The sequence below is a fragment of the Heloderma suspectum genome, chromosome 2, assembly GCF_057233095.1.
Source record: "Heloderma suspectum isolate Gila_16-S chromosome 2, 16-S_ref, whole genome shotgun sequence".
Lineage (NCBI taxonomy): Eukaryota > Metazoa > Chordata > Lepidosauria > Squamata > Helodermatidae > Heloderma > Heloderma suspectum.
In genome coordinates this window covers 201,728,206-201,839,027 of record NC_139459.1, presented here as the reverse complement: position 1 = coordinate 201,839,027, position 110,822 = coordinate 201,728,206, and the positions used below count along the sequence as shown (strand labels likewise).

Genomic DNA, 110,822 nt, shown 5'->3' with positions numbered 1-110,822 from the left:
GTTGCACATCTTCTAATTACAGAAACTAAATGTCCTTGTCCCCAGATGAAATAGCGTAAGAACCACAGAACCAAGCCTTTTGAAAAACAGGATGGAGGGTTTCCCTTTCTCCTCAATATGGTTGTTGCTACCCTAAAGGAAATCAACCCTGACTGCTCATTGGAAGGACAGATACTGAAGCTCAAAAATTTTGGCCACCTAATGCAAAGGGAAAAGTCACTGGAAAAGACCCTGATGCTGGGAAAGATTGAAGGCAAAAGGAGAAGGGGACGGCAGAGGATGAGATGGCTAGATAGCATCACGGATGCAATGAATATGGACTTGTGCACGCTCCGGGAGAGAGCGCAGGACAGGAAGGCCTGGCGTGCTATGGTCCATGGGGTCACGAAGAGTCGGACACGACTGAACAATAAAACAGGAAGTAACGTAACGGTTTAAAGGGTGGCTGATCAGTAGAAATTCATTGCTCAACTTTTCAAAGCTCTTTCTTCCACCTTCAACAGTTAAGTGGCTAATAAAGGTACAAAAAGGAATGAGTAACAATCACAGTAGACCACCATAGCTTTAAGAGGCTAGAATTCAGTCCACTTAAGCATAAACTCCTAGGCTGCCCATAATACAGTTAAGAGCACAGTCTTATGCATGTCTACTCAGAAATAAGTCCCATTGAGTTCAATGGAGCTTGCTCACAGATAAGTCAGTATAGGATTGCAGCCTAACAGTACAATCCTATGCATGCCTAATCAGAGCCACTACCAAGTTCAACAGGCTATACTCCCAGGTAAATCTGCATGGAATTGCAGCTCAAGTCACTTACTGCTCATTTCTATCCATTCTTACTTGGAAGCAAGTCTCACTGTTTAGCGGGATAAACTTCCACGTTATACGTGTGTGTGTGTGTCTATCTATCTATCTAGGATTGCAGCTTTGGCCTCCCTTATGCAATACCCCGTTTACATTTTTGCCTTCACTGCATGTCACAGCATAACGTTGCAAGAGACATTCTGCACTTGGAAACGCCTTCTCTGTTCATTACGTCAGGCAAGGTCTTGCAAAAGTCAGGGACAAAATCTAAAAAGATACCAAACTGGGACAGAGGAGGAGAGAAGCAAGGAGGAGGCGAGATATACCGTCCTCCTTTCTTGGGGCATTTGTGCTTGACAAGTGTGGAAACGTATGACCATCCCCGGCTGTCACCAACCCTTCCAGACGACGAGGGAGTGAACGGATTAAGAGCGATTTGTTTTTTAAACCCCAAAGCGAGAGCTTTGCCCTCTGCGCGGTTATGAAACAACTGGCGACGCCCATTAACATCCTAGAAACGGGGACCCTCCAAATGGCCCGGTGCATGCTGGGATAGCGAGCCGCCCCACGAAGCAGGGAGGACAGGGCAGCGCGGTCCCTGATTAAAGACAAAATGGCCGCTGAGCCGCTTCTTTTCTCCTCCCATCCGCGCCATATCCGGAGGTGGAGGCAAGACGGCCGGAAGTAGGTCGCGTTTCCAAGATGGCGACTCCCTATGTGACTGATGAAACCGGTGAGTGAGGGAGCCGCGGCCGGGAGAGGAACGGGGGAATCGCGGGCGCTGATTCCCTTCTCCCCGCGCCCTCCGCCAGGCACCCGGCTCGCGTCCGACCGCTACGCCCTCCGGTTCCTCCCCCGTCTCCATCCTGGCGCCCGCCAGGCTCCTCCTCGCGCTCCCATCCTATCTTGTGCCCCGCCCCCTCCCGGGCAGCCCCCTCCCGGCTGCGTCTTCTCCCGCTCTCCGTTCCGCTGTGGCCCCGCCCCCGTCGCGCGTCTGTCCCGCGCCCCGCCCCTTGCAGCCGGAGAACCCGCCCCGCGCCCGGCGAAGCCCGTCCGCCCCTCGCCAGCGGCCTCCGGCTGGGTGCGGGCCGCGGCCGGTGCGGCTCATCTGAGGCCGTGTGTGCGTCGCTTGGAGTTACCCTTGGTACGCACGTGCACGTTCTCATTCATAAATGAGGATAACGCTGAGATAGAAGGTGGGGTCGGCAGCGGCGCATCATGGCATATTTTCTCCTTGCTCTGCGGTGACTCTGCCTGCCGTGCCCAATATTTATATGCAGCCTCTCATTTGAAACAAATCCTGAAACGGTTTGCAGAAGAATAAAAACAGAAATTGCGCACACGCACGCAATGCATGGAAAGATACCTAGGTGGAAAGCAGCCTTCCCCAATACGGTGCCCTCCAGAAGTTTTGGATGACAGCTCCCAGCATTCCTGATCATTGGCCATGCTGGCTGGGGCTGATGGGAATTGAAGGCCAAAACATCTGGACGGCACCAGGCTGGTTTGCGTGTGTGAGTGTTTCCAGGGAACAAATGCAACTTTTCAGCACACGGCCCCGTTTTAAGCCAAATGGCCCTGGATTCTGGCTGCAGATGTTTACTGGTTTCTTCTCTTCCCTCCACACCATCACCCCCTTCCACACCCAATACCAAAGTGGCCAGATGCAAAGGAGGAATTTTAATAGTTGTGCAGAAAATGGAATTTCTGCAGGGATGAGAATAGCTGGACCTGCTGATGTTCCTTCCTCTCTGACTAATCAAGGTACAGATTAGTCTTCCTTTTTCTCCTGGGCCTTTTGGTCAAATGCATGTATAATAAATGGCAGAGCTCAATTTTATTTATTTAATATACTTATCTCCCACCTTTCCTCCAAGCTGCTCAAGGCAGCATACGTGGTTCTTCTTCCCTCCACTTTATCTGAGGTTAGGCTGAGAGACGTTAACTGGCCCAAGGTCACCCACTGAGGTTCATGTCTGAGTTGAGATTTGAACCCAGGTCTTCCCAGTCCTAGTACAACACTAACCACTACATCACACTGGCCTGAATGAAAGGTGCAGTCTGCCCTCTTAGAGGCAGAATGTTGGTGTAGTGTGTACGCGTGTGTGCTTTCCCACATCACATTATGCCATGTTTGGTGCCTTTTGCCACACTTTTTGTAAATTAACTGCTTTGTGCATTACTGCATGCGAAGCACTTAGGTATTTCATTTTCAATATGAGGATAAAAATATTGAGCTATCTTACAGGGTGATTTTAATAATGCAATCCTAGGCATGTCTACTCAGAAGTAACCCCACTGTTTTCAGTGGGACTTACTGTCAGCTAAGTATGTATAGGATTGCAGCCTAAGTGAAGTATTTTGGAAATGTTAGGTGATGTCTTTGAAGAAATCCACTTGTACAGTCATCAAATGTGATGATGGGGCATTTCACATTAGCTTCTACATGCAAGTGCTAGGAATTTGGTAAGATGTGAAGTGGCGAATCAAGCATGGTTAAAATAAGTTTGAACATGTTCCTTCCCAACTGTGCAGGTGAAACCTTCACAGGATTATTTACTTGTTATTTATTTATTTGTTACACTTATATCCCTCCTTTTTTCCCTCCAAGGAGCCCATGGTGGTGTACATGATCCTCCTCCTCCTCTCCATTTTATCCTCACAACAACCCTGTGAGGTAGGTTAGGCTGAGAGTCAGTGACTGGCCCAAAGTCACGCAGTGAGCTTCACAGCCGAGTGGGGACTAGAACCTGGGTCTCCTCAGGCCTAGTCCAACACTAACCATTAAGCCACATTGGCCACACCCCACATCGGGCTGGCTGTGGAATACTGGAATTTTTTTTCTGTCTAAACATGCATAGGATGATACGCTTAAAAGCAATGTTTTAAGAGAACATTGAAAAGCCCACATGGTCACTTAGAAATATTATGGAGAGAGGGAGAATGCAATATTATTTCACAAACTAAAATACTTACGTTTCAGGAAAATACATCGCCTCCACACAGCGTCCAGATGGCACCTGGAGGAAACAAAGGAGGGTGAAAGAAGGCTACATTCCCCAAGAAGAGGTGCCAGTGTAAGTCACTCTCATCTTTGTCATCTAACATACACACACATACACACACTTTTTAGCATCAGAAGCTTGCTCCAAACCATGTATTGTCTTTCTTTAGTGCAAGAAGAATGCACATGACTTGCCTTCTTTCTGGAAATGTGGGTGGTGCCCAACCGTCCTGTATCACGTCTGATCTGTTAAATGGTTAGCCCACCATCTCTATGGCTCCCAGTTGCAACCACACTACTTTCCCGTTTGAGTCCTTCCCTCTGATCTCAGCTTTGCGTTATGATGATCCAGGAAGCTGCTGTGAATTCTATGAATGACAGAGGGGGTACAACAAGACAATGCCATTGAAATTATTTCTTGAAGAATATTCTCTGCCTGCTGGCCACCAGATGACTGGAAATTCTCAATTACTGGAAGCTTGAACGTTTGATGATAAATCCAAATGCAATTGTGCTTACACAGTTCACGTGATCAAGCAATGCCTGGTATAAACAAAGCATGTGAACTCCTAACTCAGTAGTTCTCACTTTAAAAGGGCTTCCATAGATTACCTGCCAAGGGGTTTAACAGAAATGGTAAGCAAACTTGTGCTTGTCTTGAGACATTCTCACCCTTCCTTAAAAAAATAATTTAAAAAATTGGTTGAGAACCAGAGCACATCAGCTATTGTGAGGTATAGAAATGTAATTAATAAATAAACAAACCACATGACTAATTCTAGGGACTGTGTTTCTGAAACAGCTCTCCATGCCGCACAATAGGCCATTTTTGAAATGGGGATTTTCAAAAGCAATTTGTGATATGGTCTGGGGAGGGGTTGTCTGCTGTTTTATAAGGAAAGGTAAAAATTCTCAGGCTTTCCCAAACCCTTAGGCAGAGGCAGGCAACTTCTGCCCCTCCAGATGTTTTGCCATCCAACTCCCATCAGCCCTAGCAAGCATAGCTGACAGTTGTGGGCCAAAACATCTGGAGGGCTGCTGTTGGGCATGCTTAAGGTGTGTGTGTTTTTGGCTCCCAGCCACAGACATTTGAAAATACAGTAGTTTTAGACCATGCTGACTGGGGATGCTGGGAGTTCTAGCCCATCACATCTGGAGGGCACCAGGTTGGGAAAGGCTGCTTTAGACAAATAAATGCTAGTAAGTCTTACATTCTCAATAATCCCCCCCTTCCCTGCCCCCCAAAATGTTATATCCAATAACAAGTGATTAGCCGTGATAGTTGAAATGCATCTTCCCTGTCCAGGAGCAGTAGGCCTCTGAATACCTCGGTTATATGTTTTTCCGTAGCTGCAAGATCAGTCATAGTTATGTTCTAGACATATACTTTTCTTTCCAGCGCTGTTAAACTATTGACCACAAGTGCTGCCTTTGCAACCCAGTTTGTCTATTTTCCTTTGGAGGTGCTAAAGTAGCTAGAAGATGTTTTAGCATAAGGTGACTAAATGTAAAAGTTTAGTTTCATAGGTAATATGAATATGGTTTTAACACTCACATTTCCCTGGCTTTAGAGACACCTTTGATGTATGAACAAAAAATGCCCTGAAGGAAGCCCATCTAGACAAGATTCTCTACCTGCTACCTTACCTTCTTTAATATGTGGTGTACTTCCCCCAGCCATCACTGTGAAGCAGCAGGAAATAAAAAGAACAGCTATGAAGTATTTTGTACCTCCAAAACACAGGTTCATGGGATGATCTCTTCTTCAGAACATCCCTGGGGCTGGCCATTCCTGAAGGGAATACCCCCAGATTGCAGTGGGCCTCGTCCATAAGGTGGCATGGATTGTTTCAGCCACTTGCACATGGGCGGAAAACAAGTGTCCACCTTGGGAAACACAGCTGTACATGTACAGCCTCACCATGGCACCTGCTACTTTATGTGGCAATGCTCATGGGCCGGGCCGGGCCTCCTTTGGTAGCCCTAAACTCAGCACGACAGAAAGTAGCAGGGTGCCACATTCATGAGGGCAACTGCTTTTAGATGAGCTTTATACTCTTTAAAGGCACAATCCTATGCATGTTTAGACAGAAAAAAGGCCTACAAGTCCCAGCATGCTGGCTGGGGCATGCTGGGAGTTGTAGGCCTTTTTTCTGTCTACATCTGCATAGGATTGCGCCCTAAGTAATTGAATCCTCAGTCAGTTGCCAGGGCATCCATCACAACCAGCTTCACACTTACATACCTCTCTCTTCCTCATTTGTGAAAAGTGGAACCTGCAGCTGGAATTACAAAGGGACAGCTCTAATAATTTTTAGTGCCTCCCCAGCTCTACCTTTTTTTAGATACACTGAAGAAAAGATCCCTCCACATTCCCCCCCCCCCGCCCGCCGCATTTCAGGTATTGAAAGAAGAGAGTTCTGATCTCTTTTGTTCCATGCAGGTACGAGAATAAATATGTGAAATTCTTCAAAAGCAAACCAGACCTACCTCCAGGCCTGAATCCAGAGGCCAACACCCCCATCGCCAGGCAAGCTTCAAAGGGACCAGAGAGTGGTGAAATAGGACTCTCCAAGACGGCCAAGAGGAACCTAAAGCGCAAGGAGAAGAGAAAGCAACAGCAGGAGAAAGGGGAGCACGATACTGATGACCTGATCCAGTCACTAGAGAAAACGACCTTGTCAGCGACACTGGGAGGCAACGGGGATGGAAAGTTGGGTGTGTCCGATGGCAGCTCAGGGCCCCCTGCAGGCAGCAGCGATACCTCATCTGCCACTGCCGCAGCCATCTTAGAGAAGAACAAGAAAATCAAAAACCTGAAAAAGAAACTGCGGCAGGTGGAGGAGTTGCAGGCACGGATTGACTCTGGGGAGATCAAGCAACCAACCAAAGAGCAATTGGACAAGCTGGCTCGAAGGAAAGCTTTGGAAGAGGAACTTGAGGACCTGGAATTGGATTTGTAAGGGGTTGGAATTTCAGCCGGACATAGCGTGCATAGGAACAAACCGTCCCCAGAGGAACATTCTGAGAACTGTGCAACACACAGACCAGAAGATGATGTCTTCAGGCTCCTCCTTTGTACCTTTTTATTTTGTTTTACGTTGGGTGCTGTCTGAATTTTTTAAAGTATTTCTTGCAGCTATTGATGTGTTAGCTACCTGAGGACTCTATAAAATGACTTTGCCACCCTCCTACATCCCTTTCTAGTCTCTTCTCCCCCCCCCCCACTTCCTTTTGGGGTGGCTGGCTGGGAATGTCACTTGGCACAGTGGGGCTGACTTCCAGAGGCACCTGAATGGGTGGAGTATTCCATATGTTCTCCCTGCCCCTGTATAATACTCAAACTGTTGTGTTCTCTGTAATGGTCACTCCACCTTCCACCTTCTCTTCTTCCTTCTCATTTTTAAAAAGGATGCAATAATAAAAATTGCAGTAGTGACCTCTGAGTCTAGGGTATAAATATTTTTTCTCCCTTTAGCTTTTTGGAGTCAAGCCAATTTTTAAAAAAAATTCTCTATAGAATCAATACTTGTATAAACAACGTTCCTTTCTTTAGCTGGTGGAGAGTTCGATGTCACTGTTCTCAGTCTGTGGCAGCTGTGAAAAAGGCAAACTTCATGCAAGGGATCTTTAGGAAAGGGATCTAAAAGCTGCAAACATTGACTGTGGCAGGGTGGGCAAAAAAGTAACTCTCCAGATGTTTTGGACTTCAACTCCCAGTATTCCTGGCCATTGGTCATGTTTGCAGGGCCTTCCCGGAGTTGAAGTCCAAAATATCTGGAGATCTACCTTCTGCCTATGGTGTGTCGCTGTTGGCATAGTGTGTGCAGATCTAGTCACCAACGTCTCAAAAAGGATATGATAGAGCTGGAAAAGTTGCAGGAAAAGACAACCAAACCATCAGAGGCGTGGAGCACCTTCCCTGCGAGGAAAGGCTGAAGTATTTCAGGGCTTCTTAGTTTAGAAACAAAGATAATGAAGTGTGGAGAAAGTGGATGGAGAGTTTTTCTCCCTTTTCTCATAATATTAGAACTTAGAGTCATCTTAATGCAGGGCTGGGGAACATGAGCCCCTTTAGATGTTTATGAACTACTTCTCCCATCATCCCTCACCATTGACTAGGCTGGCTGGGGCTGATGAGAACTGGAGGCCAACAACATCTGGAGGGCCACAGGTTCCCCAGTAGATTTGAGCAGACAAGAAAAGACTTCCATAACGCATGTGATCAACATGCGGAATACGCTGTCACAGGCTGTGGGGACAGCTATAAGCTTAGAGGAGGGCTTGGGCGGGGTGGTGGACCCCTTTTCCAATGTGACGGTATCATGTCTACGTGTGCTAAATGTTCTACCACCAACTACTGGAAATTACAATATGTATTGATTAAAATTTTTTTTAAAAAAGTTTAGTTCAGCAGCTGACTCTCTTCCCAGCATTGTACCCCCACACCAGCATTCTTTTCTCCCTCTCCGATAATACTAGTACAGCATTCTCCAACCTGGTATGCTCCAGATGTTTTGGCCAATGGTCAGGAATGCTGGGAGTTAATAGTCCAAAGGATCCGGAGGGCACCAGGTTGGGGAAGGCTGTGCAAGAGTCACCCAAAGAAATGTGATTGGCCGTCAATTCAGAACGGACAAAAGACAGTCCAATTTCACCAAGTGCATAATTTAGTTACAGAATTCAGCACCGCAAAGATATGGGGATGACCAGGCTTCAAAGCCTATAACGGGGGATTGGGCACATTCATAGAGGCTAGGTCTATCAGTAGCTATCAGTCATGGTGGCTCTGTCTGAAGCCTCCATATTCAGAGGCAGTCAACGCCACTGGATATCAGCTGCTGGGAGCAGAGAGACGGCAGGAGAGGGCTCTTGCCCTCATGGCCTGCTTGAGGAGGCATCCGCTTGGCCACTGCGGGAAGCAAGATGCTGGACTCCGTGGACCTTTGGCCTGATCCAACACGGCTCTTCTTATGGTCTCCATTTCAGAGAACTAATTTAACTGCATTCTTCAAGCAAGTGTTCAGTTTGAGTAGTGGAACTCCTTTCTTTCTTGCTCTGTCTAGCGTTGGCATCATGGATTGGTAGCCTTGCTACAGTCTCTCCTGGCCTCTGGCCCTGAGCAAACAGCTGTCGTTCTCCAAAACCAGGTGCCGCTCAGTTATACCAAAGCCTGTTTTTGAGTAGATGAGAACAGCGATCATTTCTTTAAAGAGCAAAATAAAGAAGCAGACTGGAACACAAGATTAACTGAGGAATAATATTTACACAAGTCTGAAGTAGGAGCAGTCTTGTTCGCCCTTGTAATCTTTGTCCAGCAGGTGGTGCTAGAAGGTCTTACTAACTGGGCATAGAATAGTGCTTTTATCCAAATGTGGTGGAGCTGCTGTTTTGCAGCTTCCCGAACCTTTTCTGTAGATATGAATGTGTGTGTATTGTTGGGGGCTGCAAAGTATCTGCCTCTTCTTTTTAAAAGGAAAAATGCCAAAGTTGGTTGGTAAATTTGCAGCTGCCTTTTTAGGTCAGTGTGGCTGGCAGTGAGTTTGGAGAGTGCAGCTGACCTAGTTCCCATCCCAGACTCTGATTTTTCCACCGGACAGCATTGCCACCCAATACTTCAGGGCAGCCAATGCTCCACATTCCTTAGGATCATTATGAGGACAGGTCACTGAGATCATGGCTGAGGATAAAACACTTTTTCCACAGTGCTGCGATTACAAGTCTCTCCATGTTTTGGTTTTTCCCCTCAGCTTACAGGGTTACTGCAGACAGCTGCCCACAAGTGGCACACACTTCCCATTTAGACACCGAGTGGTGCACTGGAGGCTGAAATCTTCGTTTGGGTCACCACTGTCCTGTATTGGTAGCTACGGTTGCTGATACAGGCATTGAAAGATCGTGCTTGTCACTTTAAAGGCACCGGGGTGTCCAGCTGCTGTTCCTCCTGCTCTGCCACTCCCTTTACCCCAGCAGTAGTGAACCTGTGGCCCTCCTGTTGTTGTTGGACTCCAACTTCCATTAGCCCCCAGCTAGCAGGGCCGATGGTTGTGGATGTTGCGAGTTGTAGTCCAACAATACTTGGAGAGCTGCTGGTTCCTCACACCTGCTTTACCTGCACTTTCTCTCCTGTAGGACCCCACTTTTGCTCCACAACAGACAGAAGAAAATGGCCAAAGGGAAGATCAGCAAGAAAAAGAGGACATGGTCACCACTTCTCCAGCTGCTCCTCTACTAGTCCAGTCTCCTGCCTTCTCCTGTCATCTGCTGAAGCAACAGGGGTTCCACATTTTCCCATAGCAGGCTAGAAGCAGAGGGTGGCTGATAGGATCAGGTGAGATGCAGGCTGGGAGAAGCAGCTGTGTCCCTAATAGGAACAGACGAGATTTGCAGGGGACATCACGGCAACTGTACTGCCAACCCTGTGATCCCTATATCTACATCATCAGCTAATTTTCAACATGGGCTGTATTTTGAATGTAGCTATGACCTTTTTAAACCTACCTTTCCTCCAAGGAGCTGAGGGTAGCATTTATGGGTCTACCCATCCCTGATTTTATCCTCGCAACAAACTGGTGCGATAGGCTAGGCTGAGAGAGAGAAACCAGCTCATGGTTTCATGGCTGTGAGGATTTGAAGCTGGATCTCCCCAGTCCTAGTCTGATGCTCAGAATGGAGTCAGGACTAAAGCCTCTGCTCACTGACCCATTTCTGCCTGAGCCAAGCAACATCCCAAGTGCTCTTTAACTCCTTTCTCCAGTGTGTGAATAGCAACTGAGGCTTTGCCGTTGCTCAACACAAACAGGCAAGTACTCTCTAATCTCAGCTGGCCTTCCTCTTTCCCATGATCACACACAGTATGAACTGCAACACAGGCTCTGTCAGAGTTCTCACCTGCTCACTTCTGTCCCAGTGATGACCTCATTTCTGTAGTAAGTGTGCACACCCACCCACCCACCCACAAACACAGAGTTTCCTGTCTGGATAGTTCCCTGCTGCACACTGGGTGTTGTACTTATCCAGTGTGCCCTTGCAAATGAGTGTGCAGGATGCTGAATTTTAAAATATTTTGCCCAACTGACTGTTATTGTCCAGGGGGAAGGCATGTACTCTTGTGAGTTCAGGAGCCATCTCTGCACCATCTTGGGACATCTTGAATTACTGCTTGATCTCATCCAGCAGGTTACTACCAGACGGGAAGTACAAACTATACTGGGAACAGAGGCATTTTTGTAGTACTAGTGGTATTCCTAAGAGGCAATTTTAGATTATGAGGAATCAGCACTGGAACTCCTTCCTAAAGAAAGGAAAAGGAAACATCCAGTCTCTGCTGGTGAAGAGCAGATGTGCCCCCAAAGCTTTCCAGATGTGCCTGGAATCTGGCCAGAGAGAAACTCCCCTGATGCTTCTCTGAGTGCAGATATTCTCTGCCAAGCATAAAGGGAAGATGTGCACCTCTTGTGCACATATTTCCTATGGAGGTGTTCAAACAGGCTGCTTCCCTGAAACCAGAAACAGATGCTGCCTTTTCACAGTGCGGAAAGTATAATGATGGAGTCACCATTACCTTCAGCATGTACATTAATTCCCTTTTGTATCTGGCAAAAAGGTTTTGGTAGCGCATCACAAACCTGCAAAACTAGTTTGACCGGGGATGTTAGTAAGGCAAAGCAGCCTTAAGAACGTAACAGCCATGCTGATCAGATCAAGGGTCCATCTAGTCCAGCATTCTGTTCACACAGTGGCCAACCAGCTGTTGATGGGAAACCCACAAGCAGGACACGAGTGCAATGTGTTCCCCAGCAACTGGTGTCCATAGGCATACTACCTCTGGTACTGGAGGTGGTACATAGCCATCAGGACTAGTAGCCACTGATAACTTTCTCCTCCAGGAGAAGCCTTCCCCAACCTGGTGCCTTCCGAATGTGTTGGATTATAACTCCCTTCAGCCCCAGCCAACATGGTGAATGTTTGGGGATGATGGGAGTTATAGTCCAAAGCATTTCCAGGGTACCAAGTTGGGGAAGGCCAGTCAACGCACTCTGGTTAGTAACACTTTCAGCACATCACCTTTAATATTCTAGGTTGGGAAAAACACTTGTCTGCAGCCTGAGATGGCAACTTCAGCAAGGTCCCCTGGCTATTTACTTACCTGTTTTCACTTTTAATTTGCTTCAGCCGTTCATTTTCCTGGCAGTTGGCAAAAGATGATGGAAATAAGCAGGTCAGGACTGAGATTAAATTGTCACCCAGAGTCAAGTTGACTAGTAATGCTGCTTTTAAAAATTATTTTAGGGCTGGCTGTCAATAAAAATAAAATTGTATCAAAAGATGTAGATTCTAAATAGTGAAGCATGCTTTATTTTTGGATGATGTATGCATGTGCAGGGCAAGCCTCATCTTAGAAGAAGCACTCCACATTCTCTTTCCCATAGGAGGGAATGCCTCTTGCATTTTTTCATAATTACTAGTTTTTTTTAATCTGCTGACCAATTATCTAGCGGACTTTAGACTAAACATTGCAGTCCTAATTTATTTTATTTGCCTTTGTTGGGATGGAATTCTTTTGCAAACCCCTACCTGGCACAGAGGGCTTTTAGATCTCTAGAGATACAGCTTTATACCCCCAGTCTGTCTATTTATTTGTTAAATTTATATCTTGCATTTCCTCAAAGGAGCCCAAGTTACATGCTCCTCCTCCTCTCCACTTTATCCTCATCACAACCCTGTGAGGTAGGTTAGGCTGAGAGTTAGTGACTGGCCCAGAGTCACCCAGTGAGTTTCATGGCCGAGTGGGGACTAGAACCCAGGTCTCCTGAGTTCCAGTCAAGCATTCTAACTGCTACACCACACTGGCTCTGTCAGATAGAGGCCTCTATTAACATAAAGCAGAATGTTAACTCTATTGTTTCCAGTGAGTTTAAGCATACTTGAGTCTGTGCTTGATTATGGCCAGACATTAGGAGTGGCTTAGCAAACCTTTGCTAACATAAGGAACTAAGCCAGCCTTCCCCAGCCTGGTGCCCTCCAGATGCCTTGGACTGCAATTTCTATCATCCCCAGCCAGCATGGTATTTGCTTGGGAGGGGGAAATCCCCCATTTCCTCCCAATGCAAAAAGTACCTTCAGAGGGAAGATTTTCTTCAGGGCCATAGCAGGAGAGAAAAAAGTTGCATTCCCTCCTCCATGCCTGCTGTGATGCCTATAACTATCAAACACACCCATCAGCTGATGTTATTTGCATTTTTTTAAAACCTGTGTATGAAATTCAAAGGTGGTTTTTCCATCATCTCTAATTTAATCCTCAATGTATTGCCAGATAGTTAGCATGGTTCAGTGGCTAGTGTGTCATTTAGGTTCAGTCCCTGTTCAGTCATGAAGCTTCCTGGGTAACTTTGAGCCAATACGTATTTCTCATCCTAACCTACTTCACAGGGTTGTTGTGAAGATAAAATTAGATAATTCCAATGGGTATTGCTCTGAACATCTTGGAAGAAGGACAGGATATAGATGTGAATGATAAATTGAAACCCTTTCTCCACTAGTTTAATTTGAAATAACTTAGATAGGAACCCTTTTATTTTAGACTCAGATTCCATCATTTTTCTAAATGGTTAGCTCATATTTGTGTGTTACCCCTTTAATTTCTGAAACAGGAAATGCTATTTATTTGAAAACTGAGAGAAGGGAGCAGGGGAAAGACACATTGGTCCATGGTGATGGTAGCAGTGGTCTGATAGATGTATCATCGGATACCAAACTTGTAATGTAGAGAATCTTGTTTTCTTCCCATGAGAAGGAAATGCTTGGTGTCTATTACTTAAAGTAAAAACAAACGTGGGTAATAAAGGCTGACTGGGACATGTTGAACTGCGTAGGTTAATTTGTAAGGAGCACGTAAGTAGGTTGGATGAGTTGCTTTTAGCCCCTTCCAAATTTGATTCAGGGTGCAATCCTATGCATGTTTAGGCAGAAAAAAGTCCTATAACTCCCAGCATGCTCCAGGCAGACTTTTTTCTGTCTAAACATGCATAGGATTGCACCCTTAGGAGGAGAAATAAGGTTTCTGAGATATGGTTATGTGTGCATATGGAGTTGCTTTACACCAGCCTTCCTCAACCTGGTGCCCTCCAAATGTGCTGGGCTTCAACTCCCATCTCTAGGAATGCTGGGAGTTGTAGTCCCAAACATCAGGAGGGCACCAGGTTGGGGAAGCCTGCCTTACACTGTCACAGACCATTGGTTCAACTAGTCCAGTGCTGCTTACTCTCACTGGCAGCCGCTTTCCAGGATTTGTGTGTGTGTTTTCTCAGCATGGTGGCCAGATTTCCTTTAAATGGAGCTACCAGGGCTTCCTCCTGTAGACTGCTGATCATCCTCCCCTCACAGTGTAAATACACTCCCTCCCTCTTGGAACATCTGTCTTGCACTAGCGATAGCTACAAAAGCAGCTGTATTCTCTAGTGTCCTCTATTTCCTCACAGCTGGCCATGTTTGTTGCAATTGTTTTTATTTTGATGTATACTCTGTCACTAAGACACAGGGTGAATAATAAAATTTTCTTATCTTTTTTTTTTTTAACCTCATCATTGATAATCCTGCTGGCTGTGTTACATCTGAAAGAGGAAGGGAAGACCTCGAGGATTAGAATCTATCATAGCTGATGAGTCATAGGAATATCAGAAGTTGCCTTATAGTGAGTCACCATTGGTCCATCTAGCTCACTATCAAATTCAGCCTGCCAGGCCTCCCCATCCAGCTCATGGAGGCCTCCACTGAGGCCTCTCCCCAGAGTCCCTGAAGAGAGAGAGAGAAGAGTCAGCTCTGGTGGGAGTCACCTCCTCAAGGTGCCTGGTGCCTCGTGAAGGGGGGCTTCCCGCAAGCCCGTCACCCCTCACCTTCCCTGGCATCTTGAAGCCGCGGCTCAGTCAGCTTATCTCACTCCTCGCCTTTCCTGTTGGGAAAAGGCAAGGCCCAACCAAAGCTGGCTCACTGGGGAGCTGCCTGCCGCCTCAAGGCGGAGCACTTCAACTGGAGGCTCCACTGAGCTGGGCAGGGCACGGAGGGGAGATGGCAGTGAGGGAAGGTGTAAGCGGCCAGGCTAACAAAACCCTCTGCTTGCTAGTTTCCCCCTAGCTACATATCCACTTTGTAGCTGATACAGAAAGCCTCTGCTAAACTCCAGTATCATTCCTCTTCTCCTATGGGTATCTACACCAGAGCCCCTCCATTGCATGATTTCTTAGCGTGTTACTTTCTTCCTTTTTAACTTACTTTGGCCCTCCACATTGGCTAGACTTTTAGGGTGCAATCCTATGCATGTTTCGACAGAAAAAAAGTCCTACAACTCCCAGCATACTCCAGGCAGCCATGCTGGCTGGGCAATGCTGGGAGTTACAGGACTTTTTTCTGTTTAAACATGCATAGGCTTGCACCCTTAATTTCTGAGGCAGACTTAGATGATTTTGTGCAGTTCGCTGCGCTCTGCTGCAGACACTGCTAAAAGTGATAGGCTATGCCAACTTTAAAAGGGAGGAGGATGTGCCTTTCTTTTGGGAGTGACTGAGGGTGCTTCCAGATGAGACTTTTATGGCAGTATTGTCCTGATTCATTCACAGAATTATATAGGGGATCCAGATGATGGCGTCCTCTACTCGTAACCTTCCCGTGTTTTCCTACTGCTTCTTCCATCTTATCTCTTACCGAAGAAAATCCATTAAGAAAGAAAAGACTGAATAGCTGCACAATACACTCTCACTGGTAGCACTAGAAGCACCCCTAGCTTCTGGTTGTGCAAAATATGTGTGTGTGTGTGTGTGTGGAAGAGTAGAAATGCAGTGACAGGGGAACAGCTTTAAAAAAAAAGTCAACCTAATATTGCAATATTGATCTCCTCCATTTTCCCCTCCTCTAAACATATAAACTTAGGAAAGAAAGGACTTTTTTCTTTCTAAACATGCATAGGATTGTGCCCTTAAAAATTTGCTCCTAACATTTAAAAATTAACTTTAGACATAGGGATTGTCTAATTAGCTTTAAACATGAATGAAGTGTTGCATGTTACCTGGAAGTATGTGCAGTTATTATAATTGGTCCAATATAACACAGGATTAATATCTGTAAAATGAATATTATATTCCCAAGGAGAGTCACTTTCTTCACTCTTCATGGGTGAATATGGATCTAGTTACTTGTGTGAATACAAAAAATTAGGGTCTTTTAGGTGGAACAAATATATTCTCCTCTCTCTGGTCAGGATGCATGCTTCATATCTTGGTTCCTGCAAAAGTAGGGGTGTGTGTGTATAAATGAACAAATTAGTGAGCGAGCCAGAGCACTGGTGACTTCTCAAACGGAATAAGCACTCTCCCCTCAAAAAAATGAGTGCATACAACACATACTAAAGGCAGGCATATACTTTAAATAACAGCTAGTCTCTTTGCCTGGGGTGAATTAGAAATGCCTCCAAGTGACTAGGCAGGGACATTTCTGTAAACCAGAAAAAGAGGCATTCTACCACTTCTTCAGGCTATTCATGTGCCACAAATGACTAACAGAAGTGTGCGTGGGCAGACAAGCTGGTCAAAATGCTTGTGGTGGCCCAGTAACTTTGGTGAACATATTTGAAAAGCTGTGTTAAAGGGATTTCAAAGCCTAGAAGTTAAACAGCCCCTCTCATGGTGTCCCACTGAGCTAATACATCCTTGGCTTTTTGTTCTCCACTTAAGTCATAGTCATTCTCCTTCTCTGTTCTTCTTGGAGTGCTTGATGAATTCCAGATGTGGAAAGGCCCAGCTGTAAGTTCACAAAGGTTAATGATCTGCAGCTCCTTCTTACTTTCTTGAGAGTTTCTTTCTTTCTTTTTTTGGTGTGCAGTAGCAACAGTATTTGTTAAGGATAAAGTTTATAACTAATTTAAAAGTTCATAGTCGCGGGGGTGGGTGGGGAAGCAGTGAATGTCTTGGGGACGTTTCCATGGTGACTAGTGCATGACTAACCCGTGCATATGCCAAAAGGCAAAGAGGTTCTGGTCTGGCTTCAAAAACATCACAGGAAATATCTTGGGATGTGTCTGATAAGTAAAAGAGGTAACTGACTGGGATTAGTGCAACTCATTTCTGCAGACAAGCAAGGCGTTGTTTCCCAAACTGATAGTGAATGCAAAGTTTATCCCACGCTCCCACCCCACACAAACATTTAAAAGTGGAGGTACATGCCACACTCCCACTTGGATTACTTTTGCAATGTAAAAGAGTAAGCATTACCTGCCTTTGGAGATTCCACCTCCTGTGTTTTCTGTTTTCTGATTTTGTTTTTTGCTTTCACCAAATTTTATTTTAATTCTGATTTCAGGCTCTCCTTTCATTGTTGTTGTTGTTGTTCAGTCGTTCAGTCGTGTCCGACTCTTCGTGACCCCATGGACCATAGCACGCCAGGCCTTCCTGTCCTGCGCTCTCTCCCGGAGCATGCTCAAGTTCATCTCCTTTCATTACTTAAGTCCAAATAAACCGATCAATTGATGTTCATAAATGAAAATATTAAATACTTTTGTGTGAGTCGTGACTGCAGACTGAAAGATCAGCCTAGATCCATGACTTGTACTGGTGTAACGGGCAGCCTCTTCTGGCAGGGAAAGAATCCTGCTGCATCTCATCATCAAGAATGATTGAATGGTCAATTGATGCACAACACAGCAGCAGGTTCGCACCTCACTTTAAGCCATGATGGTTTATAAGCTAGTCACAGTAGTTTACAAGCTACTGTATCCCCCACACGATTGGACAAACAAGCTACTATGTGCAGCTTATTTTCCCCACCCTCCTCCCTCTACAGTCCTCCCACTCAGCTGGGATGGTACCCTGGCTTCCTTTGCATTAGAAACCAAATCCCAGCATTCCCTGCACCGCTGCTATGTCACCTGCATCTCTCCGATTGGCCTGTCTCGCACTAGGGGCGTATTCTTCTGTCTCTTGTGTCTTTGGGATCCCTGCCATTACCAGTACATTGTTACCAGCTTTTCTGCTCCCCCGCTGCCTGACCCAACCAGCGGTATCTCAATCCTCAAGGCGTTCCTTCCTGCTCCTGCTCCCTCCTGCCACCACCGCTGCCCAGTTCCCAGCCAGTTTTCAAAGCCATCCCCTTATCCCTGCCCCTGCACACCAAAGGGAGGGCGGTTGGGGCTCTAATTCCTTGTCAGTTTGTTTTGTTGTTGTTTATTCGGTCAGTCGTTTCCGACTCTTCATGACTTCATGGACCAGCCCACGCCAGAGCTTCCTGTCGGCTGTCACCACCCAGCTCCCCCAAGGTTGAGTCCGTCACCTCCAGAGTATCATCCATCCATCCATCTTGCTCTTGTTCGGCCCCTCTTCCTTCTGCCTTCCACTTCCCTAGCATCAGCATCTTCTCCAGGGTATCCTGTCTTCTCATGATGTGGCCAAAGTACTTCAGTTTTGCCTTTCATATAATTCCCTCAAGTGAGCAGTCTGGCTTTATTTCCTGGAGTATGGACGGGTTTGATCTTCTTGCAGTCCAAGGCACTCTCAGAATTTTCCTCCAGCACCACAGTTCAAAAGCATCTATCTTCCTTCGCTCAGCCTTCCTTATGGTCCATCTCTCGCAGCCATAGGTACTACGGGGAATACCATTGCTTTAACTATGCGGACCTTTGTTGTCAGTGTGATGTCTCTGCTCTTCAGTATTTTATCAAGATTTGTCATTGCTGTCCTCCCAAGAAGTAAATGTCTTCTGATTTCCTGGCTGCAGTCAGCATCTGCAGTAATAGAAAGACAAAGTCTGTCACTGCCTCCATGTTTTCTCCCTCTATTTGCCAGTTATCAATCAAGCTGGTTGCCATAATCTTGTTTGTTTGTTTTTTGAGGTTTAACTGCAACCCAGCTTTTGCACTTTCTTCTTTCACCTTCGTCATGAGGTTCCTCAGCTCCTCCTCGCTTTCAGCCATCAAAGTGGTATCATCTGCATATCTGAGATTCTTAATGTTTCTTCCAGCGATTTTAACTCCAGCCTTGGCTTCATCAAGCCCAGCACGTCACATGATGTGTTCTGCGTACAGGTTGAATAGGTAGGGTGAGAGTATACAACCCTGCCGTACTCCTTTCCCAATCTTAAACCAGTCCGTTGATCCGTGGTCTGTTCTTACCGTTGCTACTTGGTCGTTATACAGATTCCTCAGGAGGCAGACAAGATGATTTGGTATCCCCATACCACCAAGAACTTGCCACAATTTGTTATGATCCACACAGTCAAAGGCTTTTTGTTGTTCAGTCGTTCAGTCGTGTCTGACTCTTCGTGACCCCATGGACCATAGCACGCCAGGCCGTCCTGTCCTCCGCTCTCTCCCGGAGTGTGCTCAAGTTCATATTCATTGCATCCGTGATGCTATCTAGCCATCTCATCCTCTGCCATCCCCTTCTCCTTTTGCCTTCAGTCTTTCCCAGCATCAGGGTCTTTTCCAGAGAGTTTTCTCTTCGCATTAGGTGGCCAAAATATTGGAGCTTCAGCTTCAGTATCTGTCCTTCCAATGAGCACTCAGGGTTGATTTCCTTTAGGATGGACTGATTTGACCTCCTTGCAGTCCAGGGGACTCGTAAGAGTCTTCTCCAGCACCACAGTTCGAAAGCATCAATTCTTCGGCGCTCAGCCTTCCTTATAGTCCAGCTCTCACAGCCATACGTTGCTACTGTGAAAACCATAGCTTTGATTAGACGGACCTTTGTCGGCAAGGTGATGTCTCTGCTTCTTACTCTGCTGTCTAGGTTTGCCATAGCTTTCCTCCCAAGGAGCAAGCGTCTTTTAATTTCATGGCTACAGTCACCATCTGCAGTGATCTTGGAGCCCAAGAAAGTAAAATCTGTCACTGCTTCCATTTCTTCCCCTTCTATATGCCAGGAAGTGATGGGGCCAGATGCCATGATCTTAGTTTTTTTAATGTTGAGTTTCAAACCAGCTTTTGCACTCTCCTCTTTCACCCTCAACAAGAGGCTCTTTAGATCCTCTTCGCTTTCTGCCATCAGGGTGGTATCGTCTGCATTAGAATAGTCAATAAAACAGAAATAGATGTTTTTCTGAAACTCCCTGGCTTTCTCCATTATCCAGCGGATATTGGCAATTTGGTCTCTAGTTCCTCTGCCTTTTCTAAACCCAGCTTGTACATCTGGCAATTCTCGTTCCATGAATTGCTGGAGTCTACCTTGCAAGATCTTGAGCATTACCTTACTGGCATGTGAAATAAGTGCCACTGTTCGATAGTTTGAACATTCTTTGGTGCTTCCCTTTTTTGGTATGGGGATATAAGTTGATCTTTTCCAATCTGTTGGCCATTCTTGTGTTTTCCAAATTTGCTGGCATATGGCATGCATCACCTTGACAGCATCATCTTGCAAGATTTCAAACAGTTCAGCTGGGATACCGTCGTCTCCTGCTGCCTTGTTATTAGCAATGCTTCTTAAGGCCCATTCAACCTCACTCTTCAAGATGTCTGGCTCTAGCAGTTTGTCAGTTTGCTGGGGCAAAATTTTATACACAAGGTCTCCTCATGGGGAGCCTCCAAGTGCTGTACTGGATAATTGCGCAACTTTCCTTTTCCATGGAAAAGTGACCAGAAACCAACTGCTTGCTACCCTTTCACTCCCTTCACTACCCTGCCCCCCTCTTCATCTTCCCTTCCCAGAGTGCAATCTGTTGCTAAGCAGATCTTGGAAGCAGAGATCTGCCGACTGGATCAGAGCAGCAGCAGCAGTTTTGACTGTTCTTGCCAAGCAACTCTGTAGGTGATCTTTAAACCATCCTTTAAACCACTGTGGAGCACCAGATGACATGATAAGCCATGATGGTTTAAATAAACCTTACTGTAGGCCATGGCTTATCAGGGTGGCTTATTTTGGCTTAATAAGGCACCGTGGTCGGGGAAAACTGCTCGCAGACAACATGACAAACCATGGTGGTTTATAAGCTACTGTGAGTAACTCATAAACCACCATGGCTTAAAGTGACATGCGAACCCAGCCAGAGATAAGGCAGGATTACCCACGCCTGGCATCACCATGTGGCACCCACGCCAGGATCCCAGTATAATGACAAGACCCACCATTGACATCTCTCCTAGGCCCCCTTTTAAATAGTGCTTTTTCTGGGGTTCCAATGAACACTGGAAGGCTAGGAGCAGCTGCCACATTAATTCCCTACAATGTCTCCTGGAGCACTGCTACATTTGGGGAACACAGGAAACTGCCTTATACTGAATCAGGCCATGGGCCCATCTAGCCCATGACACTGACCAGCAGCAGCTCTCCAGGGTTTCACACAGCTCCAGGGAGGAGCTGCAGCTCAGTGGTAGAGCGCATGCTCACATTCAATCCCCAGCATCTCCCAGTAGGGCTGGAAGTAACCCTCCCTGCAACCATGGAGAGTCACTACCAGTCAGTGTCAACAGTACTGGGCTAGATGGACCAACAGTCTGAGTCAGTGACTAGGTTTGCATGATCACGGAGGGGGAAATATGCCATGATGATTTATTTTCACCAGTCACATGCCAGGGAGATTTGCATAATTACCCTCGCCACTGCAGCTTGCCATGCCATGTGAACCCAGCAGGGGTGGCTTGTTGCCTTGGGTAACAAGCCACCCAGAACCCATGGGCTGTTGTAGGGTTCTAGGTTGTAGGGTTCCAGCACACACAGTGGGGGAAATAAGCCACTGTGGGTTATTTCCCCCTTCGTTATCATGCAAACAGGCCCAATATCAGGAAGCTTCCTACATTTCCAGCTTCCTATAGAGCTGGAAAAGGTGTTAGAGCTGGAAAAGATGCAGAAAAGAGCAACTAAAATGATCAAGGGGCTGGAGCATCCCCCCATGAGAGAAGGTTACAACAGCTGTGATTGTTTAGCTTGGAAAAAAGGAGGGTAAGGGGAGACATGATATAGGTCTACAAAATTACGCATGGTGTGGAGAATGTGGATAGGGAGACATTTTTCTCCCTCTCTCAAAATACTAGAACCCAGGGTCATCCCATGAAGCTGATTGGTGGGAGATTCAGGACGGATAAAAGGAAGTACTTCTGTACACAGCACATAGTTAAACTATGGAATTCGCTACCACAGGAAGTAGTGATGGCCACCAGTTTGGGTGGCTTTAAATGGGAGTTAGACAAATTCCTGGAGGAAAAGGCTATCAATGGCTACTAGCCTTGATAGCTATGTGCTACCTCCAGTACTGGAGGCAGTGAGCCTATGTACGCCAGTTGCTGAGGAGCATGGGTATGAGGGTGCTGTTGTGCTCATGCTATGCTTGTGGGTCCCTGGTCAACAGCTGGTTGGCCGCTGTGTGAATGGAATGCTGGACTAGATGGGCTCTTGGTCTGATCCAGCAGGGCTCTTCTTATGTTCTTATGTTCCTCCAATGTAGCATTGGTCCAGGGCAGTGTGGGAAATTAAAATGGTGGGCACTTCGAGAGAGAGTAATCTGGAGCTTATTAGAGCACAGCTGCTGTTGCTGCCGGCCCATACAAGGAGATAAACCTACTGGGAGGCCACTAATGTAGGAGTGGCTCTCCTGAGGGCATTTTGCCAGGGGCCCCTTCAAACATGGAGCTGGCCCTGGCCTTGGCATTACACCACTTCCCACCCCCCCAGATGTTCAGTGGAAGTGTCAGGGTGGACAGTGAGCCCATAGAATCCCAGAGTAGTTCTGATTCTGAGGAAGAGCAGTCGCTCCTGGGAGAGGAGCACGCTGTTCTTTTCCAGGGCCAACAGCTGACGGAGATTCCTCCCACCAGCATTCCTAGCTTAGATAGCAGTCCAGGGAGTGACAGAGCGCGGATAGCAGACTTGGTGGACGCACGACACTGACGCAGAGAGCGGCGCCAAATGGAGGGCGCAGAAAGGAGGCGTAGTGCCCGGTTGGCGCGCAAACAACGGCTGCGCCCAGAGGATCCAAGGGAAAAGGGGAGGGACTCTCCCTAGTCCTTACGTTCAGGGGTCTGCCAGTAATTCCCTTTCAAACGGGGACCAACTATTCCAACTTAGGGCATAGGTACTGTGCTGCTCAGATCTAGTTGCAAATGGTAGAGTTGTTAAGTTGTAAAAGAAGAATAAAGCTTTGAAAGGAATCCCTTTGTCTATGTCTGGACTTGGCTACTGGATTAGACTGAGAGAGGCCTCCAAGGAGCCCTTGACAGGAAGGAGGCAAACCCTGAGCAAAGAATCACACAGAGATGCAGGGTGCAGCCTCTGCTACAGACGGAGCACCTAGAGCTCAGGGGAATCTTGAGTTATTTATTTTGTTTCTTACTGCATATGGGAATCTGTGTGCCCTAGCATGAAGCCAGGAAGCCTCGCTCTTTAAGGCCTTCTACTCAAGAGAGCCCTGCGCAAGAGTGATGGATGATCTGATACAAGGAAAATTAAGCTATGATCACATGCAAAGAAGGGACAGGCCTCCCTGCACAGGAAATCAACATTCAAATGTAATTTCTCTCAGCATGGTACAAGTTTACAAAGTGCCACCCACCCCTGCCCACCACGATCCCTTCTTTGTTTTGAAAATCTGGAGGATTTATTGGTATCCTTAAGCTTCTTTAGGTCCCTGTTTAAGCTCCTTATGTTTCTGGCTGCATGATTCCTATTCATGGGCAGACATTACAGTATGGCATGTTAGGTATAGTTATTAAACACAAGTGACAAATGCTCTTTAGACACTGCTCCCTGTCCCTGTTATCTAGTCTAGTGTCAGTTTTTCTATGTATTCTGGAGACCACAGGTCTAAGACATTTGCTTCACTTATGATCTAGTGCAGCTTTTCCCAGCCTGGTGCCTTCCAGATGTGTTGAACTACAACTCCCAGCATCGCCCACCCAACTGTGCTGGCTGGGGGATGCTGGGAGTTGTAGTCCAACACATCTGGACAGTACTAGGTTGGAGTAGACAGTTCTAGTGCCTGTCAATCCTGTCAACAGCACTGGTTCCTGCAATCCCTGAAATCTCAATGTGCCTGATTATTGATGATTATGGTCTTATCCCTCTCTCCCTGCTGCTAATTGGCTGCCATGTCCTGTGCAGAAGAAATTCCAGTAAGACCTCAGGAACTTCGGGACTTGTCATTCTTGAGAAAGCATGTGACATACAATGATTTCCAGAGGGTAGCCATATTAGTCTATTGCACCCCAAACAGCAGTCTTGTGGCACCTTCAAGATTTAAAAAATTATTCTGGCCTAAGCTTTTGTGGACAATAGTCCACTTCATCTGATGTGTAGAATATTGTGAAGAGTTTCATGTTTATATATCGTACATAAGAGGATGGTCGGGAAGAAATAGAAACAATGAGATAAGAAGGAAATTAAATCCAGAAAGTGAAAATCACATTATTAACTATGGTCATTCACAATGGAGTAGCTGTTGATTACACAGACATCCTGGCACAAGGTAGGTCAATTAACACATGTAGTGTGATAGAATTAAATCTGCATTTTAGCCAAATGGAGTTTCTCACCCCTGCATGACAAGCTGAAGCTGCTGAACTTCCCTCTTCTACACAACTGTTAAGTGCCCAGGAGTCCTATCCCTTTTTGCGGCTGGACACCCTGTTAATGCACTTGTGAAAATGCCAGTTCTTGACACATGTCTAGCCAGGGAGCTGTTTTGGAGCTTTTTAACTATGTGCTGTTCTAGCAAATACATTTGCTTGTTTGCCCACATCCTTCCTCTTAAGTGAGGAAAGAATGATTAAAGGAGAAGAAAATAAAGTGCTAGCTCAGGACGTGGTGTTTCACTTGCTTGCTTTGTGCCACAGACTTCCCTATCTGACCTTGAGTGAATCACTTGCAGTATGTGTCCCTGCTCCTCACTGATGAGAACGGGGTGCATCAAACAAGGCCCGTGTGAATGTGCACTTCACGTTCTCTCCCCCAAGAGGCCCACACAGGCCATATGCCTACGTACACAGCATAGGCATATGGACACACCAAGCTATGGGTATACGTGCATAAAGGTTCTCATGAAAATATGTACTTTTAATAAGTTGTACCACTCTCTCTCTCTCTCTCTCTCTCATGGCCCCTTTATCAAGGCAAGGCAAGATAAAGAGCAGAGTAGAAGGCTGTGTTCTTCTCTAAGCAAACACGTGGGTCATCTTGGTGCGGGGGGCACACACTTCTTTTTAAAAGTGCTGGAGTTCAAGCCTTCCTAGAAATTCTAGTATCTGAAACAGGAAGACAGCATCATCTAGCAGCAGGGCCAGCATCAAGGGTCGGCATGGCTAGGCATCTGCCAAGGGCCTACATCCCAGCAGGGGCCCAATGACAAAAGTTCCCTGGAGTCGCTCCTCTACGTCACCACTGCAACCTGTTTGTTCACCAGCCTCTTGCTTTGGCCCAGGCAGTGGTCATGGTGAGGGGGAACAGGAGATGCTGCAGCCTGCTTGCTCCCTGGCTCTCTGCCTCTCAAGCAAGCAAGCGGTAGCAGTGATGAGAAAGAGGCTGAGGAGCAATAGGCAGCTGGTGACAATGGCGGTGAGAAGGGAGGCTCAGAGAGGAGGCTCATCGAGGGTATCTTGTTCAAAGGCCATCAGAAACCTGGAGCTGGCATTGCCAGGGCTGCATCTCCGTGCTGGGAAACTATCTCCTCCTGCACCTCTCGGAATATGGGGAAGTGCATTATGCCAGGTCAGTCTATTTCTCCATGTAGCCCAGCTACAAAGCAATTTTGTAAATGCCACAGCAAAGAGCAAAACAGATGTTCTGCTCTTGCCCCTAAAGCTCAGCTACACAGTTACACAGATAACTTCCATGCTGTATTTTTCTCTGTAGCAGCCCTGTCACTCTTTAGGGAGGCACATCTGCAAACTCTTGGGGACAATGAAAGGGAAGGTGCTGTTGCATTCATGTCCTGCTTGTGGGTTTCTCATGGGCATCTGGTTGGGCCACTGTGGGAACAGAATGCTGGGCTAGATATGCCTTGGGTCTGATCCAGCAGGACTCATCTTACGTTCTTCCTTTCTGAGAAGCTTGAATTAAATTATATTATTTATTTAAAATATTTACAGACTGCTTTCATTAGCAAGTCAAAATAGACATTTATTCTTGTTGCATTTCATTCTAATGGGCTAAAAGTTCAGGTTCCTACATATTCATCTTAAAGGTAATGTCATTTTTTGTTTTCAGGAAATATGTCAACCATTCTCCAAAATTCTGACTCACCTAGAGCCTCTCCTTATCTCCCCTGCCCTCCCCTCCAGGCAATCAAACATGTCCTCCCCTCTGTTAAAAGCACAGGAGCTTTGCCAAAACAACAACGACCCCCAATATAAACACAACAGTCACCTGGGTCACACAATCACTGCAGCCCACTGTGGCTTATTAGCTATGGCGGGTTGCAGTGCCCACAGCAATCCAAGCGTCCGCCACAGCGGCTTTTCATTACGTGCAAACCAGGTGAGGGTGGCTTGTTGGAGTGGTTGACAAGCCACCCTCAACCCTATAGCAGCCCATGGTTTCTGGGTGGCTTGTCAAGGGGCTTGTAGAGGAGAAGCTACAGCGTACCTCCAAATATTCAAAATGACTGTTGCCACAATGAGAAAACCCATGGGGAAATTCACCCACTATGGCTCCTTATTACATGCAAACAGGGGTAGTGAAAAGACTACTGCCTTTTGCAGGAAGGAATTTGAGATTAGTTTCAAAACAGTATGGAAAACTCTCTGATTAAGGGCTCCTTCACACTGGGCTTCTATCCTGCGATTGAGATTGCTCCTTCACAGAAGTTTGCGGGCTCGTTACATGATGCAGTGACCATGCCATGACCCTCTTGCAATAAATGCCCTTTGTTCCATTTTTAAATAGATGGCAGATAATGAGCTATCAAATTATCCTGTTGTGTCCTGCTTCAGTTTCCTCCCTGGAAAGACTTAAAGCATGGAAAGAAGAGGAGTGAGATCAATGACAGATAATGGAAGACTCAGATAAGGGGAGGAGGAGGGGGAAAGGGGAAGGGAAAAAGGAAGCACATGTGAAGGGAGTCAGTGGTGATCCTGCATTTAAAACGTGAGCAGAAAGCCCCGTTTTAAATGCAGGATTTTAGGCTGGTGTAGAAATGCCCTAAGTTAAGTAACAGAACAAGTTCTCACAGGGATGTTGTGAAGTCTCCTTCATTTGCATTTCTATTAAAGTTAACCTCCAGAAGTGGCTTGAATGGGTTTGGGTTTGAATGATCCCCCCTTGGCAGAGACACACAGCATAGATAGATCCTGGGGGGCTCCCATGACGCAAGGTGGTCCCCCTTAGACATCCACCCGGTTTCAAAGAGACTTATGAAATCACTGGCTCCTTCCGGGTCCCTATTTTCTATGTATTGTTTCACGCTTCCCCCACCTCTCCAAATGATAGAAATGTCACTGCCAGGGGAAATTAACTTATGAGCAGAGAGTCACTACTGGAGACAAAATGTTTTTGTAATACCTGTTTGCTTACAAGTTGGGCAGGGATGGAACAGGAGAGCACTCAAACTCCTAATTTGTAAAGCCGCATCAGTTTCCCCAAAGGAACAGCCTGCCCTTGGGGCCTTTCAAGGGGCCAGGTGTCATCTTTTACAGACGACAGTCCCCGGCTTTAAGGGCAGCCAGCAGACTGCCCCCTATTTGAAGGCAACCTCTATGTGAAGGGCTCCCCAACTCCAGCTTAAAGATAAAGAACCATAATAACACTTGCCCATCATCAGTTAGCACCTGGACAGCAGGCTGAACAGGCACACATGGCCCCACTAGCAAAGCAGTACACGGAATGCATAATGTGCTCCAACAGCAGTCAGCGCACTTCAGTACTGATAAAAAGCACTAGTGTAGATCTAGCCCTGGTCACAGTTGTTCACAGTATGGTGAGATGTATTGTATCGCTATTCAAATTATAATAATTATGTCTAAATTCGCCTATATGGATATAAAATACCGCATGCAGATGGTATGCAAATCTCTGTCCTCTTTTGTTCTCTTTTTTTCTGATGTGTTTTCTTTTTTTGGTGATTCATAAGCGGCTCCTCCTGTTCAGCCAGCAGCCAAACCTCTTCCACTGGCTACATTCCAGCTACAAAATGTTCCCTCCAGGCTCTAGCTGTGGCCAGTCAGGGGCTCTGTGTGGCTATAGCTACCAGCCATCCATACTCATTTCTGCAAGCGTCTTCTAGCCATCAGGACCCACTGAAAAAGTTTCTTTAGCGACCAGCTAAAAATAAAAGCCTGGTGGTGCAGGAAGGGGGATGCCGTTTCCCATATCCCAAAAGGATGCATACAGCTGTATCCCGATTAGGCCTGGCGATGGCATGCAGGCTTCTTCCTGCTCCCGTATCCAGTCAGTGTCACAGGGGTGGCCGCGTGCCTCTTTCCTGTATTGCATGGATGGCACTGGGTCTGGAGGGGCAACTCTCTGCTTTTGGCTTCTCTGATGCCTCTCGTTTGAGGACCTTAAAACATGCTAAGGAGGAGGACATAGATTTGCCTTCCACTGGTATGTCTTATGGCCAAACCACACGCTACATCATTCACATTATTTTAGAAGCTGGCTTTTATTCTGAAGGAATAAATAGCTGTGGGGCGCTGGGATAGATCTACGCTAGTGCTTTTTATTGGTATTGAAGTGCACTGATGACTGTTGGGGCGCATTAGGCGTTCCATATACCGCTTTTCTGGCATTATTTCCTGATTTTTATTCTGTATTATCCAAAATACCACAACAGATGTCATTGTGTGTGCTACGAGGTATAAATGCGCAAGAGGGATATAGTGTCACCATGACGGGATCGTATCAATATGACACGAGGTGTAGATCTGGCCCTTGTCTGGAATGTGCTTCCAATCCAGTTTGGGCCCCCACACCAGTTTCCTGTGAAAATCAACACCCCACCAGCTGTTACTTGCCCCTGAATGCACTGTTTCCTGCAAGCAGCACTTCTGGGGGGTCAAATGGCAGCATGTGGGTGGAATTTTTGGCAGGAAACTGAGAAGGGGCCCTGATCTAGATTAGGGCCCTGTGGCTGCTTTTCCTTCAAAATAAAAATGGCCACTTTAAGGATGCTTATTTAAAAGTGTGAATATCGTTACATGTACCTTGATCATGAAACAAATATGAATTTTTCCAGTTTTATGTTTGGGGAGGCCCGATAAATGCTGACTTTCCCACCAGCCTGTGTATCTGTGGCTTGATCAGCAGCACTTACCAGGAGGTAACATTTATCTGTGAAAAACGGTGGCTGCTAACTCCTGCATATCAAACCTCTGTTTGAAAGGCACAGTGTCAGAGCCCAGTTGAAAACCTGGCAATCCTAGGAGGCTTAAGCCATTTTTGCACCACCTTGAGCTTAGCAGAGGAAAGGAGTGACATGAATGTAATAAATATAGACTTGATTTGGGAGACACTCACAATTGCATAGTTTGGGAATGTTTCTTGTGACCCCTTCCAATCCCATCAATTCTAAAATTAGAAACTAGGAACCATGGTTCCCTTTTGGAATCACTGGACATCATGAATTTTCTAATACAACAATAGAAGAAAGGACACCTCTTGACTGAAACAGAACTCTGCTGGGAGCCAAAGGACCATGAATGAGTTTGAAAGTGGTGTGTGATTTGTCCAACTGACGAATCCAGCTGTTTTGGGGATATAAATAGTATGTCCTCCCCTCTTCCTCTTTATGAAGTCGGCACTTTTTGTACTTTCTTTGCCAATGTCAGATCTGTGATTCGCTTCTGTTATTTGTTTTTTGGCCTGTCATCATTGTCTGCGAGTATTTCCGGACAGTTGTGCCATGCACGGTTCCTGGCAGCATCACCTCATCTCTGTGCCACCTGCCCCAGTTTCACCCCACAAGATGCATGTGGGATTTCTGCCCCTATCATCCACTGAATCATTCTGGAAAGCAGCTGAAAGCCACAAAGGAAGCAGCTCCGAGTCATTGATTTGTCTTTTGTGTTAGAAGGTTAAGCTTTTCTTGGTTGCAAAACTGGAGCCATCTTCCTTCTCCCAACCAAGTCAGCCATTAGGCATGCCACTCTGCCTCACCTTTAGCTCCCCCTCTGCAATACAGGGATAACATGACTGGGGCACCTTACAGGGTTGTTGCAAAGGTTACTGAAACAATTAATGTGAAGTGCTTTGTATGCTCAGAACTGCTATATAAATGCTACATATTGTTATTAATTATCTCATTATGGAAAATAAGTTACAGAATAGGGCCCTCACACACAAATCCCTTTGTCACCCCAATTCAAGGTGATCTGCTCTTTCCCTAGTTGCCATGAGTTAGCTTTCAGCTGAGTGTCAGACCTCTCTGAGGTCAGCCCTGATGTGCAAGCCAGCTTCTCAAGGCCTTTGCTGTACTGGAGAACTACAGTGGAAGCCCTTCAGCCAAACCCAGCAGGCTTCTGGGTGCATGAGAAGAATCAGAGGAGGAAGCCTTCCTCTGTAGAGCGTGAGATGGCCCAAAACTGACCTGCCTAGCCCAGGTCCTCACCCCTTAACCACACACTACTTTAAGGAGGTATATAGTGAATCAAAGAAGATAGACTAGATGAGCTATTGATTCACACATGGATTGCTGGCAGCGGAGAAAGCATAATAGCTTAGGGACATGCTGGGTCTCAGAATGTAATGGTTTAACAGGGGACTTCCTCATACTTTAATCCTCTGCAGCCCCCTTCTACTATTTGGGTTGGTGATGCTGGGATGGTGATGTCTGTGCTCAGCTCCACCCTGTCGCCACTGCAGCTAGGAAGGCCTTGCAATAGCCTGAAGCCTTTCCTCAGACTTTGCACATGGGGAAAATATGCAAATGCCACACGAAAGGGAGAGGCGTGAGGGTGACTATTTTGGCACTCTGACTTGATTACCAGCAGTGCTATTGATCATTTGGCAACACTGAGCGCTGACCTTTTCATACTCCGTCTTTAGCTGTCTGTCTGCTACAGCATAGCTCTGTTCTGGATAACTACAGTCATGGTGCCCCAGAAGTGGCTGCATGTCAGCACTGGATGAATAATCCTAATAAAGCATCCTTAGGCAGCTGTTACCCCAATCTACACCACTCCAGAAGCACTTGCATCTTGGTGCTGATCCCAACATTGCTTTTTGCCAACATGGGGCTTTCGGCAGAATAAGTCCAGATCCTAGCTGTCGAGGTACATGTTAATATAAGAAATCAGGCTGCTCCTGTTGGATGTGTGTCCTAGAACTGGAACAGATACATATATGATTGTTCTCAATACATTAAGGGCAAAACTACATGGTACATTACATGCATAGTGTGTAGCTGACCCTAACTTTTTTTTTACATTAGTGTAAGCATGCAGCCCCCTGATCCGGATCAGGAACACCACATGCAGGAAAGGAGAGGTAAACTTTCCCAGTCAGGTGGTTTTCCCACTAAATTCACACACACACCCCTCCAGTTCAGGGTATAGGAAAAATAATTTATGGATAAATCTATTTCAAACAGACCTCTTGTTATCTTGACCAGCTTCTACTTCCTGTCTATATCTCGGTCCACAGAGATGTGGTCTTTCTGATGCTGAGAAGGACTCGGTAATTTTACCCTCAGCCAGTGGAATGTAGTCCTGAGAGCTTCTCCAAAATGGAATATGGCCCTCCGATTGAAAGAGGATTTTCATCCCTGCTCCAAGGCTTATAGGTACCCCTGTGCTAGCCAAAGGGCTAAAGAAAGTGTCCTTCTTTAGCCACCTCTTCTCCCTTGGAGTGGCTCTATTTTTCTGCACTGCTGAAAGTGAGAACCGCTTGCTCTTACCTCCCCACCCCTGAGGGCAATGGATTTTTAATCTTTTCTAACTTTGGCACTTCAGTGGTACCCGCTGTATTTCTGTTTTGTTTGTGCAATGTAGTTACTTTTCCTGATGTACTTTTGTTCATTTAAAAGAGTAGTTTCTTTCTCCTTGCACTGCACCTCACACAAGGAATGGTAAACCAATTCGCTGCTGAAGCGAGCCGTGTACAACTACCCACCAAAACAAATGCAGCCTACTTGGAGCCCAATTCATTTTTGCTGCCTGTCTGGGTGTCAAGCCTTGGCATGAGTGAGGCTCAAGTCACTTTGTTTCTGGGATCCAGAGAAGGCAGGCTGCCATTCCAAGTGGACCAGGAGCATGGTTCAAAACAGGTGCATTACCTCTGTGTGTTCCAGAGCACCAAAGAGGTCAGTCGCAGCTATGCAGTCAAAACAAGACAGGTCAGGTTTCAGTGGGGCAGAAGCTTAGAGAATGTCTTCTTCACCAAAACATCAAAGAGTCTTGTGGCACCTTAAAGACTAACAAAATACTTTCTCATCCTTCATCCCAGCAGCCCTAGGGGCAGCAGCAGGTTCTTCTTGTAACCATCACATGACCTGCATGGCCTAATTTGAGTGTCTGCTAACTCCTCCTCCCCAATTCCATCTTGGGACTTTGAACATGCAAACAATGTGGCTTCATCATCAAGTCAGTTTTTCTCTCCCTCCCCCCCCATTCCCACACCCAACCTGCTTTTTACAACATTTTTCCTGATGAAGCAAGCGATCTAAAGTTCTCAAACGCTTGCACATTTCTGGTGATCTTTTGGTTGGCTTAAAATGATATTAAACTACTATGGATTTCAGATTGAGGAGTGGGTGAGTGCTGAGACTAGGGCTTGGTGGGCAAGGATTGGCCCTTGGAGTCAGCAGACTGAACGGCACCCTTGACCCACTTCACTCAGCGCACCAGGCTTGGAACAGAAATGAAGAACTTTGTGGTGCAAGACACAAAGAGACAGAGTCTGACTGATGATGTGTGAGACACACAAGCCCAGTGCTTTACACAGGGATGGCAAAAACAGATGGATGGTCAAGCCCTGGCCATGCTGCACCTTGTGGCTGGGGGACTGTGCTGCGTCTGATAGATCACAAGTTCTTTAAATCTGAAGTAATGGCCTGAGAAGGATGTTGCCTTTGTAAGGCTGTTCTGGGTCACTGTTTATGAAGTCTGTGGTGATGCCTTCTCCATGGGACAGATGGAATATGTATCCCAGGTGCTGGCCTTGAACATTCTTGGCAAGTGAATTCAGGATTGCAGGAGCACTAACTCCAAGCTGAATCTAGTGCGGAGCCAAAATACCAGGGTGGAGATTCACATCTGTAGTGACCATGCAGCTCAGGAATGTACTACCAAGGGAACCTCACCGGGCACCCACAGTTGCTATCTTTTTGGCGCCAGCCTAAGACTTTCCTGTTCTCCCAAGTGTCTGATGTCTTTAAAAATATTTTTGTGTTTTATTATTTTAGTCCTTGTAATGCATTTCACCTCTTATACCTGATATTGTATTCTGTGCTGTGCTGGCACATTTATTAGTTTTATATTGTTTATATTATTATATTAGTAATTAGTAATTGGTAAACACCAGAGAAATTTATTTTATGAGGCACTGAATAAACAAACAAACAAACAAATCTGCTCTGTCAAATGAGCTCCCCCTTCAGCATTTTTTCACAACCCTTAGTGAAAGGGTGCAACACTGTTTATGAGGGAGTGGGTGGCTGGGTGAGAAAAAGGGAACATGTTCCCCTGTCCAAGGCAACTGGGCTGATGGCCCTTCACATTGGTATGTGCATCCCATTGAAAATCATGCAGTATAGAAGAATGACCTCCTTATGTGGATGCCACTTGTATGCACATCCAACTGTGCATCGGTCTGTTTCTTGGCATGATTTTCAATAGACTGTCTTGCTGGAGTGAGCATCCCAGTGTAAACAACTGTGGGCCAGTTACCCTGGCAGTAGAGATAAGTTCTGCATCTGTCTGTCCAGAGCTGGCCCTACCATTAGGCAGAGTGAAGCAACAGCAGATGACTGGGGGTGGCAGCACCAGCAGCAGATCCCTGGCTGTTCCTCTTGAGCCCCCAGCCATTCCCATCGGTTGGACAGCAGAACAGCATATGCCACATGGACTGTTCCGATGAGCTTAAGCAAGCCTGCTGGATTAGATGTGGTGAGGATACTATCCGGTTGGCTTTTGTATGAGGAATGGGGAGTGGGCACCATCTTGTCCTTTGCCTCAGTCAGCAAAATGTCTTGATCCAGCTCTGTGTGTGTCCCAACTCCAGCACCAGATTGGAGAAACAATGGCTACAAACAAGTGTCCTCCCCTGCAAATGTACAGAAGAGTAGATAGCAGAGTTTGTTTCTTTTCCATTAACATTTTAATGCTGCCCCACCCCCATGGCACCTTTCACAGTGAAAATCAAACCTCATAAAGATTCAGTGCTGTACTAGATGAGTTGTAATTCTCATGCAAAAGATTCAGGATAAGCCAAAAGACTCAGGATAAGTCATAGCGTCTGACCGGGCAAGGAACTACGTACTCTTGACACAGGCTTGTGTCGATCACCACATTGGTGGTTGATTCACAGGCCTGGAGTTTGTGAGTATTGGGGAAACTCATACCAAGGCCAAAACAAAAATATTGTTGAGATAACCCTCAAAGGCTACAGGCAGATACTTGGCATGAAGATGGGAATGAGGGGATGAGGGCCTCTGTGGCTGAAGCAGTACTCCCACCCACCCCTCTGCCTTCATTCAAACATTGTGGGGGGAGGTGGAATGAAGTCTGGGAGAATTGCCTGCTTTTTAAACTCTTGCAGTGAGACTGAAATAGAAACAGGCCTTCCTGAGGGATGGGCCAGGGACTCTGCTTGGAAATGGAGCACTAGGTTATGCTGCAATATGGCTAGTAGAACTTTTCAGGGCTAGATCAAATGGATTCTATTCAGTGGGCCAGATCCTCCCATTAGCTGCCTTCATGCTTTTGGAATGCTCTAGCTCAGCCTTCCCCAACATGGCGTCCACCAGATGAGTTTTAGACTATAACTCCCATCGGCCCCAGCCAACACAGCCAGTGGCCAGGGATGATGGGAGTTGCAGTCAAACACTTTTGGAGCGCACCTGGTTGGGAAAGGCTGTCCTAGCTGATGCTGGTCACTGACATGCATTGGCATTTCATTAGATGTCAGTGCTTAATGCCCAACAATATTTTAACCAATTTAAGAAATGACTTCTATTCAGTTTAGAGGTATTGGCCTACTTCTGTTTCGGTTTTGCCTGTTATGCATTTAGCAGCCCCCTCAATCATTCAGTGGAGATCTACCCCGCCCTCCAAATGCCTGGCTATCATATGTATGTATGTATGTATGTACTTGTTACATTTCTGTACTGCCCAATAGCCGAATAAGCTGCCCCACCAAAGAAACTTGCATTTGGAGCCCCTTGTGGTTGGATGGAGAATGGTGTGGGATGAAGTTGGCTTGGGCAACTGTCATCTGTAGACAGCCAGAGCTTCTGTTGCTCTCGCTCAGGCAGAGCTTCCTGTCTAAGAGCTTCAGGGACTTGGCCAAGGCTGGGGATTGTTTGAAAATGCCGCCCTTTGACCTGGAATCCGTCCCTGGCCCCGAGCCAGATTGGTCAGTGCTTCTCTAGACACTTTGCTGTCCAACCTGTCATCCCTGCATGCGTCATCTCAAGCCATTAGCTTCGTAAGTATCTTCCTGCAGTGCACCAGATCTCTGCTTATGGATGTCTAACTCTTGTTTGCCACTATGTGGATTAGACTGATGGCTCATGGGAAGGGGGCTAGTGAACGGATGTTTCTTCCTTACAACAGGGGCTGTATAATGTCTAACTGGTGTTTAGGGCTCTTCCAGCTCTTGGATTTTCCATGAAAGGCTGTTATTATATAGCAGTACACTAAGTGCACACTGCACATGCTCCACAACTTGCCTGTCTCAATTATTTACTTTACTTTGCTGGGTCAGAATAGGGCTCAGGCCTGGTCAGCCCTACTCGCAGGTTATATTCAAAGTTCAAATCCATAAGTGGAGGGTGGCTGGCTGGGTGGGGAGTAAGGGGGACTTGAGAACCTCAGATACTTGTGACTGGGTAGACCTAGGTGGGATCTGATGCAGAGTTTGTTCCTAATATAGGGAATTCTCTGAATTCAGCTGCAGAGAGCAGGATAGATCCTTGCAGCTACAGAGACGCTCTTTCATCACCTAGCATGATTAGGGTTGTCAACAAACTGAGTCTACTCCAGTGCCTTTAACACTCTGGGGTGCAGATATTTCTCTTAACAATGGGAGCTCAGCCAGAGCCCTCATGCAAACCCTATTAGCAGAGCCGTTGCAATGGGACGTCACTTTACGAAAATGTTTATTCTGCGAAGAGTTAATATTCTCGGGGGGGGGGGGGGCTCCAGGCCTTGCGGTTGCAACATGTTTGAGTTGGAAATGACTCACTCCTGCTGCTGGGAGATTTATAAACTTGGGAAAGAGGGAGGGAAGGCACGGATGGATTGAGGGAACAGCAAGGGCAGAGTAAAGCTTGAGCCACAGAGAGAGGAGGTGGAGGAAGAGAAAGAGATCCAGAACTGAATTCCAGAAAAGCCATTTCTGAAGAGCTCAGCGGAGTTTCTAGGCTTCCTATGAGAAGCTGTCGCTGCTCACTTTTGCGGTTGAGGACTGCAGAGAAACTGGGCATGAGGATGCCTTGGCTAGTACTTCTGTTTCAGGTCTGCGCTGTTGCCCTCTCTGCCAAAGGTGCTGCTCTCAACCAAGCAGAGGGGAAAGAAGCTCTGGTAGGTAGGACCCAGGTGCCCCCTCTTCCTCCGAGAACCCAAGCTGAGAAGCTGGAGTTGAGGTGTTGGCGGAAGTGGTCTCACGCAAGAGGTTGTGGACAACTGGGGTAGGATGTTCTTCTGCCCTGGCCTGTGACCTCAACCCCAAACTTTTCTGACTTTCTTCAAGGCTTTGGTCCTGACCCTTCCTTCCTGGCAACTCAACCTTTCCCCAAACCCAGATGCTTAAGCCAGAGGCTCTTCTTGATCAAAGTCCTGGCTAGACGCAAAGCTCTGATGAAGGGAAACTTGCCTAGAATTTTCCCTGTGCCCTGGGGACAGGAAACCTAGAGGAAGATTTCCCCAGCCAAGACGAATTCCAGTTGCCTGGGCCTTCCCATCGCTCCAGGAAGGAACCAAGTTGAACATTTATGGGCAGGCAGTGATTCACAAAGAGTTGGAAAGTAGGCAGCTGGGCTGGGAAGAACAGCAGGCTGTGTAGGGTTGGCAATGAGTTCTGAATTTGGGGGGAAGTGTGTATGGAGTAGGGAAGCAGAGTCTCTCAGATGTCCCAGTGCTGAGTTCTCTTTTTCTTCATAGTTCTTTTTTTAAACTCAGCCTGCATTCTCCGCTGTTATCACAGCTGTGGTCTTGTTTCTTTCTACCTTTCTTGCATGGACCTCAGCTTGGATCTGTGTCACGCAGTCTCCTGTGACATAACGTTGGAAGTTCTGGGCCATCTCTCCTGATTGCTGAAACGAGCCCCCCCCCCCCCCCGCTAAATTAGCAAGCCAAAGGCAAGCTTAAGATTTAGATGTAAGTAGGAAATGTGAGAAAGGAGACTTGACACTTTCTCTATGGTCTGTTCCCACACAGGCCAGCGCGTGCTACTGCTTTGCTCCTGGAGGCCTCCTTTTTTTCTTCCTTGTATCCTTGGTGCCTCCATGCTTGTGGCAAATTAGTTGTCTGACTCATTTGCCATGAGCGGAATGTGCAGCTGCGCATGCCATTGAGAAGGTTTGTGGTGGCATTACAATTAGAACTGTAATTTCAGCTTATAGAAAAGGAGTCTGGCAATGGTAGCAATCAGACAGGAGCAGGGAGGTATCACAGGCAGAAGTAAACCAACCCCTGCAGCTGGTTAGTTATGCTCACCAGCACTCAACCCCCTGGGTGTTAAAATGGGATGGTCTCTCTCCAAATGAGGGGTACATCGAATCGCTATGTGGGGTCCAAAAAGGAATACCAAGTGTTCTATGCAATGTTTTTGGGGTGAACTGTGAATCTCTATATGTGAGATGGAGAACATCTTTGCAAGTACTCAGGGTCAAACTACAACCTACATTGGAGTTCCATGCTTCAAACTTCCACTGTAATTTTCTTCTTCAAAAAGGAGCTGCTGCCCTCTGTGCCCCAATTTGAATCAGGGCTGAGGGTAAGGGGGGTTAACCCTCTGCTGATTCCCTGGGTTAAATCATTTTCCCCCTCCCAAAGGGGTAATTAGCTGCAGAAGGAAAACATGGGAACAATTCAGAATTCATAAGAAGTAAGTCTCTGCTTTTTAGCACTTTATGGAGTTGGGATGGAATAGCAAAGTTTTGGAGGAAAGTATTTTTCTTAACGATTATGCAGTCTTTAGAAACGATGGGATAATCTGAGGTATCTGAAAGTCTGTGGAGCCTGGTGAAAGAATAAGGCAGCCTCCCTCAACCTGGTGCCCTCCAGATGTGTTGGACTGCAACTCCCATAATCTCTAGCCACTATGTCTACCACATCTGGAGGGCACCAGGTTGGTGGAGCCTGAAGTAAGGATTTCTTTTGAAGAGTGAGAGGTGTAACCCTAGAAGAAGTGACTGGTTCCATCCTTAGGATGGAAATGAGGACTCTGGATTGAGCTTGCTCAGCTTTCAGGGGATGTCTGTATTGTAGCTGTATGTTGTGGCAGCTCCTGCTTCTCCTCATGTGCTTGCTCTCTTGGACCTGCGTGAGGTAATCTGTTTGGCAGGTGGCCCTGCCCAGTTGTAGCAGGCAGACATGAGATCTAGTTGTGGACCAGTCCGGAAAAACAAGTAATGAATGATGCCATACAGAATTTGAGTTCCAATGGGGAACATTTGACAGTCCTGTCCTTTGCTGGCAGAGGTGGCTACGACACGTCTCTTCTCTGCTGAGTAAGCAAGAGAATGGTGGGAATTTCCCAACTCTGTGGCTAGAGAAATAGAAATCCGGGAGTAGAGAGTACTTAGCTTTCATGCATAGGTGTTGGAGTGGAATGAGGCCTAACAGGAGAGAAGGGTAAACTTGGGAATCGGGTGTGTGTGTGGATTCTTTATTTCCATATTTCACCATTAAGTGGGGAAAGGGGACAAAGTTCTCTGCTTGGCCCCAGACCAGGCTACTCACCTTCCGCTTAGTAGAGGCTTCTTCACACGGAGAGTTTATCCTGCTATTGAGATTGGTTACTCATGGATGTTTGTGGGTCCTTTAGATGACGTCGTCAACCTCCAGGGCATCTCCGCATTAAATGATCTTTATTCCCTATTTTAAAAGATCGGAGATATGAGCTATCAAATTATAGCGTTTGAATTCTGCTTGAGTTCCCTCATGAAAAAGAAAAAGCTGCAATAAGAGGATCTGGACCACAGCGCCACCTAGTGGCTGTATAATGAAATATATGGAACACTCAGATAAGAGGGAAAAGGAGGGGGAAGGAAGCACATGTAAAAGGAGTCTGTCATGATCCTGCATTTAAAACGGAAGCAGAAAGCCCCATTTTAAATGCGAGATTTTAGGCTGGTGTGGAGAGGCTCTCGGTTTCTCTATAAAAAGGAAGAACAATCATTTCAAGGGAGAAAGCATTATGGGAAAAGCCTGGTCAAACTGTGGCCTGCCCACCCAGCGCGCGTTGCTGTAGAGGTGGATCTGCACATGAACGTCCATGAATGTCTGTTGTCCAGTTCTCTAGGTCTGTGGGTCAATGGATTATATCCCTGGGGGTGCTGAGCTGACTAGAGTGTTTGAATATATCTCACCATTTCAGGAGTTTCTGCTGCAGTTTGGATACTTACAGAAGCCATTGGAACAACTCTCAAATGACTTCACAGAACAGGAGATCGAGGATGCTGTGAGGTAAACTAGAGATGTGAGGTAAACTAAGCAAGAAAGCCACCACCCAACTCAAAACCCTATTACAAAGAATTCAGTTTGCCCTGTCAATGATCTCATATTATGTGTCATCTCAGAACTGATCGCATCACTATCATTCTTATTCTTATTATCATCTTGTTATCATTATTATTAATATACCACTTCTCATTTGAAAAAACCATGAAGCGGTTTACAAAGAGAACACAAAAAATACACAGTGGTATCATGGCTGGGGAAAAGCCGAAGCAAACAGACACATTTTCAACAAATGCTTAAGACACACCAGCATTGAGGCCTGATGTACCTCTGGGGGGAGATCTGGCCCCACTGCAGTGTCAAGCACTGACCTCTTCCCCACCCCACTTCTGCTCCCCTAGCTCCTTCCAGCTTGCATCAGGACTGCCTGCCACGGGACAGGTGGATGCAGCAACCCTCTCCCAGATGCGGCAGCCCCGTTGTGGCGTTGAAGACCCCTTCAATGAGAGGACCCTGAAATACCTACTCTTGGGTGAGTATTTATCACACTGCTGAACTGAGGCAATGATCTCCTGGCATAAGCAGAGATGCCCATGGCTGGCAAGAGTTGGCACAAAGATATTTATTTCCTTGGGGCTGTTGGAAAAGGAGCTTAGGATACAATTCTATGCATGTTTTGACTGAAAAAGGTCCTACAGCTCTCAGCATGGTGGGAATTGTAGGAGGTTTTTTTTTCCAGTCCCTTAGTTGTCCTTAGCTATGCAGATCACAGCTGAGAATTTTGCAGCTTGAAATATGAGCGAGTGTATTTAGTTCAATCATGCTGGATTGGAATTGTTATTCTTATAATATATACTAACAGTGAACTCAGTTCTCCTCTCTAGTGCTGCTCCTTATGCAGCCAAAGTGGAACAAGAGGGATGTATCAGCAGGATTGGGGGAGCTCAGGTTTGCAGGAGGATAAAAAATATTTAGAAAAAAACCTCAGAGGGGATTCCTCTCCCCAAATACCCCACCCCAATGAGGACTGAGCATGCTTAGTGGGAATGGAATGCTGACCGACTATCAGGGAAAAATGGAGGAGGGAGGGGAATGAAATGGATCTTCTGGAATCCTGAATAGAAGTACTTCACACTGCAACATTTTGTTGCCGGTCCCCCTTGTAATTAATAATTGTAGTGTTTTTAATGAACAAACTGCTTTACAAGTACTATCTTGCTCATCTTCATAAGAACCCTGTGAAGTAGATCTAATTATCACCAGGATCTCCACAGCATAGGCTGCCAAAATGCTTTATGCTTTGTTTGGTCAGCTATGCAGAGTAAGGCAGGAGTCCATAAACACCGAGTAAGGATGCCATCTTGTACCCACTTATCTGGAAGTCAGGCAGGAGTCCATAAACACTGAGTAAGGGTACCACCTTGTACCCACTTATCTGGGAGTAAGCCTCGTTGAAACCAATGGGACTTACTTTTGAGTAGATATGTATAGGATTGTGCCATTAGTTTAGCCGGCAGTTCCCATTTGTGCTCACCACCAACCTCCTCCCCTCCCCAAGTCCTGTGGTATACACAGCAACAGGGGTGCAGTCTGGGAGGCCCCTATTGTTTCTTATCCAGACTTCAGTGCAAATGAGAAAAGACCCCACCTCTACTCATAGCCTTTGATCTTGCTAGAGGGCTCGGGTAGTTATCTCAATTGCACTGTAATTTGGAGAAAATAAGAAGCGGCAGGGTCTTCTGGTGCTTTTTTTCCTTTACGTTCTTCAAACGTCGTATGCTCCTGACGAGCTAGTGAGCAGATTTGTAAATGCTTGGAGCAAGGCCTTTATTGTGGTGGTGCCATTGCTTTGGAACACCTTCCTCTTTTCTGTTAAGTTTTTGGCAGCAGGAGAAAACTTTTTCGTTTTGTTTTTGTACAGGTTTTAATTAGTTTGGGTTGCTGATTTTTGTATGTTTTTTAATCACTTGCTGTATTTGAACTATATATTGTTGATGTTTCTAATTTATAGTCTGAGATGCTCTTCTGTTGCTGAATTCCTTTTAGGAAGAAAGGCAGCTAATATTTTTTTAATAAATCAAGTTATTATTTAAATTTTACAGATGAACTGAGGTTAAAGTAGTGACTTGCCCAAAGAGTTTCTGGCTAAACTGAAACTGAAACTCAGTTCTCTTACACTGATGCCTGAACCTTTATCCATTGGCCCAAACTGGAATTTCTTATGGTCAAATTGAGATCCATGTGAACCATATGCCATTGTTGCTGCATGCCAACCAGAATCATAGTAGGTGTTGGAGGCGCTGAGCTGTGAAGTCGGTCAGGTTTTGAGCAGACTTGGATTCGTTCCTGTTATTTCAGGAGGTATTCTGTAGCTCCCTGCTTGTGGTAAGCAGATTGTTTAACTCATCCACCCCACACACCGTGCAAAACCTGGAATGTTCTGTGCTACTGCACCATCTGCATTGTCATGGCATGCAAATTTGCAGAGCCAGCACATGGCGAACAGCTATTGTGGTTTTCGAAGTTTTCTACCATCATGGAATCCTTTCTGCGTCAGCTTGTCTGCTAAAATCCCCCAGAGGCATGTTCTGGGGCACACTTAGTTTGTGAGGCAGACAAGTCAGTCCTCGCTCTTTCCTCCGTGTGAACTAGGAGTGCAAACTAGAACATCCCAACAGTCTCCTGTAGATGCATGTTTCAAGGGATGATTGATAGTGCTGGGTGAGTTGTCCACTAGGATGGATCTTTCCTAAGGAATCTCAAGAGTTCCCCGGGAAGCAGTTCTGCAATCCACTGAAGAGGGGGATGAATTTTCCACAAGCAGGGAGCTGCTGCGGGAAGCGGCTTTTTTAAAAAAAGTGAGCCCACTCTGAGCAGAATGGACCTATGAACCAGCCCAGAGTCAGGATTTAGGGTTAGGAGGCAATGGCCATAGCTGCAATGGCTTGAGTAAGACCCAGTCTTACGCATGTTGACTCAAAGGTAAGCCAGAGATTTCCATGAGACTCATTCCCAAGCATGGTTGCCTGGGATTGCAGCCTTAGTCAAAGAATAGTCCAGAACACCTGGGACCTGCAACAAAATGTTGCAGTGTTGTGTGTTTCTGTTCAGGATGCTAGCTAGCCAGCCATGCCCTTTCCCAGGAAATTCCATTCCTCCGTCCCTTCCAGTGTTTCATCTATCTGAACTATTTTGGGGGTTCCCTCTCCTTGGGGCCCCCCCATCCCTCAAAAGATTGTTTATACATCTGCAAACTTTGGGGTTCCCCAGAGCTCACTGATACCTCCTTCTTGTGAATGGATGTTTGGCAACCTGTTAAAGATCCACACTTAGAAAACTGAGTTTACTATTAGTCTGTAGCATGCTATGCCTCCTCCCCGAAAGATAGACTGGGCTGGGACTCTCCTGGCGTCAGCCAGATCCTGCACTGCTTCTGCATGGGATAAACAACGGCCCATTTTTCTGACTGCTCTGGCTCTGTGTCTCCCCCTGCAGGTCGCTGGCGCAAAAGGCACCTCACTTACCGGATCTACAACTACGATGAGGATTTGGGGGCTGCGCTCACTCGCACAGCCATCCAGACAGCTTTCAAGTACTGGAGTGATGTGACGCGGCTCACTTTCCAGGAGATGCGGACTGGCCGTGCTGACATCCGACTCTCCTTCCATGGTTCCTCTCCTTGGGGCTGCTCACGGCCCTTCGATGGGCCTGGTACGGAGCCAAGCCTGGCTGGGGCTTAGAATGGGGCTGGCAAGGGAACCAGGGAGGAGGAGGAGGAGGAGGTTTGACAGCCTTGTGCTTCCAGGAGTTGGGATCCGCAGAGGATGCTGCGGCCTGGGCTGGGTGGAGCAGTTGGCAAAGGGATGCTGCAGGGTGGCGGAAGTTCAGGGCTGGCCCTACCATTAGGCAGAGTGAGATGGCCGTCTCAGGCTGCAGATGCTGGGGAGCAGGGAGTGGTGAGAAGCTGTTGGAAGGCAGATCTGTGGCTGTGCTGTGTGATCTGCTCTGTGCCCCTGTATGTGAGCCTGCTCCCCTGAGATGGGGCCGGGGAGGCTTCCTGATGCTGAAGTAAGACTCAACTGCCAGTCTGGTCAGCTTTCAAAAATGGAGGGACACCACCTTGGCTTTTTCAAAATGCCTTGGGACAGCCTTGCAGAAGCTGGAAGCCTGAATAGGAAGTGCTTTGTGGCAAGGAGTGGGATGGAAGCTCGGTACCTGGCCTTGTGCCAGCATAGACTGACTTGAAACCAAGGTGGTTTAAAATCAGGACTATAAATCACCATGCAGAAAGACCTGGCCACCTGAATAACTAATCTGACAGGCTTGCTGGGTTGTACATGGTCCTCCCTGTCCCTGCTGCCCCATTTTACCTTGAGAACAACTTTGTGAGGAAGGCTTCCCCAGATGCCTTCCAGATGTTTTGAACGACAACTCCCAGCGTTCCTGTCCATTAGCCATGCTGGCTGGGGCTGATGGGAGTTAAACTCCAAAACATCTGGAGGTCACCAGGTTGGGGAAGGTCGGTGCATCCATTTTCATAATGGGACCATTTTAGATGATAAGGAAGAAGCTGTAGCATGAGAGACCATCCATTCAGAGAGTCTATGCTATTGACTGTGCCTGCAATAACTTTGCCCATCTCCCTTTTATGCCCACTATAAAACCTCCTAAATATACTGTGCCCCATTTGCATGGAAAAGGTTTCCCTTAATTGTTTAATATATACAAATCCATCTCTTATCATGAGCAATGTGATAGAAGCACATGCCTTCAATATATATTTTATTCTTGTGAAAGGTTTTAAACAATGAGAAAGTGTTCACTTTTGTGTTAAATCTGAAACACATGGAACTAGTTAATATCTGGTTTAAATTAAGCCAGTTTAATGGATTGTAGACATTCAGGAAGATTGTTAAAAGACGAATCTAGTTCCCACCACCACCTTCTGCTGTGTTGCATGAAGCAGGGGTAGAAACAGGTGGGGGACATTGAAAGGCAGATGTCAGGAAGGTGTCCTACTATAGGAAAGGGGAAGTGTAGAAAAAGGCTCTGTGTTGCACAGAGGAATTTATGGGGTGCTGACTGCAGGGGTGGGCAGAAAGTAAATCTCCAGCTGTTCTGGACTTCAACTCCCAGCATTCCTGACCATTGGCTGTGCTGGCAGGGGCTTCTGGGAGTTGAAGTCCAAAACATCTGGAGATACCCTCTGCACACCCTTGCTGTACTGCACAGAGCCTGGGTCAGATTTAGAGCAGGGTTTCCCAATGGCCAGGCTGCCTCACAAGTGTCTAACCCACATCCCTTTCTCTCCCTCAGGACATGTGCTAGCCCACGCCGATATCCCAGAATTAGGCACAGTTCACTTTGATTCAGATGAGCACTGGACTGAGGGGACTTCACGCGGTGTCAACCTGCGCATCATTGCCGCTCATGAGATTGGCCATGCGCTGGGACTGGGTCATTCCCGGCACCCGGCTGCACTCATGGCTCCTTCCTACGGTGGCTATCGGCCGCACTTCCGTCTACACCATGATGACATCAAAGGCATCCAGGCACTGTATGGTACGGACTCGGGGGAGATTCAGCAGTACTCACCCTCCTGCTCCCTTTGCTCCAAGACTCCAAAACCCTTGCTTTGCACGTGGTTGGAGCAGGCGGAGGGTTTTTTAGCTTAGTCTTCTGCCATTGTGCCTAGTTCAGCCCTCAAGCTTCCTTCCTTATGGTCCTCTCTCCCTCCCATGTGTCTTGAAGTGGCTGAAGTGTGTAAGAATGGGGGGGGGTCCTTGGAATTGGGGACTACGCTGGGGGCAGATGGAAGGCCCCAGGGGCCAGACTGTGCCCCTGGATCTACTATTTGCCTCTCCCTAACTTGGGTCACAATGAGCCTCCCAGAGTTCAAATAAAAAGCCATTTTTGTCTTCCCAAGATTAAGGAAGACAAAAATATGAAAATGATGCTTTTTATTTTTGGAGTTTTAAAACTTTGTATTGTATTATTTTATTGTTAGTCTACAAATTAAGACTAAACTGTCGCAAATGATTTATGAATAGCAGTATAGAAATATGTTTTTTAATGATTAATCACATTTAAAATAACTATTTAAATGAAGCCAGAAAGAATATGAGATGTAGATCTAGTTTGCATGATCACCGTGGCTTAAACAAGCCACAGTGGCATGTGCCAGGTGCCATTTGCCTAATCACCTGCCTGAGTGCAGCTTGTTGTGTTGTCCGAACCCGGGCGACGTGGCTTGTTGGAGTGGGAAACAACCTACAAATAACCCAAGGGCTGTTCTTGGGTTATTTGAGAGTTGTGTCCTCCTCCAACAAGCCACGCTACCTGGTTCGGACAGCTTGTTTAACCCATGGTGATTATGAGATCAGGGCCATAGACTTGTTATTCCCCCACCCTCTCTTTAATGCACAATGAATGCAAATCGATCTTTCATATATATGTGTGTGTATACACACACACACACATGGTGGCCATATAGGAAAGACTTAGGACTCCCATGATAAATAGAAGTGCTAATCCTGAGCTTTCTAAAAGAGTGTCCCTGCTTTTCCCCTGACATTCCATTTTTTCCAATGCCTGGTTGGTCACTTTCTGTGTGCTCCTTTCCCCCACCCCTTGCCTGCCTTCATGCTCTCCTTCAGCTTGTGAATCCCCTAGCAACAGGGAGGTCTGTTTCCCATTATGGGAGGCATGGGTCTGGGCCAGTGGTTTTCAAATCATGAGGTGGGCCGCAGCTCCCTTGTGGGGGAGGCACAGACTGTTGCCAGGCAAGGCCGGCGTTTCTTCCCAATGCCTGCCTGAATGAGGTTCTGGTTGGATTAGGAGGCAGAGTGCCAACACATCATAAAATGCCAAGGGATCCGCAGTTGGCCAATTATATTGGCCAAGTATTTCCCTCTTTTCCCCATCCCAATTATTTTCCCTGCCCCCACCCCCTTTTCCATCAGGCTCTGCCTATAACTAGTGTCTTTGTTCTTCCTTGCAGGCAAGAAGACTCCATCAACAACCGCAGCTGTGACCTCCCCTGCCCACACGACTGTCCCCACTGCCTCGCTGAAGCCTAGTAAAGTCCCCAACCCGTGCAAAGATGGGCTGGATGCTATCATGCTGGGTGAGTCTCCTCTCTCATCCCAGCTCCCAGATCCAAATGTACCCCTTCCTGCCCAGAACTTGAAGAAAGGGGTGATAGTGCATATTCTATCTGCCCCAGGTTTGCATGAATGGACACCTCGCCCGTGTCTTTCTCTGGCCACGTGTGTGCCATTTTCTCTTCAGAGTGTTAGTAGGCAGGTAGGACTGATGAGAGAGCGAAATAAAGTGGCAAGTAGAAGCAAGCTGTGCCTGTCAGATGTAATGGAGTTGAGGAGAGTACAAAATGTGAGGAGGGCTGGTGTCACTCTGTTAAGGTGCCAGGGGGCTGTGGAGGAGATGGTGTAGAGTGGGACAGGCATGGGTGGGGCAGTGAAGAGCAGACCCTCATGTGCTCTTAGAATAGCCTTCCCCAGGCTGGTGCCCTGTAAGTGTGTTGGATTGCAGCTCCCATAATTCCCAGCCTGCATTGGCCGTGCTGGCTGGGAATTATGGGAGTTGCAGTCCATTGGCTGTGCCGGCTGGTACTTATGGGAGCTGGAGTCCAACACACCTGCAGGGCACCAGGCTCGGAAAGGCTGTGTTAGAGTGATGATTTCTGTAGACCTTTTAGCACACAGCCTTATAATACTTTTCCTCATTTACCTTTCGCAAGAACACTCGAGGCAGATCTTTAATATCCCCATTTACAAACTTGGCACGTGAGAACTAGCAGTTTGCTCCCAATCATCCAGCAAGTCCTTGTGGCTGAGTTGGGCTTAGAGCCCTGGTCTTCCTTCCAGTGTCATATTCTCTCAATCAGTGGCGGGTGGCATGGGGGAATGTTGGAGCGGTGTGCCATGGCCAGCTTTCAGACCTAAGGAAAAGGATAGCATACTGGATTCCCACTGTTTGACCTTTAACCCCTGTCTCTCCTACACCTTGTTCTAGGGCCGTATGACAAGACATATGCTTTCCGGGGTGATTACGTGTGGACAGTGACAGACTTTGGTACCAACCCACCTTTGAAGATCTCCGCGCTCTGGAAGGGGCTGCCGGGGTGGCTGGATGCTGCTGTGTATTCTCCCCGCACTGAGCGCACTTACTTCTTCAAAGGTCTGTGGGTTCAAGAGTTGAGAAATAAGCCTCTGTGCCCCAAATTATCTCAGGGCACAGTCCTATGCATGTCTCAACAGAAAAAAGCTGGCTGGGGAATGGTGGAAGCTGTAGGACTTTTTTTCTGTCTACACATGCAGCCTAAGTCTGTTTCTTTGGGAGGAGGGGGGGGGGATATTCTTCTGCTCAAGTCCATGTACCTCATGTAAGCAAAGGCTTATTCCCCCCACCCCTTTCTTGATCCCTTGTTACTAGTTTTCCTCCCATGAGGCCCCAAAAGCCAACACAGGGGCAAATTACAAGTGACACTGCCTCTAACATAGATTGCATTTTGTGGAGATTTGCCGTGCATTATTTCCTTTTAAATCTATATTCCTGTCACTCTGGCTACAGGTACTAAACTGTGGCGTTATCGGGGTTTCAAGCTGGATTCTGGTTACCCAAAACCCCTCACCCGTATCCCAGCCAAGATAGATGCTGCCCTCTATTGGCCAGAGAACAAGAAGGTCTTCATCTTTAAGGTACATAGACTTCTACTATTACTACTACATTAACCTAAGTGCTTAAGGACAATTGGGTATTGTTGAGTTAAGAATAATTTTGAACAAGAGGGATTCCCCAAAAAGAGAGCATGAGCAGTTTAGATAATGGAGGCTGAATTCTTCAGGGTGTATGGATGCTGAACAGCGCCACAGTGCTTGCTCTGTGCTGCTGAAGCATTTTTTGTAGCTCATCCATGCAGCTTCTGTATTCTGATTCTCTGGAATGTTGGAGGAAGGAAGCGGGAGTTCTATAAGCTCAGAGCACTATGGGAAATTTTTGAAGGGACATAATGGGCACAGCAGATGTTTTCTTAATATGGGACTTGACAGATTGGTGATAGCTTTGAGGCGATGAGAGAGACAGGAGACAAATGGGGAGCTGGATTAAACACTGCAGTAGGGTGGGGAGAAGGAGGGAGGTCTCTTGGTTGAACAGAATCTCACTGTGCCCAGTGGTGGCAAGAGAGATGATGTTGTTCAGTCGTTCAGTCGTGTCCGACTCTTCGTGACCCCATGGACCATAGCACGCCAGGCCTTCCTGTCCTGCGCTCTCTCCCGGAGCGTGCTCAAGTTCATATTCATTGCATCCGTGATGCTATCCAGCCATCTCATCCTCTGCCGTCCCCTTCTCCTTTTGCCTTCAGTCTTTCCCAGCATCAGGGTCTTTTCCAGAGAGTTTTCTCTTCGCATTAGGTGGCCAAAATATTGGAGCTTCAGCTTCAGTATCTGTCCTTCCAATGAGCAGTCAGGGTTGATTTCCTTTAGGGTGGACTGATTTGACCTCCTTGCAGTCCAGGGGACTCGTAAGAGTCTTCTCCAGCACCACAGTTCGAAAGCATCAATTCTTCGGTGCTCAGCCTTCCTTATAGTCCAGCTCTCACAGCCATACATTACTACTGGGAAAACCATAGCTTTGATTAGACGGACCTTTGTCGGCAAGGTGATGTCTCTGCTTCTTACTATGCTGTCTAGGTTGGCTATAGCTTTCCTCCCAAGGAGCAAGCGTCTTTTAATTTCATGGCTACAGTCACCGTCTGCGGTGATCTTGGAGCCCAAGAAAGTAAAATCTGTCACTGCTTCCATTTCTTCCCCTTCTATATGCCAGGAAGTGATGGGGCCAGATGCCATGATCTTAGTTTTTTTAATGTTGAGTTTCAAACCAGCTTTTGCACTCTCCTCTTTCACCCTCAACAAGAGGCTCTTTAGATCCTCTTCGCTTTCTGCCATTAGGGTGGTATCATCTGCATATCGGAGGTTATTGATAATTCTCCCAGCAATCTTAATTCCGACCTCTGATTCATCCAACCCGGCATTTCTCATGATGTACTCTGCATATAAGTTAAATAAGCAGGGTGACAATATGCAGCCTTGTCGTACTCCTTTCCCAATTTTGAACCAATCGGTTGTTCCATGTCTGGTTCTTACTGTTGCTTCTTGACCCTCGTACAGGTTTCTCAGGAGACAGGTAAGGTGATACTGCCACTTTATGGCTCCCAAGACGATGGATGGTTAACAGGTGGTCACAGGTTACTTTTAAACTGGCCAGTTTTCTTTGCCTTTCAGACAGCTTTTATTTTTTTTTAAAAAAAAAACCTTAATGCAAGGCCTGAGCAGTTTCACATTTACCTACACTTTCATAGCCAACAGCGACCCCTTGCTTTAATAGTGAACATTCAGGCAGTATGTTTGTTCTAATCTATGGAGCGACACCAGATGAAATTGGCTGTGCAGCAATGACCAAGAGATGCTGGGATGTGCCTTAATTCCTCCACCATCTCTTTTCTTAGGGCACTGGCTTCTGGCAGTGGGATGAGCTGGGGAGCCATTTCTCCACCCTGCCCAGGAAGATCTCCACCCTTTTCACAGGGGCTCCATCCCACCTAGATGCTGCGTTCACCTGGGAGAATGGCAAAGTCTACTTTTTCAAGGGAAAGAGCTACTGGAGGCTCAATGACCAATTACGAGTGGAGAGAGGCTACCCACTGAGCACAGCTGAGCGCTGGATGCACTGCTAACATGGACAATGATGCCCTGGCTTGCTCCCCAGGACTAGCTTAAGTTCCAGTTCTCATGGGCTCAGGAATGTGGTTCATTTTCTTTAAAACAAAAACAAAAACATACCCAACAGCGACACCTACAGGTGGCATACAAGAGCAACAACTCTTCTGGAAAGGACCGGGGGGAGGGGGGGGGGCAAAAGCAATAGACACCCTGAAATTTTCTGTTTCTGTTGGACTTTTAGCTCCCACACCGTCAACACATTTCCCTTTTTAATGCTGGACTCCACAAACATCCCATTGACCTTGGCAGAAAGGGCTAGCCCAGTTTCAGGGTACAGGAGGCCTTGGAGGAGGATAAGGTGAGAGCAGGGCGGGGAGTGACTAGGAGTGTGCCTTGCTATGACAAGCCAGTAGAGCAGTTTAAGGCTGCAGAGACTTTTTAAGAGAGCCGAAGGGGGCATGATAGAAATATCATTGCCCATGGTATGTACACTTGTTCACTGTTCTACCTGGTCAAACAGATCTGCAAGGGGTTTTGTAGCAAAATGCTGACTGCTCACTTTTCCTTGCATCTCCATCAATAGAAGGGCTAGACCTTTTTAAAAATAAGGCTAAGGTTTTATGGAAAGCATCTGGAATATGACTGGGGGGGTGCAGCTCTTGTACCACACCCACCCACATGCTTATGATTGCTAGGACAGACTCATGGGGTAATACGGATTGTATTCCATGTTGATCATGTGATGTTGCGGAGCAAACAATATGAGCATCACAGGGCTTGAATGTACATAACTGGCTGTTGGCAGCAGTAATGCCAAATTTACTCCATCCACAATAAAAAGGGTATGATTATATGTTTGTAATTGATCCTCTCCCTCTCTTTCTTCCAAGGAAAAATTTCAGCATTCTGAAAATACTTTCAGGGCCAGCCAAAGGCGTCCACTGGAGTTTTTCCAGGGGTTGGGGGACAAACCTGCACAGCAGTTTGTTGTTGTAATTTGTGCACATTGCACACACTGCTATAACACACTTGCGCACCTTCCTTGTGTGTGCCCTTTGTTGCTTAGCATCACATTCCATGGCATTGAGAAGCCTACACAGAGTAGTACAAGATCCTGGGAATTGAACAGCAACTAATGCAGAGAAGTGTTATGGTCAAGAAGCATCATGAACTCCAACAAAACTTTATTTGGAGCGAGAGATTAAAAACACACACATAGGAACGAGAGGGAAAAAAAACACCAGATGCACAAACACAGTACAGCTGTCTTAAAAATATCATAATGTATATTTTAGGGCATCCCTGGCCTTCTCATAACATTGACAATTCACATGACTCTTCCTAGAATGATTTCCTTCATTGTAGAAACATTGGTGAACACTCTCTAGAACAGTCTCTCCAAGCTGGTGCCCTCCAGATGTTTTGGACTGCAATTCTGGACCATTGGCCATGCTGGCTGGGGCTGACGGCCAAAGCATCTGAAGGGCGCCTGGTTGGGGAAGGCAGCGCTAGCGAGCAGCAGTGGTGTCCGGGGGGGGGGGGGAGTGTCTTTAGGAGTGGGAGGAGAATAAACCTGCTTGATCAGGTATCAGGGCTCTAGAGGTGCCTGGACTACTCACTTCATTCATATTATAATCTGCAACTTTTTACATCAGGTAACAATTCAACTTTTGCATGGCTTGAATTTTGAACTACAGGCAAGTTCTTTTGGAACTGCATATTTTTCCTTGAACTGTACATTTTGTGTATGGGTGCACATTTTAAAAAGGCCCTGATAGCATCAGAGAACAGGTCTATCACTCCTGGTGATTGAGCAGCGATAAGGTCTGGGCACCAGGTCTACCAAGCTAGGCAGCCCGAGCCCCTGAGAAATTCGTACACTAGGTCTACTCCTCTTGTTTCTCAGTGGATGGACCTAGTGTCCAGACAATGCCTTTCCACCCAGAGCTGAAAACTTCAGTTCTTTCCATGACCACCTCCTCCCCTGTAATGGCCCTTCTACTCTACAATCAACGCACAATAGGTTCAGGTACTTTCACAAGAGGTTTCTTTATTTCTACAATACATGAGAAAACACTAACTTATGTGGAGCTGCATGGCAGACTCTCTCAGCTCCAAGGCCAACACTAAGAGAGAGGTGGGAAGAGGTTCCATTTGGGCCTCCTGCGAGAGGCACTCTTAAAGCTGTGTGTGTGTGTGTGTGTGTGTGTGTGTGTGTGTGCGTGCGCGTGTGCATAGAATCATAGAATAGTAGGGCTGGAAGGGGCCTACAAGGCCAGCGAGTCCAACCCCCTGCTCAATGCAGGAATCCAAGTCAGAGCATCCCTGACAAATGGCTGTCCAGCCTCATCTTGAAGGCCTCCATTGTGGGAGAGCCCACCACCTCCCCAGGTAATTGGTTCCATTGTCATATTGCGCTTACAGTCAGGAAGTTTTTCCTGATGTTCAGCCGGAATCTGGCTTCCTGTAACTTGAGCCCATTATTCCGTGTCCTGCACTCTGGGATGATCAAGAAGAGGTCCTGGCCTTCTTCTCTGTGACAACCTTTCAAATACTTGGAAGAGTGCTATCATATCTCCCCTCAGTCTTCTCTTCTCAAGGCTAAACATGCCCAGTTCTTTCAGTCTCTCTTCATAGGGCTTTGTTTCCAGTCCCCTGATCATCTTTGTTGCCCTCCTCTGAACCCTCTCCAGTTTGTCTGCATCCTTCTTAAAGTGTGGTGCCCAGAACTGGACACAGTATTCCAGATGAGGCCTAACCAGTGCTGAGTAGAGGGGAACTAGTACTTCCCGGGATTTGGAAGCAATGCTTCTATGAATGCAGCCCAAAAGAGCATTTGCCTTTTTTGCAGCCACATCACATTGTTGGCTCATATTCAGCTTGTGATCGACAACAATTCCAAGATCCTTCTCACTTGTAGTGTGGTTGAGCCACGTATCCCCCATCTTGTAACTGTGCATTTGGTTTCTTTTTCCTAGGTGCAGAACTTGGCATTTATCCCTATTAAATGTCATTCTGTTGTTTTCTGCCCAGCGCTCCAGTCTATCCAGATCACTTTGAATTTTGTTTCTGTCTTCCAAAGTATTAGCTATCCCTCCCAATTTTGTGTCATCTGCGAATTTAATCAGCATTCCCTGCACCTCCTCCTCCAAGTCATTAATACAAATGTTGAAGAGCACTGGGCCCAGGACTGAGCCCTGCGGTACCCCACTCGTTACCTCTCCCCAGCTTAAGAAGGTCCCATTGATAAGCACTCTTTGAGTCCGATTCTGTAGCCAACTGTGGATCCACCGGATCGTTGTTTCATCTAGCCCACTTTGAGCTAGTTTGCTCATCAGGATATCATGGGGCACTTTGTCGAAAGCTTTGCTGAAGTCGAGGTATATGATGTCTACAGCATTCCCACGGTCTACAAGGGAGGTGACTTGATCAAAAAATGAGATCAGATTTGTCTGGCAGGACTTGTTTTTGACAAATCCATGTTGGCTTCGAGTAATCACGGCATTGTTGTCAAGGTGCTTCCAGATGGATTGCTTTATGATCTGCTCCAGAATTTTCCCAGGGATTGATGTCAGACTGACTGGTCTGTAGTTCCCAGGTTCCTCCTTTTTACCCTTTTTGAAGATAGGGACAACGTTAGCCCTCCTCCAGTCATCTGGCACTTCCCCCGTCCTCCATGATTTCTCAAAGAGAATAGACAGAGGTTCTGAGAGTTCTTCTGCCAGTTCCTTTATGACTCTAGGATGCAGTTCATCTGGCCCTGGAGATTTGAACTCATTCAAAGTAATTAGGTGTTCCTTGACCATATGCCTGTCGATCTCAAGCTGCAATCCTGCCCCTTCAGCCTGTACTTCGCCTTTGCCAGGGGGGGTCATAGACCCTCTTTTGGGAGAAGACTGAGCCAAAGTAGGAATTGAGCACCTCTGCCTTTTCTTTGTCATCTGTTATCGTTTTGCCATCCTTATTTAATAGCTGAACCACCATTTCTTTCCTCTGCCTTTTACTATGCACGTAGCTGAAGAAAGCCTTTTTGTTGTTTTTAACATCCCTTGCTAACCTCAGCTCATTCTCAGCTTTAGCCTTCCTGACGCCATCCCTGCAATTCTGTGCTATCTGCCTGTACTCTTCCTTTGTTACTTGGCCTTCTTTCCACTTCCTATATGTGTTCTTTTTTGTTTTCAGGTCATCCCTAAGCTTTTTGTGAAGCCACATTGGCTTCTTCTGTTGTCTTCCACCTTTTCTTCTTGTTGGAATTGCTTGTGATTGCATGCGTGCGTGCATCTCACAACAAGCTGTTCTAAACCTTAATGACTTGCACTTCTGCTACAATCAATTTCACAGCTCCATCTGCATGTCCCTAAAACACCAAGTGCCTGTCCTGAGCCTTGCCTGTGTGGCTCGAAACGGAAAGTAGAGATAGACGGGCAGGCGCAGCACAGCAGCCCTTTTGCTGCTCTCAGAATGAAATCATGACTGGAATTGGCTGGGGGGAGAGGGCAGCGGCACCCCTTTGCCCCTATAAGCGGATGCCCATGGGGCTGGCCTAAGACATTTTATTACCAGAAGCAGAGCAGAAAAGGGAGTCCCACCCCCATAAAGGTGGATGGTACTCAAGGCCAGCCAAGTTATTTTAGCACATGATGCAGAAAATCCCACAAGCACTTCTCCCCTTACCTGGCAGCAAAAATACAACAATACATTAACTAGCGAATGATTGCCTTCCCTTTCATGAGTCTGCTTCATTTTGTTAGTGGGGAACGAGGGATGTGGCACGCGGCTCGTCTCTCCCAGAAAAAGACTCTGCACTGCAAAGATGCCTTAAAATGGCTGCTTGTCACTACAGTACTTCCACTGTACATTGTGGGTGAACTTCTCCACCTAAAACACATTGCCCAGGCACGTGTGGGCGCAGCCGCGGGCACTCCTCCATCTCACAGTGCAGTCCTAGGCATGTCTACTCAGAAGTCAGTCCCACTGAGTTCAGTGGGCTAGATGAAACCCCCCTCCCCGTGTGCATTGGATTTCAGCCCGAGACATTCCTGACAGCCCCCCTCTGTCCAATTCAGAAAAAACAACCCCCCCCAACAGTCTTGCTTAGAAAGCAGGTGGGATTTGCTATCATTCTTCTTGGAAGGGAAGGTCAATTTTCAATTTCTGCAAGGTAACTCTCCCCACCTCCATATTTTACAAGAGGCTGCGGTATAGCGCCCTCTTCTAGGCTGGGAACTGTACTTCTCCGTTCCTACTTTTGCTCTAGTGTCTTCTCATCCACTGCTTGGACCTTGGAAGAAACCAAATTGACTCTCCAGGGAAGGAAGCCATGGAGGGGGGAGTTGGGGGGAGACTGCCAGTTCTGGCCAGCATCACTCCTGCCTTTCAGGAACTCATAAGAAACTCTGGAACATCTGGATCTTGGAATGGCAAACTCTTGGGGTGCTACCATGCCATCCTATAACCCTTTTTGTCGATTCTGTTAAAACCTGGTGGCTTTTCTTTCTTTTCCAAGATCTTTCTGCCATACATGTCCATGAGATACCTTCTCTACTCCAAAGCATGTCATGTAGAGGAAACTAAACTTGGTGCTTGCATAGTCAGAAGGGCATGCTGCTGTGTCAACACCTTTTCTCTGCCAGGTGATGGAGGCTGGTTAAAATCCCAGGCCCTGATCCAACTGTGCATATGTGCACAGCAGCCAGAGCTGCACACTCATAGCTCTCTCTTCCAAAGCACAATAATCAGGCTGTTTGGTAAGGAGGGGGAAGCAGACAGACAAAGAACAGTCTGCCCCCCACCCCAAAGCAGCTGAGAAGCAGAATTTCTGCTTTTTGAAAAACAAACAGAGTTCCACATACCCATGGGCATGCCTGGATCCACATCCATTCCCAAACTATAGACCAGGACACACTAGCATGCCAGGAGAAATAAATCCAAGGGTCTAGCAAGCCCAATGTGCTCCCTCCATGAAGGAGGCTGCCCATTGCATACACTAGTGACTCACTTCCATGGCTTTGCCTTCTTCCAATTAGCCTCCAAGTGGATCATTTAGAGCCCTTCTAAATGACGTTTGTATTGTGCACTCCTGATGGCTCAGACATGGTAGTTCGCAGGTTCTTTGCATGACATTGTGATCCTCCAGGGCCTCTCACATACTTTGCGGCCATTATCACAGCTTTTTTTCCCTAATGAGGAAAGTCTGGTATTATTTAGAAATGGCAGAACGAGACTCTCATGTAATTGTGCAATTTTGCTACACCACAGCACCATCTAGTGGTTGTATAATGAAACATATAGAAAGGCAGAGAAAGACCCCCCCCCCAAAAAAAAAAAGTATGTGTAAAGGAGCTGATCTTAATCCCACAAAGAATCCAGAAGCAGAAGCCTTGGTAAAGCTACAGGATAAAAGCCTCATATAGAAAAGCTCTTAATCATTCTCTCACTGCAAAAAGACACAGTAGCATTTCAGGCCCTCCTTTCCATGAGGAAAAATGCTCAGAACAGCGTATCTATTCACAACTTAATTAAGAGGGGTGGCATTCCTTACTCTTACACAGCGCAAGGGTGTCCATCAGGTGTTAGAAGTTTAGGGGACACGGCACTTAGAGACAGAAGTGCAGAAGCTTTGAAATACCCATATATAGGCTCTAGCTCAGGATTCCCCAACTTGGTGTCCTCCAAATGTCTTAGACTTCAACTCCCACCAGCCCCAGCCAGCATAGCCAATGGCCAGGAATTCTGGGAGTCGTGGTCTAATACACCTGGAGGGCATCAGGTTGGGGAAGGCTTTGGGCTGACATCTGCAATAAGATATGGGTATGTGACAGGGAAGCAATACACTTCCTGCTTCAAATAAAATATATATCAGCAAACATTTTTGCAAGGGAAAAGAGCTGGCTGTTACAATGTGGCATTGTGCGAGAGAACCTGGCAACCGAGAGAGGATTTCTAACCCAACCAATGTCTTGGCCTGGCAGTGGCTGGCCTGCTTTTTAGCTTTTGCGAACAGGACACCAGCACCTCTTTCACTTTATTTCCACTGCAGCTTCAGACAGAGGATTCCTGGCACTTGCCCACATGCAGGATTTGTTTTACACACACACACACACACACACACAAAACACACACACACACACACACACACACACGGAGAGCGAGTGAGCACATGATGCCGGAGGTGAGACATGCTGAGGACAGACTGTCATCTTTTCTGAGAACGGAAAGCGGTGTGAGAGAGGGAGGCACTGTTGCCTGCACCAGTACCCTCATCCTCAGCTCTGTTCACAGGTCTTTCTTCAAAGAAATGCAAAACCTGCTTGAGCAGAAGTGATGGTGGGACAAAAGGAGTATGAGTATCTATAGGCCCAATATTAACACCCAGCACTTGGGGGCAGCTCCTGGGGGCAGCTCCTGGAGTCTGCCCCCCCAATCCATCAGGACCCACTCTTAACCCCAACCCTCACCCTGTCTGATCTCTAGCCCTAGGTTGCCCCTCCAGGAGACACTAAACATCCCGTGTCCTCAAAGTAAAACCAAACTCTTCTTCCTGCCACAGGAACTAGAGCACACGCTTTACACACAGAAGGTCCCGTGTTCCATCTCCAGTGAAAGGGAAATCCGCTTGCTGCGAGAAGGAGAAGGTCTTGAGTCGGTTTTCCATAGCTGCCACCAGTCAGAATAGACAGTTCTAGGCTAGATAGACCAGAGATGTGACCAGTAGGAAGCAGATTCATCTGTTCTGCCCCTCTCCAGGCCAATTACCACACAGACCAGGGGTGGGGAACCTCAGGCAAATGGGCCAAATCCATCCTCCTGGGGGCCAAATCCAGCTCTCCAGGGTTATGGCCACACCCCTTTTCCTGGCCATGCCCCCTTTCACCTGATTGCCAATCATTTTGTGGTTTTCCAGCTAGCTTTGCAGCTTTTCCCCATTCTAAAGATTAGCTACTGAGAGCAAGAGCTTTAAGCTAAAATTTGCTGGTATGTTCTGTAGTTCTGGCCCCATGCCCTTTACCTCTGGCCCCACCCACCACTGTGATCCCCTCCCCCTCAGCTTCTCTGAAATGGAATTCGGCCCTCCAGCTGAAAAAGATTCCCCACTCTTGATGTAGATGGGTGGCGGCTGTCTTTGCAAGGATGCCCAAAAGGTGAGCCCCCCCCCCCCCCCGGCTTGAGTGGGACCCATGTAGTTCTGGAGACAGATAGCACAACACAAATGCATCTGCGTTTAGTATTATAAACAGGAGTTATAAAACAGTAACAAAAAACAATCCACAGGAAACAATCTGCTATAATAAAGAGAGGTCTCTTGAATGGGATTCCAACCCAACATGTACACATGGAATTTGGATTAATTCAGTTCAGGAACTGGAATTTGGGCGGTTAGCCTACAGTTATAGAGTTTAAGGTTGTTGTTTTTTTACAAAATGATCTACCTCCTTGTCTACATGTTCGTAAAAGCACCATTGTCAAGTTAAACTGAAAACCACTTCACTGCAGGTAAGGCACTATATATATTAAAGAAGACACTTGGAATGGCAATTGGAGTCCTATTTGGCATTCACCCCTCACACTATTACCATTGCCTAAGAGGGAGAGCAGGGCCACACCCCTGCCAGCCCAGCCACCATCCATGCATTGGAAAGGAAAGACTGAAGGGGGAGGCTTGCTCTGACAATGCAGTCTACCCCCACCCCCCATAAGTTAGGACCTATGTGATCATTGTTCTGAATCAGACAGGGGATTCCTTCTCAACTAAAGCAGGTCTCCCCTCTCTTCAGACATTCCCCCAATGCAGGATGGGGAACCTGCGGCCCTCCAGATGTTGTTGGTCTGCAACTTCCATCATCCCCACTCATTAGCCATGCCAGCTGGGACTGATGTGAGCTTGAGTCCAACAACATCTGGAGGGCTGAAGGTTCTCCATCCCACCCTGACGCAGGGATGGTGGTGGGGCCAAGTCAGTGGGGACATGACAGAGAGGGTAGCGCCAGAGGGGCAGTCCTACACTCCCCTCAGGCAATTGTCACTGTGTGAGGGGTAAATGCCTGAATAGGACTTAGGAAGGTGCACCTTGAGGCTTAATCTAGATCAGGGGTGTAGAATCCCAGGTTTTAAGGGGCCAAATTTGGCCACCCGGGGTTCCCACTCTGTGTCGCCAGGGCTCCACAAATGGCCGTGCCCCCTTCCCCTAACCCCAGCACCAATCTTTCGGTGGTGCCCAGCTTTTGTGCAGTCTTTCCTCATTTTGAAAGGCTGAAATGCCTCTCCTAAGGCTTAGTTACTGGCAGGAAGAACCTTAAACTACAGTGTGCCGGTATTTGGGGATGCATCCCTTTGCCTTCAGCCCTACACCCTCATGCCTTTGGCCCCACCCACTGCTGGAGTATGGCCCCCAGAGAGCTTCTCCAAAATGGAATGAGACCCTCAGGGGGAAAGAGATCCTGCAACCCTAACTTAGATCAAGTGTGCACGTGTGTGTGTGTGTGTGTGTGTGCGCGCGCGCACACGCGCACGCATGTGCGATGGGGGAAAAGTAACCTTCCCTTCTTTATGTGGGCAAGTCAGATTGCCCTCTGCCTAGGGAAAGGGTAACTGAACTGCAAACGGTCTCACAAAGTTCTATCGGACAGCGCACATACAAAAAGTGGCAACACGTTGCAAAAGCACCACAAAGCAGACTAATCAACTTGTAGCACAGGGAACCATTCCCCCTTGCCTCCATGCTGTTCTACCCCCAGGGTAAAGTTTTGACAGAGGGCAGTTTATGTAAGCCAAAACATACACAATGTCAAGGCTCCCCACCCACCCCGGAGCTGTTGCAAACTAGGGCAAATCGCTTCTTCGTTTAGAACGAAAAGGGGCATGCCTGCAGCTTAGCTCAACCCACTTCAGGGCAGACGCTAAACTAGCTTCAACGATCTGGACAGCCACCCACGAGTAGCCAGTTCATTCCAGCAGACTTCAGAAGGCGGCTGCAGAACCCCTGCAGTGGAAGGTGCTTTTCTTCCTTACTTGACTTAATTGGAAATAAATTAATGTGTTTCTCTTTTCTGAAATCCCTTCTCTCCTACTACTTTGATTCAGTCATAGTGGTCTCAAGCCTCCCCCCCCACTCCCCCCGAGAAGGACAGGGAAATGGAGCCACCTGTTTGGAAGATTTACAAAAGGAATTAAAAATATATGGCAGACTGGCCAAGGGTGCTTGCATACAGGTCAAAAATATTCAGGACTCAGGACTGAGCAGTGCTATGTCCCTGCTTAAGGCACGAGCGGAAGAAGAAATCGCCCCCTTCAGAGGCAGCCGCGGGGTGTGGTGAGGGGAACAGTGGAGCCGCAGTCATAATCCAGGTCCACAGTGGTGTGAGCATTGGTGCTCAGGTTGCTCAGGGAGGTGCCCGTTCTCAGCTGCTGGCGGTCACGCAGGCTCTGGATATAACTCTTCGAGGTGCAAGATGGAGAAAGAGAGAGACACGTCAGCTCACAAACTGGGGAAGGGGAACATAATTTCTTGACAGAAGCTGGTGCGTTGCAGGGTGGGGGCTCCTCACAGTAGGAGCCAATTCATGTTTGCAACAGCACCAGACTTTTGCCACCGATACATGCCAGCTGCGGAAGGGGAACACAGGTGTCCAGAGGTGCAGGAACACACACAAGGAAGTCATGGCCACTCCCAGCTCACTGGCATCCACAACGGGTCCAGCATCTGTTCCTCCTTGTTTGCAGATGCGCAGGGATCTGGCTGACCACTGTGGGAACAGGGTTTCAGACTAGATAGGCCTTTAGTCTGTTCCAGGAGGGCTCTTCTCATGTCATGTTTCTTTCACCACAGAATAACCACACTGACTCTGATGTGTCAGGGATTAGGGAGAAGGTCATCCTGATCAGAGGGTGAGGTTTCCAGACAGACTGGAACCCCAGCAAGGGGAATGCAGCTCTTCTAGAGAATGGGCTCTCCGACTGTGATACTGGGTCTAGATTACAGTGGTCTTAGCAGGGGCAGGCAGACGGTTTTGCTGCTTTGGGGCAGGGGCCAGACTAGGTGGCCTTGTGTCTCTTCTAGCTGTCCCCCATTCCTGGGCTCCCATTACGTCAAGGTGGCTTCCAATGGTCATTGTGCATAATTGGCTAGTAGGGAAACAGTGCTCCCCTACATCAAGCAAGCAGAGGATTTCATTCATCTACACAGCACAAATACAGCTGTCTAGGACGGACTTGGGATGCCACCATCCCACAATGAATGGAGCAAACTGGCTGCCATGTAGAGGTGATTGTAGGGGGAGAAGGTAAGGGAGGGGATATCTTCCCCTTACACTTTGTGGATGGTAAGAAGTTCTCTCTTCTCATCCCATAGTCAATACTCCCTCTGGCTGGCTAGAGCAGGGGTGGGCAATTTGCGGCCCTCCAGATGTCGCTGCAGTCCAAATCCCATTAGTGCTAACCATTAGCCATACTGGCTAGAGCAAATGGGAATTGCAGTCCAACAGCATCTGCTTGCCCACCCTTGGGTTAGAGGATACACTGGGGAAGGCCAAGAAGGCATTGTGGAGGAGGTTTTGCATGGCAAAATGGCCGAGATGGTGGGGTTGGCACTGCGATAGCAAAAGGGATAAAGGTTAGAATCAGGAAGGTTAGGACCAGGAATATTTGTGACACGAACAATTTGTTCCTCAACCACTCACTGGTGCAAGGACATCTCCCGCACAGCGCTTGACAGCACTGGGCTTATGCCGGTACGAGCCTTCCTGGGGAACCTGGCTCTGCCTCTTCTTGGCTTCACGCTGCCGGATCCGTAACAGCTGCAGCTGCTTCTGGCGCCGATTCAGGACCACTGGGTGAGAGAACGGGAGTGTGAAACCAGATGGTGCCCATCCCCAAATCCCTCAAGACGGGAGCCCAGCACAGGGAATTGCTCAGAAGGAAAAAGGAAACTCCCACACGAAGCCAAGCAATCCTTCAGCTGTGGGAGAAAACTAAGAACACAGAATCAGATTGGGGGGGGGAGAAAATACTTCCCCCCCAGTCCCTTGGTCATTCCCTTTTGTTGATAACCCTGCCCCCTGCAGCTTCCTTATGGTCCCCTCCAGATGTGTTGGACTTCAACACCCTTCATACCCAGCCAGTATGGCCAGCAGTCAGGAATGCTGGGAGTTGTAGTCCAAAACATCTGGAGAACACCAGGTTGGGGAAGTCTTATGTGTAGAGAGTTCTACACAGTTGCTATGATGCCACATTCTACTGCATCCCTCAGCGGATCTCAGCTTTCTTTCCATGGATCAGATTTCACTAGTTCCATTTGGGGTGGGTGGCAGGGAGAGGAAGATTTATTATTACTAATTTACTACATTTTTATCCAATCCTTCCCTCTATGTAGCTCAGGGCAGCGTTCAAGGCTCTCTCCTCTGACAATTTTACCCTCACAACAATCCGACGAGGCAGGTTAAGCTAAGAGGAGCGAGAGCACACGTCTGGCCAAGATCACCCAGGAAACTTCATGGCTGAGTGGGGATTTGAGCCTGGATTTCCCCAGTCCTAGTCCAACCATCTAGCTCTGCCTTCTCCAATTTGCTGCCCTCCAGATGTGTTGGACTTCAACTCCCATCATCCCCAGCCAACACAGCCTGGGGGCGATGTGCAGCCCAACACATCTGGAGGAGACCGGGCTGGGATGGAGAAGGAAAGGAAAGGAAAGGAAGGTGGCCAGTTGTGCTGCAGCACAGCTCAGGCCTGTTCCTCCCACACCGGCTCACAGCCTGTTGTCCATCAATGTTCTGAGTCATCATGCTCTCTCTACTACCAAAGACCCTTCCGAAAGTAGTCTACCTGCATGGGCTGAGAGGTAGGCAAGCATATCGAAGTTTTCTGCACAGCAGCAACTGGGATGTACTGCACCACACACTTGTGTAGGTGCAGGTGAGGGCGGCGGGAGGACTGCAGTCAGTAGTACACATACCCAGCACATTTGCATGGATCCACTTCTGCCTTCCCCAACCTGCCCCCCACCCCCAGATGGGTTGGGCTGCAACTCCCATGACTCCCAGCCAGCAAGGAATTATGGGATTGCAGTCCAGCCTATCTGGAGGGCACCAGGTTGGGGAAAGCAGATCTATAGGATGTATCCCAATTGCATGCCAAGTGCCAAGAAAAACTGAATACAAAGGGTGGACCATATACATATTAAACTAATGTGCATGTATTTGCTAGTTTTGCATAATTTGTTTCATTTTTACTAATCATGGGGCTGTGCAGGTTACTAAAGTGCTGTGCAGGTTACTAAATCCCCTGACCACTGAAGTCCTGCTCTTGCTCTCTTGCACACACAGACACTCCCAAGATGTCATCCAGTATTGCTTTCAAGCCTATCTTCACAGCTTTGAAGGCTAGAAATTTGATTTTTTCCTCTCTCTCTCTTTTTTTTTTTTTAAAGAAGGCTCTCATGGTACTGAACTCTGTGCAGCATTTTTCACATCTGCATGGTGCAATTGTGATCAGACACTTGTCATTATTCTTAGCGCAAAATTCTGCACCTAGAATCAAATTCATAGACAGACCCAGCAATGACTAGCCATGGTGGTTAAATTTCATGTGCATGTTCAGAGGCTGTATACTTCTGAATACCCGGGCACAATTCACAGAGCAGGTCCTCACCTTTACAGTGCTATGTGTCTTGGGGACAGGTTACCAAAGGGCTGCCAGCTCCCACATGAGTCAGCCTGACCTTTAACATCTTCTTCAGGGGGCTTGCTTTAGAGTACCTCCTGAAGGAAGGTGGGTGGGCACGAGAAGCAGGGACGTATTGGCCATGGCACCTTGCCTATGGAAGAACGTTCCTCTCTCCTTCCATCAGGCTCCCTTGTTGGCTTTTAGAAAGCATCTCATGGGCGCGCTGCCTTTTTTCAAACATTTGTAATACGGTCGGATGCTGCTACTATTTCTGAATTCTGATGCAGATTGCTTTATTTGTTTGTGGTTTTATGGAGACTTGATTTGGTCAGCCACCTTGTTTAAATATTTTAAATAAATAACAATGTTTAAAGCAACCAAGGCTGGGGACCAACAACAAGTAAGAGCTGTTGTCTGCATGCGCCACTTGCAAGCTCACCAGAGGCATCTCATTGCACCCAGAATGAGGAACGAGAGGGGCCTTCAGTCTGGTACAGCAACCATCCACTTAGGATCTCCTTGAAGGCCCCTCCACCCCCAGAATATGGAACCCACCTATCACCCCCAAGATCCCTCAGTCTCTCCTGACCCACGGCTCCCTCCACAACTTTCACTCGGACAAGCTTAGGGTGGCCTCTTTTATGGAGGATGGTCCTCTGTTTGAAGGGCTGCCCTACTGCCCATCAACAGTGAATCCCTGAACTCACCTGGTCACAGTCTTTCACACTGCAGTGAGATGTACTGTATTTCTATTTAAATTGTAATAATTATGCAAATTTAGAAATTTATTGAGACAAATTAGCACATGCAAATATTGCCCTCTTTTGCAGCAATCCCTAAGTGGCCGCCCTCCAAGCAGTATAAATAGAGCGGGGCAAGGGTTGGGGAAAGAGAAGGGGGCAATACGCTTGTTTGTGGGCCTGTCAGTTCCGCACAGAGCTAATCTAGTCCCCTGTCTCAAAAGGGCCTGAAGTCTTCCACTCACCATCAGTGTGGGAGAAGCCTTCAGCGGTCACTTTCCACTGCAGCAGCACCCCCATCAAGGCAAGGCCGGGCCAAGTTGCCAGCACGGCCCAGCCGCACCAGCAGAGCGGAGAAGAAGGTGCCAGGCGGAGGCGCTCATAGATGTGGTGGCCCAAAGCCAGGTTCTCCACTGCGTAGTCCAAGCAAAGAGTAAGGACAGCACCGCCAAACACGGCTGTGGAGATCACCGTGAGGGCTTTCTGCCAGCGCAAGGCCACAACAGCACCCAAGAGCGCCGAGCCCAGCAGAGATCCGGCAGGGACCCACGCACTGGGCAGTACGTACAGGGGCTCAGTGGCCACCAGCCCAGCTGTGGCCACGAGCAAGCCAAGCAGAAGCCCCGTCAAGAACAATCCAACCGAGTGCACCAGCATCGTGACCAGGCCGCACAGGACTCCGATGCCCAGGGCGATGCCGGCGCTCACCTCCAGGCTCAGCTGCGTGTCCAGGATGCGCTCCTTGTAGCAAAGCAGGAAGATCACAGCCGAGCCAAAGAGCAGCCCTGACAGAAACATGATTGCTTTGAAACAGCGATAACCTGGCAACAGAAAAAGGAAGGTCAGCAGAGGAAACGTTAACATGGGAGCCAGCTTGCCCATGAAAGGGTGGGTCAAGGCAGGGGCGATTGACAAAGCGTGACATCCACATTCTCAGTATGTTTTCAATTTACCCTTACAGTACGATGCAGAAAAGCTGGCAAGAAAAAGGAGCTTCTGAAAAATTGCCCCCCTTTTTGTAAACAGCCGGAACAAAGGTTTACTGCACTTTATGACGCAGACTTGCCATTATCATCACTACTGTGAAAGAGCAACTTGTTACTTGAAGTTATTTGAAATAGATCAAGTCCGAAGGACACACTGTTCTTGTTATAGCTTGGAGAATTAGTGCAATTGAAATGAGCACTGAGTATTGGGGGAGGGTGCAATTTGTGACTTAAAACCACCCTGTTTTATTGAGTGGGGGGGGTCTTCCAGAATTATGAGTCAAGATGATGAAAAGTTACAACTGTCTCCCTAACCTCTCTGCTCATTCTTTGAAGGCTAAGATCCCCAGGTTACTTAATACATATAACAGGTTCATTTAAGACTCTTAAAACCATTTTGCTTTTGTTCTGCTTCTGGTGCCAGTGGGGTGTGGTGGTTAGAGCAGCCTTCCCCAACCTGGTGGCCTCCAGCTGTTTTGGATTACAATTCCCAGCATTCTTGACCACTGGTCATGCTGGCTGGGGAAGATGGGAGTTGATATCCCTGACTAGGTACCCTCCAGAAGTTCTGGAGAGCTGGGTTAGAGTGTCAGATTAGGACCAGGGAGACCTGGGTTCAAATCCCCACCCAGCCATGAAGCTCACTGGGTAAACATGGGCCAGTCATAATCTCTCAGCCTAGCCTACCCCACAGGATGGTTGCAAAGTTAAAGGTGTGGTAGTGGTGGTGGTGGGGGGGAGAACTACATGTGCTACCCAGACCTATTTAAAGGAAGGATGGGATAAAAGTGTACTAAATAAATTTTTAAAAGGGGGAGTTGCACTCTGCTCCTTTTGGTAGAGCCATGGGAGTGGGGGGAAGGCGAGGAAAGGAGGAGTGCCACATCAAGAAAAACCTGCAGCCAGTTCCACCTGTTGCTGATCTTTACTGAATCTATCCCTTGTTATGGAGCATGCTGTCTAACTGCACCTGTTTGGTCAATTGAGAATTGGCTTTCTTGATGGAATACCAATATGGCAATACTACTACGTAGGCTTGCAAGTAGCCATGCACCTGTTCAACACCTGGGCATGGGAGTATCACTGCTGCATGACTAGAAGGATAACTCCCGACCACTGGAAAGGAGCTGAGTTTTGTTTCCCCCATCCCCCACCCCTTTCAAGCTGTTATTGAACACGAAATGACCAATATAGGTATGTAGGTCTGGCAGGCTAGTAAACAATAATTTTGACAACTAATAACTTTTGTGGATGCATGGCAAGGTTGTGCTAATAAGGTCCTGGCCTTATTATTACTTATAAATAATTTATTAATTTATTATTATTTAGAATTTCTACATTTAAAAAATGATAGTACCTTGAAAATAGAACTGCACAGCACGTGCATGCCCACACAGACAGATTGATGTGTGTGAGCGCGCGTGCATATACACACACACACACACACACACACATACACACACATGTGCGCAGTTTAGGGGCACCTGGATATAAAAGATGAGCCTGAGTTGACGGGAAAAATATAAGCTTTGGAAAGGTACTTCCAAGTCCGTACCAACCACTGGGTGCTAAGGAAATGTCTTCCACCTGCTCCCCACCTCGCTTGCTCAAGCAGTATCACGCAAGTCTGCTTATCAACATCAGAAGCAGAAAGTTAAGAAGGTGACACTGTGGCCAAACTCTCAGGGACAGGCAGAGGACTGAGAAGGGGAGCTTACACAGACAGACTGACATTCTCCTTTCCCACCTACTCACCAAAACAGCAGTACACCACGCCAAAAATGCAGCAGAGAGCACAAATCACGCAGGGCACCACCTCGTAGTGTCTTGCAGAAAGGAGGCTGCAGGGGTCCAAGGGAGGCTCACTGGGCTCTGCTGCCCCATGATTAAAGCCCCGGGGGTCCGGTGTAAGAACAAGCGGAAGCAGCAAGGTGGGATCCATGCTCACCAGGCAGGATGATGCAGCTCAGCTTTCAAAAGCCATCCAACTGGGGGAGACAGCCTGGAGAGAGAGTTTTGCTTGGGCTTTAGTCATGCCAAATACCACATCCGGGGGGGCGGGATTTCAGAGAGTCACAAACCATCAAACTCCTGTTCCCCCAGTAGCACAGTTAGAGACCCTTTGTCTCCCCCAACTCCTTCAGGTTAGGCTTCAAGCTAGCGGGAAGGCTAGGATAGGGTCAGTGGCTCTGCCAGGTTTTGAGGGGACCCTGTGAAAGGCACACTTCGGGGACCCCAGGCACCACCCCGCTCTCTTTCCCCTGGAGCTGTCTGCCTGGCCACGCCACTTTCTCCCCTCATGCTCCACTGCCTTCTCCCTCTTCCCCAGGGCCCTGGTCACTCTCGTCTCCAACCCCTGCCTCAGTTTGCTAAGTGGTGGTAGAAAGTGGCCCCTTAAAAATAAATACATTAACATTTACATAAGAACATAAGAGCCACGCTGGATCAGACCAAGGGTCCATCTAGGTCCCAGTCTATAGCTGGACGCGCCTGATCTCGTCTGATCTCGGAAGCTAAGCAGGGCCAGCCCTGGTGAGTGCTTGGATGGGAGACCGCCTGGGAATCAGGCTTCCTGCACTGAGCGGGGGGTTGGGCTCGGTGGTCTTGTAGGCCCCTTCCAACCCTATGATTCTAGTCCAGCATTCTGTTCACACAGCTGTCGACCGGGACCCACAAGCAGGGCATGAGCACAACAGCACCCTCCCACCCATGTCTCCCAGCAACCGGTGTACATAGGCTCACTACCTATTTAGGCAGGGAGGGAGGCTATGCAGCACACCTGGCTGCTAAACCTTAAAATAAGGATGCTGTGTGGTAGAAGGCATCAGCTCCCATGTGCAGCTGCCTATGCCAGCTGGTGACGCTGTGTCTGTTTCCTACTTCCTCCCCGCCCCCAGTCGTCTACCGCTGCCTCCTCTGGTGTTTGGGGGGGAGGGGTCTTGATTTGCACCCCAAAAGCCAGCCCTAGCAGATCCTCTAAATGTGATGCTGGGCAAGAATAGCAATGGAAGGAATGCCTGATGATGGGGGAGGGAGGCGTGTGCATGTGTGTGCGCACGCACATGCGCAGGAAGCAAGGAGAGAAGAGGAGATGGTACGGCAAAAACTGAGGCCCCTAACGTATTTTTGTTTAGGGTATATTTTTGTTTAGGGTATATCTTCATGGGTATATCTTTAAGAGGAAGAAGAGGGCAGCACCGAAGTACAGCAGAGCCAACCCTACTCCCCCCCCAAAAAAAACAGGAAAAAAGAGAGCATCAAAATGGTGCATATACGCACACGAGGAAGCGTAATAAAAATGTCTCAATATGTATTGTTAGGGTGTTGCCCTGCTAGAGTACTCCAATAGCCCATGGTTTATGATTACACTTCTACCACCAGAAAAATTGGTGACAGGGGAACAGGGGGTGGGGAGATATTTCTTTTAATCCTCCCACTACTCCTCAGGCCAAACTTGAAGAAGCCGACTAAATAAACAGATGAACAAGCCACTGACATTCAGCCAGGAGCAAAGCCGACAAGCTTGCCTGGTCTCCACACGTCCCCCTCCCCCACCATTCACACACTACACTCAAAAATGATACTGTAGGGCAAGAAGTGGTGCAGAAAAGGGCAACCAAAATGACCAAGGGGCTGGAAAGATTACCGTATTTGGGACTTTTTAATTTAGGAAAAAAGTGAGTTAAGCGGTGGGGACATGGGGGTGTATAAAATTGGATAGAAAATATTGAATAAAACTGAATAGAAATAAAATTGGATAGAAAGTGGACAGGGAGGTTTCAGGGTCACCCAGTGAAGCTGAATGGTGGACAGACAAAAGGAAGTCCTTCTTCAGACATGAACTATGGAATTTGCTGCCACAAGATGTCACGATGGCCACCAACTTGGATGGCTTTAAAAGAGAATTAGACAAATTAATGGAGGACAAAGCTAATTGGCTACTAGTCTCGATGGCTGTGTGCTACCTCCATTATCAGGGGAGCTGCTGAGGAACATGATGGGAAAGTGCCATTGCCCACTTCTCCCGATTGTGGGCTTCCCACTGGGGCATTTGGTTGGCCACTGTGGGAAGACAGGATGTTGGACTAGATAGGCCTTTGGTCTGCTCCAGCAGGGCTCTTCTTATGGTCACTAGAGCCTACCCACCTTGTTCCCCAGTCTCAGCCTCCAAAGCATCTCATTTCCTATCCCCTTCACACTTCCCAAGGGTTAAGCTGTTCACATGACCCAAAGTGGTGGAAAGCATGACTAATTCCCCCCCCTGCAAAAAAACACCCCCAGCTCAAATTGGCAACATACATAACTCCTCCTCCCCACTCCCCAAATGTGGCAGCCATCACATCAAATCCAAGCCAAAGTTTATGCATTCAACCTGTAATCCCTCCCCTTCTACCAGGGAGGGATAAGAGGGGGCAACTTTGGGGCTGACAAGGGACACAAAGAGGTGGAAATCCATAATTACATCTAAATTCAACAACTATTTAAAGTTGGTCACCAGCCAGGACTTCTGGGTCCTATTCCCAGCTCTGTAGGGGAAGCCTAGTGAATTGGAAGAGGAGGTAGAATGAGGAGCCAGAACGTCTGGGCTCTCTTCCCAGCTTCAGGGGGGAAGGTATCCATCATTTTTCATATAGGCCCTATTTCAAGCTTGGTGAAAGGCGAAGAAACACACAGAGCCCCCAGGACTCCCTTATCATTAGGGTTGCCAAGTGCCCACTTTCTTGAAGAATTTCCCCATCGTTCAGAACATCACAGACTAAAAGAACATAAACATATTCCCTTATTTCTTGTTTACTTTTAAAGTTTCAGTTTGGCAACGTTGCCTATATCCAACCTCTGTTCCATTTGTAGGTATCAGAAGTCAATGCAGGCATATCCATAACAGACAAACATGACATCTGTCCTCGACAGAAGCTTTGGGAACATAGGAAGCTGCCTTATACTGGGTCAGACCCTTCATCCATCTAGCCCAGTGTTGTCAACACTGACTGGCAGCAGCTCTCCAGGGTTTCAGACAGGAATTTTCCTAGCCTTACCTGGAGAAGTCAGAGACGCAACCTGAGACCTTCTGCATGCAAAGCAGGTGCTCTACCACTGAGCTATGGCCCCTGAGGAGTATTGCACAGTCACTGAGCTGCAAAGACATGTCCCCGAAACTCTGGTCCTAATTCAATCATGCTTACCCTGGAACTAGAGGAAAAACTCTTTACAATATGGCAGTGAAAAATTACAGGGGGGTGGAGAGAGAACGGGGATCCGAATTGCAAGGGGAGTAAAGCATTCACAGAGAGGGTCTCTCATCTGTGTAGAAAGCCAAAGCCAGCCCCGAGTGTTTATGAGTTGCAATTCTCTTATACCATCATCACAAGATCATGCTGATTTTAACTGAACCACAACTGCCGCTTCTCCTTCCAATTCTGTACCATCGGCCACTAATGTGGATCCACAACCATGTGTTGAAAGGGTTTTAGAAGTCCACATTTTATGGCACCCGAAGTATAGCAGGATGGCTGAAGCAAGTGAATAGGTAACTCATCTGCTTTAAGCACTTAATAGGGCTGCGCCAGAAGTCACACATGACTCCTTCCAAGGAAATAGCATAAAACCCACATGTGGATAGTCAGGTGTTATGGTCACACATGCACATATATCAGGTCATGTATGTGTACTGGGAAACAGCAGCTGGAAGTGGGATTACACACAATTTGAGACATGGTGTGTGCTATTTCACATAAGGAACAGCATGAAACTCAGATGCTCATTGTTATGTGAAAACTCTTCCCATGCAAGAAAATACAGACTCTGCGAAGTAGCTTATAGAGTCACTCTCTCATAGCACATACCCAGGGATCATGTAGAGGGTTTAACCTTTTCTAAACTATCCAGGCTTTTCTCGGAAGCCTCTTGGCTATTGGATTCTAGTTCTCATTGTATTTTTGGAGGGGGCAACGGTAAGAGTGTATAGCAAGTACTAGCTGAAGAGAAGTAAAAGTACAAACCCCATATACCTTAATTAAGGTAGAATTCAACCCTTAACTTCTAACAAAGGCATCTGAGCAGAAATCCGATGGAAGCCATGCCTATGTAGTCTAGCTGTCTGCTCCTTAATCCAAAGTTTATCAAGGCTGGTGGCAGTGACTTTGGGGAGGGAGGGAAAAATGAGTGGGAAAGCACACTGCATATGCTCAGAAGCATTTCTATTATTACCTTTATGGATAAGATGAACCAGCAAGTATTTCAAGCTAACACTGAGTCCGGAGTAGAGCTTGAGCACAGGCTCAAATTAAAAATTAGCCACCACCCCCCCCCCGATTCACCGGGTATATGCTCCCCAAACCAAGCACTTTCAGATACAGTGTTCCACTCCTGTACATGCATATGTGCCACGTTTAGAGCTGCAGCTGAACCAACGGGTCACCAAATCCTGGCTATTAGTGTGTGTGTGTCTGTGTGGGTATGTATACAATAATGGCTACAGAGGTGCTGTTGGCTCCTCTTCCCCCATCCATGGCTTGGATCCCAGACAGGAAAACAGTGCTGAGTTAAACGGAAATATTCCCTTTGGGATCAGAGAGCGCAAATCAGTTTAGAATACCACTATTAGCTAGCTTGTATTCAGGTGAGGGAGGAAAGGACACAGCTGGGAATCTGGGGGGTGGGTGGAAGAATGAGCAAGTAATCCCTAACATTTAGGGCTCGCAACAAAGTTCTGTAGATTGTTAAAGACATTTTAGAGAGAACCACAACCCCGCCCCCCACCAGTCATGCTACAGACATGGGATTCTTTGGTAGGAGGAGACTTAGTTGCTAGTTCCCAGTTCCTTTTTCTTTTTTTAAAACTCGGTCTCATCTGTGCATTTAGCTACCTCAATATTAATCTGAGGAATGCAGAAGTGCAGAGGGGCAGATAGGATCCCTCTGCACTTTATCCTGAGCACTGGCAGGATTAAAAAAAATCTTGCTACACCATCCCCAATTCTTCTTCCACCGTTAATCTCCTCCGGAGATGGCTCCCCTTCTTCCAGTCATACTGATCTGAGTACTGGCCAGTTCCAGGTTGGCAAAGACCCCCTAAAATTTTGCCCCCAACACTGCTCTTTGCAATGAGTTTATACACACTTTTATTTTAAAACTATATTGCTTGGGGAAGATAAAGGAGGGAGGGGGACGGATTTTCGTAGTGTTATTCCTATAACGCTACGAATAACTGCAATCAGAATTTCTATCCGCATCACCGGAAGCCCAACATAAAAACAACAAAAAATACACTCCATGGTAAAACTTACCCGTCGAGGAAGGGGTCCCCACCACTGCATATAGCAGAAAGGACTGGTCTGCAAAAGCAACATCCCACCAGCTCCACCCACTCCAGAGAGTAGCTGTTGGGAACTGAAAGAGCATGCAAAAGAGCTGCCTAACTAACAGATCAATCCCCTCCCTGCCAGAAGCGGCTAAGACCCCCCCCTAGCCCCCTTCCCCCTAGCCCCCTTCCCCCTAGCCCCCTTCCCCCTAGCCCCCTTCCCCCTGTTCGAAACTCTGCAAAAAAAATCTTTTCCTACAACAGCTGAAGAGTGACCTCATCAAGCGCTGGGAGGGGCCAGTTAAGAAGTTGGGCGACCGGGGGGGGGGGAAGTGGGTTCAGAGAAAGAAAGGGGCCATCGCCCCCTCCCGGTTTCTGGCAAAGGGCGAGGGGTGGGAGGCTCCCGAGACTCGCAGAAGGCTGGCTGTTTGCAACGGCCGCTCACAGGGGGGCGAAAAGCAGCGGCTGGAAAAGAATTGCCCATAACCCCCCCTCCCGGGCTAGGGGTTTGGTTTCTTCCAGTTTTAGATAATTGTTTGATTGTTTCGCAGAGAAAGAAGCAATTTAGGCTAGAGATTCTGCGGGCAAAGGCAGAGTCCCGAGGCGAGTGTCGGGAGAGCCGGCTGCTGCAGGCCAGAGAGGGGGGAAGAGTCCTGGCTACCAGCTTCTCTCCCCATAACCCCACGGCATAATTTCCTTCCCAGAGCCTTGGGATTTTGCCCTCCTGCTGCTCCCTTTCAACAGGTTGCAAGATCCGAGAGAGGACCCAGGAGTCCTGCCTTAGAAGCTCCCTCTCACCTTAACGGGTGTGGGTGTGGGTGTGTGTGTGTGTGTGTGAGAGAGAGAGAGAGAGAGAGAGAGAGAGTGTGGACAGGCTGCTGGGCTCCGTCTAGGGGACCTGGGAACCGGTGCTGTCCCGTCCCGTCGCTTCTGCAATGCGGGCAGCGGACACCCCAAATAGCCCTCCAGGCTTTCTTTGCAAGCTTATTCGCGGCCAGCTGGGCAAGCAGGTGCCTAAAGCGTCATCGCAGCAACTGGACGAGCACAGCCTGCCCGGGTGTGGAGCAGGCAGGATGGAACGGGGGGCGTTCCTTGGAGGGCAGGAGCCCCCGGTAGTGCACCTGCCCGATTCCTGACTGGGAGATCTGCCAGTCCAGTCAGCTGCGTGTCTGCACTTGCTCGTGAGCCCCCACCCCCACTCCACCAACATACTGAGCCTCCAGGCTTTTCAAAAGTGATGCTAAAAGTGCAACTTTGGTTTCCCTGCATCTGCTCTGCAAAGGTAAAAGCAATCATTGGCCACAGTTACCATTCTACAGGAAAACATCCTCGGATCCTGCACAAATTGCGCAAAGAAAGCTCAAAAGGCGCTTTTCATGTGATGTGTAAAAACATCTTCAAGAGTCAGCCACGCTGAATCTAACCTGCTGGGCCCCAGTCGTAGTCCAAAACTAAGGGCGGGGTGTGTGTGATTCCTGGGCTCTCTGCTTCCTGGCTGTGCCATTCTCTTGTCTTTTGAGTCCCAGTAAGTCTCATTCTTGCTCCTCATCCCAGTTTTTCCTGTAAGGAATGCAGTGGAGTGGTGCAAGCAGCCATTCCACCAGTGGCAAAGAGGGAGGAGCAGATGGTCCCAGCAAAGCCACAGCCAAGTTAGCTTGGGCCCCCATGTCTTTGTCACTGCAGGAGGGCCTTAATGGGCAGCGGCTGCTTCGCTTCTTCCTGTTCTGGCCATCAGTGATCAGATGGTATCCCCGCCTCCCCAGGACAGATCACCCAACTGTCTGTCCATCTGTCTTTTGTATTTCCTCCTTCTGAGCCTAGCACAGAAAAGGCTGGCAACGTTGTTGCAACCTCTGAGACACTGCCAAGGGCCTTATGCCTCCTGCCAGCAAGGTTTTCTCACCCTCTGCTGAGCCAGGTGCCTTGCCACTTCGCACAAGCTGATTCTTTCCAAGGCAAAGCCCTTCCTCTGCCTGTGCCCTGGAATACTGGTCTTAGGAGTTTGGATTGTCTTGATGATGGTTTGGGGGCAATCAATGAGTGGCAGGCAACAGACTGGGGGTGGGAAGCAGTAATGTGCCTTAAGAGCTGGAAACTCCTCTCCAACCTTTAGGATGTAATAACCAAAAGTATTTGGGAGGGTGACACTATTCAGATAGTGGAAGGGGAAAGGGAAACAGGTGTAACCTGATACCTGCAACACCTATCATTGACTATCATTTAGATGGCAGAACTCCACTTTGAGACTTTGTCTGTCTAAACTGTAAACCTTGTACAACATCTGGCCAGATTTTTTGACTTTTCTGTTCTTCCCCTATCTGCTGCTTTTTGTACTACTTAGTGTGATGAAGAGTTCTGGAGAACCTGAAAGCTTGCACATTTGGGGGGTGGAATTTTGGTTGATTCTAATAAAGGTACTGCCCAACTGTAAATGTTAGACTAAGGCAGTTTCAGTGTTTGAATCCAGAGAAACAGGCAGAGAGCAAAGAGTTTAATTAGGAGTTACCTTAAACTGGGGTGCAATCATGTAAAGCTGGACCAGGGTGTTCTGGGATCTGATGCCAGATCAGCCCTCTCGCTTCTTGCCTTTACAAGTCTCCTTAGTTCCAGTAGGCTTTGCCTGTATATTTGCATATGCAACAAATAATGCAAAGACACCATAAGTCTCCAGTGCTTTCTCATCCAATAGAAACTAAACGAGTAGTGCTGACCCTGGGACTTGTCACTGCTCGGGGTAATGGGGGAGAGCGCTACATCAGGATCCAGGCAGCTCTCTGGAGAACAGTGACCTCCCGCAATCTGGTACCCTCCAGATGCTTTGGACTACACCTCCCTTCATCCCTGGCCATTGGCCATTCTGTCTGGAACTGGTGGGAACTGTAGTCCAAAACATCTGGAGGGCACCAGGCTGGGGAAGGCTGTTGTATAGAATCTAGCGTGCTAGAAGATGCTCAATGTTGGGAGCCTGCTGTGAAGTCTTCTAGACGCCACAGTAATAAACCTTCAAGTAAAAATATTCAGGTCCTTAGAAAGCATTGTCTTCCAGGCCACACTACCTCACCAGTGGGGAACTCCCACAGTAAAACCCCATGGGGACTGGAGCTCTTGTAAATGTCTTTGTTTCCAGGCTTTACTCCTGCAGCAGTCCCCACTTTTCTCTGCTCTCCTTCCAAAATCAGGTCCCAGGAGACCTTTTGTCACCCATGTTGGTCTCATAATGAAGGGGAATAGGGTCTGAGTGAAAGCCTGGAAGCTGGGAACCAAGATGATTTTGACAATGCCTTTTATCAGTGGAACTGTGCTGGCGAGAGTTACGTGTTTCTGAGTTGCACAGATTTCTTCCCTCTTACTACCCAAGAAAAGGTAAAATCTTAACCATTTTGTAACCTGGAACATCATCTTCTAGACTCTGTTCACCTAGTCAGCTTCCAACCATACTAATCCACTAGTCTACAGTCCCCTGTCAGGGCACAAAGCTCCTGATACCTGCAACATCAGGTATCAGACTACCCCTAGTCTACCCGCTAACTGGAGCCTACAACCTATTCCGTTACCAGCAACAATTTTCAGAGGGGTAGGTGCGTTAGTCAGTTGCAGTAAATACAACCAAGAGTCTTGTAGAACCTTAAAGACTAACCAGTTTGCCATCGCAGAAGCATTTGTGGACTGGAGTCCACTTCATCAAATCCATGCATCTGATGAAGTGAACTCCAGTCCATGAAAGCTCATACCATAATAAACATGTTGGTTCTCTAACCTGCCACAAGAGTCCTTGTAGTTTTTCTCAAGGGTTCTTCATGGCCAGCTCCTGCTGTGTTCTAGTTCTCCACTTGCAGGGTATCCCTTCCCCCACAGCCCCCTTTGGGAGGTGGGCAATAATGTCCAAACGTTACAATCTTCCACAAGTCTCCAAACAATGTGCCCTCTGGCCCTGCCTTCCTCGGAGCCACACTTGACTCTCTCCAGCACAGGCTCTGGCAAACAGAGGGGGCTTTGTGTCAGAGGCAACTCTCAGCACCCGAGGCCTGGGCTTGTCACATCAGGCACATGATCCTTGGAAAAGGGGTTGCCTCACAGTAGCTGGGTTGCCCATGATCAGCTAACTCCTTGCTGCCATTCTATTCCTAGCAAAATAGGATGGGCAGAATAGGTGGGCTAGCGTGAATAGCAGGCTGGGAGACAGCAGGCTCTGCATTTTCCCCAGCGCTGTGAGAGGAAAGAAAGGAGACACTACTGAATCACAGGAGAACGGGAGGCAGAATAGCCTTAGTTCTTTTTTCTTTTTTTTAATCTGAAGATTTGAGAGGAGACTGGGGATTACAAATGTAAAGAGAGGGAAAGTCTGATCAGGATTCTCAGACAGCTTATATTCAGCTTCCTACAATGTACTAAGTACTTGTTCATAGTTTAGTGCCTATGGCAGTCTTCCCCAACCTGGTGCCCTCCAGATGTCTTGGAACAACTCCCATCAGCCACAGCCAGCATGGTCAGGAATGTTGGGAGTTGTAATCCAAAACATCTGGAGGGCACCAGGCCAGGGAAGGGTGGCCTCTGATGCACTGACTGCGCCCCATGTTCCTGATACACATCAGTGCCATTCCCAAATAACTGGTCCTACATTTACCCAGTGATTGGAATAAGCAAGTCTGTATCTTCTGAATAATTTCCCAACCAGCTGAGTTAACAAACTTTTTCAGTCTGTACCATTCTGATTTCAAGTGTAGTCATCAGACTGACTGACACTGTTTCTACACAAGGCATTTATCATGCACTTGTGACTGGTGACTCACAGAAGTTCGCAGATCCTATACATGATGTTGTCATCCTCCAGGGCACCTCCTGCTCTTTGCAAACTTTTTCATTCGCAGTTTTTTCATGACGACGATCATCGTCCCACTATGATCTGTGGTAAATCTATGGTGTACTGATGAAATGGTGCTTTATCACAGCGATACCACAGCACCATCTAGTGGCCTTATAATTAAGTGTATAGAACTTGCGCAGAAAGAAAAAAAGGGGAAAAAAACATGGAAAGGAGCCAATCATAATCCCACAAAGAATCCAGAAGCAGAAGCCCTGGTAAAGTTGTGGGAATTTAGCTTCATGTTGAGCAGCCCTGAATGACATCATTTGAGGTTGCAATCCTATATCTGCTTACCTGGAAGGAAGCCCTATTAAACTGGATGGGCTTTACTCTAGGGTAGACATGTATAGGATTGCCCCTTAAAATAGATTAGAAAATCACCCAACACTTTAGGCTGCAACCTTATATACATTTATCTGGGAGTAAGCCCCATGGAACTCAATGGCACCTACTTCTGAGTAGATATATAGGTTGCATTCTTAAACACTTTTTGGCAGAATGGGAAAAGGCTACCATTTTATAAGTGTTTGTTTAATCTGATGGTGTGAACAAAGAGTGGCAAAAGGCATTATGTGGGCAAGTCATCCCAGATCATCAAGTATATTCATTTATTTATCTGCAGTATTTTTACCCCACTCTTCAGCCAAAAATAGGCTCCCAGAGCAGCTTACAAAGGTTAGTAATGAGACAGTCCCCGCCCTCAGGTTTACTATCCACTTCACAAAATATGAATGGCATGAGAAAGACAATGAGTAGATAACAGTACTGCCTCAATGAAGCTCAGGAATCGATAAGATGATAGGAAACTAAGAGATAAATTTGTCCCAAGGCTTGGGGAAAGTTTTATTTCTTGAATAACTTAGACAAGGGGTGGGGAGACTTTAACCTCACCCCCATTGCAGTGATCCTGCGCAAGATCACTGGGATGGGGGGAGGCTTTAACCTGCCCCCTCATTCCAGTGATACTGCACAAGATGGGAGTGGGAAGAGGTTTCAACCTGGCCTCCCATCACAACAATTCTGCTAAAGCCCCTTGTCCTCCCAGTGACCCCAATGGGGATTGCTGCTTCTGCCCCATCAGTAGCAGCAAGAAAACTGTGATGCCAGCTGCTTTGAGGTCGCTGGGGGAAGAGGAGATTTAGTCTCTTCCTACACAGCGACTCATGCAGATGGTTATAAGGACTGCACAACTGGTGCCTGGGGGCTGTATAGAGCCTGCGGGCCGTGCAGACTGATGCTTCCCCTCCCCAGGTTCCCCAGTCAACCAGCCAGTACAACTAGTAAAATTGTGTTTTTACAGGCCTTGGGAAATGCCCAGGTACTGCTAGATCAGGAGTCAGCAACTTTGGGTGGTCTGGGGGCCACTTTCCACCCCTTGGATCCCCTGCAGGCTGCACTCCTGCACCTGTGCTGTTAAAATTTGGTGGCAGCAGCAAAAAAAGAGGTGGTTTGCCACTATAGCGATTTACCGCTATAGAGATTTTTGTTGTTGTTGTTCAGTCGTTAAGTCATGTCCGACTCTTCGTGACCCCATGGACCATAGCACGCCAGGCCTTCCTGTCCTCCGCTCTCTCCCGGAGTGTGCTCAAGTTCATATTCATTGCCTCGGTGATGCTATCTAGCCATCTCATCCTCTGCCATCCCCTTCTCCTTTTGCCTTCAATCTTTCGCCCCCAAATTTGTCATTTTTAAGTCTCTGTAGCAGTTTGCAAACCACTGATTTGGGGAGGCAGCGGGGGTGGCAGGGGCCCTACTAGAGGACAGGGAGGCACATGGGGCCACCCCTGACTTAGATATTTGCATTACAGTAAGGGTCAGACAAAACTGGAGAACATCTAAAGTAAGCCAATGGAAAAAAAAAATAGACAAAGTCTCAGGATGTTGACAAAATAGGGAGCTTCGGCTATTGGGCGGTATAGAAATGAAATAAATAAATAAATAAATAAATAAAATATATAGTTTTATTCTTCAAAGTAGCCTGATGCATTTTGGCCCTCTACCATATATTTCTGGCCTTCTTCAGGAGCCAAACTTAAGATTTTTTAAAAATTGCCTGCAAAAAAATTGCCAGTTGCAGCATTCATCTTGGAGACGTATTTTTTCAAAGATCTCTGCACGCAATTTTTAAACATCTTACATTTAGACCCCGAAGAGACCCAAAATATATAGCAGAGGGCCAAAACATGTTGGGCTGCTTCGAGGAATAAAACTATATATTTTTTCAACATCCTGAGATTTTGCTCTTTCTTCCCTCACATTACAGTAAGGGCTCAGCTCTCTATAGCTTACTCAACCTAACAATCCAGCTGTGTCCAAAGTCCTGCTGTGAAACTCCTAACACGAAGAAGGAAATGCATTGCCTCAGGGGCTGAGGAGACACCTGGCTGACTCTAATGAAACTTCCTCAGACCCAGGTGGAATTGCACTACGGAAGATTTGTGTCTGAGTGAGCAGAAATATCACTCCTTCATGTGCAAAGGCAGCTGAATTTTCAAGCTGCTTCTACAGCCTTCCAAATCTATGGAACTGCATTCTCAGTGTGAGTTTGTGCTTCCTCAAGTTACAGGACATACCATTGGCTTTGAAGGACAGACTCATTCCCCAGATGCCATAATGCCAGCCAGGACATGCCCACGCCAATTTCCTTTGCAATATTGCCCATCGAACAGCTGTTGCCTCTTGAGCAAGAACTCAAGGGAATGAATTGTCCCCTGCTGGTGAAAACTGGAACTTGGTTTGAAAGCATTTACATCAGCACTGAGCAGCCATTTCTCTCTCTAGACAATGCCCTTTAGGATGCAGGGTTTGGTAAAATCCAGCCCAAATGGAAAGATCCTCAAGCACTATAGGCTCAGGGAAACTACTCTTGCATGCCTTTACTAGATGGACTCAGTGCAGTCAGGATAGCACTCTTGGCGTCCAACCCTTTGCATGTTTACTTGGAAATATGTCTGTCCTGCTGAGATTAATGGGACTTGTTTCTATGCAAGGATGCATAGGGTTGCAGCCTCAGCTCAGGTTGATCTGTCCCATTTCCTATTTTATCTCTAAGATAGGATCCTGGCAGGGTGGTCCAATACAAAAGAGGACAGGGCTCCTGCACCCTTAACAGTTGTGTAGAAGAGGGAATTTTAAAAGATGTAGCTTGCATGACTAGCTACACCTGCTGAATTTCCCTCACAGAAGCTGGCTCCGGCAGATTTTTAGGGCTCTCTCCTCCCCTTCTCTCCCACACCACAGCTCACCCCATTCAGCAGGGTTCCCCAAGCCTGTGGGTTGCTTGTTCAGAGGACTGGAGGGGTTGTTGTGGGAAGGAGTGGGTGAGATGTCCCCTTCTGCCAGCCTAGTTGCACATGCCTAAACCTGTATCCAGCCCATTTTATAATCTTTGAGCAGGGCTGGGGAATCTATGGCCCTGCAGATGTTGTTGGACTCCCTTCAGTCCTAGCCAGCCTGGCCGATGGTGAGGGATGATGGGAGTTGTGGTTCAACATCTGGAGGGCCACAGGTTCCCCAGCCCTGTCTTAGAGTAAGGGCAAATATTAAACCCAAGAAGAAGTTACATTGCAAAGTGCTTGAGCCAAACCTGAACAACATCAAAGCAAGTATCTACCTTAGAGTTCACAGGAATGATGTAAGGTCAGATTTTCCACTGGAACTTTAAATATAACTTCCAAGGCTGATTAGTTTACCACAACCATTCAGTGTTCCTTTGCCTGAATATTGTTGACGTTTGGCCAAAGCTGCAATCTTATGCACACTAGTGGGTATAAGCTCCACTGAACACAGCAGGGCTTATTTCTGAGTAAGCATAAATAACATAAGGTTGTGTTATTACTACGCTAATATTTGTCTAACCATACTTAAACTTGAAACCAAAGAGGAATCTTGTAGAACTATAGAGATAAACAGATTTATTATGGCATAAGCTTTTATGGACTGGAAGCCACATAGTGAGACACATGAAATTATCATGCTAAGAATGGTGCTAGGTCTTGCAGGGAGCTTTGATTTAGTACAGGCGCAATCCTATGCATGTTTAGACAGAAAACAGTCTTCCAACTCCCAGCATTCCCCCAGTCAGAATGGCTGGCTGGGGAGTGCTGGGGCTTGGAGGACTTTTTTCTGTCTAAATATGCATAGGATTGCATCCTAACTCAGGTTTTGATCCAGCACCAAAGCGCTTCACTTTACTTTATCACAGCGGAATTCGAACTTTCTACCCTCAGGAGAACCCTTTCCACAGTAATCCGTTTCTCACGGAACCACTGTTTCTAGCAAGCAATGTTTGCTCTTTCCATAGTAGTTTAAATGCCAGCCCCCTCACCTATTTTCAAACTCAGGAATTTTGTCTACCTTTTCACTAGTTGTATTAGTATTCCTGCGTGGAAAGTGTTTCTGACCATCTGCAGAGCGTATTGCCCCCACTACGGTATATGGACAGCTCCCAACACACTTAGGATTAAGGCGCACAGCACCGACGGCGAGTTGAGCCTTGGGCACCTTTCATTTTACAGATTCAGCTCTCAGCCGTCCAGCCTAAAAAGCAAACCCGCCGCTGCTGGATCCGATGGGTGTTCACTCGGCAGCAAGCGCCACGGAGTTCCGTGGGACCTACTCCCGAGTAAGATTACACAGGACTGCAGTCTTGGAGACGGGAGATAAGGCTGACCGGCGGTAGGGTGGAGATCAGCCAGCCTCGAGTCTATCTTGCCAACGCAGGAGCCCGGGGGAGAAGCCAGCAGTCCCAGCGGCGCCCGTCCCCTGAGCTGCCCACGGCTACCAGGAGTTGGACCTCGCTCGAATCTGGGTGTAGATTAGATGGGCCGGGCCGGGCCGGGCCGGGCCAGGCCGGGCGGGGGGGTAACGGTGGGCGGGAATGTCGGACTCGCTCAGCCTGACAGCGGCTTTGCGTTTTGACCCCTAAAACATAAAGAAGGGAGAGGAACGACGTTAAATCAGCGTAACCCCGCGCTCCCCTCCTCCTTGACCCGGACGTGGAAGGCAGAGAGCGAAAGATGTGACATATAGGCGGGCGGAAGGCGGAAGTGGAGGCTGACCGAGCGAGGGAGTGAGGGGGCAGCAGCAGCGCCCCGCAGCAGCGCCCCCTCTCGTTGCCAGGGCAACGGCACCAGGTGAGCTCCCCTCTCGCCTTCTTTCTAGTGTCTCCTGGCCCCTCGGTTGGGGGGGCCACGTTCTTCTCCTCGCCCCCCAGCATGGAGGGGCGCCCACTTTCCTCTCTCCCTCTCCAGTCCTAAGAGTGGTTGCAGGGATCTGTCTCTCTGTTAGCTGTGGTAAGAGGCATTGTAACTACTACCCTGTGGAGGCCATAGTGGGACAGGCTTCCAGCCAGCAAAGAAGCCTCGCGAGTGTGTGTGTGTGTGTGTGGGGTGGTTTTTAAGGTATAACCTCGTTTTCACTCTCTCTGCTTATTTTGCAGGAAGAGGGATTGATGATGGCTGTAACTTAATCTTCATCAAGGGTAGAGTAATTCTGGAACCTATTGGAGAATATCAGGATTGGGACTGGAGGTCTGTGTGAACCTAAGCCAGAACATCTTGACGTCCCGGGACCGTTTTGGGCACTGGCAGCCCTTGTGTGGCTAATGAGTGCCTCTTCTCGGATGGTGGGGGTCGCAGGAAGCAATGTGTTTGCTGGTGAGCAGATCTCCCATAAGTGCTGTAGTTGCAAAGTCTGTCCCAGTGGAGAGGGGCTGATTTTTGAAGCAACAGAAGCTCCTCAAAAGGCTGAGATTTTAGCCAGCGAACAAAGTGCTAGGGAGGCTCACATTGTTTGGAATGGAAGCTGTAATCAAGATAACGGTAGCTTGCACTTTACTGGCTACCAGACCCCTGGCAATGGAACTGACTCTTGTAATTGCCAGGGAGACATCTCTGATCTCTCTGCAACGTATTCAGAGAAGGAGAATGACTTGTGTGGCTTCACTTGCCAACACTGGCCTTCAGGCCCCAAAGAAAAGGACACATCAAAGCTACTGTTAGGCCAGGAAGAAGATGTTGAGGATGACATGGCATCAAAGGCCAAGGAGGAACTCCCTGACTGCGTTCGGGCTCCCGGTGGAAAGAAAGTTGTCCGGCAGCAAAGGCACCGTTCTGCTGCTAAAGACAAGGGGGAAGGGCGTTTTGCACTACCTGGGGGAAAGCACAGACAGGCTAGGAAGAGGAGTGATGGTGGGCGCCACCATATCCGAGCTGAGCTACTCAAGCATCTGGAAGGGTTTGCCGTGTTCTGTGTCTCCTGCTTCAAACTCTTTATCAGCGTGATTGTGCAGGTCACCCACAGATGTGGCGAGGGTGTGGAAGCTGGTGGGAAGCTACTGTATTCTTGCTGCTCCTTCAGCCCACGTGACCAAGATGCCATCCAAACCAGAGTGCGGGCTTGGATCCAGAATGCAAGGCTGAGCTGCAGGAAGCTGACACGACACCTGGGCGCATGGGTGGCCCTGACTTGCCGCCTGCTTAAGATGCTATGTGCTGTACTCTTCCTGGTGCTCATGCTCCTCCTGGGTAGCCTGAGACTCTGCTGGCGGGTCTCCAAGTCAGCCCTGGTCAGCGTCCTGGGTAAGTTGGCCCACACCAGCCACGGAGCCTGGCTTCTTTCAGCCATTGACCTGCCCCAAATTTGGGCCCTCTTCAAAGAAAGCAGGACTTGCAAGTGGGTGACAGGCCTGCTGCTTAAGTGGCATGCCTCCCTTTCGATGCCCAAAGGATTAAGGACCAACCAGCCAGGGGGCACTGCTTACAATGGGTCTCCTGGTGGATCTGAGCCGTACCAGCCTGGTGAAGAGGTAGCACGCTTGCTGGCTATGGCACATACCCCCGAGGAAGAGCTCAATCCTTTCCAGGTGTTGGGCTTAGAGGCAACAGCTTCAGATGCAGAGCTGAAGAGAGCCTATCGGCACTTGGCGGTATTGGTGAGCATGGTCTTTGAACTGGGGGAGGCTGGTGGTATTTTGAGGTGTGCATGCCTGAGTGGGAAAGAACCACTGTCCAAGAGAGGTGCCTTCATATTTCTCTGTCGCCTTGTGCTGACAAACATTTGCAACTCAAGAATGGAGCTCTGCTCCCTACATGGATTGACAAAGCTATTCGCAGTATTGCACAGCAGTGCAGGAGGGTCTTCTGTTCAGTGTCCATTTATGTGGAGTAGGGAGTTCAGGTGGTATTTCCAGCCAATACTTTAAGCAGTGCCTTAACTTGCTGACTTAGCAGTCCTCTTGAATCCTGTTATCCCATCTTCCATGCATTACTCCCCGCCGCCCCCACAGCTGTGATTATTGTGCTACCTGGGAGGACACAGTTTTGTAATCTGTGAGGCCAGCATTATCACTGACAGTGGCTGGGGTGTCCAAGCCTTTGTGATGGGTTCTGCTAGTTTTTCTTCTTGGGATATCAGGGAACAGCTTGTTGGGGAGTCATATTAAACCTGTCATGTCTTAGTGCCTCAAAGTACTAAGGGTACCCATTAATTTCTTGGGATGCAAAATTCTGGCCTGAACCTTTTTCTGCTCTCCACCACCCATCCCAGCATGAAGAAAATGACTGGAAAAGGACCAGGTGTAGTACAGTTTTGGTGTGGGGCCATAGGCAGACACATAGGAGCTGCATGTGCTGTTAAATTCAGGTGCTGCCTTGATTTGGAACTGCTAACCTCTCCTACTGACTAGAACCGGCCGGCCTCCCTTGTTGCTGGGACTGCTTTTGACAGAAGGCAGCCGCATCGTGTTGCTTCCCTGTTCTGATGGAGGTGAGAACACCTTTCAGGAAGCATATCCTTGCTGTCTGAACTCCTGAACAGAAAACATGCTGGTGTTATGAGCTGGAAGTACTGGTTCAAAACTCAGCACTGCTATGAACTTGCTGGGTTGTCTTGGGCAAACCAGCCCTGCTCTGCCTCAGCCCCCATGATCTGTATGTGATATGTGGATGATAATGCTGGCCAAAAGAGCAGGTTGCCTATTAGGATTACCGAGGTAATGTATGTGATATGCCTTTCCCAAATGCTCAAACCATTGAAATATTATTAATACCACAATACGGGCATTTCTGACTTCTTGTTGGTTTTGCGGGTGGGGTGTTGCACAGGTTCATCCAGACAAGAATAAGCATCCACGGGCAGAGGAGGCCTTCAAGGTACTACGGGCAGCCTGGGATATTGTCAGCAATCCTGAGAGGAGGAAGGAATATGAAATGTGAGTGGGTTGAAATCCATTTGGTCATCTGATGCTTCAGAATGAGAATCTTTCAGGGGCATGATGTTTTACTTGTGAACTGGGAGGGTGTGTAGAGGGAAGTTCTCAAAGTGGAGCCTTTATAGAAAGGAAGATTCCTTGCAAATGAGACCATGAGCATCAGCTCCTTCTTGTGGCAAGACTTGCTAGTGGTTCCAGATGTTTTTAAATACGACCCTGAGCATTGTGTTTACATTGGAAGGACTGGGTGAAATCCTCTCAAATAAATCAATTTCCCTAAAATAGTTAATCTGCCTACATACAACCAAGGCAAGTCTCGTTAAGTGCCTCTCTGAGGGTGATTTCAGAATAAATGGTTCAGTTCTGTTAATACATATGGAAGCACATGTATTCACAAGTGGATAAAGATGATTAGGATACATGAGTTTTGAAAAGGAGCTTGTACCACCAACTGCTCCTTTTTCACCTCTGCTTTTGTCCTCATGGTAATTGGAGGTAAAAGCCAATATTCTGGTGCCATCTTCTCTTTGCTTTTCTCTTCTCTAGAGAGGTTTATAACAGTTGTGACCTTTCCTTGTGTGATGAGGGAATGTATCCAAACTTTAGCAGGAAGTCGAAAGAAATCCAAACCCTCCCCACCTAGAATGGGGCAAGGGTAACACAGAAACAATAATGGCAGAGTACTGGTGCTGATAGGGCCCGATTGTGCTCTTAGCCTAAATACCTTTTGGGGAGAAGACCCAGAGGAGACGAGGTAACACAGGACTTACTAATTCAGACCAGGTAGCTACTGTACTACTTTGACACTCAGCTGTTGTAAATAAGTTTTGAAATCTACTAGTCAGGCTGTAAAACTTGTTTGTTTAGGATGATCAAGTTTTACTTCCTAGTAAATATACTTACTCTTTAGGTTTGTAACGTTTAGTTGGTTAATTGGTTAGACTGATTAAAACACTTTGATCACCCAAAAAGGTGCCCCTGGCTAACTGGGCAGTAGACTTAATTTTTTTTAAATGCTGGTCGTTTTCCCAGTATGAGAAGCAGAATGAGTATGCTGCCTGTATCATGACAGATCCTAGGTATGGAATTAGCAGGACATGGGAGGGGTGCCTAGCCTTGTATGGACCAGTGCAAATGCAGACACAGGAGACAGGGTGGCATATAGGTCAGAGAAATGTGGAAGGCCGGCAATATGTGCTTCAGCATATGGCAGATATTTCTTGCAGCCTGATCCTATCCATGATTATTTGGAAGTAAGTGCTATTGATTTCGAGTAAGTGTGCATAGTATTCCAGCCTTCGTCTGGCATTGTCCAGGCCTCTTCCTTGTATTGGCTCTGCTGCCACTGGCTTATGATTTCCCTTATGATTTCAGAAAACGCATGGCAGAAACAGAGCTGACCAAGTCAATGAATGAGTTCCTTTCCAAACTTCAGGATGACCTGAAAGAAGCCATGAACACGATGATGTGTAACAAGTGCCAGGGGAAGCACAAGTAAGTGGCCAGCTGCTGTTAACGCTGCACTGGCACCACCAATATATCAGGGTGGGTGCAGTAATAGCATTAGCATGTCTGTTTTCCAGAACGTGTGGAATCCCAATTCTTGCTTGGAACTGTTGCGACAAAACCATGCTGCAGGCTACGTACAAGCCTGGTTTCTTGTGAGGATAGCACCAGAGCACAGAGTCCCTGTTCACCCTGAGGTCTCTTGGCAGTTGTGGGGGTGGGATGTCTCTTTCTTGGCAAGACCAAACCCACTGTTTGTAGTCCAGTGTTTAAACTCTTACAGTCGGAGCTTGGTGTATTCCATGCAGTTGTAGGTTCACTACACAAGCACAAAATCTGCTGTAAGATTCAAAATTGATAACCTGAGAATTGAGGCTTCCCTCTCTTTATTTAAGGAAATGCTTCTAAGCAGCCAGGGAAAGTTTGAGCAGTAGCTGGAGAAGCTAGGTACCAGAAAGCAGCTGGGCAGGGTTTTCAGAGGGGGGGGCTTTAATATATGGCTTTGCTACCCCTCCCTGTCTTATGGCTACTTATTCTGCTGGCCATGTAATCCCAGTCTCCATACTTTTCCTTTCCTTCTGATCCTCCATCCCATTACTTGTCCAAATATCTAAATCATTTGAAAGTAAACAAGCTTAAATACATACAAATGACTATAGCTTGTTTGAGCATAGAATTTAAGTTTCTTCCGTGTGATCCATTTTTGGATGCAGAATCTAGTCTCCTTTGAAATTAAGGAAACTTGCTTGTGGAGTAGAGAGTTGGGGTTCCATATTCTAGTACATCAGTCACATGAACCCTGCTCTCTGGCCGCTGATAAGTTCTTTGCTGCAGGAGGTTTGAGATGGATCGTGACCCATTGAATGCCCGCTACTGTGCAGAATGTAGCCAGCTTCATGCAGCTGAGGAGGGTGACTTCTGGGCTGAATCCAGCATGCTAGGACTGAAGATCACGTACTTTGCCATGATGGATGGAAAGGTTTATGACATCACAGGTAATGGCACCACACTGCTGGACGAGGGAAAATGGGAGCAGAAGGTGAGGTGTTAAATGGAGTTTCAGGACTCTTTTTTTCTCCAATTAATCTGGCTTCTAGCTATTCAGGAACTAGGTGCTAATGCCTTAACAGGAATCTTCTATTGCAGGGGTGGGCAACTTGTGGCCTTCCAGATGTTTCAGCCTATAACTCCCATAATCCCTTACTATTGACTATGCAGGCTAGGGCTGATGGGGCCACAATTGCCCATCCATGATCTGTTGTGTTTAGCCTGTGTGGCCTGCTGCATAGATTTTGGGACCTTGGCAAATCTGGGCAATTCCACATTTTGTGCAGAATGTTCTGCGGTAAAAACATGAAGTGTGGATATTTGTATGTGCATCTTCAAACAACCATGTACATGCAGCTGGGAACTCTGACCCAATTAGGGGTTCTCAGATTGCATGTTACAGAAGTGTTATCATCCACACTCTGTTTCAGGAAACATGGCTAGTGGAAAAATTTGCTTGTAAACTAAAAAAGTGTAGGCTTAGCTTTCAATTCAAGCTCAGTGTAGGTTCCATTTTAGGTCTTTCAGTGCCGCTCACAAAGTAAAGTTTAGGTGTAGTCCTTAGTGCAATGTAACCGTCCAGCTTTTACTTCAGTGTTTAGAACTAGAATGTAAGTCTAGAAAAATGCAAATTGAGCAGGCTCATAGTGAGTCAGAGCCTTGAACTCCCAGGGTGGCTGCTACTACATCTTCTCCTTGATCCCTACGTGTTGTCCGTATTCAATTGTGTCCGTTCCTGGGGAGCTCAACTGACCTGGATTTCCACTCACTGGAGTTTGGTGCAGCCCAGTAGTTGAACCACCCCCACCCCCTTAGTTTGTTGTTTTAAATGAGGCCCTTCTAATCTAATTGGCTGCAGCAGCCATTGGGGAAAGCTAGCCAGGGCTATACAAGTAGGACAGGCTTGTGAGGGAGTCAGCTGTACAAGTGTAAGGGCGAGCCTCACTGCTGGAGTCTCTTAACCCAAGTGACAAATCATTAAGGTAGCAAGTGAAACTAATAGGTGCATTAAGCACCCCTGTGAATTTAGCAACAGGGTGAGGCCCGGACAGGCAACCCTTCCTCCCCATTTCTGATAGCAAATAATTTAGCTTTCCAGGTAAACAAATCCAATAAAGAAGGTAAAAAGTCAGAAGGGGCGTCTATCATGCTGAGAATATTTCTGTATTAGGTGATGGAGAACAAAACACTGCTCTATTGTAGATTTCCCCTTTGCAAACCCGGCCTGTTCTTCAGCTAAAATCAAGTTTTCAGCTGCCCATGACTCTAATTTGTGTAAAAGATATTTAGTAAATAATTTTGAAACAACATTAAGCAGACTGGTCTAAAATTATTTGGATCTGCTTTAGACCCTCTCTTGTGAATAGGAACAACAATGCTCACTTCCCAGCCCTGGGGGATTTTTCCATGCTGGTTTATATAAGTAAACATTTTAGCAAGAATTGGGCACCACCAAGTAGAATTAGATCTAAACAATTCACCAGGAAGCATATCCTCTCCAGGGGCCTTTTTAGGAGGCAGGGAGGCAATCAAATCATGCACTTCATCTCAGATTACTGGTTCCCAATCAGGGCAGGAAGACAAAGACAAAAAATCCCTGCCATGAAGGAGATCAGATGGGGTCCCAACAAAAGATTGTCTAAACAAGGCTGAAAAGTGAGCTTGCCACTGTGAGGAAGTAATTTGATTATCAGTAGAGCCATGATGTCTCTTTGTCCCTTTTGTCACTAACATCCAGAATCTAGTTGAATCTCTTTCTAGAATTGCCAGCCCTAGCTCCATCCAGGATTGTCGTACATACTCGTTCTTTTTCTGGCGCAGGAGATTTTTATACTCTTTGCGCAAGCTGATGTAGACAGTAAAATTTTCTAAGGAGTCTTCTTGCCTCAATCTCCTGATTGCTCCTGCCAGCCTATGTTTCTGGGCAGTGCACCGTTTATCAAACCAGCCTTGACTAGTGTGCAGGCCTGGAAAAGGAGCTTTAGTAGTGACCACAAATGGTCTAAGTTCTTTCACTATTTTCCCATAAGTTCCCAGGGGGTCCAGGGAGGTAAAAAATTCCTCTCTCAAAGATAACATCTTGGGGGTTGCTAGAAATAAGTTCATTTCTTCTGGCAGCTTCCCATTCCAACACAGTCTTTTTTCTCCCTGGGTTATTAAATTATTTGCAGAAGCAAAAACGAGGGGAACTTTTCCAGTTGTTAACGAAAGACACATCTGAATTGGCATGTGTTCACTCTCTGGTCTAGTAAGGACTTTAAAATTGTTGAAAAAGAATAGAGCCGATTGTGAGAGGATCATAAATCTATCACACTCCTGCCCCTTGGGCCAATATATGTATATAAGTTCAAATCTGGGTCTATATCTGTCCCATTACATATATATAAGTGAAACTTAACAACAAGAGCAAAGAGGAATCGACCAGCTTTATTAAGCCCCAAATCCTTAGAATTTCTAGTAGGGAGAGAAGCTAGATTGTCTGGAGTAAGTCCCATTTTCTCACTGATTTTACAGCTGTTTTGTCCTATTCTAGCATTCATATCACCTGCTATCAAGATTTTGGGGTCAGCCTGTATTTCAGATAGGGTGGAGAGGGCCCGATCAAGTTCATTCCATATGGAGGTATCTTCATACTTTGAATTCTGCAGGGGAAAATATACATTTACCAAAAAAAAGACCTGAAGGCCAATCCACCTGAAGAATTAAGATGTTACTACTATCGCTTACATCAAGCTGTAAAATATTTGGGTTATTATCCACTGAAACCATAGTCGCTAGACCGCCCCGGACACGGCCTCTACTATCTGATTTCCTAGCTGGTTGGGTATACACAAGGTATCCTGGAAAAGTGGGAACAGTCGTAGTGGTAGCCGAGGTTTCTTGAATAAAAAGAAGTTCAAACTGAGTGCAAATTTTTTTTAAATTCTCATCTACCAGCTTGGAGGCCCATCCTGCAACATTCCAAGAGAGTAATCTAATAGAAATAGCAGTGCCAACCTGTGGAGAGGAAGATAGTCAGCATGGACCAGCCCTGTTAATGCTGACAGCGGCTTGTTTGTGGAGTCCTGTTGCTTCAGATATAATTTCGCTATCCCTATCTCCACATGGCCTGTCTATTGCTGGGGTCTAAGAGGGTGGAGTTGACCGCTGTTCGCATGCGAATTCTAGCCTTATGAAGTGTCCGTCAGCTATACAGTTCTGTGCTGCATGGTTTGAAGGTGTTTTAAGGTGGGGCAGGACAGTGGCCCTTGTTTTCAGAGGCTGTGCAGGAAGGCGGGGTGGTAAATTTATTTCTGCTGTAACTTTTTGAAGTTTGGTTTGAAAGAATCCCAGCTCAGTTAAATTTGATTTTCCTAAAGACGTGAACTAGAGAGGCTCAATAGCAGAAAGTGGCAAGGAGGATGGTGTCAGGCAGTGATGCGGCTGTATTGCGATTTGCTCATCTGCAGCCTTTTTCTCCAAGGAGTTTAAATTAGATGGTTTCAGTAATCCTGTGTGGCTGATATCATCTGATTGTAGAGCTGGAACCTGAAGAGGCTTTTGCGAAGGGTCCAAAGCAGGGTGGCCTTTGGCTAATCTTTTCAACAGTGCATGGAGTCTGGTAGGAATTGACTGTTGTTCCATTACTGGCAGGTCACAGAATGTATCAATTAAAGCTTCTTCTTCAGGTATCACAGAAGTAAATAGTTGTTAAATTGGAGAGAATTCTTCACCAGAGTCTATATCATATTGGCTCTCAGTCCAGTGGGCCATACAGAGAGGGTTCTTATTCGTATGCCTGGTAAAATCTAACTCTTTGACTCTAATCTCATTATCATCATGATCTAGATTTATTAAGTTGTTAGAGTCAAAGTTTATCACAGTTGACTGTTTTTTGACAAAGGGGGTCAGAGTCAGGAGGGTCTCTTGTCTATAGGTGTCAGTATCCTGACATTTCACAGACAATCCTTCAATCAAAGGTTGGGTCCAGATGTTTAAAAAATGTCTTTTCACCTGTATCCCAACATTGGCAAAAGCCCCCCTATATGTGAGGATAGAGTGCACAGTGGAGGTTTTAGCGAAGGTTGTTTTTATCCCAAAATTAGGGTAGTCAAAGGACAGATCTCCAACATCCTCTATGTCAAAAATTGACAGAAAATGTAGCCCTATGTCACTAAGGATTTGTAAAAAATAATAATTCTTTTATACTTTTATTTATTTATTTATTCTTTTATTTATTAAATAATACTGCCCCTTTTGATGTTTCTAGTTTGTTTGACACTATGCCTTCTTTGATGTATAGAGTGTTACCACACCCAGTACAGCCTTCCCTGTCCTTCCTATAGAGTTTTAATCCAGAGATGATTGTATCCCATTGATTCTCTTCATTCCACCAGATTTCCGTTATGCCCATTGTATCTGTGTTCTCCTTTAAGCCCAAGTACTCCTCGAACTCTTCCATCTTGGCTCAGAGGCTTCCACCATACACATACAAACACCTATTGATCCCATGGAGGAATCTGTCTCTGGCATGTGTATTATCCCCTATGCCCTTCAGCCTCTTTGACTATCAAGTTTTACTGTATGCTCATAGCCCGTTTTCATCCTGACCCCATTGGGGTAACCAAACATTATCACCTCTGAATACCAGCTGCTGGGGATCACAAGTGGGAGGGTTGCCTTCAAGTCCTGCTTGTGGGCTTCCCATAGGCATTTGGTTGGCCACTGTGGGAACAGAATGCTGGACTAGAAAGGTCTCTTATGTTCCGCACCAGTGTACACACAGGAAAGATGTTTGCTGTGTAATGTAGAACTGCTCTCTCATATCTCATTTCAAATGTGGGAATAATTTGAACCTCAAAAGGCTGCCATGAGAGCAAGAGAAGGAGTTTAAAATACTGTCACTCTAAAAGTGCCATGTGAATGATAAATTATCCTATTGCACAGGTTGCATTTGATGTCTAGGAAGAGAGTGCAGATTCTAAGGACACTCCTGTCTTCCTTCTGAGGCAGATACTTCTCACCACCTTATAAATGAGCTCTTTTACTTTTTATGTGCAGAATGGGCTGGTTGCCAGCGAGTGGGAATCTCCCCAGACACACACCGGGTTCCATATCACATATCGTTTGGATCAAGGGGCTCTGGAGGACGCCAGAGGTTAGTGCTGAATGATGATTGTTGGTTTCTCTCTAGAAATGTCTGTCCCCATTGTCAGAGCAGAGATTGGTCCTGTCTAAGATCTGATGTATCTTTAGGCTTTGTGCACTCTAATCCAGAGATCTTTGTACACTTACATACTGTATATCTTATGTGAGTGGAGACTCACATTCAGTTCTATGGTGGGATTTGATCTGTGCATTCAAAATATTCTGCTCCTTCCTTTGATGGGGAGTGTTGGGCATTCAGAGTGAAATGGGACCAGCAAACCTAAACCACAACAAGGTTTGCAGTGGTGGTTGTGTTAAAACACTCTATGTGTGCACGCACCTACACAGCAGTTCTAAGCACTTAGCAGACGTGTCTTCAGTTTTCTCTGCAGCTCTGAGTCTAGGACTCCTTTCCCCCGATCGCTGGAAATTCATATAGGAGGATTTCCATTGCAGCTGCCAGATTCTGCTGGTCAGTTACAGTCATGAAGGATTCCAGATAATTTGCCTCTAGCTCTTGTGGATGAGTGAGTTTAGTTGTGGCCTTGTCTCCTCTTCCAGTATGTTAACTGACTGGTACACTTCAGGGTCCCTGAATACTTCATACTGAATACTTCTCTTCCAATATTGGTACACTTCAGGGTCCCTGAAAGTAGTATACTGATCAGGATGTTGAATATTCCTTGGTCTGGAGGAGTCAGAAGGGTTTTTAGCTATAAAGGTTTGTGCGTAGGTGCCTGATTCTTCTTCTAAAACCCTTCTAATAATAAGAGGTCATTTCCTCTGTGGTGAACAGTGTTCTACTACAGCTGTGAACCCTGAAGCCTGCCTTCCACCTCCCACTTTACCATAATACCCAACACCTCCGCCTTTTGCAGTCAGGGCTGAATCTGATTATTTTGTTCTCCCCTTCCTCTGCTCTCTTCCTCTCCCCCCTCCCCACCAAGAGCTGCTTCGGATGGGAGCCCTACTTCAGCTGCAGAACTACAGGACTTCTTCAACCGTATCTTCCAAGGGAATCATGGACAGATGCCGAATGGGAACTTTTTCAGCACGCCCCAGCCATCATCCCCAGGGAGTGTGCCAACCCCTCCTGCCCATCCATCAAAGGTGGACAGTACCTCCCAGAAGGGAGACTCAAAGCAGAAACGGCGGAAGAAGGTGCGACGTCCCTTTCAGCGCTGAGGATGCAGTTGAGCGGGAGTAAAATCTCCCAGGCTTGCCTGGATGCCAGGCTGTTTGTCAGGTAGCAAAAGGGCTGTTTCAAAAGGGGAAGTGTATTCTTGTTAGCGTCAAAAATCCAGATGACTCAGGCTCCTTTGGACTAATCCATAACCCAGTAACTTCTGGCTGGAAAAAGACACTCTCCACTGCGATTGTTGACATGGATCCTGTGATACCAAAGAACTCCAGTGGAAGGTTTCCTGAAAGCATCATAATGATCTGGCATGGCCAGGTGTGGGGTGTTGGTAGTGCAGAGTATATTGAGCCATGGGATAATTTAAGATGACTTTAATTAGATGCTTCTATAATTGTTCAGCATTCCCTCTTCAGCAGGCGTATGACTACCACTGATGACGTTAGCCAATTATTTATCTTTTGTTTGTCCACAAGGATGCCTAGACTGGAACCTCTTCTGATTTACTCCACTTGTCCTGCTATCATCAGCCTTTTAGTTCATCTGGGACTTGGAGAAAAGTTGAGTCTTACAAAGTGGCTAATTGTCCAGGAAAGGCTTGGCCTGTGGTAATTTTTAAAGTGTGCAGGAAATTACCCCCTATTTGTTGTGCAAGATCAGCAACTATCTTCTTACACCATGCTGGGTGTTCTACCAACTCTAATAGAAGAGATGAAGGCACCCTTCTCCCCACCTGCAACATCCTTGCTAGAAAATATTAATTCATTACCTATCGTGCAAAGGAACCCAACGAGACCCTAAACTTAGTAAAGTTAGGAGGAGATGAAGACACACCCCCTAGTTATTATTGCAGGGGCTGCACAAACACAGTGCAGATACTCAGGATTATGCCAAGCAGGCTTTTTGAGTCTCAAATCTTCCATGGTTCTGTTGCAAGACTACTGAGTTGAGGTGTTCTGCACTACCCCATGGTTAAAGAGAAAATGGCCACTTCTGGCTCTGAATGTAAAGTGACTGTCTGAGAGATCCAAATCGCTGTCTTTCTAAGGTGCTTGGTTTGCTCTTCTCTGATCCTGGCAAGCACATGGTTTGTCTGTGCTGTCCCAGGACTGTGGTCAGACCAGTTAAGAAACTGGTGGATTAGGCCCCAAGATTTAGAATGGACAGTTAGCTCTGTAACTGGCCAACCTGTTTTATTGAAGGTTACTTTTTTAAAAGTTCATATTTGTATGTACGTACATATATTTAATACCATGTGTATTCCCCTTTCTATAAATACATATAAATGCCTTGGAGAGTCTGGCTTATCCTTTAATTCTTACCTATTTCATGCACAACACAACTACACATTTTAGGAATTTCTTGCCCCCCTTTTCTCCCTGAGATAACTAACAAGGAGATAACTAACATTAGCCTTTGATTCAACTTACAATGAAAATAAAGGGCATCAGCTGACAGGTGGGGCTGTTCATATCATGGTACTTACAAGCCCTAGATTCAAGTACTTACCACTGAAGAGGCATGTATCCAATAACTACAATTACTCCATTGGTGGAGTATGTGTAAAAATTTTGTGGCCGTCAGCCTGTGATGCATTTTACAGAGAGATTGTGAATTATGGTACAGTTATGCAGGCCTAGTTAGGGTGGCTAAAGAAAGTGAACTTGGGAGCATGAAGGGTTTTAGTTTATTTAACATCTATAACTTGCTTTTTCATTTAAAAACTAAAGCAACATCAAAGTGATGGGATTTTGTCACCTTTTGCCCTTGTGTGTTAGGGCAGAGTATAACAAACCAATTTTCTTCGTTCATATGGGCGTTACAGAGGTTCAGTTGTCGATCGTTCTCTCCTGCCCATATTGGAGTCTAGAATTTGGGTTCACAGCACGTCAGGGAGGAGCACAAGCGCCCGACTCGCTGCACCATGCTGATGGGAGGGCTGACTGATTTTCTCCCTGCAGTGGAGCTTTTCATAGAACAGCAGCCCATTGTCAAACCAACAAAGAAGGGAAAGGACTAGGGCTAGTGTGTGCCTAACATCGCACGAGATGTTTTCACCAATTTGCCCTTTGGCGCTGCAGCACACCCTGCTATTCCCATGTGTCTCTGCCACCCCTGTCAACTGTCCTGCATTCTGGCCTGCAGCTCAGGCTATTTCTGTCCTGGTTTCTGTCTGACTGGACTCCTGTCATTCGAAGAAGGATTCATGGAGGGCTTGTTGTAGGGTCCAAAGGAGAAGAAGAAACATGATGGTTCATAATGCTGTTTGCTGATATGAAAGAACTTGCTCATCAGCAAGTTCTTAGAGAAGTCCTGCCTCATGACCTGCTCCAGCCTGTTGTGAGGGGAGGGATCCTGCAGGCCTGGCTTGTCTTCCTGCTATACCTTTCCTTGCTCGGTGGTTGTAAAGGGATTTAACTGATACTACCAGGGTCCAGATTTAGGACCTACTGCAAGTTTGACAGGCCTTCCCCCACCTGTTTATCTGGTGTTCCTCTGTCCTGCTTGCCCTTTGGGTTAGTTACCCATTCATGTTGTTGGTTTTTATTTTTTCTTGTATCTCTTTAGATGGAAGTTTACTTCAGATTAATGCTCAAGCCATACATTACCTTAAAAAATGAAGTGATCCAATAGGTAACTGGGGCTGCAATCTTAGACACACTTTCCTGAATGTCTGATTGGACTCAGTACTACTTACTTCTGACTAAGCATGCATAGGATTGTGTTGTATCTGTTAAAATATTAGTTTCTGGGTAGTGGTTGCTTCTCCTTGATGCCTGGCTTCTAATGTTGCTTTCTCCTAGTCTGGTCCAGCCTGTTTTGGACTCTTGAAGGATAAAATTGAACTGTGACAATTCTGCATTTCAGTACCTATTTCCTCACTTCTGTAAGCAGTAACAATTTTGCAATGTGTGCATCGCTGATATTCACCAGAAGGTGGTGCACTAAAACCTATTATAGGAAAATGAAACTAACTACACAGCCAGTGGTCAGGGGTGTCCCCAAAGCTGTTTCCCGGATCAAAACGTTATGTCTTGCAAGAAACTCCCTTATTTTATAAAGATTTTGGTGAATAAATATCCTACCATATCATAGGCCCTCATCATGGAACCCCCAACAAAACTTCCAAGATATACATCTCCATAAGACGTAAAAACTGAACAAAATACAACAAAACGATAGCACCAAAATGGCAGCATCAAATGAGAAACTCCCCCATTCTAAAGCATGTTGTTAGAATGTATAAGATGCTGTGCTGGCTCTGTGTCAAGTGCATGTATTATTAGACTTCAGAAGGTTCTGTAGTGGACAGATCGGTAGGACTACTTACTTCCATTTAGGGTTAATCATCACTTGTATCAAGGTATCGACAGGGAGCCAATAAATGCATACACATATTGAGAATTGCAACAAGATGTGTTCAATGGTGGGAATTAACTGGAACAAGAACTCCCTTAAAAAAAAAAGTAACATGCAGTCTTCATGGTGTGGGGGTGCAGGAAGGGACAAACACTTCTTCAGCATGGTTGTTATTTGGAGATGGCCAATATCCAATAGTATCAGGTGAATGAGTTTGATATTCTGTGTTTCACCTCTTCCTAGCTCCAGGCTCAGTAAGTAGCAACCAATGTATTAGTAACGTATGAATGCAAACAGAAGTATAGTTTGGGTTTGTTATTTCAGGTACTGCCTAAACTCTTGTTGGACATTTTTAAGTTAACTTTGTATTTTAACAAATCCAACTGGGGTCTTGAGTGCTGAGAAGAAATTGGACTAGGTTAAGATAATTAAAAGTAGTGACTTTTCTGTCATTCTGGCAGGCCATTGCCTCTTACTCATAGTGGTTTTTACTCTGAACCTCAAAAGATTCAGAAGAGTGGGTGGTGGAAACAAGCTTTTCTAAAGTCATGCTGAGGGATTTAGTAAAGCCAAGAGGTCCAATTCCAGGGCAGAGTTGAATTTGACTCGCCAGGACTGAGCCCAGGAAAACCATCTATCCACCTCCCTTGCTGCAAAAATTAATTTGGAGCATGCAAGCTCGGCCACTGATGTAGCTACTTAAAGGTATATCCCCAAATCCCTATTAACATCTCCTTTTAGTCAACTGCTCTGCTTTCTCTGAAAAATTGCTTCAAACATTATTCTGGGCCCTGCCACTTGACTCCCATATTATGAATTACACAGTGACCTCACATGTGCAGGCTGGATGAACTCCTCTGCTACTGAGTACTTTCCATTTTCTCCCCTGCATCTGGGATTAAGAGGCAGGAGTTGAAAGCAGGTGTTAGACCTCTGTACCTCTCATTGTGCAAAACAAGCACTGTTTTAAGGTAGGGTGAGAAACTTCCCCCTTTGGTCCTTTGGCACACATGGGCTATTGGATAGAGCTGTTGCTAATTCCTTACTTATGACTAGCTAGTCAGTGAGAATGTAGAGCTCCAGCCCAAGACTGCCCAAAGGGAACTTCAGCCAGCACCGTTTCTGTTAGAGCTGAAGAATAGAAGTGACATGTCTGTGCAGGCCCAAATATCTGCATGCTAATAGAGCCTCTTTTGTGGATATTATATGTAACTAGCAAAAAGTCTACCAAATGGAGAGAATATGGATGTATGGAGTAATGGCTAGTCATTGCTCATCTGTTTGTGTCCATAGATATTATTGACCCCTTGCTTCCAGCCTTTTCCCCTTTCCTTAGGATGAGGTAACACGGCTAGGCATACAAATACAAGTAGCTTATTCTAGCTAAGCTGCTGTGCAGCTATAAGACTGGTAATTATGCAAATAGGTCTGGATGGGGTTGGAATTTGTGCAACTGCGACTGCTGCTGTCACAAAGACCCTAATGCCTTCCTAAAGCAGGGGAAGGTGGTGATAGTTCCCTATACCGCTCCTAAGAGGAAGGGGCATGTATGGAGGTGGGATGAAAGGTTGCAGGTTCCACTCCCTTCCCCATCAGCTTTCTAGCAACACCTTTCCCACCCACACTGACAAATTGGTTTAGGAGGAAAGGTGGACAGACAGATTCAGAGATGTGGGACATGATTTTAGAATATACTGGTAGCAGGTTTTTATCTGTCTATACTTAGTAAACAAGGCCAGTTAGCTCATGGATATTGTTAGCTTCACAAAATCTACCCTGTGGAAAGCAAAAGTGGGTGTGGAGGATATTAAAATACAAGTTGGTCCTGCAACAAAATGTTGCAGCATAGAGAGTTCCTATTCAAATTCCAGCCAGCCATGCCCTTTTGCAATCCACTCCATTCCATCCACTCCCCACCCAGTTTTCTGTTTTTTTCACTGTTCTGTGGCCGTTGAACATGCTCAGTCTTCATTGGGCTGGTTTTTGGTTCCCCTAAAGTTTTTTTTTTTGTACTTCTGCAAATCTTGGGGTTCCCCAAATGCTGCTGATGGTGTTGTTCTGGCTACATAAGCATCAGCACTCAGAGAATGAGTTCACTATTAGTATATATTATATAATGTCAAGTGAGAACAAAAGCACAAAAAGCAATCACTGAACGTTGCCATGGGAGTATGGTGCCAAATTGTTGCACACCTTATGTGACATCTTCATGAAAGTGTTGTGGGTTTCAAAATGTGTCATGGTTTTTATTTTTTAAAGTGGCTTTTCCAGTTATAATGTGGAGCCATATTACATCCAGTTTTACATTAGCTGCCTATTTTCTGTCAAGCTGAATTCAAGTTACCTGTGCTTAACTTTCAAAGCCCTAAATGGCTCGGGGCCCAAATATCTGAAGGAGGGCCTCCTCCCATATCAACCTGTCTGTGCATTAAGATAATCAGAGAAGGCCCTTCTCTGTGTTCCACAGAAGTACATTTTTCATCTACAAAAGACAGGGGCTTCTCTGTGGTGGTAACCTAACTTTGGAATACCCTCCGTGGGAGATATGCCTGGCACCAACATTGTACTCTTCAGTGCAGGTTAAAACATTTTTATTTGCTCAGGCATTTTAAATTTAAATTTGTATTTTAACTGGTTGAAATAGATTATATGTCTCTTAATTTTACTGTATTGAATATTAGGTTTTTATGCTCCTTTTAATTATATTGAATATTTGATTTTTGTGTATACCAACCTGAAATTCTATTTTGGTTGAAGATGTGGTCTGTATATTTTTAAAATAAAATAAATGCCAAAGCCCGCCTGACTTCCAGGTCACTGCCCTAGGTTGCTCAAGCAACCTATGAGGGTAGCCTTAATTGGACAGTCTAATGCCTTTGCAAGAAATACGGCCCAAGTCTGAAGTGCACTCACCTCCATATAAATCAGTAGGATAAAGCACCTGGGTATCCTTATAGCCTCTCTTGTTCTGGGAGCCACTACTTGGTTGCCCCATGGAAGTCTAGATTTTGTCAGACTTAATCAGACAACCCAAACTCAGTCAAGAAGCCAGGAACCTCTATAACGTTCTTATTCAATCCCCAGAGCCAAACCATTAAATCCTTTGTTTTACCCCATTCTGAATACAGGCCAAGTCTCTATCTCTGTTGTGCTCCTAGCCTGAGCTCTGATAACTGCCCTTGAATCTAGTCACCATGCGAACTTTTCTAGAGGAGATCTTCCACAGAACTGAAGCACTCAGACGCGCTTTGTGTCGACTCTGAGATCCTCCCAGGGATTGCCTGGTAGGCTGCTTATTCGCTGGGATTCACAGCTCTTTCCCTCTCTTGGGTTGAACCCATGTTGCCAGGACCAAAACTTTACTTCTTGCTAGTGCTATTTTCCTGCTTCATATGCCCAGATAGAACTTCACCCTCATGAAGCACCTGGTGCTGCATTTAGGCAGTTGTGCTGCTAGAAACTTTGCCTATCTAGGGGTATTCAAGGGCTACTTTGCATATGCAGCTGCATCAGTGAGGCTACCGAAAGTTGTGGCTTTGCCCCCTAGAGAAGGCTGTGTCTCGCAGTGGGAGCACATGGTGTGGCTGTTAAGGATTGTTGGCTTTCAGCTCAGTGGAGCCCCCTTCCTATAGCTGAGCTGAGAGCTGAGGATATCATGTTAGGGTTTCCATGGGATCCCATGCTAGGCACATCCAACAATTACCTAGCTTCTTTCCCTTCTCTCCTTCCCTCAACCCCCTTCTCTCTCTCTCTCTCTCTCTCTCTCTGTGTGTGTGTGTGTGTGTGTGTGTGTGTGTGTTTGTGTTTGTGTTTGTGTTTGTGTGTTTGTTATTTTTCTTGGGCTAGTCAGGGACCATGGAGGGGCATTGCTTTATAGTTCTTAATTCCAAATTCTATTTTTGTAACTGCATTCCATGGCACGCAAGGCTCAGGGGTTCTTACTAATGGCTTAGGCAGCCATCTGTCCCCCACTATTGCCTCTATCAGCCTTCATCTGCATGGGAACGAAGGCCACTGTACACAACAGTGCTTTTCTAGCCCATGTACATTTCCCCATTGTGCATGATGAACTGGTATCTAAAGGTCCTGAGAAGTCCAAATAGTCATTGCTCATTGTGGGTTTCGAAATGACAGTGACCAACTAGGAAGTGGAGTTCTCTGTGTTCCCTTTCCTCTGAAACAGGTAAATACACCTACTCTCATCTTATTTATTTTTCTTTCTCCTGATATTGCTCTAAACATTTATATACTCTACCCCTCACATGGGAAAAAAACCTTGTCACTAAAACTCGAGATGCCCCATGGCACTTAAGTCTGCATGTACCGCCTTACTCTCTCCCTAGCACCATCGTCACAAACCATTTTTGGCAAACCATAACTCCCCTCCTCTGTCTGCCCTTGTTTTATCACTGTTGTTAGGAATCATAAGGCAAACCATAATCATATGGTGAACCACACTGGAGCCGAATTGCCCTCCAGAACATCCCTCCCCGCCCCCCCGGCTGGGTGCTATGGCCTCATCTATGACATTAGGAATGGGACTGTGCCCTGATGTCATCGGCATCTCTGTTGGGGAGCTTGCTTCACTCTGCCTGGGCTTTCTGTAGCTGAGGAAAGCCCCGGTGGAGTGAAGCTGGCTCCCAGACCAAGGTGCTGACTGGAGGACTGCTCCTCTAGCCAGCATCTCAATCGGTGAGCTGGCTTCGCTCTGCCCAGGCTTTCCCCAGCTAGAGAAAGCCCAGGCAGAGCAACGTCCACCAAGGCACCAGCTGCGCTCCTCCGTTGCATTCCTCCATGCAAGGAACCCTGGAGAGGAGCAAAGCAGGCTTAGCTGGCACCTCAAAGTGCTGGCTGAGCGTGCAGCCAGCCTGACTCTTGTGTTGCCTTCCCTGCGTGGGGAAGGGAAAGGAGGGATTAGGTGACTGAGCTGCAGCTCAGTCACTGCCCTGCCTCCTAAGGGGGCAGGTCCTTGTCTGAGGCCGCACTGCTGGCCTGGTGGGCCAGATTTGGCCCATGGGCCAGAGGTTCCCCATCCCTGTCATAAGGGAACAGACTGCTAGTCCAGGGCCAGGGCAGTGGGGGTGGGGGCAGTTTGGCTCACCATCTTAAAAAGGTTCTGCAGGTTTAGGGCTTGCCAGTGTCCAGGTGAATCAGTGAAGGAATTCCTATCCACTCCTGTTCCAGATCAATACTCTGCTATATCCTACATCTGGAATAGCTCACTAGGCTACAACAATTGATTTGCAATTAGTAAACATTTCATTTAGGCTCTTGGTGCTTCAGACAGGAACCTGGCACCACCCTTCTGGGGTATCTATGGATTTCAATTATCTTTCCTATGTACCTTCGATTTGCCATCACAATAAGACTTCTTTCCCCCACTTTTTTCTTTTCTTCCCCCACCTTTTCTTCACAATAAATAGTTCATATAGTGTGTGTTGCTCATCTTTCAAAATCCCTTAACTAAGATTAGCCCAATTTAGCATGCTCACCTGCTAGCCATAGGTTGTGCTACTGTATTATGTTCTCTTTGCAATGAGGCAAAATTAATACAGCACTAGCAATTTCTTTATATACCCCTGTGCGGGTGATATCAATGAGTGGACAAATAAATCTATATGGGATGGCAGGGACCTTTGATAAAATTGCAACCAAAAAACAAACATCTTAACCATCTCCTTCTCCGTACCACGATCTAGGATCTTGCTGCTTTTTAAGGCTGTTTTACTGTTCTGATCTATTCTAATATTTCATTCATTCATACATACATACATACATATATATAAATAAAATAAAATAAAATAAAATGTGTAAACTACCCTGGAATTTCTACTGAAGGGTGGTAGAGAAACTTCTAGAATCACTTTAATATAAAACGCCCCCGCCCCGCTCTGTATGTCATACATATCATGATGCCCCTCTGTATGGCTACTAAGGGATGTGTGTGTAAGGAGATTCTTACATGAGACAGGGAAAATAAAAGGCAGAGGTAGGTGGGGAAAACTGGCAACACTACCACCTACCCCTGCTTTATATTTTTCTCTGCATCATGTAAGAATCTCTGTACGCAAACATCCCTTCATAGCCAAACCGAGGGGGGGGGGTGTCATGACATCTATGCCTCCCTGTGTGGTATAAAGCCCCCTGTGCCTTTAGCAGCAGCACAAAAGGTTGAAATACAACACCTGCCAGTGTGGCCCAAGACATTTTGCTGCTTGCAGTGGGGCCCAAATGCTCCCCACCCCCAGGGCCAACACTTTCACCATTCTTGCTGTGCGATTCAGACACCAGTTCCTGCCTTCACTCAGGAACACTTCACTCAGTTCCCCTCCCCGCCTCAGTGTTGCCTAAAGCAGGTTGCCTCACTGTTGCATGGCAGCTCTGACAGCTGAGTCTCTTCATAAGAACATAAGAGCCCTGCTGGATCAGGCCAAGGGTCCATCAAGTCCAGCATCCTGCTTCTCACAGTGGTCAACCAGATGCCTCTTCTGGGAAGTCCACAAGCAGGACATGAGGACAAGAGCCCTCCCTTGGTGTTGCTTCCCAGCAGGGTGTCTCTGAACCTGGACGTTTCATGTAGCCATCATGACTTTCACCATCATTAGACTTATCCTCAATGAATTTGTCAAAACTCTTTTTAGAGGCTTCTAAGCCTGTGGCCATCACCCTGTCGTGTGGCGGTGAATTCCATACCTTGAGTTGTGTGAAGAAGTATTTTCTCTTGCCTTTCCTGAATCTACCACCATGGAAGTTTAATCGGGTAGTCCTAGTATTATGAGAGGAGGGAAAATGGAGGTTCAATTCCGGATATATTTTTTTTAGTTTGTTTTTTTATCAGTACATATTGAACTTTCCAGTAGCTGGTTTAACTCAACATTTTTCATATACACAATATTCCATCAAATGGCGAACTTAGTAGTCTCTCTCCACAGCCTAATTCCTGCCTGTGCACCCCATGCTCCAGGAATAATGTGATTCATGTTGTATAATGTGTACATTCCTCATTATCAAGAGACTATTATGTCTGAATAAAATGAAGAATCTAGTTTCAGTTCGTCTTCACCAAAACATCAAAGGAATGAGGAATATATACCATTAAAAGTGGATGAATGTGGCCTGCGAATAGAAGAAGACAAAATAACACAGAAAGTAACCAGAAGATGAGGACAGCAGAGAAGGAAGATGGAGGAGAAAAGGCAAAGGATAAGTAAAATGGGAGATCATATGAACAAGAGGAGGAAAGCAAGGAAGCATACTCATTGCCACCAAACGACATACTAATTAATTGGGCTGGAGAAACAAATGTGTGACCTCACATTTCAGCAAATTGTTCCTCTCCTTTCCTTTTCGCAAACAACACATCTTTATTCACCCATACCCTTTAAGCCTTAAAGGTGTGAGATGCATGATGAATGGGCCCACAGGCGTGTTAAGCTGAATTAACCTTCCCATCTTTGACCTTTACACTGAGTAACCAGCATCATGCAGCATGACCCTATGCTTATTTACTCAGAAGTAAGCCCTACTGTGTTCACTGGTGCTTGCCCTTATAAAAATGTACATAGAATTGTAGCTGAAATGCAGTTTGGGACATGACTGCAGGTATCATGGCAATTATTTGCTGGCATCAGTCTTGGCAGCATTTCAGAGCAAGGGAAGCTAATGGTTGCTCTATTGGTGGTTCACAAACCCCTATGCAGACAGGAACCACCTTACAGATTGCTCTGCATGGACCAGGCTCTATTAGTGCTGTTAAGATCTGTCTCTCTTTCTTTCCATCCCCAGCCCTGGGATGCCTTCCCTGAGGGAAGCAAAATCTGGGTATTGGTTGCATGACCCCTTAGAAAGACTGTAACTGGGGAAGGCGAAATTATCTAATTTGAATGAGAGGAAAAAAACACCTAGATCTAACGTCTGCCCTTTATACAGGATCAGTTGTGCAGTACCCCACACAGATCAATACATGTGCTGTAGATAACAGTGGACCACAGGCAGCAAGGAGGGGCATTCCAGAAAGGGAACCCGCACAGCAAATAGCTCAGAATGTTTCAAGGAAGCAAGTACTACAGGGTAGACCAGTGTTTCCTCAAACTGTGGGTCAGGACACACCAGTGGGTCTCATCCAACCTTCAGGTGGGCCTCAGTGCTGCAAGCTGCCTAGTGCCTCTTTGCTGGACCACTGTGTGCCATGGCCACATCATTCACACTGCTTAGGCAGGTGTGGCAGAGGGAACTGGTTAAAGAGCAAGGCAAATAGTTTTATTAATATTTTTTTAAAAACTGGCAATAAAAAGGAAGGGGATACGAGAGGGAAGCTGTTATAGGAGGAAGTGAATGAAAAAGCTGGAAGGAGGGATGAAAGAAACTGGCAGTTGGGGACAGGATACAAGCTAAGTGTGAAAGGAAAAGGGGAGAAGCAATGACAGGAGATAGGTAAAAAGACTTTGCAAGGCATGTGGAGGAGGAGAAATTAGAAAATAACAAGTTTTCTCTACATAGAGCAGAGGTTCCTAACCTTCTAGGGTCAGTGGGAACATTTGGAATTTTGAGGAACATGGGCAATCTCACAAAATGGCTCCCATGGAGGAACTTGCTTATTCATAAGATGGTTGCCATGGTGGACATGGCCAGTCACAAAACACTCAGAAGGCAAACTGGTGAGACAAATAGAAAAGTAACTAGCCCAAGAACCTAAGTATAAGGCAAAGCTGGGAGGCTCCAAAATACAAAACCACTCCTTTGAACCCAGATAAAGATTCCTGAACCCAAATAAAGGGTGGCATTTTGCTTTGCAATATGGCAATCTGCCAGTTAATAATAATACATAACATTAAAATCAGGAGAGGAGAGGCAGAGAGCCTGGCGGGTGCCAAGAGAGGTGTTCATGGGCCCATTGGAGGGCACCATGCTGGAGACCCAACCTCAGAGCCTCTGGATCAGCAAATTCTTCCCAAATTGGGGAGGCTGAGTAATTATTCCTCCAGAGCCAATGTCTGTCCTTAACTTGAGGAAAGCAGAATTATAGAACTCCCTGCTATAAGGAAATAGCTGTGGCAAAGCATTTAGCAGATTTAAAAGAGGGTTTAGATATCAATATGAAATGATCTCAGCAATTGTCAGTGGATCATACCAAATCCTGCCACCATCTGTCACCATTTTGTGCCTGGTGGGTCTCAGTCATTTTCAGCTCTCTCAAGTGGGCCCTGGGGGTAGAAAGTCTGACAACCTATGGGGTAGACCCATAGGTTCTTAGTCAGACATTTCTATTGCTCACCCACCTGGAACTCTAAATGTTGTACAAGGTTCTTACCCTTCAGGGCATGATTACATAGCAATACTGTATTTCAGGTTCACACATGCATGCCCGTCATTTGATCACTCAACACCTCTCAGCTTGAATGTATGAAGTGATGCTACTGAAAAATAGCCTACTTTTGGGAGATAGGGTGATAGAAAAGTTCTAATTAGGTCGAGTTTCATCTGTAATTGCAGCAAGGTCCCATTCTTTGCTGCAGTCATCCATGATAGCCATGCACATGTGTACTAGCCCTTTGCCTGTCTTTCTGAGGCTGTACAGCCTGTACATATGAGTACAGGCTCGTGAGTATGAGTACAGGCTGTAAGCCTGTACATATGCTGTTTGTGCTGGATCATTGCTGGACTTTATGGTATCACTTATTCCACTTGACCTGCAATCCAACTGTAACTGTGAGCAATTAGTCATGCCTACCGTTGGCTCCAGAGGTAGGTCTCCATTCACATCTCAAGATGCATTCAGTCAATTCGTAGGATTTGGATGAGCATGGTGATGTGTCATTTAGTTTATTTCTTATATTTCTTATGCTTTTCTACACAAAGTATCCAAAGGTGCTTCCAAAAAGATAAAATACACTACAGCAACTGAGCATGATTAAAACAATTAAAGCAGGATAATAAACTACAAAAAAGCCCCCCCCCCATTGGTCCGCTTTTCATGCAATCTTAGTAAACAGTGATAAAACCTTAAAAGGCCAAATTTAAGAGCAGTGTTGTTGTTGTTCAGTCGTGTCTGACTCTTTGTGACCCCATGGACCATAGCATGCCAGGCCTTCCTGTCCTGTGCTCTCTCCCAGAGTGTGCTCAAGTTCATATTCATTGCATCGGTGATGCTATCTAGCCATCTCCTCCTCTGCCGTCCCCTTCTGCCTTCAATCTTTCCCAGCATCAGGGTCTTTTCCAGGGACTTTTCTCTTCGCATTAGGTGGCCAAAATATTTGAGCTTCAGCTTCAGTATCTGTCCTTCCAATGAGCACTCAGGGTTGATTTCCTTTAGGACTGACTGATTTGACCTCCTTGCAGTCCAGGGGACTCATAAGAGTCTTCTCCGGCACCACAGTTTGAAAACATCAGTTCTTCGGCGCTCAGCCTTCCTTATAGTCCAGCTATCAAACTCTAAATGCTGACTTTCAGAACAAACAGGTCTGCAAATATCTATAACTTCACAAAGAAGGAGGGCAACAGATATCTAATGGCAACAAGTCCCACACTCTTAATGCCACTGTGGAAAAGAAGCAATTTCTTGTTCTCCTTCACCTTGTTTCTTCAATATATGGTCTCTGTTGCTGGTTTTAAAAGGCCAGGCAGATTCATACAGGAGTAACAGCAATATGCCCTCAAGCCATTTAGGGTTTAAAGATTAACCGCAGCCTGTTAAATTAGACTCAGAAACAGACATAGAGCCAGTGCAGATGGCCTCAAACCGGAGTGAGATGCTCAATCCTTCCAGCACCAGGTAACCTGGCAGTCATGATGCGGATAGGGATGTGCAGCCACATCAGCAGCATACAACAACAGCTACTTACAAGAGCAGATCCCTCTTGCTCTCCTCTCCATACAGTCACTCTAGTATAGACCAGCCCTGCCAGTTTTAGAGGAAGGTGGAATAATGTTTACTCCCATAACAAGTGCTGCTAAGCGTTCTTTTTACTGGAGTAAGTGAAGGTGTATACTCAAGATTACCAATGGGGTTGTCCCTGGTAATCCTGATTTCTTGGTGTGGGGGAAATGGATTTGCCCCTCTACTAACAGAATTACTGACTGCAACACAGCCTATTTCCTTGTGTTCCATAGAGCTCATGAGAAGCCATTGATAACTGAGCCCACCCCTATTTACACAGCCCTCCCCCTCATCTACATAATCCCACAGATCTGATTCTCAATCATGATGGAGTGTGAAGCTAGAGTATTAAGTAAATTGTGATGCTAAAGCAAGGGTGGGCAACTTGTGGCCTCCAGATGTTTTGGCCTACAACTCCCATCAGCCCTAGCCAGCACAGCCAATGGTGAAGGATGATGGGAGTTGTAGGCCAAAACATTTGGAGGACTACAAATTGCCCATCCCTGTGCTAAGAGATAGAATGTTCAGAACTAGTCATCTATGAGTGTCTGTCTGTCTGTCTGTGTGTCTCTCTATTTGTCCAGTCTATCAAACTTTTACTGACACATTCTATTTTTGCTGCATTATACGTTCATAAATGGAAGGCTAGCTCCCGAAAGAGGCTGACGTATGGTTCATATAGAATTAATTCCACAGCCTCCCTCCAAACTATCCTGGATGCTCTGCAAAAGTGACTCGTACCATGGACACGGTATCCTTCTGAAGGGAAATACCAATATCAGTGGCCCTCCAGTGATATTAGGCATTTAAATTAAGGATTTGGAACACACAGCAAATTGGATAAGTGTGAGGCTGGGTTCTGTGGGCTGTAGTGTCCATATGTTGTGTTCCTTTATTGGAGACAACAGAGGTCTCATGGTTGTGACTGAGCAACCTTCAGCACAATGCATGTCAGCACACATCAGCGGTGAAGCCTTTTCATTTGCTCAGTTGAAATGGTTAGCAGAAACAGAAGAGATATAAAGCATAATACATTTAGGGTGCAATCCTATTGGTGCTAGTCAGGGGCTAGATGGCCATAGGATAAGTGTGAGGCTGGGTTCGAGGTCGGTTCCCTGAGAATTGACCTTCACACACACCCCACACTGCCTCATAGGCAGCACGGAATGGCCCCATGCTCTGTGCTTAGAAGAGGAGTGCGGAGCAGCAAAACAGGGCATTCCTGGGGGCGTGCCGGGGCGGGGAAGTCAGAAATCCAGTAGGACACATCCAGCGTGTTGCCCAGCAGCCACTTTCCTTACTCCGCCTTCCTGCGGCTAGACAGCCGAAATTGGCTGCCTAGCTGCAAATGCAGGGTGGCTGAAGCGTGGAGGGGCATGCTTCTCGTGCCCTGCATTGGATAGGCGGTCGCCTTTGAGTTCGGAGGCAGCCACCTATCCCAGTAGGGAAGCTGGTTGGGGCATGCTGGGAGTTGTAGGACTGTCTTCTGTCTACATGTACATAGGATTGCTCCTTAGCCTTACTATAATTGGGCTTGGCATGTTGCGGAGTTATGTGGCAAGCAGGGTCAGCCTTAACACTAGGCAGAGTGAGACAGCTGTCTCAGGCAGCTGGTTTTGGGTGCCTCTAAAGGGCAGCAAATTGTGAGTTATTTACAATGCAGTCCTATGCACATTTACTCAGAAGTAAACCCACTCTGCCCAATGGGGCTTTCTTCCAG

General features: G+C 46.8%; 4 protein-coding genes across 9 annotated transcripts; 3 read left to right on the top strand and 1 right to left on the bottom strand.

Moving 5' to 3' along the window:
• Positions 1-1,484: 1,484 nt before the first annotated feature.
• On the top strand, positions 1,485-7,254 carry PYM1 (PYM1 exon junction complex associated factor). 3 transcript variants are annotated; one of them, XM_084837357.1, is made up of 4 exons: positions 1,485-1,537; positions 2,462-2,568; positions 3,788-3,881; positions 6,252-7,254. In XM_084837357.1, the coding sequence occupies exons 2-4, from the start codon at positions 2,469-2,471 to the stop codon at positions 6,769-6,771; spliced, it is 714 nt and encodes a 237-aa protein (XP_084693483.1). In that variant the 5' UTR covers positions 1,485-1,537; positions 2,462-2,468; the 3' UTR covers positions 6,772-7,254. The 3 variants fall into 3 exon arrangements, with proteins under 3 accessions (XP_084693483.1, XP_084693482.1, XP_084693480.1); XM_084837356.1 differs by lacking the exon at positions 2,462-2,568; XM_084837354.1 differs by lacking the exon at positions 1,485-1,537 and having other exon boundaries at positions 2,125-2,568.
• A 17,708-nt stretch (positions 7,255-24,962) lies between these two features.
• On the top strand, positions 24,963-51,155 carry MMP19 (matrix metallopeptidase 19). 2 transcript variants are annotated; one of them, XM_084837352.1, is made up of 9 exons: positions 24,963-25,479; positions 39,466-39,554; positions 39,950-40,080; positions 43,044-43,259; positions 44,865-45,110; positions 46,549-46,674; positions 47,583-47,747; positions 48,141-48,268; positions 50,077-51,155. In XM_084837352.1, exons 1-9 carry the CDS (start codon positions 25,114-25,116, stop codon positions 50,302-50,304), a joined length of 1,695 nt encoding a protein of 564 aa, XP_084693478.1. In that variant the 5' UTR covers positions 24,963-25,113; the 3' UTR covers positions 50,305-51,155. The 2 variants fall into 2 exon arrangements, with proteins under 2 accessions (XP_084693478.1, XP_084693479.1); XM_084837353.1 differs by lacking the exon at positions 24,963-25,479 and adding an exon at positions 36,156-36,446.
• Positions 51,156-58,488: 7,333 nt separating this feature from the next.
• LOC146353809 (transmembrane protein 198-like) lies at positions 58,489-75,592 on the bottom strand. 3 transcript variants are annotated; one of them, XM_084837350.1, is made up of 6 exons: positions 72,959-73,245; positions 70,709-70,862; positions 67,428-67,674; positions 64,932-65,507; positions 61,966-62,114; positions 58,489-60,724 (listed from the first exon to the last, which is right to left on the bottom strand). In XM_084837350.1, the coding sequence occupies exons 3-6, from the start codon at positions 67,612-67,614 to the stop codon at positions 60,578-60,580; spliced, it is 1,059 nt and encodes a 352-aa protein (XP_084693476.1). In that variant the 5' UTR covers positions 67,615-67,674; positions 70,709-70,862; positions 72,959-73,245; the 3' UTR covers positions 58,489-60,577. The 3 variants fall into 3 exon arrangements, with proteins under 3 accessions (XP_084693476.1, XP_084693477.1, XP_084693475.1); XM_084837351.1 differs by lacking the exons at positions 70,709-70,862; positions 72,959-73,245 and adding an exon at positions 75,479-75,592; XM_084837349.1 differs by lacking the exon at positions 70,709-70,862 and having other exon boundaries at positions 72,959-73,254.
• Positions 75,593-82,887: 7,295 nt separating this feature from the next.
• DNAJC14 (DnaJ heat shock protein family (Hsp40) member C14) lies at positions 82,888-96,155 on the top strand. The gene is made up of 7 exons (XM_084837329.1): positions 82,888-82,971; positions 83,277-84,770; positions 85,942-86,048; positions 87,423-87,542; positions 88,389-88,549; positions 93,642-93,738; positions 94,676-96,155. Exons 2-7 carry the CDS (start codon positions 83,442-83,444, stop codon positions 94,911-94,913), a joined length of 2,052 nt encoding a protein of 683 aa, XP_084693455.1. The 5' UTR covers positions 82,888-82,971; positions 83,277-83,441; the 3' UTR covers positions 94,914-96,155.
• The last annotated feature ends 14,667 nt before the right edge of the window (positions 96,156-110,822 follow it).

Coding starts and splice junctions, on each gene's coding strand:
- PYM1 (XM_084837354.1), top strand. CDS start 2,220: ATGACAGCTCCCAGCATTCCTGATCATTGGCCATGCTGGCTGGGGCTG. Junction 2,569..3,787: donor TTCCTCTCTGACTAATCAAG/GTACAGATTAGT, acceptor CTTACGTTTCAG/GAAAATACATCGCCTCCACA. Junction 3,882..6,251: donor CCCCAAGAAGAGGTGCCAGT/GTAAGTCACTCT, acceptor TGTTCCATGCAG/GTACGAGAATAAATATGTGA.
- DNAJC14 (XM_084837329.1), top strand. CDS start 83,442: ATGAGTGCCTCTTCTCGGATGGTGGGGGTCGCAGGAAGCAATGTGTTT. Junction 84,771..85,941: donor ATCGGCACTTGGCGGTATTG/GTGAGCATGGTC, acceptor GGTGTTGCACAG/GTTCATCCAGACAAGAATAA. Junction 88,550..93,641: donor AAAGGTTTATGACATCACAG/GTAATGGCACCA, acceptor TTTTATGTGCAG/AATGGGCTGGTTGCCAGCGA.
- MMP19 (XM_084837352.1), top strand. CDS start 25,114: ATGACAAAAGTTCCCTGGAGTCGCTCCTCTACGTCACCACTGCAACCT. Junction 39,555..39,949: donor GAGATCGAGGATGCTGTGAG/GTAAACTAGAGA, acceptor CTGCTCCCCTAG/CTCCTTCCAGCTTGCATCAG. Junction 47,748..48,140: donor GCGCACTTACTTCTTCAAAG/GTCTGTGGGTTC, acceptor CTCTGGCTACAG/GTACTAAACTGTGGCGTTAT.
- LOC146353809 (XM_084837351.1), bottom strand. CDS start 67,614: ATGGATCCCACCTTGCTGCTTCCGCTTGTTCTTACACCGGACCCCCGG. Junction 62,115..64,931: donor AGGCTTCTCCCACACTGATG/GTGAGTGGAAGA, acceptor TCTCTCACCCAG/TGGTCCTGAATCGGCGCCAG. Junction 60,725..61,965: donor CGGGAGATGTCCTTGCACCA/GTGAGTGGTTGA, acceptor TGCACCTCGAAG/AGTTATATCCAGAGCCTGCG.